At 45.9% G+C, this 141,838-nt stretch overlaps 7 protein-coding genes across 17 annotated transcripts in view; 4 read left to right on the plus strand and 3 right to left on the minus strand.

The window, feature by feature from the left end:
- Positions 1 to 18,159: 18,159 nt before the first annotated feature.
- On the plus strand, positions 18,160 to 39,311 carry NEK9 (NIMA related kinase 9). Of its 3 annotated transcripts, none has more exons than XM_077463645.1 (23): positions 18,160 to 18,394; positions 25,008 to 25,185; positions 25,259 to 25,314; positions 25,822 to 25,892; positions 26,765 to 26,870; positions 27,324 to 27,455; positions 28,234 to 28,344; positions 28,854 to 28,918; positions 29,171 to 29,221; positions 29,307 to 29,499; positions 29,580 to 29,724; positions 30,639 to 30,839; positions 30,925 to 30,971; positions 31,137 to 31,292; positions 31,373 to 31,481; positions 31,561 to 31,722; positions 31,794 to 31,964; positions 32,053 to 32,112; positions 32,660 to 32,838; positions 32,931 to 33,068; positions 33,851 to 34,018; positions 38,479 to 38,532; positions 38,911 to 39,311. In XM_077463645.1, exons 1-23 carry the CDS (start codon positions 18,227 to 18,229, stop codon positions 39,040 to 39,042), a joined length of 2,853 nt encoding a protein of 950 aa, XP_077319771.1. In that variant the 5' UTR covers positions 18,160 to 18,226; the 3' UTR covers positions 39,043 to 39,311. The 3 variants fall into 3 exon arrangements, with proteins under 3 accessions (XP_077319771.1, XP_077319769.1, XP_077319770.1); XM_077463643.1 differs by having other exon boundaries at positions 18,161 to 18,394; positions 31,370 to 31,481; XM_077463644.1 differs by having other exon boundaries at positions 18,161 to 18,394; positions 31,370 to 31,481; positions 38,482 to 38,532.
- Positions 39,312 to 40,230: 919 nt separating this feature from the next.
- Positions 40,231 to 63,950, minus strand: ZC2HC1C (zinc finger C2HC-type containing 1C). 3 transcript variants are annotated; one of them, XM_077463649.1, is made up of 3 exons: positions 63,845 to 63,950; positions 47,351 to 48,508; positions 40,231 to 41,198 (listed from the first exon to the last, which is right to left on the minus strand). In XM_077463649.1, exons 2-3 carry the CDS (start codon positions 48,488 to 48,490, stop codon positions 40,944 to 40,946), a joined length of 1,395 nt encoding a protein of 464 aa, XP_077319775.1. In that variant the 5' UTR covers positions 48,491 to 48,508; positions 63,845 to 63,950; the 3' UTR covers positions 40,231 to 40,943. The 3 variants fall into 3 exon arrangements, with proteins under 3 accessions (XP_077319775.1, XP_077319772.1, XP_077319773.1); XM_077463646.1 differs by lacking the exon at positions 63,845 to 63,950 and adding an exon at positions 56,638 to 56,781; XM_077463647.1 differs by lacking the exon at positions 63,845 to 63,950 and adding an exon at positions 56,634 to 56,768.
- Positions 56,862 to 59,043, plus strand: ACYP1 (acylphosphatase 1). The gene is made up of 3 exons (XM_077463656.1): positions 56,862 to 56,953; positions 58,397 to 58,484; positions 58,626 to 59,043. The coding sequence occupies exons 2-3, from the start codon at positions 58,401 to 58,403 to the stop codon at positions 58,839 to 58,841; spliced, it is 300 nt and encodes a 99-aa protein (XP_077319782.1). The 5' UTR covers positions 56,862 to 56,953; positions 58,397 to 58,400; the 3' UTR covers positions 58,842 to 59,043.
- Positions 63,951 to 64,056: 106 nt separating the features above from the next.
- Positions 64,057 to 95,496, plus strand: MLH3 (mutL homolog 3). Of its 3 annotated transcripts, XM_077463640.1 has the most exons (13): positions 64,057 to 64,188; positions 68,116 to 70,717; positions 72,344 to 72,436; positions 75,860 to 75,924; positions 76,842 to 76,946; positions 84,866 to 84,938; positions 85,522 to 85,593; positions 87,662 to 87,767; positions 87,835 to 87,994; positions 88,077 to 88,100; positions 88,323 to 88,395; positions 90,346 to 90,497; positions 95,319 to 95,496. In XM_077463640.1, exons 2-13 carry the CDS (start codon positions 68,191 to 68,193, stop codon positions 95,439 to 95,441), a joined length of 3,573 nt encoding a protein of 1,190 aa, XP_077319766.1. In that variant the 5' UTR covers positions 64,057 to 64,188; positions 68,116 to 68,190; the 3' UTR covers positions 95,442 to 95,496. The 3 variants fall into 3 exon arrangements, with proteins under 3 accessions (XP_077319766.1, XP_077319768.1, XP_077319767.1); XM_077463641.1 differs by lacking the exon at positions 72,344 to 72,436 and having other exon boundaries at positions 64,058 to 64,188; XM_077463642.1 differs by lacking the exons at positions 88,323 to 88,395; positions 95,319 to 95,496 and having other exon boundaries at positions 90,346 to 90,489.
- Positions 95,458 to 101,161, minus strand: EIF2B2 (eukaryotic translation initiation factor 2B subunit beta). The gene is made up of 8 exons (XM_077463655.1): positions 100,934 to 101,161; positions 98,280 to 98,400; positions 97,296 to 97,447; positions 97,058 to 97,221; positions 96,893 to 96,988; positions 96,681 to 96,818; positions 95,766 to 95,832; positions 95,458 to 95,693 (listed from the first exon to the last, which is right to left on the minus strand). Exons 1-8 carry the CDS (start codon positions 101,094 to 101,096, stop codon positions 95,536 to 95,538), a joined length of 1,059 nt encoding a protein of 352 aa, XP_077319781.1. The 5' UTR covers positions 101,097 to 101,161; the 3' UTR covers positions 95,458 to 95,535.
- A 340-nt stretch (positions 101,162 to 101,501) lies between these two features.
- Positions 101,502 to 117,877, plus strand: RPS6KL1 (ribosomal protein S6 kinase like 1). Of its 5 annotated transcripts, none has more exons than XM_077463652.1 (11): positions 101,502 to 101,658; positions 104,132 to 104,392; positions 105,782 to 105,906; positions 108,133 to 108,225; positions 108,703 to 108,750; positions 112,822 to 112,954; positions 113,031 to 113,306; positions 113,523 to 113,612; positions 113,971 to 114,053; positions 114,999 to 115,094; positions 117,658 to 117,877. In XM_077463652.1, the coding sequence occupies exons 2-11, from the start codon at positions 104,197 to 104,199 to the stop codon at positions 117,763 to 117,765; spliced, it is 1,248 nt and encodes a 415-aa protein (XP_077319778.1). In that variant the 5' UTR covers positions 101,502 to 101,658; positions 104,132 to 104,196; the 3' UTR covers positions 117,766 to 117,877. The 5 variants fall into 5 exon arrangements, with proteins under 5 accessions (XP_077319778.1, XP_077319780.1, XP_077319779.1 ...); XM_077463650.1 differs by lacking the exon at positions 101,502 to 101,658 and adding an exon at positions 101,698 to 102,029; XM_077463651.1 differs by lacking the exon at positions 101,502 to 101,658 and adding an exon at positions 102,019 to 102,137.
- Positions 117,878 to 126,391: 8,514 nt separating this feature from the next.
- The window catches only part of DLST (dihydrolipoamide S-succinyltransferase), a 17,074-nt gene continuing 1,627 nt past the window's right edge, over positions 126,392 to 141,838 (minus strand). The window contains exons 2-15 of the mRNA XM_077463657.1: positions 134,672 to 134,705; positions 134,554 to 134,602; positions 134,393 to 134,442; positions 134,234 to 134,308; positions 134,065 to 134,120; positions 132,111 to 132,222; positions 131,427 to 131,594; positions 130,917 to 130,993; positions 130,688 to 130,785; positions 130,480 to 130,610; positions 128,854 to 128,927; positions 128,699 to 128,782; positions 128,236 to 128,403; positions 126,392 to 126,795 (exon numbers count right to left, since the gene is read on the minus strand). Coding sequence (XP_077319783.1) covers positions 126,661 to 126,795; positions 128,236 to 128,403; positions 128,699 to 128,782; positions 128,854 to 128,927; positions 130,480 to 130,610; positions 130,688 to 130,785; positions 130,917 to 130,993; positions 131,427 to 131,594; positions 132,111 to 132,222; positions 134,065 to 134,120; positions 134,234 to 134,308; positions 134,393 to 134,442; positions 134,554 to 134,602; positions 134,672 to 134,705 — 1,311 coding nt within the window. The 3' untranslated portion in view covers positions 126,392 to 126,660. The remainder of the gene's footprint in view (positions 126,796 to 128,235; positions 128,404 to 128,698; positions 128,783 to 128,853; positions 128,928 to 130,479; positions 130,611 to 130,687; positions 130,786 to 130,916; positions 130,994 to 131,426; positions 131,595 to 132,110; positions 132,223 to 134,064; positions 134,121 to 134,233; positions 134,309 to 134,392; positions 134,443 to 134,553; positions 134,603 to 134,671; positions 134,706 to 141,838) is intronic.

Here is a 141,838-nt window from a genome sequence, read left to right on the forward strand (position 1 = left end):
TTGGACCTACAGGTAAGCCTTAATCTAGGCTTACCTGTAGGTCAAAGTGGTTTGTAAGGGTTTACAACCACTTTAAGAAATGGCCTTTAATTCAAGGGCTTCAATAGACCTAGTTCTAGGGCTGGCACATTCAGTCACAGCCATGAGAGCTTTGTGGTTGCGCCACTGGAGGCACTGGAGGGTGTAACATTCTCCATAATAGGAGGTTGTTGTTTGGCAAAGCGCTGGAGGAAACAAGTGACAGAAGAAATGTCCAGCAGGTGGTCACAGTCTAACAAGAGAAAGCAACTGTCTTTTTGCTTAAATCATTCATGACCAACAGAGCTCAAGAAGAAAGTATTACTGCAAGATTACGTATAACAATTATACTGCAACAAGTCCATGGTGCTGGTAGTACTGAAATAACAAATCTGGGGGTTTCTCCCCATTATCTCTAGTGCCCAAGGCTTCAGGAGCTTTCCCTACTGTCTGTATTTGAACAAATCAAATGGGTACATACACAAAAGGCTCAAGATCGAGTCCATGCAAACAGTCATGGCGATAGTTCAGTATGAGGACCAGTTAGAGTCAATCGATCTGCCGGGCATTTACTTCCATATACCAATCAGTGTGTAACACCAGAGACATCTGAGATTTGCAGTGACTGGCTGTTACTTCCAGTTTAGGTGTATGCCATTTTTAAAATTTGGCACGGCACCAAGAAACTTTTTGAACATTTTGAAGGCAGTAGTGGCAGTAATTTGTCTGAGGGCAAGGCCCTGCCATTACTTGGAAAAAGTTTTGATTGTCGCAGGTGTAAGCTAGGAGCTGGCAAAGCATCACAACTTTGTCCTGGAAATCCTTTTCCAAGTTCAGTCGACTAGTGAACAAACAGCAAAAGCAGTTAATCCCTTCTTAAGCTATGTAGGATCTTGGAGTAGCTTTTCATAACCAAATATGTCAAGAGGTTTTCCAAAACAGCAAAGGAAAATCTGCGTCAGAGTTATAGAGACAGCATTTATGTCAGCGAGGGATTGCATTGGGCCCATTGGGACATTTTACAGCAGCCATTCCAGTGCTGCCTTGGGCCAGGTGGCACATAGGGGGATTTTCATTGTACCTTCCTCTGTCAAAAGAATGGGCTGGAGTTTTAGATACCAGTGTGCCTCTTTTGTAGTGTGCCTTTCAGCTCAGGAGATGGAATAATTCTGACGTCGGATGCCAGTCTGCCTCCAGTCTGAAGAGACAAGTGCAAGTCAATTGGAGCCTAGTGGAATGCAGATGCTCTAAACTGACTTAAATGTATGGGAGTTTTTGTTTTTTCTAGTGTAGCACTGACTCCCGAAGGAGTGGCTGATTTGATTGGGCTTACCGTTACCTTCTTCACCTTGTGCGTGTCTAGGGGTTTCCTGAGGTAGATGACCCAAGAACTGCAGAGACTGACACCAGATCCACTCGAAGGGATTTTTATTTGCAAAAGATAGTAAACAAACACAGTCTCTCAACATGGGGTTAGAGAGTTTAGGTAGGAAAAAGTCCAGGTACTCTTAGTGCTAAGCCAGTATGGAAAAAACACATCTATCATATCAGAAATCCAGAGAATAGCCACTCACAGCTGGATCCTCAACCTTATTGGATAGTCCTTCTCTCACCAGGTCTAGCAGCCAACAAGGTGTTTAAATCAAATACAAGTCTCTGCCACAGACTTGGTGTAGAACACTTTAGTAAAACTGAAAGGTTGTAGACAATTTGTAGGACCCTCGTATGGTACCAGTATCTTGCAGCCGGTGCAGCGATACCACATGAGATTAGATTCACTTGGGGTCTTCCAACTGGTCCAGGCTCTTGTTGAGAAGCCAACCTTTGTGTGGCCTTCTCCTGAAGAGTCCTTTCCTGGAAACCTTCAAAGTTGCTGGGCCTCTCCGCTAACCGAGACGGCACCGGACCACCTCCGAATCCTTCCTTCAGTTTCTTTACCTCGGGCTAGCCAGCCCCGAGGTTTGAAGTCGGGTGGATCCGCAGCCTAGGCCATGGCAGTCCTGGGGGCTGGTCAGGAGGACCAGGACCAAACAGTCAGAAAGCACTTCTGGACCGGAACCCCCGAAACATGTGACATTCGCACCTTATGTACCCTCTCCCAGAAGGCACAGCAAGAGTGACACTCCCACTGGGCTGGTTCCGAGAGAGAATAACCTTAATGCACCCAACTAGACTGCATTATTTTCCCTGCCATGATGACAGCGCCACCTATGGTCAGACAGAACACCCGGCAGTCCAGCTAGACTGGTGCTGAGGTCTAAATGTAGAATAATTGAACCCAAAACCAAACTGCAGTTCAAGGGTAAAGTTAAATGACAAAACACATAGTGCATGCTCTTCAGGAGCCGGCGCTACACTAGCATTGCAAGCCTTTCAGGATCTTTCTCCTAGGGGCCCGAATAAAGTTGATGATTGACAACAAGACAACAGTAGCTTACATTGACCACCAAGGGGGCACCAAGTTCTGTCTTTTCCTGTTATTTTTCGTAACATAAACGTTTCGCTGGACGGAGAGCTGCTGACAGGCAGTTAAAGGCAATCTACTTACTGGGAAAGCAGGATCCACTAACAGGCAAATAATTTTCCAACAATAGGTACCTCAACTAGTATTGGCTCTATGGTACATTCCAGTGGTAGTTCTCACAGAGAGTCCTCTGAACACACAGTTTCTGGTATTTGTTACAATGTACAAAGGTGAATTCACAGTGCCATAGGTTTTTTCTGTTGGTGTTTGTCTGCCTCCAGTGTTCTTGAGTATGGAGATTTGGACAGAATATGTTTATGCCATACGGGTGCTTTCCACCTGCCAAAGAGGCCTTGGTTGTCATTCAGCACCACCAATCGTTTTCTGGTCAAACAAGATCTTTTATGCCAAAAATAATGGCAGCACCCCAATCCAGTGAGACTGTTAAAAGTCTGGCTATTGAATCGATCGGACTAGAGGCACAGGGAGGCTCATCCAAGGTGGTTCAGGCCTTGGCAAAGACCACAAGACCATGACCGCTACATATGAGGATATGAAGGAAGTTTGTGCGGTTTACTCAGCAAAGTTTTGGCTCCTGTGTCCCCAGCTCTAGACATTTTTACAATCAGCGCTTGGGATTGGTCTGGCATACAACTCCATTGGGTAAATGCTTCATGTGGGTCGTAATCCATATACGACCACCAAGGATATTGTTGTTCCCTTCATGGGACCTAGGCTTGTTTCTGAAAGTGCTCATACAGGCATCCTTTGCTCCAATAGCTTAATTTCCATTGCGGTCCCGGTAAGAGGCCCTGACCAGCTAAGCATAAAGAAACTACATCAAAAAGTTTTAGGTCTCAATCCGACTATACTCATTAGCACGACCATTTATCTAAGGTTATGAGTAGAGATGGACAAACTTCTGACGGGACGTTTCGCGAACGCAAACCGCAAACGCGGCTAAAAGTTTGCGAACCGCAAAGTTTGCGGCGGGCCCCATTGACTTCAATGGCAGGTGAACCTTAAAAACCTACAGGTCATATTTTCAGCCACAAAATACTTACTAGCTGTGCACACATAGTCCCACAACATGGCCACTGACATAACAAAAGTATGAAGTGAATCTGGGATCGACAACGACAAGTATTCTTTTTTTATCTGTGAAATTTTGACAATTCAGGACTCAGGAGCGCATGAAGGCAATGGGTGAGAGGAAAGGTCAGGGTAGGCTATTAAGAGGGTGCATGATATGATCATCAGCACCATGATAGAGAGCACTGACACCAGCACCATGATAGAGAGCACTGACACCAGCACCGAGATAGAGAGAGAGCACTGACACCAGCACCGTGATAGAGAGCACTGACACCAGCACCAAGATAGAGAGCACTGACACCAGCACCAAGATAGAGAGCACTGATACCAGCACCAAGATAGAGAGCACTGGAACCAGCACCAGCACCGAGATAGAGAGAGAGCACTGACACCAGCAACGAGATAGAGAGCACTGACACCAGCACTGTGATAGAAAGCACTGACACCAGCACCGAGATAGAGAGAGAGCACTGACACCAGCACCATGATAGAGAGCACTGACACCAGCACCGAGATAGAGAGCACTGATGGAAGGTGGGGTGGAGGACAATTGTGAGGAGAGAGGAGAAGGAGAAGTAGAAGACGAGGCTGGACGGTGAGAGCCTGGAGTGTGGCTTTGTGTGTTCCGTTGCTCCCACTTGGCTCGGTGGTGGCAGCTGATGTGCCTTCTTAAGGCGGTCATCCCTAGGTGAGTGTTGGGCTTACCACGACTTATGCGTTGACTGCAAAGATTGTAGATGGCAACACTATTGTCAGCAGCGGACACGTTAAAAAAAGCCCACACTGCAGAGCAATGTGCTGGCGTCCTGGGAGCGCCAGATGTGACCGTACATGGTTGATGCCTCGCTCCTGATACATTAGCAGTCTGCTTTGTCCCTCTTGTGCAATGTAAGTTCTTCCTGCTTCTCCCCCCTATCTGCTGGTCCATATCTCCCTCTGAACTCCCCTCCTCTTCCTCTCTTGTGGGCACCCATGTGACATCACTAGACAAGTCATCATCGGCGTCACCTTCCCCACCGCTATAATTAGAGATCTCGGAGTAGGCAGCAACACCGGGGACCAACCTCCTCCTTGGGCTGATCTGGGTACTGTTGTCAGACTGCTGAGTGGCGGTTGTTGCTACCACCTCTTCCTGATCGAATGCCAAGAATGGCTGCGCATCGGAAATATCTTGAGATGGATCGGAAAATAATTCATGTGACTCAAGCGGAAGGTATATGGTGGTGGTGGTGTTGGTAGTAGTGTCTTTGGGGGTGCACACAGCAGAGAGTGAAGAAGAGGGTGCAGATCGAGAGGATGAGGAGGGTGCAGAAGAGTAACGCTGAGTAAGCCACTCAACCAAGTCTGGTGCGTCCTTTGACGTAATCGCACGCACCTTCTGCAATTTGCCACTTTGGCTCAAGCCTGTTGCTCCTGCCCTACCCCTACCACCCCTGCGGAAGGACTTGCCTCTTCCTCTGCCTGTCATTTTTTAAATGACCCTGTGACAAAAGTCTCTAGAGAAGTGCAGTATGTATGTGGAAGAAGGTATATAACACCCCGCTTCAATCTGTCGTTTTTAGGGGCCACTGGTCTATCACACCAGTTATAATACTTTTTTTTATTGCTTTTGTCACTCTTTGTAGTATCGCTGCAGAACCGCTCAGCAGTCACAATGCTGCACAGTGGAAATGCACTATACTATGCTTTCTATATGTGCAAGTATTTATACGTGTATTACACACCTATATACTGCACACCAAATAGTACACCTATACCAGTCCTTAAAAGGACCTTTGTGGACCTAGTAGCTAGTGATTTGCAGACTGTCCCTCAGTCCTTACACTGATAAAAGACAGCTGCAGAAACGAGCAGTAATCTGCAGCACAGCAGTGCACCACAACCCTATATATTGTACACCTATACCAGTCCTTAAAAGGACCTTTGTGGATCTAGTAGCTAGTGATTTGCAGACTGTCCCTTAGTCCCTACACTAATAAAAGACAGCTGCAGAATCGGGCAGCAGTCAGCAGCAGTGCACCAGCACCCTATATATTGTACACCAATACCAGTCCTTAAAAGGACCTTTGTGGACCTAGTAGTAATAGCTAGCTAGTGATTAAACTGACTGTCCCTGCTCCACACAGCGTCCTGTCCCTACACTGACAAAAGACAGCTGCAATCACCAGCACAGCAGTGCACGGAACCCTATATACTGTACTACACCTATACCAGTCCTTAAAAAGACTTTTGTGGACCTAATAGCTAGTGATTTGTGTCACTACAGTCGCTCCCTGCTCCACACAGCGTCCTGTCCCTACACTGACATAAGACAGAATGTAAAATGGCCGCCAGATCAGGTCTATTTATAAGTTAGGGGGAATGTCCAATTGTCCATGTGCTGAAATGTCTCAATTGGCTGTCCTGTACCCCATGATGGATGTGTCATCTCACATGGGTCAAAGTTCTTTCACACTGTAAACGCATATGTCCGCTGGGCGAACAGCGCCAATAGTCCGCCAGTTTGGCGAATCGCGAACATGCAAAATTCGCCGGGAACCGACCGTCGGGCGAACCGTGAGGCCACCCCTAGTTATGAGCCCATAGATATCAGCAACTAGACATTAAGAAAAGTCAACACATAGAAATGATTACCAAGCAACATTTAGTGCTGCACGATTAATCATTAATCAGCACTTCAATACTTTTACCCCCTCCTTCCCAGACCAATTTTCAGCTTTCCGTGCTGTCGCACTTTCAATGAGAATTGCTCTACATGCTCATCCTACACTGTACCCACATGACATTTTTATCATTTTGTTCACACAAATAGAGCTTTATTTTGGTGGCATTCATTTACTACTTTGTTTTTTTTATTTTTTGCGATATAAGCGAAAAAAGAGTGAATATCTAGAAAAAAAACAATATTTTGTGCTTTCTATTTTAAAAGAAATACAATAATATCAAATTTTGTCATAAATTTAAGCCAAAATGTATTCTGCTACATGTCTTTGGTAAAAAAAAAAAAAAAAAAAAAAGTGTATAATAATTGGTTTGTGTGATGACAAAAAGATGTACAGAGATAATCATGGACATGTGTGTGCAGATGATCATTGGGACATATGTTTTTACCATTGGGACATATGTGGGGGACAGGTGTTTTTACTGTGTGGGGACACTAGGCTGGTGATCAGTGTGTAAAAAGCTGTAAAAAAAAACAGTTCATACTCCCTAATCACCAGCTGGCTGCAGAAAAACCACTTTCCCTCTCCTCACTGACAACTTCCGTGTGAGGAGAAGAGAGCCGGTTGCCTAGCAACCGTCTCTGTATTTACGTCACATGATGGCTGTGATTGGACACAGCCATTATGTGATCAAGAGGGCCAGTCCCAGAGCCCTCTTGCCGATATGAGATGCGTGCAGTGTCCAGGTGACACGTGCGCATCGGGATTGCACGGCTGGGCAATCCCCCTCATTTTGAAGGATGTTCCTGTATGTCCACTTAGAAGGAGGAAGTGCTCACCTGTCTGTATAGGTGCAGTGGCCAGGTGGGAGGTGGTTGAAAAATTGTAATCTCGATTCAACCCCTGCACGATTTTAATCCGGCATTTCCACGATTCTATGTAACAAGTGCAGAGCCATTCTCCGCTCAGAGCTGTAAAAAAAAAAAAAAAGCCAGCAGATGTTTATCAACATTGCTCAGCGCTGAGCGATAACTATAAGCAATGTTATTTGGTCTGTAAATGAGGTCAGTTTAACCACTTTAGGACTAAACCTTTTTCTGATACTTGTTGCTTACAAGTTAAAATAAGTATTTTATGCTAGAAAATTACTTAGAACCGCCAAACTTTATATTATTTTTTTTTAGCAGAGACCCTAGAGAATGAAATGTCGGTCGTTGCAATATTTTATTTCACACTGTATTTGCAGCAGCGGTCTTTCAAACGCAATTTTTTGGGGAAAAAATACACTTCAATGAATTAACCACTTACTTACTGGCCACTTTTCAGCCAATTTTCAGCTTTCAGCGCTGTTGTACTTTGAATGCCAATTGCGTGGTCATGCTACACTGTACCCATATCAGATTTTTTATCACTACTGGGGTTTTTATTTTTTACTAAACAAACAAAAAAAATCGAAAAACAAAACAAAAAAATAAACAAAAAACAGTTTTCATAGTTTGTTGTAAAATTTAGCAAACAGATAATTTTTCTCCTTCATTGATATGCGCTGATGAGGCTGCACTGATGAGACTGCACTGATAGGTGGCACTGATAGGTGGCACAGATGACCACTGCTTAGCAGTGCTGATATGCACTGCTAGTTGGCACTTATGAGCACTGGTAAGTGGCACTGGTGGGCACTGCTTAGCAGCAGTGGCTCTGCAGTGTGCGGGAACCGATGTCCTGTTTACTCCAGACAGTAACTGGCTTTATTTTTTTTCTCGTGTGAGGAAAAAAAAGCAGATTACCAGCTCTGTTTACATCACGTGATCAGCTGTCATTGACTGACAGCTGATCACCTGATAAGGGGCTGGGATTGGCCTCTTACTCCAATCTGTGATCAGCCAAGTCTCATGGACTTTTTAGCGAGACTGCAACATTTCGGAGGACAGAGTGGACACCTAACTGACATTTTTGACACTTTTTTGGGAACCAGTGACATTATTACAGTGATCAGTGCTAAAGATATGCACTGTCACTGTACTAATGACACTGGCAGGGAACGGGTTAACATCAGGGGCGATTAAAGTGGTTGTAAATCCTTACAACCAACTTTGACCTACAGGTAAGCCTAGAATAAGGCTTACCTGTAGGTCCAAGAAATATCTCCTAAACCTACACGGTTTAGGAGATATTTGCCGAAAGACAGGCACCGTTGAGCGGCGCGCAAGCGCACTGAGTAGCGGCTCCCATGCACATGCGCGGGAGTGACGTCATTGCGGCTTCACCGAATGACAGCGGCGGAGCAGCAAGACCCACCGAGAAGATGGAGGCTCCGGACTACAGGGGACAGCGGTGACTTCGCTGGCTCCTGTGTCAGGTAAGTGACACATAATGGACTACTATGAGATGCATAGTAGTCCATTATGCTTTACCTTTGCAGGGAATGAAAGAGGAAGTAAACCCATCAGGGTTTACTTCCTCTTTAAAGGGTTAAGCTTGCAAACTATGTGGGGGATTGTCTGACTGGATGATGACAGAGATTTCCATCTTCTTCCCTGTCAGAACGGCGATCTGAGTCGTTTACATAGGCAGATCGCCGTTCTGCCTCGCTCGGGAATGATTGTGGGTGGCCGGCGGATATCAGACCTGTCAGACCCACTGATTGGCTCCCCCTGTGTCCAATCAGCACGCGTGCCCCCAGAGTGTCTATTGCAGGAAATGACGTACAGGTACGTTGTTTTTCGGGCAATAGAGCCAATCTGCCGCAGTACATACTGTGGTGGGCGGTCAACAAGTGGTTAAAATAGCTAGGTTGTCTTATCCCCTTATAGTCTATAAAATGCGCTATTCCGTTGACCCACCATGTAAATTGATGAATTGAGGGAATGAGCATTATTGAATAGGAGGGCCATCGGCGAGTGGGGGGATTTAAACTGCTTCAGCCCCGGAAGATTTGGCTGCTGAATGACCGAGCCATTTTTTGCGATTCGGTCGACTTAACTGACAAGTGTGGGGTCATGCGACATTGCACCCAAACAAAATTGATGTCTTTTTTTCCCCCACAAATAGAGCTTTCTTTTGGTGGTATTTGATAGGGATGCACCGAATGGGTTTTTTGGTGCCGAAACCGATACCGAAAATGAAAAATACACTAGGCCGAAAACCGAAACCGATACCGAAACAGCACCGAAACCGAAAATGGCTTTTTTTATATATTAAAAAAAATATATATATATAAAATTGCCTTATATAGTATTATTCATTATAGTATTCATGTTCAACTGAATCATTAATTTTATGAATAAAAGAATAGTCCAGTAATGGAAAATAACAGTACTTTAATAAAGCAACCCAAATAAATTGGACAGTGGACACAGAAGATAAAATCATAAAATCAAATAAAATACAAAATGAAATGATAAATTACTACCGCATATCCTGCAGTGTAGACTGCAGTCAGTGCACATTGAACCATAACAACAAAATAAATAATAAAAAAAAAATAATATAAAAATAAAATGACTAAGACTAAGTCTAAGAAGACTTAATGTCTTAGACTTTATTAATTTTCAACTTAAACCAGAAGAACTAGTAGTAATTCAGTTATCTCTCCCTAAGGTGTCAGCGGCTGCATGTGCGATAAAAGTGTATGCATGTAGCTGCGGGTTACACACACAGTCATACAGTAGACCACACTGTTTTCCGGCCCCCTGGTATGAGCAGAGACAGCCTGGAACACAGTCTACAGTCTGGTCTACAGCAGCGGTGCTCGGGCAATCACAGCAAGCAATGTAGACTAGTCTGTTTCTGGAAGTCTCTGCCCATATCTGGAACACAGTGTGGTATAGTGTATAGTACTGGAATATGTAGACAGCCACAGATACAGGACATACAGTTTTGCACATGCAGCGGGCTGAAAGCTTAGGGAGAGAGAGATATAGTTTGGCCCAACAGCAACAAACTATGTATGATGTGTGTGTACAGTACTAAAACTGGAGATCTCTTAAATTGAAGAAGTGCAAAAACTGTAGAACTACTACAATGAACAAACAACTAATGGCAGTATGGCACAACTAGACAACTGGAACATACTGGTAGTCAGTCATACTATGTTGTATGTTCCAATTGTCCAATAGCACAGTCCAATGCCAATTCATTTACTATGTTCAACAATATGGTAAAGTAATTATGCCGCGTACACACGAGCGGACTGTATGGCATACTTAGTTCGTCATACAATCCGACGGACAGTCCGTCGTACTTTCCACTGAACGGACTTGACCACACACGGATGCACAAACAGTCCGTCGAAAGCTTGCGCGATGACGTGTACAGCACGTACGACGGGACTAGAAATAGGAAGTCCAAGACACAGCAAAGCACCCTACCGCCGTGTAAATCCTTTCTGGGCATGCGCCATTCTAAGTCCGTCGAACTAGCATACTGACGACCGTACTGTCCGCTGAAACCAAAGTACGACGGACAGAATTTCGAAAAAACCGAAATACTTAGTACGCCGGACTGCACGCTGAAAAAGTCAGCTGAAGCCCACACACGAGCGGATTGTCCGCTGAAATGTGTTTCGACGGACTAAGTACGCCATACAGTCCGCTCGTGTGTACGCAGCATGAGTCTATGCTACGGATTTATAAATCTATTTCAGTATAAGTGGCAGATTTCGCTTTAAGAACAAAAGTTGCTCCGCTTTCTCACAGGAGAGACGGTTTCTCTTCTCGTCAAGAATATGAGATGCTAGACTGAATAGTCTCTCACTCTCTGTACTGGTGCTTGGGGCAGATAAATATCTGCGTGCAATCTGTGCAAGCAAAGAAAACGTTGTTTGTTGATGCGCCAGTACACAAGGGGATTGTCACTTCTGGCGATAGGCTGTTCAGCTAAATAAATGTCCAGCTGTTGGGTAGCTGCACTTGTTGTTGCACTGCTATGGACCGGGGTGCATTCATGTAAAATTTCTTCAAACATATCAGATATGGAGGGAGCGTGTTCCTCTTCACTTGTATGCAACCGTTTCTTCTCGCTTTCCTCAAAACTCCTTCACCGGATGCTTCCACCACCTCCATTTGTGCCTGTATCATTTCCCGTGCACGCTGCTTTTTCTCAACATTAAAATAATGCTCTTTAAATCGAGGATCTAGAACTGTTGCAATGCATTACAGAGGGTTGGACTCGGTGTCTTGAAACCGGTTGGTAACAGCCTCCAGTAGAGTGGTTTTAGCCGTTTTTACGCCATGGTCTGTTTCTATCTCTTTTCCTAGCAGACGCTTCAGTGCGGCAATCAAGGGAATACCTTCAGAAATGGAAGCATTAGTTGAGCTTATTTCTTTTGTTAACTGTTCAAATGGAGATAGAAGAGACAAACTATTTTCAACTAACATCCACTGATGTGCACTCAGTGTTGCCGGCAGCTCGTAATCTGCAATGTATGCAGCTAAAACACGCTTTTGTTCAAAAAGACTTTGCAGCATATAGTAGGTGCTGTTCCAACGAGTGGCTACATCTTGCTGCAGTCGTTTTGGTGGCATTCCAAACTGTATCTGCAAAGCTTGTAATCTGGAATAAGCAAGTGGAGAATGCTTAAAGTGACCCACAATTTTTCTTCCTTTTGATACAATATCAGATATGGTGCGCTGACTCAGCAATCCTTCATTCACAGCCAATTGCAGCGTGTGTGCCATACACGGTATGCTTTTAAGTTCACTGTCCTCCATTGCCTTTGCCATGTTCCGCGCATTATCTCGTACAATCAAATGCACTTTAGACTTCTCAATGTGCCAAGTGTCAAGCATGGATTTTAAAGTGTCAGCTATTGCTGCTGCAGTATGTGATCCAACAAACTCACGTGCGTTAAGTAGGATGTTTTGCAATTGAAATTTGTCATCTATCCACTGCGCTGTCAGGCTAAGCATGCTCGTTGGACTGACGTCTGAACTCCAAATGTCGGTAGTAAAACTGATTGCTATGATGTCGGTAGTCATGAGCTCTTGAACGTGTTTTCTAACACTGCAAAACAATTCAGGTAGACAGGTATCTGCAAAGTAGCGTCTGCTTGGTAGTGAGTAACGCGGCTCAATATGTTGCATAAGCCTACGGAATCCAATGTCCTCCACAACAGAGAATGGCTGGTCGTCTAATGCAATAAATTCCATAATTTTATCTGTTATGGCACGAGCTTTGGGACTGTCACTTGCAAATTTTTTAACCTTTTCAAAGACCGTGGCCACAGGTGGTGTTGAGCCTGAGTCACTTTTTGGAAGTGGCACTGTTTTCTTGTAATCTGAATGCTGAACTGGATGTCGTGTTTTCAGATGGTGTATCAAACCTGTTGTTGAAAAATGCCTTGGCACTGTACCCCCTCTTGAAATTTCTGCTGAGCAAAGACTACAGATTGCAAATTTGGGGTCTTTATCAGAAACTTTAAAATATTTCCACACTGCAGACATGGTCCACCTTTGCTGGTAGCGCAGAATAATAGCATAGAATGATCTATAGTGGGAGTGAAATCTGAGGGGGAAAAGAAAAAAAAGGACGAAATTAATTTTAAAGCTAAACCCCAGGAGGCAGCTTTAAAAAATAACAAACTATCACTTTTTTTTTTAAACGCTGCAGCTCTTGCCATGCAAGGTAGTTAATAATATGTCTGCACTGCAGTACATCTCCTGACTTGTACCAAAAGATAATATAATTGCACTGATTAAATTTCATTGCAAATGGAATGGATTGCTTGCATGCAAATTGCAATTGCAATTGCATGCTATATTTAATTTTTTTGGCACTATTCTGCAGTATAATATAGTACTATAACTTCATGTGCTTGTTGTTGTACAATAAAATATATAATATATACATAGTTGTTAAATATAATATATTATATTGCGTACTGTCATGTTTTAAAAAAATCATGTCATGTCAGTGTGCTATACTATACCAAATGACAAATTCAATGACAACAAGGGCATACATTTTATAGTATACTAGTACTACAGAATAAATAGCAGGCCATTCCATTTCAAATCAGTTTACATTTTTTTTTTGCTACATCACGATGTACTGTAAGACATTTAATTAATACCATACTGCATGGCACAAAAGGCACAAAAGGCACAAAGGCGTAAGTAATACATGTTGTTTGACTGCTATGACAGTTTCAGTAGTATAGTATAGGCTTGTGCAATTAGTTTCGTAACGAATCGAAATTCGTCCGAATTTTGCATCTTTGCATCCGAATGTCCGAATAAAAAAATAACAAATTACAACGAATACGAAAGAAATATAACGAATAAACTCGAATGAATTCGACATGATTCGAAATTATTTCAACCGCATTCAAAATTATTTCAACTGTATTCGAAATTATTTCAACTGCATTCGACATTATTTCAACCACATTCGAAAATATTTTGTGACCCGACTTTAGGGCCATGTATCTCGGGGTCACTTGGTGCTAGACACTTCAAATTTGGATATGTTGTAGTGCTAGTATTATTGTGTTTGCATACCAAAATCGGGTCGCAAAATGTTATTAGTTATTAGAGCAGAAAATGACATTTTGCGACTCGATTTTGGGGCCACATATCTCGGGGTCACTTATAGCTAGCAACCCCAAATTTGGCATGCAAACACAATAGTACTAACACTACAACATGTCCAAATTTGGAGTTTCTAGCACCAAGTGACCCCGAGATACATGGCCCTAAAGTCGGGTCACAAAATATTTTTGAATGTGGTTGAAATAATGTCAAATCATGTTGAAATAATTTCGAATCTGGTAGAAATATTTTCGAATTTGGTTGAAATATTTTCGAATGTGGCCGATTTTTCGAATTCGGTAGAAAACTAAACGAAATCCGAAAACGAATTTAAGGAAGTTAACGAATATAACTAAACGAAATTAATGAATTAACGAATTAAAACGAAACTAAACTAAACAAATTTTTTCCTTTTGCACATGTCTAGTATAGTAAAATAAATTAGTTGGATTGTTTGGCAGTTTAAGGCAAAAAGGCAATGCATTGCTCACCGGCGAATAGTAGTAATGGTAGCCATCCAGGAGGGACAGTGCCCACTGTTGTACTTCAGTATGTGCAGCCCTCTATGAAGCTGTCTCGGGTCCCAGCAGCGTCTCTCGGGTCCCAGCAGCGTCTCTCGGGTCCCAGCAGCGTCTCACAAGCACGAGGAGCGTCCGCGGGGAAGGTGCCAGCGTCTCAGCAGGGAACATGCTTACGAGTGCGGCATCTTATCCGCGAGGAACGTGCAAGCCACCCACAGAACGAGTGATGTCATCCAAAGTTTCTCCCACCGCTACTGCGCATGCGCAATTTTCGGCGCCATTATCGCCAAGAATTCTCTTTCGGCAAAATGCCGAAAAGGTCATTTTCGGCCGATATGTTTCGGCAGCCGAAATTTCGGTGCATCCCTAGTATTTGATCATCTCTGCGGTTTTTATTTTTTGTGCTATAAACAAAAATAGAGTAACAATTTTGAAAAAAAAAACACAATATTTTGTACTTTTTGCTATAATAAATATCCCCATTTAAAAAAAAAAGCTATTTTTTTTCTTTTTTTCTCAGTTTAGGCTAATATGTATTCTTCTATATTTCTTCTTCTATATTTTTGGTAATAAAAATCGCAATAAGCGTATATTGATTGGTTTGCGCAAAAGTTATAGCGTCTACAAAATAGGGGATAGATTTATAGCATTATTATTATTTTTTTTACTAGTAATGGCAGCGATCTACGATTTTTATCGGGACTGCGACATTATGGCGCACACATTTTTGGGACCATTGGCATTTATACAGCGATCGGTGCTATAAAAATGCACTGATTACTGTAAAAATGTCACTGGCAGTGAAGGGGTTAACACTAGGGGGCAATCAAGGGGTTAACTGTGTTCCCTAGTGTGTGTTCTAACTGAAGGGGGGGTGGGACTGTCTAGGGGAGATGACAGATCGTGTGTTCATACTTTGTATGAACACACGATCTGTCTCTTCTCCCCTCAGAGAACTGGGATCTGTGTGTTTACATACACAGATTCCAGTTCTCGCTGTGTCACGAGCGATCGCGGGATCCCAACGGTCATTGCGCCCGCCGGGCACTTGCATCGCCTCCGGGGGCGAGCAACGGGCGCGCACACCCTAATGGCCACAGGACGAAATGACGTTACATAATGTTGTTTCACCCCAGCAGTGCCATTCTGACGCAGTATAACTGGACCAATTGTGTCGCTCTATAGTATTGTGAAGGAATGTAATGAACATATGGATAATCATAAATGTATACATGCTTCTATTAGGGTTGCCACCTGTCCAGGATTCACCCGGACAGTTCCGGTTTTGAATCATCTGTCCGGGTTTCAGTCCATCTGAAACCCGGACACATTATTCAGACCAGGCTGTGGCTCCCCAAGTAACCCAGATAGTCATACACAAATCTGTTGCCGCTGCGGGCAGCTGTTTGAGATCAGGTTCGGCATCACTGAAGGGTGGGTTGATGATGTCAGCAAGAGCAATTTGGCCGTACCCACTGGTGCGCTCTGTGCGCTACATTTATACTCTCCTTGGGGCACCCAAATATATCACAGGCCTTTTATAATCCTATAGTGTTTACTGAAAAAAGAAAAAAATATTGCCCTGTGCCGCAAAAGAGTTTGGGTTTGGCTTGAAGAAAAGGTGGCAACCCTAGCTTCTATGCAACTCCATACTTATTATATAGTAAAAGAGCTCAGCTCTGCTTTGGAACCACAGATGGTGTCTACACCCTGCAGCCCCTGCCCTGGAGGTATGAGGAAGTAAGGAGAAGAACCAGCAACAACCAAGCCTCAGCATCAAGTTTCTGCATTCTTCCTGTATTTCAGCCAATAAGATGTGCCTTTTATACTGACCACATTTACATAGTAACATCGCTCCCAACTGTCCCTGATTCTGAGGGACTGTCCCTGACTTGGAGCAATGTCCCTCTGTCCCTCATTCCTCCTCATTTGTCCCTCATTTTGGTCTGATCTATATAGATGTATATAAAATGCACTTTGTATCTATTAAAATGTGTTTTCCAGCGCTAAACCTTTCATCTGATTTCTAAATTGCTGCATTTGTAAATTCCAAAAGCCAAAATAAAGGAATAGTAGTGGTAAAAAAAAAAAAGCACTTGTGGGTTTAACCAATCTTGTTTTTTTTTTTTGTACAATTCTCCTTTAAGTGGGAGTGGCAAGGGGTGTGTCCTATGCCTGCATACTTTTCCTGATAGGTGTCCCTCATTCCCATCTCAAAAAAGTTGGGAGGTAAGTAGTAATGACGTATGCTCTATTGTCCTTTGTGTATGAAACGTTGGGCACCGCCCTGCAATAAACAGAGATGTGGAAGTAATCGAACGGAACAGACGTGTCGGAGGGATTGCTCTCCCGACGTACAACGCACATCCACACTGTCTAATTAGGACCGGTGTCTTGTCTAATAACGTCCTCCATCGGATAGTGTCCGCTGTGTACTGCGCATGCGCAGTACACAGCAACACAGATTCCGAAAATTGCTGAGGATGAACAGCGCCTGCGCCGTGAGTCCAGGTTCTATCCCCACTATCCAAGTGGACATAGAGTTAGAATAAAAAAGAGCCGAGCGCAGCGAGGCCGAGCCCGAAGCGTGGCGAGCGAAGCTCGCCCTCAAGGGGCCCTTTAATACTCACAACCCTATGTCCGCTTGGATGATGGGGCTACCACCTCCACTCACGACGCAGGCGCAGTTCAGCTTCGGAAATTTTCCGAACCTTCGTCTGCATGCGCAGTACGGGGTGGACACTATTTCATGGCCGGACACTATACGGCAGAACACCGGCAGCAGACATCTAATTTGAGCCTGATTGTGGCTCTGATCCATCACAGTATCATGAGAAATGGGGAACTCCCAGCCCGCCTTGCCATTTGGACCTATACAAAGTGGAGCGGACCGCCCCCCCCCCCCCCCCCCGTTCCAGATAAATTAATAGATCAGAGATTGCAACTTCTAGAAAAAAAAAAAAGGTAGAATTGGAAGAGATCGAAAATAGTATAGTAATTCGAGGAAGAACCGTCATCTTAAAAAAAAATGTAAATTTTTTTTTTTGCATTGATACATGCCCCTCCACCCCAGTTCCCGGACCCCCATAACCCTTTTATGGCCAATAACATGCATATAAGGCTTAAAAATGGAGACTTTTGATTTTTCTAATTCGGGTCCCATAGAATTAATGGCGTTTGCGATTCAGGTCCGAACTCTTTGCTGCGTTCGAGAGTTCTGGCGCAAACTAAACGGGGGGGGGGGGGGGGAGGGGGTTGGCCCAACTCTAGTAGTTAAAAAGTTGTTGTGTTTTGGAGATGTCGCCCGGACACCAACCAACTGTGCTGAGAGGTATCAGAAGAAAGCCACTGCCCCACCCTGCACCGAATCGTTCAACTTTCACCTTACTCCAAATACATGCTGGTAGGTTAATTGGATCCTGTCTAAATTGTCCCTAGTATGTATGAATGTGAGTTAGGGACCTTAGATTGTAAGCTCCTTGAGGGTAGGGACTGATGTGAATGTACAATGTATGTGTAAAGCGCTGCGTAAATTGATGGCGCTATATAAGTAACATAAATAAATAAATTACTGCTAACATCCATCCATCACAACACTATGTGGCGCTATAATGGGGCTCCACCCAGAAGGATCTGATTTGCTGGGTGACATTTCATGAACTAGACGTCTCCTGGTTGTTAGCTCCGCCCTCTGAGCGAGTCCATTGGTTTCTCAATCCAATCGCGAAGGGATGACACCGCAACTGCAACATTGTATCTTCCCCTGCCCCCTTGCTGCGACAGCAGAGACAAACCGTAACACACGTGATCTATGACTCGGCACTCGCCCTTAAGAAAGATGGCGGCTCTAGATCACGTGGCTGTGAGCGGGGCGGTCAGCAGTTCCGGGTCACCCAGAGTCCAATATGGCGGCGGGCAGAGTCGGTTGATCTCGCCATGTCCGCCCTCGACCGGTACGACCGGCACTGCGACTCCATCAACTCGGACTATGGAGAGTCAGCGCGGAGCTGCGCCGGCCCCGAGCAGGAGGAACTTCACTACATCCCCATCCGGGTCCTGGGACACGGGGCCTACGGGGAGGCCACCCTCTACCGGAGGACCGAGGTAGTGCTCGACCCTCCCGGGGGGGGGGGGGCGGATCACTGAGTGGAATGGGGAGGGTGGGCTGACTCTGTCTAGGGGCTAAGGCGCTGTATTGACCCTCCCTGGGGGCGGAGTTCTTCCTGCCTGAAGAGTACTGTTTGACTCTCCTCGGGGGCGGGGTTCTCCATCTTACAGAGGACTAAAGCACATATGCTTCTTTGTGGGTGTTTTCTCCACTGGAAGAATGAGGTACTGCACACTGCTCCTCAGGGGTGGAGTTAGAGAAGGCTCTTTTCGGAAGAGGGGCTTGAGAAGGCTCCTCAGGGGGAGGGCAGGAAAAGGCTCTTTGAGGTGAGGAAGGGCACAGGAAAGGCCCATCGGGAGGAGTTTTGCATGGGAAGGAGGGATTGCAAGAAAGGTGTCTCCAGGAGGAAGGGGGTTGTAGGAAAGCCTCTTTGGGAATGACAGAAGGGGTTGTGCAAAAGGCTCCTTGGGAAGAATAAAGGGGGGGGGGGGTATCCTTTAAAGGCTTCTCAAGGAGACAGGAGGGAAAAGATTGGGAGGTGCCAGAAAGACCCAAGTAGGAAGTGGGGGGAGGTGTTGCAGTGTACATGTTTATCAGCACACCATGGATCTTCAAATAGCGTCCAAAAGAAATGGGTTTATTCAAAAAGGAATCACATTCCAGCTGAGAAGTGTAACATTTCGGGGCTACACAGGCCCCCTTCATCAGGCATGTAATATTGTTGCAGAAAAGGCTCCTTGGGGAGTGAGGGGTATTAGAAGGGTGAGGGCTCTCAGGGGGAGGGAGGTGCTAGTTGGCTTGGCAGTTGAGTTGGGGGAGAGAGCAAGTTTTCTTGGGGAGGGAATGTGTTGGGATGCCACAAAGCCTCCTTGGGGGGGAGTGGGTTGTTAAGGAATTTTTTTGGGAAAATGTGCCAGTAGAAAGGCAAGGTGGGAATCTGTTCTCAAGCAAAAGGGGATGCCAGTTAGATTCCCTGCAGAGAAGGGGCGTGGGAAAGGCTCCCTGAGAAGAAAGAGGGGTGGAAGATGTTTCCTGGGGAAAGGGGGTGCCAGGTTCCTTGCAGAGAATAGTGCGGGAAAGGCTCCCTTTATAAGAAAGGGGGGCAGGAAAGTTTTCTCCAGGAAAAAGGGGTGCCAGGTTCCTTGGGAAGAAGGGGTGTGGGGAAAAAGCTCCCGAAGAAGAAAGAAGGGTGGGAAAGGTTTCTCAGGGAAAGGGGGTGCCAGTTCGGTTCCCTGCAGAGAAGGGGTGTGGAAAAGACTCCCAGAGAAGAAAGAGGGGGGGGAAGATGTTTCCTGGGGAATGGGGGTGCCAGATAGGTTCCTTGCAGAGAATCCAAACACAGTCAAGTGTCAGCGCTCACTCTAATGGTTAAGGTATTCTTTACGGTGCTGCTCTCCTTTAGCAGGGAACCTCTAAAACACTACAAAGAAAAGGAGGGCTCAAATGCCTAATGCATTACCTTCAACACCAATGAAATTTATTAAAACCGCCAAAGTCATACCCACAAACATGAGAAGATAAAATGTCAAACACAAAACTCCAGTGACAGGGATATCCCACCAAAGATTAGGCAGTAATCGGGTGAATAGTGTGAGCTGTCCATCGACATTTAATACCTTTGCTATATGTCCCCGCTTATATACTTTACATCTCATATTGCATCTGCGTGGAAAGCCGTGATTGACACCTCCCCTGTATAATCTGTTACTGGAAGAGACGGCTGGGAGGCATTCCTGGGAGGAGGCGGTTGGGCCTCTACTCTGTGTGACAACACACTAGGAGGGACAGTGAGTGGCATCACCCCTAGGAGGTGAGGCTTTGACAATTTGCTACCCCCCTGATGTGACGTGCCACGGGCATGATACGCTTCTGGGTTTCTGAGCCAGAAGTTGTGTTGAGGGCCAAGGGAGTTTTGTATGCATTCCAGGGACTGCACACACACACACACCCAAGAGAGATATCCTTTACATTGCATAGATTGAGGAAGTAAGCACTTGTGGAAAACAAGACACTTACAAGAAGTCTTAAAGGTGCACTATAGTATACCCTAGAGGTAATACGAGGGGAGGCCAATAAGTTCTTACCTTCACCATGATCTAGATGTACTTGGGATCTGAAATTTTGCAGGTTTTATAGTTGGATATCTTAGTAATATGCATGCCAATTTGTTTCTGTAGGTTGTGGTGAATTCTAGTTGGCGCCAAGAGAAATGGAGTAGGTGTTCTGCCAGACAAAGTTGAATACCGAGCCGTGATTCCAAAAACATCAACGAGTGGAATGTACACAAAGCATTTTGGACCTGTACCACAAAGATGAGGAGGATGTTTAAACAGATTAGTGACCATGGATGAAAGCTGGGTTTATCTATATGATCCTGAGACTAAAGAAATTAGTAAAACATGGAAACGTGCTTCATCACCCACCCCCAAAAAAGGCTAAGGTGCAACATTCATCTATTAATCGCAGCTCAGTATTCAACTTTGTCTGGCATGACACCTACTCCATTTCTCTGGGCTCTAACTAGTTCTCATCACGACCTACAAAAACAAAATTTCAGATCCCAAATATGTCTACAGTGTCTTGAAAAAAGTATTCATACGCCTTGACATTTACCACATTTTGTCATGTTGCAACAAAAAACGTATATGTATTTTATTGGGATTTTATGTGATGGACCAACACAAAGTGGCACATAATTTGTGAAGTGTAAGGAAAATTAAATGTTTTTAATTTTTTTTTACAAATGAATATCTGAAACGTGTGGCATACATTTGTATTCAGCACCCTTTAGACCCCTTTCACACTGCTGTGCCCATAGCGTTGGCGGTTTTAACCCTTTCTCGGCCGCTAGCGGGGGTAAAAGCGCCCCGCTATTGGCTGAGAAAGGGTTAAAACCGCTGCCAATACGCCGCAATAGCAGCATTTTGCCGGCGGTATTGCAGCGCTTCCACATTGATTTCAATGGGGAGCAGCAGTGGAGGACCGCTCCAAAGAAGCTGCTGGCAGGACATTTCCTGACGTCCTGCCAGCGCAACGCTCCAGTGTGAAAGCCCTCCGACTTTCACACTGGAATGATTGGAGCAGCAGTTTGAGGGCGGATTGCAGGCGCTATTTCTAACGCTATAGCACCTGCAAAACGCCTTCGGTGTGAAAGGGGTCTTACTCTCATACCCTTAACTAAAATTTAATGGAACCAATTGCCTTCAGAAGTCACCTAATTAGTAAATATAGTCCACCCGTGTGTAAGTTAATCTCAGTATAAATACAGCTGTTCTGTAAAGCCCTCAGTGGTTTATTAGAGAACCTTAGTGAACAAACGGCATCACGAAGTCCAAGGAACACACCAGACAGGTCAGAGATAAAGTTGTAGAGAAGTTTAAAGCAGGGTTATTAAAAAAATATACCAAGCTTTGAACAGCTCACGGAGCACTGTTCAATCCATCATCCAAAAATGGAGAGCGTATGGCATAACTGCAAACCTACCAAGACATGGCCGTCCACCTAAACTGACAGGCCGGGCAAGGAGAACATTCATCAGAGAAGCAGCCAAGAGGCCCATGGTAACTCTGGAGGAGCTGCAGAGATCCACAGCTCAGGTGGGAGAATCTGTCCACAGGACAACTATTCGTAATGCAAGAAGAAAGCCATTGTTAAAAGAATACCATAAGAAGACCGTTTGCAGTTTGCGAGAAGCCATGTGGAGGACACAGGCAACATGTGGAAGAAGGTTCTCTGGTCAGATGAGACCAAAGTTGAACTTTGTGGCCTAAAAGCAAAATGCTATGTGTGGTGGAAATCGAACACTGCATATCACCCTGAATACACCATCCCCACTGTGAAACATGGTGGTGGCAGCATCATGTTGTGGGGATGCTTTTCTTCAGCAGGCACAGAGAAGCTGGTCAGAGTTGATGGGAAGGTGGATGGAGCCAAATACAAGGCAATCCTAGAAGAAAACCTGTTAGAGTCTGCAAAAGACTTGAGACTGGGGTGGAGGTTCACCTTCCAGCAGGACAACGACCCTAAACATACAACCAGAGCTACAATGGAATTTTTTTGATCAAAGCATATTCATGTGTGAGAATGGTCCAGTCAAAGTACAGACCTAAATCCAATTAAGAATCTGTGGCAAGACTTGAAAATTGCTGTTCACAGACGCTCTCCATCCAATCTGACAGAGCTTGAGCTATTTTTTGTATGGGCAAAAATATCACTGTCTAGATGTGCAAAGCTGGTAGAGACATCCCTAAAAAGACTTGCAGTGAAAGTCGGTTCTACAAAGTATTGACTTGGGGGGGGGGGGGGGGGGGGGGGGGCTGAATACAAATGTACCCCACACTTTTCACATATTTATTTGTAAAAAATTAAAAAACATTTATCATTTTCCTTCCACTTCACAATTATGTGCCACTTTGTGTTGGTCTATCACTAAAAATAAAATACATTTTATGTTTTTGGTTGTAACATGACAAAATGTTGAAACGTTCAAGGGGTATGAATACTTTTTCAAGGCACTGTAAAACATGAGGGTAAGAACTTATTGGCCTCCCCTCATACATGGAACATTGTTTGTGGATAAGGCCCATGTTATTTGAGATGCAATTATCGGGTGTGATGATGGACAGAGCTCTATCTGCGGGTGGTTGCCAATCAATCTCCAGTGCTCTTGATTTTGTATGATCATGCCTAGATCTTTTTTTGCTTAGAATAAAGCTCACGATTCTCTGCATAACATCGTCTTTCACGTTATACAAAAAATTGAGCAAATTTTACTGTTTCGATTTATTTATTTATGTTCCTTTAATTCATTGAGTTTTTTTCCCAAATATTTGGGGGTTGTAATTCTCTAGCAAAAAAAAAAAAAAAAAAAAAAAAAAAAGATCTTTAACTTGTAAGCAACAAGTGTCAGAAATAGGCTTAGTCTTTAAAAGAGAAGTATGGATTTGTGGGTTATTGCAGTTTTATACTTACCTAGGTGGATGCTGCATCTGTCCCCCCGACGTCTCTGCACTGAGAACCGAGCCATCAAACAACACCGATGGCTCTGCTCCCCAAGCAGAAAGCTGCTGCCTGTCAATCAGAAGCTCTCCTGCTCTGCTCACTGGAGCGCTGAGCTGTGGAGAGGCGGGGAGCAGCCCGCTGAGAGGCTGAGACGGCTATCAGTCCAGGCACCTGGTGGATCTAGACTCCCAGAGTCGGGATGACGCGGTACCTGGACTGATATTGGTGATGTCAGCAGAGAGCAGACTTGAGCTCTCTGCTGAAAACGGGTCAAAATTAATTGCACTCCTGTGACCCATAGGAGAAGAATTCTCTTCCTTTAAGTGTTTAAACTAACCTCGTTTACAGTCTGAAGTGCATCCCTTTGATCTAAATTCTAAAAGAACCAAATGATACAATGTTTCTTTTTCTCTCAGTGCTGAGCAATGTTGTTCCTTGCAGAGAAGGGGTGTGGGAAAGGCTCCCCGAGCAGAAAGAGGTGTGGGAGATATTTCCTGAGGAAAGGGGGTGCCAGATAGGTTTCTTGCAGAAAATGGTGTGGGAAATGCTCAGCGAGAAGAAAGAAGGGCGGTAAAGGTTTCTCATGGAGAAGAGTGTGCCAGATAGGTTCCTTGGGGAAAAAAGCGGTGTCGGAAGGGCTCCCCAAAAAGAAAGGGGGTGGGAAAGGTTTGTCAGAGGGAAGGGGGTGCCAGAAAGTTTCCTTTGAAAAAGGGGTGTGGTAAAAGGCTCATCAAGAAGAAAAAGGAGCGGCTGAATGGATGACATGTTTCGAGGGGAGATTGCCTTCCTCCATCTTCCCTCGAAATGCGTTAGCAATTCTGTTTTTATATTCTGGTGCCAGAAGGTTCCTTGGGGAGTAGGGGTGTGGGAAAGGCTCATTGAGAAGAAAAAGGGGCTGGAAAGATTTCTCAGGGAGAAGGGGTGCCAGTTTCCTTGGGTAGAAGGGGGTGGGGGAAATGTTTCCCAGGGTGATGGAAGGCCAAATAGACTTCTTGGGGAGAAGGGGGAGGGGGGGTAGGAAAGGCTCATCGAGAAGGGAAAAGGGCTGGGAAAGGTTTCTCATGGAGAAGGGGTGCCAGAAAGGTTCCTTGGAAAGAAAGGGTGTGGGAAAGGCTCCCCGAGAAGAAATATGGGCAGGAAAGTTTTCTCAGGGAGAGGGGGTGCCAGATAGTTTCCTTGGGGATAAAGAGTGTGGGAAAGGCTTTTGGAGAAGAAAGAAGGGCGGGAAAGGCTTCTCAGGAAGAAGGGGTGTGGAAAAAGTTTCTCAGGGGGGGGGGGGCAGATAGGCGAGAGGGGGTTGCGGGGAAAGCTGCTCATCTTAAGGAGAGCTTGGGAAGGCTCCCCAAGCAAGAAAGGGTGCAGGGAAGGTTTCTGAGGGAGAGGAGGGTGCGGGAAAGGTTTTTCAGGGAGAGCCAGGGACCAAAAAGATAAGATATTTTATCAGTGTGTTAAAGCACAATGTAACTTTAGTTTGACATCACGGTCTCCTGCATTGCAGCAATAAAAAAATGTAAAAAATGAATATATTGAAAAAGGGTTCTCGTAACCCAGTAGAGGAATATGTCCCCTTCTCTGACACTGTTCTTGCTCGGAACTCTTTCCCACAAGGATGACTCGCTGGTTGTATGGAAGGAGGTTGGCTTGGCTCGACTTTCAGAAAAGGAACGCCGCGATGCCCTGAATGAGATTGTCATTTTGTCCCTCCTCCAGCATGATAACATCATAGCATACTATAACCACTTCCTGGACAGCAACACACTGCTGATCGAGCTGGAGTACTGCAATGGTGAGTAGAATTTCAGCCGCTCCTCTCTCTCTCTAAGTGAACTGTCTTCTTACCTCCATCCTCATTTTCACAGGCGGTAATCTGTTTGACAAGATCGTCCGTCAGAAGAGCCAGTTGTTTCAGGAGGAGGTGAGAGGTGGTGGGTGGAGGGAGCGGGGTATGGAGTTACAGGAGGAGGTCAAAGGTGGTAAGTGGGGGGGGGGGAGTATAGCGTTCCATGAGGAATTAGCGGGTAGTGAAAGAGGATGTACAGTATCGTTCCAGAAGAAGGTGATAGATGGTGGGTGGGGGAGGGGGTATAAGGTTTGAGAAGAAACTGATAGATGGTGGGTGTTGGAGGGAGTATAGAGTTCCAGAAAAAGGTGGTGGGTGGTGGAGGGGAGTATAGAGTTCCAGAAGAAGATGGTAGATGGCGGGTGGCGGAGGGGGAATAGAGTTCCAGAAGGAGGTGACGGGTAGTGAAAGGGGATGTATAGTATAGTTCCAGAAGGAGGTGGTAGATGGCGAGTGGAGGAGGAGGTATAGAGTCCCAGGAGGAGGTAAGAAGTGGAAAAGGGGGTATAGTGTGCCATCATTTGTCAAGGACTAAGGGGCAGAACAGTATGTCATTGTCACATGTCCATTTATTGTTTGCAGATGGTCATTTGGTATCTCTTTCAAATCGTGTCTGCAGTGAGTTGCATACACCGAGCTGGGATTCTTCACAGGTAAGTGTACATGTCCCATAGTCACCATGTAGGGCAATAATGGGTATAATGCTCCCTAGTGGTAACATCATGAGGGATGGGAAGGTGGTGATGGTGGGTACACGCCTCTTAGTGGGATCATCTTAAAGCGGGAGTCCGCCGGGACTCCGCGTTTTTTTTTTTTTTTTTTTAAATCAGCAGCTACAACTACTGCAGCTGCTGACTTTTAAAATAGTGACACTTACCTGTCCAGCGATCCCGCGATGTCGGCACCCGAAGCCGATCTCTAGATCGACACTCGAGTGCTGCCGCCGCCATCTTGGGTATGGGAATCAGGAAATGGAGCCTTTCGGCTTCATTTCCCGGTTCCCTACTGCGCATGCGCGAGCCGCGCTGCGCAATGAGAACGGTCCCCGCTGCCTCTGGGATCTGTGTTTCCCAGCAGGCAGCGGGGCACTTGCGGAAGGGGGCGGGCACTTGCGGAAAGGGGCGTAATGTACGCCCCTTTCCGCAGAGAGCTAGCCCGGAAGTGGGTGCAGTTACCTGGATTATCCAGGTAACTGCACCCCCCTCCCCCCTGAAAGGTGCCAATTGTGGCGCCGGAGGGGGGGGAGGAATCCGATGAGCGGAAGGTCCATTTTAGGGTGGACCTCCGCTTTAAAGGGGAGGTTTTGGTGGGTACACTGCTCCTAGTGGTGACATAATGGAAGGGAGGTTATGGTGGTTACACTACCCTCTAGTGGTGAGATGAAGTGGAGATTATGACAGGCACACTGCCCTACTGGTAACCTCATGCAGGAGAGGTGATGGTGGGCACACTACCCCTACTAGTAACGTCATGGAGTTGGGCGGCTTTTTTAGTAAGTGTTAAAATCTCCACTTTCTCTTTACAGAGACATTAAGACATTAAACATCTTCCTAACCAAAGCCAACCTAATCAAACTGGGAGACTATGGACTGGCAAAGCAGCTTGGCTCCGAGTTCTCGATGGCAGAAACGGTGAGTCTCTTGTATAGAATATAGAAGAAATTATGTGCATCTCATCAGTTTTAAAGTCTGACAGGGAGAGAATATAATTAAATGCTATCTCACACATGTCATCGTGGTTGAGCAGAGATTCCGATTTTTACAAATGCCCCTTCCTGACTAGTTCTCTGTTTTTAACCAACACATATATCCCAAATTGTATACAGTGCTGAGTAGATAACAGCCTCACAGGGAGGGCATGGTTTTCAATGAGTTTGTTAACACAAAGACTTGCATTGTAAGAAGAGGCATTAAAGCACAACTACTGTGTTGTGCTGCCAAGCTAGAAACAGCCCAAGTATGTAATGGGCAGACATGTCTCTGTGTACATAAATCATTGCAGATGATACAAAGCCCCTCATTGTTGTATATATGTTTGTACAGTCCAGTGCTGTGGTCACATACATGTGTATAATGTATTTGCAGTGTGTGGGCACCCTGTATTACATGTCCCCGGAGCTGTGCCAGGGGGTGAAATATAGCTTTAAGTCCGACATCTGGGCAGTAGGATGTGTGCTGTACGAGCTGCTGACTCTGACAAGAACCTTTGATGCAACGGTAAGTGTCCATCTCCCTTTTCTCCACTCTTCTCCTTTCAGCAGTTCCTGCCTCCACTCCTCCTGTCAGCAATCCTCCCTCCACTCCGCCTGTCAGTGGTTCCTCCCTCCGCTTCATTCAACTCCTCCTTTTAGCAGTCCTTCCTTTTGCTCCACTCTGCTTCTCCTGTAAGCAGTCCCTCCCTACTCTCCTCCCCTCAGCGGTTCCTCCCTCCGCTCCACTCCTCCTGTCAGCGGTTCCTCCCTCCCGCTCCCTCCTGTCAGCGGTTCCTCCCTGCGGTTCCTCCTTCCCGCTCCCTCCGGTCAGCGGTTCCTCCTTCCCGATCCCTCCTGTCAGCGGTTCCTCCCTCCCTCCATTCTGCTCCTCCTGTCACTGGTACCTCCGCTCTACTTGTTGGTGGTTCCTCCGCTCCACGCCACTTCTCCTGTCACCGGTTCCTCCCTCCACACCACTCCTTCTGTCAGCGGTCCCTCCCTTCGCTCCACTCTGCTTCTCCTGTATGCGGTCCCTCCCTCCACTCCTCCTGTCAGCGGTTCCTGTCAGCAGTGGCTCCACTCTACTTCTCTCTTGTCAGCGGTTACTCCTTCCCCTGCTCCACCCCACTCCTCTCCTGTCAGCGGTTCCTCACTCCACTCCTATCTTGGCAGCGGTTGCTCGCTCCTCTTCTCTGCTCTCAGTGATTCCAACCTCCACTCCTTTCCTCTCTGGTCAGTGGTTGCTTCTCCTGCTCCTCTCCTGTCAGCCATTCATTCATCATCTTTTTCTTCACTGCCTGCAGAATCCACTGAATCTGTGTGTGAAGATTGTGCAAGGAAACTGGGGAGTGCAGCTAGACAACAGCGTCTACTCCCAGGAGATGCTTGATGTAGTGCGGTCCTGTTTGGAGCAGGTGAGTGTATTGTATACTCCAGATGCTGATTGGTGTAGAAGGTTACTGCTAAGTTCAGGAGCTGATTGTTATAGTGTGTCCTCCAGAAACTGATCTAATGTAGTGTGGTCCTGTGTGTAGCAATTTAGTGTGTGCTCCTGGAGCTGAGTGAGGTAGTGTGGTCCTATGTGTAGCAGGTTAGTGTAGGAGCGGATCATTCTTGTGCATAGCAATTAGTGTATAGTCCAGGAGCTAATTGATATAGTTCAGTCCTGTGTGTAGCAGTAGTCCTTTAGCTGTTCAATATAGTATGGTCCTTTTATGCAACAACTTAGTGTCTCTTCCAGTATCTGATCACTGTAGTGTTGTCCTGTGTGGAGAAGGTTAGTGTGTTCTCCAGGAGTTGATTGATGTAGTATGGTCATGTTTGAAGCAGGTGTGTAGTCTAGAAGTTGAATGTGGAAAACTGACGGTGTATTTTCTGGGTAATTTCTGGCCTCATCTGTATCCTCTCTCTTTCTCTAATTCAGGAACCAGATATGCGACCGAGTGCTGATGAGATCCTGGAGAGGCCTCTGCTGGCCCGGAGGGGGAGGTGAGGCTGGACGGTGTGCATCCTCTATATCGGGGATATGCAATTAGTGGACCTCCCAGCTGTTGCAGAACTACAAGTCCCATGAGGCATAGCAAGACTCTGACAGCCACAAGTATGACTCCCAGAGGCAGGGGCATGATGGGACTTCTAGTTTTGCAACAGCTGGAGGTCCACTAATTGCATATCCCTGCTCTATGTGCTCTTTCCAGTGGTCCTCTTTGTAGGATAAATTTTGCTCTGGTTTCTCCACAGAGAAATGGAAGAAGAGGTTTCCCTGCTGAACAAGTTCAACAAACGTTCCAGGTGAGAGTGCTTTTGAACGTGCATCAGCCCCTTGTGCTAATCCCCAGCTGGTACCTTGTCTCATCAAGTCCCTTCTCTCTCCTAGGCCAGGCACAGTCACAGAGGCGCCAATTGCAGTGGTGACATCTCGAAGCAGTGAAGTGTACGTGTGGGGAGGAGGAAAGTCCACTCCTCAGAAATTGGATGTTTTTAAAGGTGGTTGCCGTGCGCGGCAGGTCTGTGCTGGAGATGCTCATTTTGCGGTGGTGACTGTGGAGAAGGAGTTGTACACCTGGGTGGTGAGTACTGCAAGTTTCCGGGGCTGGATAAACACAAGATGTACCAGCATCCAATACCATAATGTGTTCTTGTTGCTTAGAACATGCAAGGGGGATCAAAGCTGCATGGGCAGCTGGGCCATGGAGATCGTGCCTCTTATCGACAACCAAAACACGTGGAGAAGCTGCAAGGCAAATCTATGAAACAAGTCAGCTGTGGAGGGGATTTCACTATGTGTATTACAGGTTAGTATGAAGGGTGGATGAAGATATGAGAGGGTGCCTCAGGGGTGGATGAGGAGGTGAGAGGGGCCCTTGAGGGGCGGATGAAGAGAGGAAAAGGGTGGATAAGCAGGTGAGAGGACATCAAGGGTGGATAAGGAGGTGGACTATAAGCATCTTCTTTAAAAGGATTGCAGTCAGATTTGTAACCATTTGGTGGATAAGGAGGTGAGAGGAGCCTCTGGGTGACCGAATAAGCTAAAGGAGCCTCAGGGATAGATGAAATGGTGAGAGAGGGCCTTGGAAGTGGATGAGTAGGTGAGAGGCCCTTAAGGCTAGGTTCACACTATTGCGATGCGGGAACGCCGCGAATCCGCGGCGTTTTCCCGCATCGCTCACCTCCCGCCGGCAGTTCACACTGCCCTATGCGGACGGCTGGGGGTGTCAATGTTATGTTAATGACACCCCCAGATCCGTCGGCATATCGCAGTGCGATCTGCCGACTCGCACAGGAATCGGATCGCATGGTGTGAACCCCCATGCGATCCGATTCCGTTGCGGACCCAAAAAAGGGTCCTGTGCGAGTTTGCTGCGGGACAGCTGCGAGTTCAGCCATACTATCTGTATGGCTGAACTCGCAGTGCTACGGAGATCGGATGTGATTTGCTGTGCGAATCACATCCGGTTCTCCCCCCGCAGCGGTGTGAACCCAGCCTAAAGGTGGAAAGGAGGTGAATTGCATGAGCATCATCTTTAGAAGAATTGCAATCAGATCTTTAACTATTATTTGTAGAGTGTGACAGTTGAACCAGCAACTGGTTAGTTTGGCTCAGGTGACATGAACCTATCTTACGAGGCAGTGGAAACATGATGTGGAAGCAGGATGTAATATGATGGTGGAGGGGCCTCAGCTCATTAACCTTGTATGTCTTCTTCAGATGAAGGCCAGGTCTACTCTTTCGGCTCAGACTATTATGGCTGCCTCGGTGTGGGTCAAGCTGAGGGCTCGGAGGTTCTAGAGCCCATTCTTGTAGAGTTCTTCTTGCATGAGCCAGTTGAGCAGGTGTCCTGTGGTGACAGTCACGTCATGGTGCTAACGCGAAGCAAGTCTGTGTATTCCTGGGGTTGTGGAGAGTATGGTGAGTGTACTGTGGTGTTCTCCAATCTCCATATGAGGACATTCTGGATCTGATGGGCTGGGTGTAATCTATCTGTCCCCTTTAGGACGCCTAGGCCTGGACTCAGAAGATGACGTCTACTCTCCTCAGAAGGTGACTCTTCAGCTCTTTGTCCTGTGCTGGGTTTTTATATATATATATATATATATATATATATATATATATATATATATATATACCTTGTGCTGTAATCTCTGCTCTTGGACTTGGGCATTGTGTCAGGTTATTCGTCACATCCAATTTTCCTCTCTGTTTCAGGTGGAGGTGCAGAGAGGCCTCTGCATTGTGAGTGTCAGCTGCGGCTCAGACGGCAGTTTTCTCTTGACACAATCTGGTAAAGTTCTTGCCTGCGGTTCAAATGAACACAACAAGCTGGGACTGAACCAGTGCACGGCTGGAATAATTAACCATGAGGTGAGAGTCTGACCACTCCTTGACTAGAATGGGAGAATTTCGCTACACAGGGTGACAGCACATTCTTCTCTTTTCAGAAGACCTATGAGGAGGTGCCATACACCACCTCCCTGACGCTGGCCAAGCTGCTGTCCTTCTATAAAGTGCGAAGTATCTCTCCGGGAAAGACGCACACTGCTGCCATAGATGGTGAGATGTGTCTGTAGTCTTCCCTCTGTCCCTTGTCATCGTCCCATGTCACTTACACTTCCTTTGCTTTCTTGAATAGAGCGTGGCAGGCTCTTGACATTTGGTTCCAACAAGTGTGGGCAGCTAGGTGTTGGAGACTACCGGAAACATCTGGGAATTAACCTGCTCGGGGGACCTCTTGGAGGGAAACAGGTGATCAGAGTGTCCTGTGGGGATGAGTTCACCATTGCTGCTACAGCTGGTGAGTAAACCTGCCTGTGCTGGCAGCACTGTGTGCTGTGGACCTTTTTAATGAAGGATCTATCTCCTCAGATAATCACATATTTGCCTGGGGAAATGGAGGAAATGGACGTCTAGCCATGACTCCTAATGAACGACCTCAAGGCTCTGACATCTGTACCTCGTGGCCTCGTCCAATATTTGGCTCATTACATCATGTGCCTGAGCTCTCTTGCCGTGGCTGGAACACCATCCTCATTGTGGGTAAGTATTTTGGAAATTGTATCTTGTTGGTGGGGTATGATGAGATTTCAGCCTCTTATGCTAAGATCTCTCTGCTTTCTTCCCGTAGAGAAAGTCCTCAACTCAAAGACTATCCGGTCAAACAGCAGTGGCCTGTCTATTGGAACCCGTGAGTAAATTGGCTGGGAAGGGGGATGGGGGGGATCTATCGAATCTCATGAGAGGTTGGCTGGAGAGGTGGGAGGGTTGTATCTGAACTGGGGACTGGCTGGGGGAGAGGGTTGAAGGTTTGGGGAGGGCATTAAGTCTCTTGCATCTCTTATGACAGGGGTCCCCAAACCTCGGGCTGTGCCGGTCCACGGCCTGTTGTTGACCGGGCCGTAATCAATGCAGTCCCCTTTACATCACAGTACCCCCCTTACAGAGCAGTCCCCTTTACATTACTGTGCCCCCTTTAGAGCGCAGTCCCCTTTACATTAAAATAAAGGGGCACTGTCATGTAAAGGGAGGATGTGATGTGAAGGGGAACTAAGCACACTGATGTAAAGTGGGGATGAGGACAGACTTCGTGAATAGCCCCCCCCCCCGCGGGAAAATTGGCTGTAGCGAAAACGGTTCCTGGTGCCAAAAAGGTTGGGGTTTTCCGTTTTACAGGACCAGGGCTTTTTTGCTGTGTAGCTCTGATAAAGAGAGACGAGAATATTTTTGCTTTACAGTTGCGCAGAGCTGCTCATCAGGGGGATCACAAGTGGAGGTTGAAAGCGCACGGGATTCCCTGTCTTCTGAGCCCAGTGATGGCGGGTTCCGTGGCACAATGGAGGCGGAGCCAGAGACTAGTCCATTTAACACCACAGAAAATATGGAGAGCAGTGCTTGTCCCAGCTGGTTGCGGCAGGTAACGGGACCATGCCATATTGTTTATGCTCTGCTTATTGATTGCTCTGTGTGTATTTGGATGCTATGAACCTCGGGTTTGTATATCTGCAGGAGCTGGAAGAAGCAGAGTTTATCCCAATGCCAGATACCCCGTCTTCTGCCAGTATGGATGTGCCGCAAGATATATCCGCATCTCTTCCACAGCACACAGAGGCCTCTCCGTCACAGAGTACAGAGGAGGTCCTACAGGTGAGAGGGAGGCCATGTGGAGGATGGATGGGGGAGTACAAAGTAGGTTCTACAGGTGAGAGGGAGGCCATGTGGAGAATGAATTGGGGGGGGGTACAAAGTATGTTCTATAGGTGAGAGGGAGGCCATGTGAAGATGTGAAGGGTGGATGGGGGAAGTACAAAGTAGGTTCTACAGGTGAGAGGGAGGCCATGTGAAGGATGGATGGATGGGGGGGAAGTACAAAGTGGGTTCTACAGGTGAGAGGGAGGCCATGTGGAGGATGGATGGGGGAAGGACAAAGTAGGTTCTACAGGTGAGAGGGAGGCCATGTGGAGGATGAACAGGGGTGCTGTAGAGAGGAGGCTCTGCAAGTGATAGCCCCAGGGGAAGCTTGGGGTGGAGTACAGAAGAAACTCTGTGCATGTGAGACGGAGACCATGTGAAGGATGGACATGGGGACATACAGGGGAGACCATATGGAGACTGGATAGGGAGGAGTACAGTGGAGGCTAAATAGGTGAGAGGGAGGCAATGTGGAGACTGGACAGGGGGTATGAGATTTGATGATTTCCTTCATCTCATCCAGCTCTGCACTCCATACTGTATATGAGGTTAAGTGCATACCTCTGATGCGGCCACGGTCTGCACTGGAAAAGCATCCTGTGTTTCTCTGGCTCAGTTTCAAGTCCAAATTCAGGCAAAAATTCGGGCCTGAAACGGAGAACGCGGATACACCAGACCCACTGCGTTAAGCTGCAGCTAGTGTGATTCTAGCCTGAAATGTTACTCTTGGTTTGCAGAATCAGCAGGGCTCCAGCTGTGCATGTAGTGCTCTGCAGGAGGAGGTACAAAGGCTGAACACTCTTGTGTCATCCTGTAAGAGTGAGCAGGAGAATCTACGTCGAGAGAACACGCAGCTGACGCTAAGAGTTCAGGAGCTTGAGGACAAATTGCAGGTGCTGATGCAGGTGAGTGTCCATTCTGTTGTATGTTTATAATGAAGAGGGCTGCTGTGCTATATACATGTTTATTTAAAATCTGAAAGGAATCTGTGTTTATACTGCATAAACCGGAGCCCATTCCCATCATGACAGCTTGTTTGACATAACAAGGGGAAGTGTGCTTTATAGCCACTTGTCTACCGGGCACTTTCACCCCCTTCCTGCCCAGGCCAATTTCCAGCTTTTAGCATTGTCACACTTTGAATGAAAATTGCGCAACACTGTACTCGTATGACATTTTTATAATTTTGTTGACACAACTATTCTTTTGGCGTAATTAACCACTTCCCGACCGCCGCACGACGATGTACGTCGACAGAATGGCACGGGCAGACATATGGGCGTACCTGTACGTCCCTGCCTTCCCGCGGGTCGGGGGCCCGATCGGGCCCCCGCCCGGTGCCTGCGGCGGTCGGTATTCGTTCGCGAGCGATCCGGGATGAGGGGGCGGCCATTCATTCATGGCCACCCCCTCGCGATCGCTCCCGACGAATAGAAATCCTTCGTGACATCACTTCCTCTCCTGTAATCTCTCCTCCGTGTCGGTATTTTTCGTTCCGACACCGAGGAGAGAGGATCGGTGAGTTGCACCAACACGACACTTCACAGTAGAACATGCCAGGCACACTCACACCCCCCCGATCACCCCCCCAATTACCCCTGCCCCCCAGTCACAGTGACACCAATGTTATTTTTTTTTATTTTTTTTGCATTGGTGTCATTTGTGACTGTAATAACTGTTAGGGCAGTTAGGGTTAGCCCCCTTTAGTTCTAATGTGCCCCCCTAACCCCCCCAATAAAGGTTTAACCCCGTGATCACCCCCCGTCGCCAGTGTCACTAAGGCTGGGTTCACATTGCAGCGGTTTATGAGAACGAATGTGATTCGCAGCACACTGCAGTGCAAATCACATCCGATCTCTGTGCTATTCGAGTTCAGCCATACAGATAGTATGGCTGAATTCGCATCGCACCCGCCGCAAATTCGCACGGGACCCTTTTTTTGGCCCGCAGCAGAATCGGATCGCATGGGTGTTCACACCATGCGATCCGAGTTCGCAGATCGCACTGCGATATGCGAACTGATCTGGGGGTGTCATTAACATTTCACTGACACTCCCAGCAGTTCGCATAGGGCAGTGTGAACTGCCGCCGGGAGGCATGTGATGCGGGAACCCGCCGCGGATTCGTGGCGTTCCCGCATCGCTCCAGTGTGAACCCAGCCTAATAAGCGATCGTTTTTCTGATCGCTGTATTAGTGTCACAGGTGACGCTAGTTAGGCAGGTAGGTATTTAGGTTCGCCGCAGCTTTTTATAGCGCCAGGGACCCCCATATACTACCGCATAAAGCCCCCTGATTGCCCCCTAGTTAACCCTTTCACCAGTGATCACCATATAACTGTTACAGGTAACGCTGGTTGGTTAGTTATTTTTTTATAGTTTCAGGGCACCCGCCATTTATTACCTAATAAAGGTTTAACCCCCTGATCACCTGGCGGGTGTCATTTGTGACTGTAATAACTGTTAGGGCAGTTAGGGTTAGCCCCCTTTTAGTTCTAAGGTACCCCCCTAACCCCCCCAATAAAGGTTTAACCCCGTGATCACCCCCCGTCGCCAGTGTCACTAAGGCTGGGTTCACATTGCAGCGGTTTATGAGAACGGATGTGATTCGCACCGCACTGCAGTGCAAATCACATCCGATCTCTGTGCGATTCGAGTTCAGCCATACAGATAGTATACAGATAGTATGGCTGAATTCGTGTCGCACCCGCCGCAAACTCGCACGGGACCCTTTTTTTGGTCCGCAGCAGAATCGGATCGCATGGGTGTTCACACCATGCGATCCGAGTTCGCAGATCGCACTGCGATATGCGAACTGATCTGGGGGTGTCATTAACACTTCACTGACACTCCCAGCAGTTCGCATAGGGCAGTGTGAACTGCCGCCGGGAGGCATGCGATGCGGGAACCCGCCGCGGATTCGTGGCGTTCCCGCATCGCTCCAGTGTGAACCCAGCCTAATAAGCGATCGTTTTTCTGATCGCTGTATTAGTGTCACAGGTGACGCTAGTTAGGCAGGTAGGTATTTAGGTTCGCCGCAGCTTTTTATAGCGCCAGGGACCCCCATATACTACCGCATAAAGCCCCCTGATTGCCCCCTAGTTAACCCTTTCACCAGTGATCACCATATAACTGTTACAGGTGACGCTGGTTGGTTAGTTATTTTTTTATAGTTTCAGGGCACCCGCCATTTATTACCTAGTCTCACTAGTGTACCCCTAAATTTAGGGGTGTCTACTTTCCAAAATGGGGTCATTTGGGGGGGGGGGGGTTTGTGCCATCTTGGCATTTTATGGCCTTCAAAACTGTAACGCCCTTAGAAAGCCTGAAGGCGGTGCTTGGTTTTCGGGGCCCCGTACGCGGCTAGGCTCCCAAAAAGTCCCACATATGTGCTATCCCCGTACTCAGGAGAAGCAGCAGAATTTATTTTGGGGTGTCATTTCACATATGCCCATGGCATGCGTGAGCAATATATCATTTAGTGACAACTTTGTGAAAAAAAAAAAAAAAGTTTGTAATTTTCCCGCAACTTGTGGCAAAATATAAAATATTCCATGGACTCAACATGCCTCTCAGCAAATAGCTTGGGGTGTCTACTTTCTAAAATGGGGTCATTTGTGGGGGTTTTGTGCCATCTTGGCATTTTAAGGCCTTCAAAACTGTAATGGGTAGTGAGGAGTGAAGTCAAATATTTACGCCCTTAGAAAACCTGAAGGCGGTTCTTGGTTTTCGGGGCCCCGTACGCGGCTAGGCTCCCAAAAAATCCCACACATGTGGTATCCCCGTACTCAGGAGAAGCAGCAGAATTTATTTTGGGGTGTCATTTCACATATGCCCATAGCATGTGTGAGCAATATATCATTTAGTGACAACTTTGTGTAAAAAAAAAAAAAAAAAAAATTTTTTTTTTTGTCATTATTCAATCGCTTGAGGCAAAAAAATAAAATATTCAATGGGCTCAACATGCCACTTATCAATTTCCTTAGGGGGTCTACTTTCCAAAATGGGGTCATTTGGGGGGGTTTTGTACTGCCCTGCCATTTTAGCACCTCAAGAAATGAGATAGGCAGTCGTAAACTAAAAGCTGCGTAAATTCCAGAAAACGTACCTTAGTTTGTAGATGTGACAACTTTTGCGCAAACCAATAAATATACAATTATTGACTTTTTTTTTACCAAAGACATGTGGCTGAATACATTTTGGCCTAAATGTATGACTAAAATTGAGTTTATTGGATTTTTCTAATAACAAAAAGTAGAAAATATCATTTTTTTTCAAAATTTGCGGTCTTTTTACGTTTATATCGCAAAAAATAAAAATCGCAGAGGCAATCAAATACCATCAAAAGAAAGCTCTATTTGTGGGAAGAAAAGGACGCAAATTTTGTTTGGGTACAACATTGCATGACCGCGCAATTACCAGTTAAAGCAGCGCAGTGCCAAATTGTAAAAAGACCTCTGGTCATTTACCAGCAAAATGGTCCGGTCTGAAAGTGGTTAAGCACCACTGGGGTTTTTTATTTTTTGCTAAACAAATGAAAAAAGACCAAAAAGTTTGAGGAAAAAATGTGTTTTGTTATAAAACTTTGGAAATAAGTAATTTTTCTTCTTCGCTGAGGTGTGGTGATGAGGCGTCGCTGATAATCAGGGCACTATTTCTTCCCCAGCACCGTGGTGGGAAGTGAAGTGTGCTCTCCAGTCTACAGCTTGCCATACATTATACAATTTTCTTGTTCAATTTCCTTTAGATTTACCTTCAATTATGTAGTACAAGGGCCTGCCTGATTGCATTCAAATGAAAAGTGTTTAGGTGTGACCTCATATTATATGGTTTTGGTATATCTAAAGGAAAATTGTATAATGTATGGCCAGCGTGCTCTCCGCCTTGATATTCCAGGGGTGGATCGAGTGGGCTTTCCAGCCTGACACTTTGGTGGTGGAATGTGTATTCTAGCCTGAGAACAGGGTGTGGGAATGTGTCACCCCCCCCCCCCCTTAGTCTGACCCTGTGGTGGGTAATGTGCTCTGCAGCCTTACAATGTAGTGGTGGAGGGTTGGAGCATGCTCGCTAGCCTGATACTGCAGGAAGGAAGTGTCAACTGTGCTCTGTAGCCTGACACCATGGTGCTTTCCAACCGCGGGGGTGAGAGACTTGGTAGTGTGCTCTCCCAGGGTGTGGGGGTTAGAGGTGTGCTCTCTATCCTGACTCTGCGAGGGGTGGGTGTTAGATGGATAGGGGGAGACTGCTCTCCAACTGGATGCCCTCAGAGGGGAAGAAATTGTGAGGAGGGAACAGCATGCAAGCTACCCAGATTTAGTGATAGTGGAGCTGTAGACTAATGTTGGTATAATATATTTTTTTTTCCCAGCAGGGTCAAACAGTCAGCCACCATGGAGAGGTCATACAGACTCTACAGAGACAGGTAAGTGACCATTATGGGGGCCACCATTGGCAGATGATTGGTTCTGTATATTACTGACAGGCAGTAATTCACTCAAGTCATCACAAGCACCGATTTCACTATAACAATTCAGTTTACGCAGCAGTTAATATTTCAGATCTGTGTGGAAGCAAAGAGTGGTCATCCCCTGCCTTTGTCAGGAATTATATAAAGCTATGTATGAAATGTCCTGCAACCCACAATTCCCTCTAAAACACAGAGAAGCAGGAAGTATCATGCATATTCTCCAGTATAAATGAAAATGCTGCTCAGATTGTGACTTGTTCTTCAATTATTACACACGGACTTCTTATGACCTTTTTATTATATACTTAGAGCTGTGTTCTGTCTTTCCTGTAGGTGGCGCTTTGTGCAAAAGGACTATCATCAGCTGCTGGCAGTGCTGAGACCTCCCGGGAGGATTCAGATGCAGAGTCATGGTGTTTCTTGGGTGCTGACCCCTGTCGTTCTGCCTCTGGGACCCCCATGTGACGACCCCTGCAATGGACACAAACTTTTTTTTAGTGCCTTATATGAATACTGTCTAGACGCCCGCCTCACATGTGGAACGTTTAATGCCGGACTGGACAATGGTTGTACACGGCCTTTGCTGTAGAGGCCGAGTGCTATTACTGTGGATGGCTGCCGGAACAGTGAGCAAGAGCACCGCCTCAGCATCTGACACACTGTACACAGCTCAGTATTCAGCTTCTTGGCCATTACTCACAGTAATGTTGAAATAAAACACTGTGTGGACGCCCTGTCAGCCTATTCCTGACCATGTATTTATAGTGTGGTGGGGAGCAGATATGTGAAGGGGGTACCAGTCTGTAAGGTCCAACAGCTCCCTGGAGTATATATAACGTGTAATGATAATGTCTCTTCTCTGCATATTAGTCAGATCTCCAAAAGATTTTGCGTTACCAACAGGCACTGAGAATAGGATTTATTTTTCATCTATTGAGTCCTGGTTCACACTGATGCAAATTCTACACAGATTTAATCTGATAGGTATAGATTTGCATGTGATCTGAAAAAACAAAAACAAACAAAAAAAACATTGTTTGCTACGAAAGCCGTTCACATCTATGTATTGCAATTCTGATCCGGTCAAAAAAAAAAAAAAGGGTTAGGTGTGCATTTTATCCCCAGCTACTCCAAATCCCCTCAGAAGTCGCATTAATTTGCATTAGAATCGCACCTGTCGCAACAAAATTTGCAATTGCATCAGTGTGAACCGAGACTGAGGGACATAGGAATTCAGATACTGCCATCCACAGGAAAAATGGACAATGGCAAACAAAACAATGTGGTCTAGCCCAATATCACCCCTCCTACTCTCATCATGCCTTTTTTTTTCCCCCTCTAGTGGCCTAGGAGGATTGATACCTTTTCCTGACCTCTGCTAAGAAAAGTCTTAATTACTTTTTTTTTTATCTTTTTCTTGTTGCTTCAGCTGGTCTCTACAGAGCACCAATCCAAATCGGCTTTTTATCAAAACTAGCCTTGCAGTCCATACCTGGACCTTGCTGAACTTGATCTGTGACACTAGCCCTGAATGTGACCTTGGGACCTGCGTTTTGGATTCCAGACAAATGTCTGTACGAGTTATCTGCACTTGTCCTAATTTCAAATGTAAAATATACGTGCGCGTTTGAAAGAAACACACTGACGCAAGTGTTCCGTTTTAATGAATCTTCCTTTTATTGCTTGGACTTATGGCCTCTCTTTATAATAGAATATGAATCATTGTTTATAAGCATCATCACAGTGTAGTTCGTGTTGTCAAGCAGAGATTGGATATGCCCCTTATCTAAAGGGTCTTCTGCTGATGTAGACTTGAGTTCTCCTGTTTCCCCGGATGGGAGGGGGTGCTCTGGGTGAGGCATTCTGAGTAAGGAGATTCAGATATATATATATATATATATATATATATATATATATATATATATATATATATATATATATACATAATAAAAAATAGCCATTTTATCAAAGTATCAACCCATAACTTTAAGCTTTGGCAAAAAAACAAAACAAAAACACATCTAAGCTGGATTGCTATGCAGAGCTGCATCAGATTTTGCACTTTCCAGTTTTTGTAAATCAACCCCTTTGTGTTTTAAGACTCACTTGTAAGTAAGGTTCAGGCTGAAGCAAATCGCCATTTCCACAGCCTATATTTAGAAGCTATACCAGGGAGGAATAGCTCTCCATTATGGGCATCAGTGGGCGGAATAGTGCTCCAGGGGCCAGATAAAGGTAAGCAAAGGGCTGCATCTGGCCCCCTGTGACAGTTTGGAGACACCGCTTTATATAGCGGGTGCCTATCCTGCATCTCTTATCCATCTTGGCAGGGATATTTCACACACTAGTCCCATAGCGCACGGGTGTCAGCGGCGCCGGGCTGGAGGAGGGCAGGGCCTGCTCTTAATCGTTGCACACATGGGTATATGGCGTTCAGCAGGTCGTGGAGCGAAGCGGCGACTGCAGTGAGGACAGGTCACATAATCTGGATTTTCCTCTGGCGGAGGTGGAGGCACATCAGATGGTTTTCCTCCTTTGCTCACAACGTCCTGCACAAGGCGAGCCTGGCGAATGGTTCGGATGAAAGACTCGTGCTTCTGACGCCATGAGCTGCCTTTGACCTAAAGTGGAGAGAAATGTCAGGGTCAGAAATGACACTAGAATGGGAAACAGCCTTTCAGGAACCACAACTAAGCAAGCAATGATCTACATTATATGATTTATGGCAGTTGGTCACAATGTTCTAACGTGTGGACAGCGAGCTATATGATGTAGGACAGGGTTGGATGGGCAGGGTTATTCCTTAATCATACACTACAGAAATTCATATTCATGACTACATGGGTTATGCTGCCACCTTCAGGTGAATGGACACTGGCCCTAAAAAGCCTAGGTATAACCTCTCCCAGCTCAGCTACATCTACAAGTGGTAAATTTGTTTTTGTTTTTTACCTTAATGCAGGGAATGCATTAACCACTTGTTACTGGGCATTTAAACCCCTCCTGTCCAGACCAATTTTCAGCTTTCAGCGCTGTCGCACTTTGACAATTGCGCGGTCATGCTACACTGTACCCAAATTACATTTTTATCATTTTTTTCCCCACTAATAGAGCTTTCTTATGGTGGTATTTGATCACCCCTGCGGTTTTTATTTTTTGTTAAAAAAAAAATGGAAAAAAAATAATTAAAATTTTGTTTTTTTTAAATATTTTGTCATAAAATTGTGCAAAACAGGTAATTTCTCCTTCATTGATGTACGCTGATGAGGCGGCAGTGATTGCTTACACTGATAGGTGGCACCGATTGGCACCACTGGTGAGCATTGATAGGTGGCACTGGCAATAACAGGTGGCACTGGCAGAGGGTACTGATTTGCACAGATTAGGTGCCTGTGATCCTCCTCCTTTGGGACTGATGTCCCTTTAACATAAGCCAGTGATTGGCTTTTTTTTTTCTCCACAGTGTCAGCGCGAGGAGAAAAAAAAAAGATTACCGAGCTTTTGTTTACATCATGTGATCCGCTGTCATTTGCTGACAGCTGATCACATGGTAAGTGGCTGGGACTGGCCCCTTACTTGGATCATTGATCACCCAAGTCTCAGTGACTCGGCGATCACAGCACACGTAGGGAGCGTGCACAGGGGAGGACGTCCTATGACGGCCTCCTCAAAAAAAAATGATGTCCGCGCTGTAGCCATCATTAGGCTATGGTCTGGACCTCAAGTGGTTAAAGTAAAAACATGTTTTAGCTTTACAACCACTTAAAGTACCATCATGGGACAGATCTCAGCCTTGACTGTTCTGTGTCAGATACCTATCAAATCTCATTCCTTGGTAAAAGCCAGGTTCTCACATAGATGGTTACCCCTTTGGGACCATAATTTGTGTCTGTTTTGCAATGTTATCCTTTTTTGAGCCTCTGTGAGGACTTGTTGCTTCTTGCATACAAAGTTGTCTTTTTGGTTGCAGTTACTTTGACTTGTAGATTACTGGCATTGGTTGCACTTTCTTGGTTCTACACCAGGATAAGGTGGTGTTGATGCCTCCTTCCTCTTTTTTTAACTAAGGTGGTTGCTTTATTACACCTGAATCAGAACACAGTGATACCATCTTTTTGTCCTAAACCTACACATCTTAAGGAGAAGGTAGGCGTTTCACTCTTTGGGTTCAAATTTATCTGAAGTCTACAAGTTCGTGTTGACAAGTCTGACTCCCTTTTTGTCCTGCCTGAGGGTCTATGCAATGTCCAGCCTGCTTATTGATCCATTATTTCTGGTGGATTTGTCAGCTAATTTCTCAGGTCTATGGTATCAAGGACAAGGACCATCCTCTCCAGGTCAAGAACGAATGTCTAACTAAATTACTCTAAATCTACTGACAGCCACATTCTAAGCCCCTGTACACACGGTCGGAGATTCTGCCAACCAAATCCGTCGGATTTTGTCCGTCAGATTTAGTCTGACGGATTGTGTCCGGAACTGTTGCATACACACGGTCGGACTAAGTTGTCGAAAAATCCGATCTTTCATAACGTGATGACGTAATTTCGGTACAATGGGACTAGATTCAGGCTAGTAGCCAATAACTTTGATGTAGGAATTTGATCTGAGCATGCGTGGCATTTGGTCCAATCAAAATTCTCTACACATGATCGGATTACGTCCGACCGGCCCAGTTCGTCGGGAAATATTTCCAACACGTTGGAAAATTGGGTCCGACGGAGATTCGGACGGAATCAGTCTGATGCATACCACACACAGTCGGATTATCTGACGACATGGTCCGATAAGACGCATTCCGACGGATTCTCTGACTGTGTGTACGCGGCATAAGTCTAATCTACCTAACCCTAGAATGCAAAAAAAGTAAAAAATTAGCTATACATAGCTTTTCTGAGACCAATCTGGTCCGGTCTCCAGCGACAGATGCTGTGTGCAGTAGACAGCCAAAGAGGACTGGGAAGCGAAGTCACCCATAGAGTTACTATGGGGCTTCTGTTGTTGACTGCCTCTCCTGCACACGCCTACACAGCAAAGCCACTGCTGACAGCTCAGCCTGGGACCAGATTGACAGCATAAAAGGTATTCTAGCATTTTTTGCTTTACAGGGTTAGATAGCTTTGTTTTACAATGTGGCTGAAAGTAGATTTAGAGTTAGTTTTTGGCTGAACTTCTACTTTAACCCCTTTGTGCCGACCTAACACAAATATGCTGCCTCACTGGACTGAGCTTTTTTTTTTTTTCCCCATGGGGCCGCATATTTGCGTATCTCCCTTTGTGTTGGGTGCTTTCTCCCAGCACAGAGTCAGGGGTCTCACGGAAAGCCCCAGGTCCCGTACTAACGATCGGGATCCGGAACTTCTGATTCCGGGTCACTTGATCAATGTGATAGCCTCTGATTGTCTATCACAGCGATCAGTCACTGTGAAGCCTGCCCCCATGTTTTTTTTTCTATGTGAATGGAGGAGAGAGATTCATCGTACCTCTCACTCTCTCCTTGCAGAGTAAAAAGAAAAAAAATTAAATAAATAATAAAAATATAGATCTAGATCAAGGTTTGATCTAGGCCGGTGCCTTGGTCAGTGTTTGGTTCAAGATCAGGGTCAAAGTCTTCTTTTTGGGACAGGATTTTATTTATTTTTTTAATTTGTGTAAAAAAAAAAAGCAAAACGCCCATTATGTTTTTTTGGGCTGTATTACGGGTCCAAACAACATACACATATGTGGTATTGCTGCAATCATCAGGAGCAAGAGAACTTAATTTGGGTTGTTCTTTGGTGGAAGGTTATGGTAGTAGCAAGAAATATACAGCTAAATAAAAAAATTAAAAAAAATCTAAAAAAATATTTACGATTTTGGGTCAGTTTTCTTTTGATACTATAGAGAGAAAAAAAAAAAATCTGGTGATATCCATTATCATTTACCACCAAATGAAAGCCCAATTAGTCTTAAAAAATTTGGTATAATCCACCTGGATGCACAAAGTGGTTGTAATGTATGGTTTTCCCTGATGGATGCCGCAAGCACGCCCCGAGCTGCAGCCACTTTGATTGTTCTTATTCTGATGCTCATTTTTATTGGATGTTTTGCAAGTATAATTTTAATAAAATATTTGCCATTCAAGAACGTGCTTCACAATGCGACCTTTTAGGTTTATAACATCGCTGTATGCCATATGATCGGGGAGCTGAGTACGCACACGATGGCGATATCAGTTGTGTAAATTAGGAGTTCTTACATACAGTCCTACAGATTTTGATGGGAGACAATTCACCTGCTGCCTGATGTTGTGGACAGTCCAGTTTTACATGCTTTATTGGCCTCTCTATAAATATGAGGGTCCAACTCCTCTGGTAAGAAGACTTGCTGGAAAGACTGTGGTGTGTTTCTATCTGCACACTGAAGCTGGTACAGGGCTTTCATTTGTTCTCCTTATCAATATATTATATGGACTGTACTCAACTACATTGGATTAGCGCTGCATATTTATGTTATCCATGTGCAGTTTTACTAACACATGTTAAAGTTGCAAAATTGTGCTTAGGCATTTAGATTTGTTCTACCCTTGGGGCGAAGGGGTTAAGTTTGTAAGGCTGCTATCTGGTCTTCTCTTAACACATTTACTAGTTCTAGCGGGTAGGTGTTTGTGCCTCTGCGGATGCCAGTTTTGGCCAGAAGGTCTTACTGGCAGCTCTGGAATGGGGTTCTTCTCTGTTCTGTTTTTGGGCGTTTGGCCTTGCTGTGAATCTCCTACCACTCACATTCAATACTTTGGGACATCCCAAGAAACAGATATGAAGTATTTTTATGTACAAATTATAAAATTAGGATTTATGGTTTACCTGTAAAATCTTTTTTTTTTTCCCCACAAGACACTGAGATCCATCTCCTTTTGTCTGTTCGTCATTGCTTGCTGAAAAACTGAAGCTTAAAAGTAGAACTATAGGCAAAACTTTCCCCCCCCCCATTTTGGATAGAGTAAGAGAGGGTTATAACCCCTGTCTGGTTTATTTTTGCCATCTGTGTCCTGTTGGGGAGATGTACCTTCACTTCCTGTCCCATAGCCAAACAGGACATGAGAAGAAATCACTGCAAATTAAAAGAATATCTTGGGGGACCCCCAGGTCACCAGAACTAGTGTCCCCAAATGGAAGATTTTCCGTCCATTACTTTTCTGGGGACAACTCAAAATTTGAGATTTCCTTTTTACTTTCAATCATAAATGGTAAACAAGACAAATAGAGAGGGTGAAGCTCCCTGAAGGGGGCACAGACAGCAATAATAAAAAAATAAAAAAAATAAACCTGACGGATGTTCTAATCCCTTTCCACGCTATTCAAAACCCCCAAAAAGTTTTGCTTTTTAGTTATACTTTAACCACTTCAGATATACTAAGACAGGGTGGACCTCCTGCATGAAATCATGTACCGGTACGCGATTTGGTGCACAGGGTCTAGGGCGCATGCGTGCCACTGGCAGCCCGTTCCTGCTGTGAGCGGACACAGTGGGAGCCAATCAGCGGGTCCAGCTGACAACCCGAAGAATGTTCTCATGAGAGGCAGAATGGCGATCTGCCTATGTAAACAAGGCAGATTGCCGTTTTGTCAGAGGGGGAATTAAGATCTTGTGTGTCTGCTAAGATAAGATCTCGGTTTTTCCCTAGTCAAAGCACATCCCCCACAGTTAGAAAGCAGCCCCTAGGGACACATTTAACCATTTGATTGCCCCTGATGTTCACCTATTCCCTGCCAGCGTCATTTGTACAGTGACGGTGCTTTTTTTTTTTTTCCCACTGATCACTGTATTGGTGTCACTGGTCCCCAAAAAGTGTCAATTGTTGTCAGATTTGTCTGCCACAATCCCGCTAAAAAAAAAAAAAAAAAAAAAAAATCACCAATTTCCGCCATTACTAGTAAAAAAAAAAAAAAAACCATAAATGTATCCCATAGTTTGTAGATGCTATAACTTTTGCACAAACCAATCAATATACACTTATAGGGATTTTTTTTACCAAACATATGTAGCAGAATATATATTGGTCTCAATTGATGAATAAATTCGATTTTTCCATTTTTTATTGGATGTTTTATAGCAGGAAGTAAAAAATATTGATTTTTGTTCTAAATTGTCACTTTTTTTTATAGCGCAAAATAAAATAAAAATTATTTGGGTATAACGTCACACGACCACGCAATTGTCAGTTAAAGTAAGGCAGTGCCGTATCGCAAAAAAAATGGCCTGGTCACGAAGGATGTAAAACCTGGGCTGAAGTGGTTTTTGGCTAGGGTCCATTCACCCAACTAGCTATGAATATGGAATGTGTTCTGCTGGGTGTTCCAAGAAAAGGATTTTACAGGTAAACCACAAATCATAGATGTATAATATAGGACACCTGGTCACAATGTTATAACTGAAGGGCAGTGATATATAATGCATGCTCCAGAGACATCATTCCCAACTGTCCTTGATTTCGAGGGACTGTCCCTCATTTGGGGGGGGGGGGGGGGGAATAAAAAAGGTCCCTCTGTCTCTCAATCTCATTTGTCCCTCATTTTGGTCTGATCTATATAGTTGTATAAAAAGAATGCAAGTTCTATCTTTCAAAAAGTGTTTATATATATATATATATATATATATAATACATTTTCCTTTAGGGGGCGTTGCAGGGTGTGTGTCCTATGCCTACATACTTTTGCTAATAGGTGTCCCTCATTCCCATCTCAAAAAAGTTGAGAGGTAAGCAGTACATGTTAGTAAGAAGAGATGCAGTTACCTGTGGTGGTGGGTCTTTCGTTCTCCCTTTGGTGTGTAGATATTGCTCGAGGTCGGTCCCTTTGGCCCTAGCTTTGGAAGAATCAAACACCTTCCTTTTGGAGTTCAGCATCTTCTGGCAGACCTGCATATGTTTCTCTAGACGCTGCACCATAAAACGTCGACCGCACAGCTCGCATGGAACCAAGTCCTCTTCACTGTCCTCCTCTACACGATCGCCTATGGCGGATCTGTTGGTTTGTGCCACTGTGATATGGGATGAGCCATTTGTCAGTGGTGGAGTAATATTCTTGGTTTGTCTGATAAGTTTTGTGCTCCTATCTGAGGTTGGCTCCTGGATCTGGCTTTTAGCTTCCATGTCCTGATAGAATCTGTCCTCCACATGACGATATCTGTCCTCCCTGTCTTTCTCTTCGCTGTAGCCTGAATAATGATAGGTCTTTGTTGTCTTGTTGTGGGTTGTGACTGCCCTCACCCTCCTGGTGTCCTGAATCTCGTGGACTCTTTTGTCTTCCATTTCCACCTCTTCTCTCTCTCTCTGCATGCGGCGCAGTTCTTCCTCTGTTTTCCGCAGCTTTTCTCTTAGCAGCGCTTCTTTCCTGCGAATCTCAGCTTCCAGGTTGGACTCCTTCTTTTCCAGCTGTTGCCAAGGGTTTGTCCGGGCTGGGCCAGATTTGGACCTTACCTGCTCTTGTACTGGAAGAGGTTTGTACCCGTTAGCTGACGGAGGGTGATGGCTGTTAGGCATGTGTGTGGTGGCCTTGCGGTGATAGACTGGTTTGAGAGGATGTGCGCGGTCTATGCCAGCAGTCCTCTTGCTTACTGTCCAGTTAGAGGCCCATGCGCTTTCCTCTGGAGCCCAGGGACTTGAATATGGGTGCTGGTGGACTTCATGAAAGGACTTGTGTTGAGAAGGATATGCAGTGTACAGTGAAGAGTTGGTGACCCTATGTGAGATGCGCTCTTGTTGCTGTTTTAGCAGAGTCATCATCTTCTCCTCTTTGACTCTGAGGTTTCGCTCTTGGTAGTCGTTCTTTAACATCTCCAGACGGGACAGCATTTTAGGGGCTTGCAATGTAGGAAGCCTTGATTCAGCTAACCCCTCAGGGTATGCATTTGGAGCCATCTTGAGCCTTGCCATGCTGGCACTGGGGAGAAACTAAAATGTTACAGAATTCAGTATTGGGTATAAACGTAAGGAGATCTCTACATAGCTACCTTCCCTGTGTACAATATGGAATCCTATGCATTCTGGGGGTGAAATGGGAGAAAGGATGTACAGAAATATGCTGAATGTATAGAAATCTATGGTGCATGTGTGCTATAGTAATGACCTGGTGTGCACAGTCTATGCCATGTGTGAAGGCCTACAGGCCGAATCCGGCCTGCCAAGCCATTTCCCGTGGCCCTTGCACCTCTCCTGTAGTTGTGGCACCCCCTTTGTCTCTACTCCCACCTCGTCTCAGCATAGAGGACGACAGAACTACTCCACCAGATTCTGTGCAGCCACAGCACCCCCTTATCTCCACCACCCCTGGTCTTCGCATTCAGCAGACTTTGGTAGTTGACTCCGGCCCTCCTCCAGACTCTGCACTTTCTGCTTCCCAGCTCCACTCCCAGCAGCAGCACTAGGTAAGGAGGGTGGACTGTGATGTAAGGGAGGGCAGGGGGCATCTTCATATCGGATGTAAAGGGGGGGGTGTGCTCTGGCCATCTAGTCTTGAAATCACAATTGGCCCTTTTAATGGCAACCATGATGCTGCTGTAGTCACACCCCTGTTCTATACTGTAGGTAGTGAGATTTTACGAACAAATACAAAAATATATGGTGTGGAATGTGAAATGGGAGTGGTTGATTGGCGGAAGGGGAAACTCTTGGGTACAGAACTGTTTCCTTAGGGGCAGAGTGTACGGAGCTTTCTGGGGATGGAGCACAGACCACAAAAGAAGCTGGAAATGGAGATGATGAGGCTGGTGATGGAAACCCCCCAAATGGTCTGGGGGTCTCTTCGTACAATGTCCAGGGTGATATTGGATGGAATGGGTTTGATAGTTTGTGATGTGGATGGGCAGATTCTCACCTGTTTGGGGTACAGTGTGCTGTGTTGGTTGCTAGGGGGGGGACAATGCTATGATGTCATTGCTGCACTGGTGTAGCATGTAAATGGAAGCGTCTCAACTTTCAATAATTATTCTTTTCTGATGCAGCTGTGAAAAGTCTGTATCATGCTTTAGGAAACCCTACACTATTCCAATAATACTTGCTGCAAACTGAAAGGGAAATTATATGTTGCTATGCGAATACTGAAAGGTACCCGCAATTTTCCTGGTGCGTGCATAGCAGCACATCATGGGGCATAGCACATAACACGGGGGGAAGTGGGTTGCAAGTATTTTATTCATGAAAAATGTTAGAGGAATCTTGTAAAAATGGTTGCTCTTGGAAAGAACTGCTGGATCTACCCTACAGACTGTCGTAGGATGACCACGTGGCTGCCCTGCAAATTTTCTTCCTAGGGAGACTTCACTGTAGCCAGTCCCATTGAGGAATCGGCTTTTATAGCCTGGAAGACCTTAAATGCGTCAGTCCTTGCTCCTACTCTCCTTTGATTGACAGTTGTGCAGTCATGCAACACTGCACACAAATGAAAATTTGTATCATTTTTTTGAGACTAAGCTTTCTTTTGGTGGTATTTAAGTGCCACTGGTGTTTTTTTTGTTTGCTAAACAAATGAAAAAAAGAGTGGAAAATGTAAAAAAATAAAAATTATTGTAAATAAGTAATTTTTCTTCTTTACTGATGGGCACTGATGGACAGTGGTGATCAGTACAAATGCCCCTGTTACCACAGGAAAGCCAGCTAGCAGCTTACCGTACCTTTCCTCAGACACTGACAGCACAGAGGAAAGGAAATGCCGATATTTATTTATATGTGATCAGCTGTGATTGGACACAGCTGAACACATGGTAGAGAGCCTACGTAATCTGCTCTTTACTGCAATCACTGATCATCGCGGACCCCCAGCAGCAAGAATGGGAGCGCGTCATATGACATCCTCCCAGAACAAGAGTGGTCCCACCCGACTGTCATTTTACAATAAGGCAGGCGGAAAAAAGTTAAAAGTAGTTGTAAACCCTCACATATACCCAGTGAAGTGACTGGCCTCAGGTGATACTCAGAGATTCTCCTACATAAATTGTACCCGTTTATCTGCAGCCCTCTCTCCTCTATAGCAATCTAAGACACACAGATCGAAGGCTATTTATCAGCTCCAGCAGGAACGGGGCAGGGGGTCTTTTGTCACACATTGCACTGCAGAAGGGCTGAGTGTAATCTGAGACCTGAGTGGATGGAATGGACATCCTTTCCCCACAGTCTCATAGGGAAATGCGCACAGCTGAGGCTGCCAATCACCTTCTGAAGAGAGAAGAGACGGAAAGCACACTCTGTGCTCTGAATTGAGGCAAGTACACACTACAGCAGGACATGCTGTTTACAATTACTTTAAAAGCTAAACTCCAGGCTTATATAAAATACACAAAAGAATGCAGCTCTCCGATCATGAACACATAAAAAAATAGAGATGCACAGAAATTTTGGCAGCGGATACATATCAGCCGAAAATTGTGTTTTCAGTATTTTGTCGATAGAGAAAAAGGCGCTGATTTTGAGGCGACTTTACTGTGCTTAAGGTGTGTCCTTCATGGGTCATGTGACCCAAAAACCACATCAAAAACGTGCGCTATTGATGTGTTCTCAATGCATTTTTAACTGACCAAAAATGAAGCAAGCGGGATTTTTTTAACACTACAATGGAAGCACAACGGACCAGTGTGCAGTGTTTGCTTGAGCTTTTCTTGCGCTAAAAGGGTGCCAATAATGGCGGACAATAAAATCATATTCATTTAAATTCAGGATATTAAAATAAAAAGTTGGATACAATACAAGTGTGTGTATATTGTATAATATATATATATATATATATATATATATATATATATATATATATATACACACACACACACACACACACACACACACACATTTATTTTATTTTTAAACTGTCATTTTCGGTTAAGTGTATCCTAAAATTTTCAGTTTTGGCACCAAAATTTCCATTCGGTGCACCTCTAATAAAAATAAAATAAAATGTATGATTTAATTGCAAAATCTTTTGCAGCAGACATAGGGAGAATCAGCACACAGATTCAATCAGTTGTGCTGCGGTGCAAGGGGCATGCTGATAACAAAAGAAAGCAAAGTGATGGAGAGATGGGCTCTAGGAGACAAGACCTTTATTACGTAAAGCAGATCTTCAGTCCACCTTGTTAAGTTGCTCTGCCCCCCCAGGTGCCACCATTCTGGCACACATACAGAATGTGCCCGATGATGTGCAGGATGAGCCCGTCAGCACATCTGCAAAGGTGCCGTAGAAATGCTACCCACACGTGCAGACAGGGAAGGTTTTCCACATCCCCATCTTTGTGCATGCGCAAATGCCAGGTACTGCCGGGAGCGCTGACCAAGTTTCACCTAAGGGAGAAGAGTGGATGTGCTGCTTTGTAGCACAAATAAAGTACTAATCAAAATGTCCATTGCTAAGGGCGGGAGGACAACACCACAGTTGCCTTGCATATACAAAGTCACACAAGTTCTGCGAACTTTCGACCGTCAAGAATGCAGCGACGTACAACGCGATGACGAGCCGAGAAAATGAAGTTCAATGCTGCCAAACATTCGTCAAATTGTTTCTGAGCATGCGTGGTCTTTTGCGCATCGGAATTGCATACAGATGAATGGAATTTCCGATAGGAACTTTTTCCCGATGGAAAAATAGAGAACCTGATCTCAATCTTTTGCTGGCGGAAATTCTGACAGAAAAAGTTGGATGGAGCATACACACAGTTGGAATATCCGACCAAAAGCTCCCACACTTTTTCTGATGGAAATTTCGCTCGTGTGTACAGGGCATAGCGGTGAAGGTTCACTTTAAGTCTAACAGAGAAAAATAAAACTCTCCTGCTTTATAAGACAGGTCCACACGAGCTGTAAAAATCTCAGGGATGGACAAAAATACAAATCCCTTGGCAGGTAAAACAGCTCCCATGTATATCATCTGTGTCTTCAGTTGTTAGCCTGGAGTTTTGCTTTAACCACTTGACCCCCGCTTCATGACCAAGCCATTTTTTTTGCGATATGGCACTGCATTACTTAACCGCTTCAGCCCTGGAAGATTTTACCCCCTTCCGGACCAGAGCACTATTTGCGATTTGGCACTGCATCGTTTTAACTGACAATTGCGCGGTCGTGCGATGTTGCACCCAAACAAAACTGACGTCCTTTTTCCCACAAATAGAGCTTTCTTTTGGTGGTATTTGATCACCTATGCGATTTTTTTTATTTTTTGTGCTATAAACAAAAACAGAGCGAGAATTTTGAAAAAAAATGCTATAATAAATATCCCCCAAAAATACGAGGAAAATATATATTTTTTCCCCTTAGTTTAGACTGATATGTATTCTACATATTTTTGTTAAAAAAAATAAAAAAATATTGCAATAAGCATATATTGATCGGTTTGCGCAAAAAATAGGGGATAGTTTTATGGCATTTTTATTATTAATGGCGGCGATCTACGAATTTTTTTCATGACTCCGACGTTATGCTGGACACATCGGACATTTTTGACACTATTTTGGGACCACTGTCATTTATATAGCGATCGGTGCTATAACAATGCACTGATTACTGTGTAAATTACAATTACACTGGCAGGGAAGGGGGTTAAACACTAGGGGGCAATCAAGGGGTTAAGCGTGGAGGGAGTGATGAGCTACAACTCACAGGACAGCGATCACTGCTCCCCAATGACAGGGAGCAATGATCTCTGTCATATCACAAGGCAGAATGGGGAAATGCCTTGTTTACATTTCTGCGTTCTGCGTCTCCGTGAAACAATCGCCGGGAGACCAGCGGACATAGAGTCTGCGGGTATGGTCACGTTGTACGCGGCGGGCACACACCCACTAACCCCGCCAATTAAAAGGGAAGTACAGGTACGCCCATTTGCCCACCTCTGCCATTGTGCCAACGTATATCGGTGTGCAGCGGTCGGCAAGTGGTTAACTGACAACTGTGCGGTCATGCGATGCTGTACCCAAATAAAGTGTATGTAATTTTTTTCCCCACAAATAGACCTTTCTTTTGGTGCCATTTGATTACCACTGGGTTTATTTTTTTGCGATATATTATCTCTCTCTCTCTCTCCCTATATATATAAGACCAAAAATTAAAAAAAAAATATTAAAATGAAAATAAAACAAAATTTCTTCATAAAATTAAGCCAATATGTATTCTGCTACATGTTTTTGATAAAAAAATCCTAATAAGCATATAATGATTGGTTTACAAACTATGAGACATTTATGGGTTTTTTTATTTATTTTTTTTCTATACTAGTAATGGTAGCAATCTGCGACTTATAGTGGGTCTGCAATATTGCAGCTGACAATCAGACACTAAACAACGTTTTGTGGGAACCAGACACCAATACAGTGATCAGTGCTAAAACTATGCAATCAAATGGTTAACTGTGTGCCTAGCCAGTGTTTGTATGTAGTATATGTGCTGCTTTTACAAAGGGACGAGATGGATTCTGGTCCCGGCTTCGCAGGAACACAAAATCCATCCCTTCTCCCATCTTGTTTACATAGGCAGATCCCAGTTCTGTGTTTTGTTTATCAACAATTGGCAGGTGCATCGAATGCCTGGTACCTGCAGATTGGCTTCTGCTGTGAAGTATCACAGCAAAAGCGGCCTACTGGCGGCACGCGCGTGCCCCCTGCAGATTGAAGTGCAGGATCATACATACATACACAGAGCTACTGCCATAGGGCAGTCAGCAAGTGGTTAAAGTCAGCAGCTGCAGTAGTTGTAGCTGCTGACTTTATTTATTTTTCCCCCCCCCAGGCAGGAACTCCTCCTTAATGGTACTTTAAAAGCTTCAACAAAGCTTGCTGAAAGCTCTGCAGATGCTTTGTCAAAGCATACTGTTCACACTGCTCTGATACAAGCTGAATCCCGTTTGAAACAGGCCTTTGAATTCAGGATTTCCCCTTGCTATAGGTCCAGTGAGGAGTGTACCATCAATGGAGGATCTATTTCAGTGATTGAAGCAGAAGCGGGGCTTGGAAAGGAAATGATAGCATCTGGTGTTTATTGGAGTCCCCATGACTACTATCTGTGGGCACACCTCTGGCTTCAAGGACCATTCATTGTCCTGGAATAACCTGCGACTCACAAAGTCCACAAGGAAGTGCTGAGAGGCGGGTACATAGGCGGCTCTCAGGTTTAATACGTTTTCCTGGTCCCACTGCAGCCCCTTTTGTAAATTATAGATCACTGCAGTTTTGATGTCCATGTGAACAATTACAGATTTACTTCTGCTGAGAGGGGCAAATGCTTCTTCTGGCTTTAAAGCCCCATTTACACTTGTGCAACTTTGGAAACCACGTTTCCCAATGAGTACCATTCATATCTGCGCGACTTAAAGTTGCAGCGACGTTAAAGTAGTTCATCCATTACTTTGGTTTGACTTTCATGCGACTCAAAGGCCAAAGACTTCAATGTAAAACCTCAAAAGTCGCTTGGAAATCACACCTGCATGATATATGTGCGACTTGTGAAAGGAATGCAGGCAATGAAAAATAAAGTTTCACTTTGGTTTCTTTATTTTCTAACCAATTCCACATTTTCAGAACAATTCAAATTCAAATCAGTTGAAAATTGATCGACTGATCTGAATTCTGTGTGAAGAATAGCTGGTTGTTAATGAGCGGGCCGGGAAGCCGGCGGCCACATCCATAACAGATGACTCGGCTGGTTTCCCCACTGACAGCTGAATGTAAATAAAAAAATGGCATGGGTTCCCCTCCTGATGCATACCAGGCCTTTCTGGTCTGGCATAGATTTGAAGGGGAACCTCATGCCAAAAAAATAAATGGCATGGGGTCCCCAGATCCATATCAGACCCTTATTCAAGCATGCAGCCAGCAGGTCAGGAAAGGGGATGGGAAACACAGAGCGTCAACACGGGTGGGGGCTCTGTGTAGTATCTGTAATGCACTTAAGCCATATCCTGCGACTGTGTGCAGTGCACACAGGCCATGTGCCCCATAGGGTTGCCACCTCATCCCTTAAAACTGAACACATAATAATTACACAGGTTCAGTGGCTGATAGAGGTGGTAATTATATTCACTTGGTGCCTTATCTGCATTAACCTGTTCTTAGAACCTGTGTAGTTCATATGTGTTCAGTTTTAAAGGGATGAGGTGGCAACCCACCCGTAACTTTGTGCCGTGCGTGCAGGCTGTTAGCTGTGTGTGCAGTGCATACAGGCCATGAGATGTGACGGTCTCTGCAGGCCAGCCATGGGTCGTGACTGTGTGCAGGCTGTGACTGTGTGCAGGCCTTGAGCTGTGACTGTATTTAGTGTGTGCAGGCCTTGTACAGTATGCTGGGACTTGGTGTGTGTAGTGTATTTAAGCTGTGGACCGTGGCTGTGCCCTCTGATTGTGTGTGTAGTGCATATACCCCATACGCTGTGACTGAGCCCTCGTTCACCCTGAGCATTGTGTCATTTTGTGCATTCTCCTACACCCGACAATGCCCACCATGAAGAATCCCATTCCCTTCCATAGCGGTTTGTATAGATCAGGGGAGTATCCAAACTTTCTTTACTAAGGGCCAGTTTACTGCTGTTTGCTTCGGAGCGAGCCAGACCATGATCAGTGAGAAGAGCGGTGCCCCATCATTGGCATCAGTGAGAGGAGCGGTGCCCCATCATTGGCGTCAGTGAGAAGAGCAGTGCCCCATCATTGGCGTCAGTGAGAAGAGCGGTGCCCCATCATTGGCGTCAGTGAGAAGAGCGGTGCCCCCATCACTGGTATCAGATGGAGTATTAGGGCATACAAGGGTACAGGTGGGTGAAGGGCCACATTGGCCCCAGGACATAGTTTAGAGACCCCTGGTACAGAGCATCTCTACACTGATCAGCTTTCTTCCAAGCTGTGGTTTTGGCCTCATAGTAAATGCCTGCTGTAGAAACGTGTTTTCTTGCACACAAAATAACGGTCCTCCTCAACAAAACCCCCCAGAGCTTACACACAGCCAGGTCCACCCACTACACAATGGTTGACAACAGAGAGGGTGTGGGAGAGGGGCAGTGTCCGGGATCCCTCCGGTACTGCTGACCGGGAACACACAGACGGAATTCTACTCACTCACACTGGAAGGGTGAATGGCTGCAGCCTGCAGGAGTCCTCCGATCTTCCTCACTTCTCCGCCATCCTGGAAGATGGGAGCGCTCTGTGTACTGCGGGAACCATGGAGACCGCTGCCATGGATACAGAGGGACGTCTGTGCGCTGGAGGCGGTATATAATGCGAAGACCAATCAGTGTGCTGGGGGGGGGGGGGGGTGTACAGAGGACAGAGCCAATGGGCGGAACCGAGGCTGGGACGCGTAAAGGAAGGGAACATCCTACGTCATCATCCTGCGACTCTGCTGGCCGGGTGTTGTCATAGGAACGGAGCAGCGCAAAGTGAGTGGGCTGTTGTGTCAGCACAGGGCCGCTGTATATCCGACCATGAAAGGCCCCTTCTGTGTATGAATGGGAGGACTGTGAGACTCACTATATATCCAGACATGTAGGAGCTCCTCCTATATATATATATATATATATATATGCTGCGGGGGGTTATTGAGAGACACCCCCTCCCCTATATATATCTCCAGCCCCTCCTGTGTAAGGGGTGAGTTGTGTACAGAAGCCCCCATATATCCAACCATGTATGGGGGTCTCTATGTGTCCTCCCATTCCTCCTGGAGTTGTGTAATTCGATGCTCCATCAATATACAGCCATGGAAGGGCTTTTTCCTGTATATAAGGGAAGGGGGATGGAGCACTGTTACAGCAAGAGGCCCATATATATCCAACCATATGGAGGCCCCTGCTGTGTATGGTGGGGTAGAGTATTGTGATGTCCACTATATATTCAGACATGGGAGGACAGGGTACAAGATTGTGATTCCCCCCATATAACCAGCCACGAGGGGGCCTTCTTTGGTATGGGGTCTTCTCATTCCTCCTGTGTACACAGGGGCCCCTCCTATGTCCCCTATATACCAGCCATAGAGGGACTCTTCCTCTGTATAGGGGAAGGAGTGGAACATTCTGTAAACAGGGGCACTCCTGTGTAGGGTGGGTGTAGAGCAGGGATATGCAATTAGTGGACCTCCAGCTGTTGCAGAACTACAAATCCCATGAGGCATAGCAAGACTCTGACAGCCACAAGCATGACATCCAGAGGCAGAGGCATGATGGGACTTGTAGTTTTGCAACAGCTGGAGGTCCGCTAATTGCATATCCCTGGTGTAGAGGATTGTGAGGCCCCTTATATATCAAGCCATGGGGGGGGAGGGGGTTGTGTCAGTAGATACACCTATGTATTTAACCAGGGGGGTTCCTCCTGTGTATGGTGGGGGTGGAGGGTAGCGAGGCTCATTAATATATTCCCACTGTGTACACAGGGGCCCTTTCTATGTATGGGGGTAGGGTTGTGTCAGCAGAAACTCCTATATACCCTCTATTGCATGGTGGGGGTAGAGCATTGCAAGGCCCCTATATAGAAAACCATTGGGGGGGGGGGGGGGGTGTAAGAGGACAGTTAGGGACCCATCCTATGTATGGGAAACTCCTTAGATCATCTCATTTGTCCTGTGTACACAGGGGCCCCTTGTCCATGAGCACGGTTTTCTCTCAGCAGCCTTTCCCTGGCAAGAACAGGCTATCATGTCTGACGTACAAACAACCAGTACAGGGTGAGAGTAAGAAATGCTCTGACAAATGCAGAGATGAAAATATGTAACAGCAAAGCAACGCAAGAGTGATGAAGGAATTATTGAGCTGAGAAGAGAGATTGGTCAGTGAAGAATCGATGATCTATCGCCGCGATAACCATGTTATTTGTCTCTTCCCCCTCAGGAACATGGCAGAGGGTGGCTCGCTCATCTCCCTGGACTATGAGGTGTTTGGGAAGGTGCAGGGGGTTTTCTTCCGCAAGTACACACAGGTAAATGTCCATCCATCCCGCTCACCATCCCCATCAAGGAGGACCTCACATGTTGCCCCCTAGTTGGAGTGTCATGTCGTCACTCAGATTTCTGATGTTCTGTCATCCTGCTGATGGTGCTCTTTGTTCCCCCAATTTCAGGCAGAGGGGACGCGTCTGGGCTTGGTAGGCTGGGTGCAGAATACAGACAATGGGACGGTCCAAGGGCAGATTCAGGGGCCGCTGAGCCGAGTGCGGGAGATGCAGAAATGGCTGCAAGAAAAAGGGAGCCCCAAATCCAGAATCACAGAGGCCAAATTTCACAACCAGAGGGACATCCAACAACTGGAATTCAGAAGTTTCTCCGTTAAAAAGTGAAAGTCCAGTACTGCAGGAGTTGATGGGGAACGCTTTGTCCCGCAGGATCGTCTGGGTGATGTCACAGAGAAAAATGAATAAATGCTTGTACAGTGGGAACACTCACACAGCTGTACACTCCCTATACTGTATTGTGTTGTGTTGTGTTGGTTCTGTTGCACTGAAATAAAAAAAAAAAAAGGGAAATAACCCTCATAAATTCCCTCTGTGTGCTTGTCTCTAATCATCTCATGTTGGAGCACAAGGCCTGCAATCCGTGCACATGGAATATCCCCCACACCGGAGCCAACCATCCATATACACAGAATATCCCCCAAACCGGAGCTAACCATCCATGTACACAGAATATCCCCCACACCGGAGCGAACCATCCATATACACAGAATATCCCCCACACCGGAGCTAACCATCCATATACACAGAATATCCCTAACCAGGGTGGATATAAATCAATGATTTTTTTTTTTTTTAAAGATTTTTTTTTTTTTATTTAAAAATCAATTTTTTTTTTTGTTATCAAATTTATTTTAATAAAAGCTTTTTACTCCAAAAGCATATCTAAAGATCGTTTTCTATTTAAGATGCATTAATCATTTAGTGTATTCAGCATGATATGGAGCTTGGTTATGTAGGCTGTGGCTGTATATTTTGCAATATTGACATTTTTGGTAACCTCATTCAATGATTCCAAGCTCTGCAAGCGGAGATAACATGCAGTGCATTGATTCATTCACACAATTTCATCCTTCCCCTCCATCCATCCATGTACACAGAATATCCCTCACACCGAAGCTAACCATCCATATACACAGAATATCCCCCACACCAGAGCTAACCATCTGTGTACACCAGGGGTGATGAACTTCTAGCCCTTGGCACCCTCTGATGTGGCCCGTCATCTCTTGCTCTGGGATGGCGATTCGGCAAGCCCAGATCGCAGGTTACCGACCCGCCATCCCCGAACATCAGTGTGAAGAACAGCGCCGGCACTAGAAGAAGCAGAGCCAATGCTTCCTAATATAGTGCCGACCCTTGTCAAAAGTGGAGTGATATTAAATGTAGACTTCCAGTGACAGAAGTGATACAGGAAGCATCGCCTCTGCTCTCTACTGCAGCCACATGCTTCCTCCAGCGCTGGCTCCTGTCACACTGATGCTTAGGGATGGTGGGCCGGGAACCAGCAATACCCAACAGTAAATGCCAGCAGGACCAGCCCTGGAAGAAGGCCAACCGCAGACACCAGTCATACCCACTTGGGGGACAGCAGCAACCAGCGATACCTGCAGGAATCCTGAGGAGGAAGTGAAGATTGAGGTCAGCGGAGGTGAAGGTAAACCTTAATGTAGCAATGTGAATGCAGCATTAGGCTCCTTTCACACGATCGATCCAAACAGGTCCACCTGTCTTTTTCAGGTGGACCCAATCAGACTCTCCATTCACCTCTAGATATAAAACGGACTTGTATCTCTTTATAACCACTTATCTCCAATCCGATCCGCTTTAAAAAACAAAACACAGAAAAGAGGATCCGTCCCCCTTCTGTCTGGAAGGCCCATAGAGGAGAGCGGGCCATGTCTGCTCTGTATATGCAGGGTAAACACAGACCTGTCATCCACCCACAACTTGGGTTGCCACCTGTTCGGGATTCATCCAGACAGTACGGGTCTTGAATCATGTGCCCGGGTTTTGTACTGCCTGTAACCCATGCACATGATTCAGCCCAAAACAGGGACAGACCATTCAGATGGGGAGGGGGAATGGGGGCCCATCAGCACACCTGTCACTGTGCGACAGCAGCAGTGGCATTGCTTGTAAATAATTACACTGTGCCCGATGTGTGTGTGCTGGAATCCAAAGCTCCTTTCTCCACTCATGTCTCCCCAGCATGGTCTCTGCTATCTCTGTAGCTCCTGTCGGCTGCTCACATTACATGCAGGGAGGAGGTGAGTTTTTTTCTGCGAAAGGTCTCCTAGAAAGGAAAGTAGCAAAGTTTAGGAGTATTTATATGTTTTGCAGATGATGCAGTGAAGGGTTCAGGTGACAGGAGAATCAGACGAAATAATGAGTGTATGGGGGGGGGGGGGGGGAGGGGGAGTTTGCAGCCCGATCACAGCTGACAGATGCCTCCTCAGCAGCACTTATGTCTATCTATAGTTCTATACAGATAATGTGAAAGTAATGTACAACCATGCCTGTAACCCTGTGTATATGTGATGAGTCTACGCCTCTGATTGTACAGACTCAGAGCCTGGATAACACGGGGTTACATGAATGGTCATAAATTACCTTCACATCATCTGTACATACAGAGTGCTGGGGGCTGGATTATATAGATATGTACTGAAAGTTTATAACAGATTCTTTTCATTAAATAGTACTGCTGTATGATTATTATACAGGATTTATATAGTGCCAACAGTTTAAGCAACGCTTTATAATATAAAAGGGAGACAATACAGTTGTAATACAACAAAATATGAGGATTAAGAGGGCCCTGCTCAGAAGAGCTTACAATCTAATAGGGTGGAGCAGGTGGTACAGGGAATCGCCTGGAGGTAGCAAGAGTATGGGATAGCTGGACAGGTGGAGCGAGTTCCAGAGGATGGGAGAGGCTCTGGAGAAATGTATTGCTGTATACATAAGGCCCCTTTCACATGGACAGTCCGCCTGTCAGTTTTTCTGGCGGACCTGAACAGATGCTCCATAGAACTCTATGGAGCGTCGGATGTCAGCGGTGACATGTCTGCTGACATCTGAGCCGCTCCGATCCAAAAAAGTGTTACAGAGGAAAAAGCTATTTTTCCATCTGTCATTGGATCGGGTGATGACGGACACTGCGGTCCATCCTCACCCGATCTCCCATAGGGGAGAGCGGCGCTGTGACAGGTCCGTCCCTGCACAGTGTGCAGAGACAGACCTGTCATCTTCCTGCTCAGCGGAGATCGCTCTGGCGATCCCCGCTGAGCAAGTGGATATCCACGGGGCGGATCAGCATTGATCCGCCCCGTTTGAAAGGACCCTTAGTAGATGAGCACAAGAGTTTTTTTTTTTCCTTAAATTAGAGACATCACTAGAGGTCAACCGATATGGGTTTTTCTCTGCCCGATGACGATATTTAGAAATCGGGGTGCCCGATATATGATGCTGATTTTTGCGGCCGATTAGGTGGCACTAATTGTCAATGGCAGATGGCACTGGAAGGTGGCACTGGTTGGCATTGGCAGATTTCACAGCCGATACTGTAACTGAATGCTCTCTGCAGCACCGCGGTGTGTGTAACTGTATGGAGAGAGAGGAGCTGACAAATTCAGCGTGATATCGGAGGTGGGCGGGACCCAGCAGATATCCAGTCAATGATTGGTCTGTTTAAGAAAGGGGCAGGGCCACATACACGTAGCGGCCCTCCTAGATCTCATCCCATTGGCATGTGTTGGATAGCTGGGTCCCGCCCACCCCCGACAATTAACCTCAATTTTGACATCTCCTCTTTCTCTCTCCCTACAGTTTTACATGCCGCAGCTCTGCCAACAGTGTTGAAAAGGGAGGATTCTTCACACTCTGCTGGCAGAGGTGCGGTCAGTGTTATATCAGCCTAATTTGGATAATTATCGGCTGATGACGATTTCTCCAAAATGGCCAAATATCGGCTGATGTCTAGAGGTCAGTAGACCTCTAGGCATCACCATCTGACCACTTCCCAGCCCCCAACTCCCCCCTAGCTTACATCACCCCCAGACCACGTCATTCATCAAGCTGAGGGACATCATTCCACGGTCACTTTCCTTCCCAACATCAATCCCTGGTCACCCTATAGACACTGCAAGAAATCCCTCCCCATTCTGCCCCATCATACCCTCCTCTCCCGTACATAGAAAAATTTGTGTATATACTGCGCTAAACTATAAGCATAAAAATAAAAAGCAGCTGCTAGAAGTACGATACATACAATAGAAACAAGGAAAATATATGTAGCAGCGCTAAAAAATATATTAAGTGGAAATTAATAGATTAAGAGTTATTCACACCGTATAAAGATTGATTATAGCAACATATAGTTATATAGTTAGTAAGGTTGAATAAAGACACCAGTCCATCCAGTTCCACCTGAGTGAGTGTCTACAATTGTCCCTATCCCTGCACATTTCACACTCACATCGGTCCCTACCCTATATCATGATATCATTAAAATATAAAAATCTATAAAAGTGAATCCATGCGTAAAAATAGTGGGGCCATTGTCAGTTATACAAGGATCGGTGCTATAAAAATGCACCGATTACTGTAAAAATGGCACTGGCAGTGAAGGGGTGAACACCAGAGGGCAATCAAGGGGGTTAATCGCGTTTCCTGTTTTTTGTTTCTAACTGAAGGGGGGTGGGGGGACTGTGTAGGAGAAGAGATAGATGGCTGTTCATACTCTGTATGAACAGACGATCTGTCACTTCTCCCCTCAGAGAACCGGAAACTGTGTTTACACACACAGATAACGGTTCTCCATGTGTCAGCGGCGATCGCGGAAGCCCCATCAGTGATTGTGACCGCCGGCATCGACTCGGGGGGCGTGCTGCAGACGACGAGCGCCCCTAGTGGCCACAGGGCGAAGCAACGTAACATAACGTCGCTTCGCCCAGCCAAGCCATTCTGCCACAGTGAGACTTCGGCGGCTGGTCGGCAAATGGTTAAGCACAAAAATATATGTATAATGTATACTACATAACAAAATTGATTTGTACAGAGGTAACGAATTGAATGTACTACAAAAACATTTTTTAATAAATTGGCGTGCGCTGCTTAAGCGTTTGGCTTGACAAAAAGGTGGCAACCCTACCCGCAACCGCTTACCAAGTCGCTAAAGTGGCCCTCGCTCCTCAAAAGGTTGGGCACCCCTGGTGTACAAAGTATTTCCCCCCCACACTGGTGCACAGGAGCTAACATTCTATCTGCATATTGGAGGTCCATCAGAAGTTTGGTCCTGGGGAAGATGAAGGAGGAGCTTTGCTTACCTTTTAAGATGAACGAAACCACGTGACACGAACTGCACAAACTTTTGTATACGGATGTGCACACATCTACTGATTACATGTGTGCTGTAACCAAGAAGTGCCCGCCCCCGTATCCATGACAATCCGAGGACCTGCCTATTGGAATCAGGAAGAGCCCGCCCTCTGTGACCAAAACAGTGCTAGGAAACCGCCCCCAGTAACCGGGAAGCGTCCCGCCCCCTGTAACCAGGAAGAAGGTAAGAGACCCGCCCCCTGTAACCAGGAAGAAGGGAAGAGTCCCGCCCCCTGTAACCAGGAAACCCGTTTTGATTGATGGATAAAGAAAGTTCATTGAACTAACTGAGGTAAAACATCTATTTCATTACTGTTACTGCCCCCCTGACATCATATTACATTGTATACACCTCTCATTACATTGTATACACCTCTCATTACATTGTATATACCTCTATTACATTGTATACACCTCTCATTACATTGTATATACCTCTATTACATTGTATACACCTCTCATTACATTGTATATACCCCTATTACATTGTATATACCCCTATTACATTGTATATACCCCTATTACATTGTATACACCTCTCATTACATTGTATATACCTCTATTACATTGTATACACCTCTCATTACATTGTATATACCTCTATTACATTGTATACACCTCTCATTACATTGTATATACCCCTATTACATTGTATACACCTCTCATTACATTGTATATACCTCTATTACATTGTATACACCTCTTATTACATTGTATAAACCTCTGTTCATTGTATACAGCACTTATTACATTGTATATACCGCTAATACATTCTATACACTGCTTATTACATTGTATATACCGCTATAACATTGTATATACCTCTATAACATTGTATATACCTCCATTACATTGTATATACCTCTATAACATTGTATATACCTCCCATTACATTGTATATACCTCTATAACATTGTATATACCTCCCATTACATTGTATATACCTCTATAACATTGTATATACCTCCCATTACATTGTATATACCTCTATAACATTGTATATACCTCCCATTACATTGTATATACCTCTATAACATTGTATATACCTCCCATTACATTGTATATACCTCTATAACATTGTATATACCTCCCATTACATTGTATATACCTCTATAACATTGTATATACCTCCCATTACATTGTATATACCTCTATAACATTGTATATACCTCCCATTACATTGTATATACCTCTATAACATTGTATATACCTCCCATTACATTGTATATACCTCTAGCACCCTTATATATATACCTCTATTACATTGTATGTGTTCCTGTCACCCTGGATATACCTCTTTTACATCGTATTTATCACCCTGTATATACCACTGTAACATTGTATTTTATCCACTTGCTGACCAGGCCTTTTCTGGCACTTTTTGTTTGTAGCATTAGACCTCCAAACATTATACATTATATATTTTTATTTATTTATTTATTTTCAAAACGTCACTTCCGCCCATAGCTCTTAACCGGTTGCCGACCGCCTCCTGCACATATATGTCAGCAGAATGGCATTGCTGGGCAAAGTAACATACCCGTACCTTGCTTTGAATTTCCCGCTGTGCGTGCACCTGCCGAGAGCTCCGTGACCGTGGTCGCGGGTCCCGCGGACTCGATCGCCACAGGGATACCCGCGATCGTGTCACAGAGCTGAAGAACGGGGAGATGCCCATGTAAACAGCATCTCCCCGTTCTGCCTAGTGACAGCACAATGATCGTCTGCTCCCTGTCATCTGGAGCAGAGATCAGTATGGTGTCACACACACCCACGCCACCATACAGTTAGAAACACACCCCTAGGAACACTTAACCCCTACACTACCACCTAGTGGTAAACCCCTTCACTGCCAGTGACATTTTTTACAGTAATCAATGCAATTTTATAGCATCGATCGCTGTATTAATGCCAATGGTCCCTAAAATGTGTCAAAATTGTCCGATGTGTCCGCCATAATGTTGCAGTCACGATAAAAATCGATGAATGCCGCCATTACTAGTAAAAAAAAAAAAAAATTATTAAAAATGCCATAAAACTACCCCCGATTTTGTAGACGCTATAACTTTTGCGCAAACCAATCAATAAACTCTTATTGCGATTTTTTTTTTTTTTTACCAAAAATATGTAGAAGAATATGTATCTGCCTAAACTGAGGGAAAAACATGTTTTTTTATATATTTGGGGATATTTACTATAGCAAAAAGTAAAAAATAATGTGTTTTTTTCAAAATTTTGCTCTTTTTTTGTTTATAGCGCAAAAAATAAAAACCGCGGAGGTGATCAAATACCACCAAAAGAAAGTTCTATTTGTGGGAAAAAAGGACACTGATTTTGTTTGGGAGCCACGTCGCATGACCGCGCAATTGTCAGTTAAAACAACGCAGGAAAACCTTTCCGGGCTTTTTTTAATGACATAAAATTTTTTTTATTGCATTTAAGTGTAAATTTGAGATCTGAGGTCTTTTTGACCCCAGATCTCATATTTAAGAGGTCTTGTCATGCTTTATGCTTTTTTTTTCTATTACAGGGGATGTTTACATTCCTTGTAATAGGAATAAAAGTGAAATAAAAAAAAAAAATAAGAAAAAGAAAATGTATTAAACGCGCCTCGTCCCGACGAGCTCGCGCGCAGAAGCGAATGCATACGTGAGTAGCATCCGCATATGACAACGGTATTCAAATCACACATGTGAGGTATCGCCACGATCGGTAGAGTGAGAGCAATAATTATAGCCCTGGATTTCCTCTGTAACTCAAAACATGCAACCTGTAGATTTTTTTTAAATGTCTTCTATGGAGATTTTTAAGGATAAAAGTTTGTCACCATTCCACGAGCGGGCGCAATTTTGAAGCGTGACATGTTGGGTATCAATTTACTCGGTGTAACATTGTCTTTCACAATATAAAAAAAAATTGCGCTAACTTTACTGTTTTCTTATTTTTTTATTAAAAAACGTGCGGGGGTGGGGGGCGGATGGTGGCTCCCAGCGCTTCCCTGAGAACTCGGAGACACTGGGGAACTGTTGACATCACTTCTGGGTGCTCCAAATGCCTGCCCCACCCAGCTGGGGATTTCTCTGAGTTCTCCAGAAAGCGCCCCCGGATCTCTGGCCACGTATACACCAGCGACTTTATGCTCCGGAAGCATGGCGGATGAGCACCAGACTCCTTAATGCTAGATATTGTTTTTAACACTGATTGTCAATACATCTTTATTTTTTAAAAAAATTTTTACATTAAAACTGCGATCATACTACACTTAAATGGCCCTTCTAGCTCTCATGTGAGCCAGCAACCATTGAAAGTGTTCTTTTTTTACCTTTTAAAGACTTGCATATCACAGACCAATGGGCTATGTATTGGTGGTCAAATCGCTGCCTGATTAGGACTTTTTAGCAGAAACAACCCCAGCTGGAGTGCGCCAATAAATGTTTTTTGTGCCTCTAAGTGTAGCATTATTGTTACATTTAAAGTTGTTGTAAAGGTTTGTGTTTTTTCATAAGGGGAAATTTGCTTTTTATATACAAGTGCTTTGAATTACAAGCACGTTTGCGGAACAAATTATGCTTGCAATTCTAGGTTTTACTGTACTTCTACTATACCATATCACATTGTATATGCCTCTATTCTAGCATTAACATTGTATATACTTAAATTACACCATATTGCATTGCATACAGTATATCCACATTACACCATATCACATGTTATGTACCCCTGTTAGCCCTTGTACACACAGTCGGACATTCTGACAACCAAATCCGTTGGATTTTGTCTGACGGATTTTGTCCGAAACTGTTGCATACACACGGTCGGACAAAGTTGTCGGAAAATCCGATTGTACATAATGTGATGATGTTATTTTGTTACGGGACTACGTTCAGGCTAGTAGCCAATAGCTTTGGTCTAGGAATTTGATCTGAGCATGCGTGGCACTTTGTCCGCCGGAGTAGGCTACACATGATCGGAGTATGTCCGATAGGAGCATTTTGTCGGAAAATTTTACGGACAAATTGGAAAACTTGGTCCATCGGATACTCCGACGGAAACAGTCCGATGGAGACCACACACAGTCGGATTATCTGACAAAACGGTCCGATAGGACACATTCCGTCGGAATCTCCGACCGTGTGTACAAGGGCTTACACTATATCGCCCCTTGTATAGTTTTCTGTGTTAATCTGATTCTCTTTTCTTTTCTTTTTTTTTTTTTCAGTCAAGTATCTATAGCAGTATGGGTCTGTGAAGATGGAGGTCCATTTCCACGTTCCTATGTACTGTCTTGCTTAGGATGATCCACGTCTTGCCAGAGGATGTCAGATGTCGTTTGCGGTCAGGAATTGCTATAACATCGGTCAATCAGTGTGTGGAAGAACTTCTGCTGAACAGTGCTGATGCTCAGGCCACGTGTATTGCAGTACGGGTTGACCTTGAGATCTTTAGGGTACAGGTGGTGGACAATGGCTGCGGTTTGGGCCCAGAGGACATTGAAAGAGTGGGGATGAGATACTTCACCAGTAAGTGCCATTCCCTGAAGGACTTAGAAGATTTAAAATTTTATGGGTTTCGTGGGGAGGCGATCGCCAGCATGGCCGATGTGTGCAGCATTGTAGAGATCTCCTCCAAGCAGAAACCTACCGGCCAAACATTCAACAAACTTTTCCAGAACGGGAAGCCACTTCCGGTGCAGCAGGCTGAGGTGACGCGCCCCAGCACTGGTACCACTGTGTCACTGTATAACCTCTTCTATAATCTGCCCGTGCGGAGGGGGTGTGTGGATCCTGTCTTGGAACTGGAGAGGATTCGTCGGAAGGTGGAAGCAGCTTCTCTCATGAAACCAACCATCTCCTTTTCTTTGAAGAATGACGCTCTTCATTCTATGGTTCTGCAGCTGCCAAAAACTCGGGATGTGTGTTCACGCTTCTGCCAGATCTATGGCCTGATGAAATCCCAGCACCTTCGAGAGATCCACCATACACAGGACAGGTTGAAGATTGCTGGCTTTATCAGTTCCGAAGGACACTACAACAAAACAATACAGTTCTTGTATGTCAATAGTCGACTGGTGTTGAAAACACACTTACACAAACTCATTGACTCTCTTTTGAGGAAAGAAAGTGTGATATGCCGGCCAAAAGCCAGCCAAACAGTCCGCACAAGCTGCAGCCCTGGCTCCCACCGGACGAGCTCTGAGTTGCATGGCATTTTTGTGCTCAATATCCAGTGCCCGTATGATGAGTATGATATCTGCTTTGAGCCTAATAAAACATTGATTGAATTCCAGGACTGGGGCTCTGTGCTTCTGTGTGTAGAGCAGGGGGTAAAGAACTTCCTGAAGAAAGAGAACCTGTATTTAGAACCTTCTAAAGAAGATATCAGTGAATTTAATCAGAAGCATCAGGTCAGTTTATCAGGCCATGAATCGTCACCTGAAGACAATTCAGAGCCATCAAATTCCAGAGGCATTAGCGAGTCAATATTGGTCTACCCTGACCCAACCAGCCTCCGATCAAAGTCAGTGTGTCGGAAAAATGTGATTTCAGCACATATGGTGGAGAGTTCTGCAATTGAGGATACAACTGATACCAAGGTTGCCAGCGGAGAAGCTATTTCACTGTCATCATCTACCTCACAGATGGACAACAAGGAGAAACTGGACTGTCCGAATTTTAGTTCTGATTTTACACCCTGCAGGTCAGGAAAGCTGAACCTTGAGTCAGATGGAGATGAAGAAGTCAAGCAATTATCTGGGCAGCAAAACAGACTCTGTCATCATGGTGTCACAGCTGGCTGCTCTAGATTGGAATCCTGTAGAAATGACCAGGAGTTTGTCACTTCCAGAAGCTCGCTGGAACATCATCCAGCACAAAGCATGCTTTTAAATATAAGTCTAAATGCAGAATTGGAGGGATCAGATCAGAGAATCTATAAGCCTCCATCCTGGGGTATGCACACTTCTGATGGAGAACCAGGCTGTTTATCTGCTGTCACCCACACACCCCATTTTCTGCATTCAGCACACAGAAACAGTGCAGATCATCCTACCAGTATAACAATTTCTAAAACAACCACCGTACCTGCAGAGCTCTCAGTGAAAAAAAACCCATTGAAGTTGCATCTGCCAGTGGGCCTAGGATCTCTGGATAAATTCAAAAGATCTTATGGAAAGAAGGGGGCTGCAGCCCCTGTTGGCCTAGTCCATGATGGAGCAGAATCAGCCAGGGTAGAAGCCTTGTGTCCTTCAAATGAACGCATACAGCCAGCTGTGCAACAGACTGTGTTCCACGCTGAGAGTGAGAAGAGGGCTGTGATTGCCAGTCCCTTGACTCTATCCAGCTATGCAAATTTAAGGGAAAAGGAGCCAGGAACCATCAAATTTCACAGCTCCCTATCAACTAAGCTGTGTCGACTAAAAAAGGACATGGACCTGGCCTGTCGCCCTCTGGAGATACGATCTGGAGAGTTACAGCCAAAAAATGACACTGACCACTCAATGTCTGAACTTCCCCAAACCGCAGCACCCTCCAGCAACATTCAGATATGTGCAAATGTGAATATGGACACAGGAGGCTTGGCTTGTGAGCCAGAAAAAGATGAACTGGAGCCACGAACATCACAGACAGGAATCCACCAAGAAGAGAAGGAAGCACAGAATTCCTCCCCAGAGTGGCTGCAACATTATGAGCAAAGTCTGGGGAGGAATGTCTTTATCAACCCCTGCACTGGACTCAGTACTTACAGTGCCCCACAGGTGGATCAAACTGTGGCCTGTACCAAAGATTTATCCACTTTGTCTGTCCAGGTGGTCTGTAATAATGGTACGTACCATCCATTTGTGAAAGCTGGCCTCACTCTTACCTAGTTTACAGTGTCATATCCATTAGGTTGAATTTTTAAAGGATATCTAGACCCAAGAACAAAAAATGTAATATATTGCAGTCTACCAGTCCTTAGATGTGGTAGCTGCATTCGTTTTCAGTTTTTTTTTTTTTGTACACTTTTTAAAATACAGAAAGTACCTGTTGAGCCTTCCAGAAATTCACTGTCTTTGTAATTTCCTGTGAGATGAACTGAATATCAAACATATAATAGTATCAGGCTTCCCAGCTTTCCTTGGAAAACTTCACAACACCCCTCTCAATGTAATGAGATTGGGAGGTGTTCTGTTGTCCTCTCCTACACCTCCTGTGCCTCCATAAATACAGTACAGTTAGTGAGTATTGTCACTCTATAACAGAAAGGGATCAATTCACTAAGAGTTAAATAATGGCAAATAAAATGCGGTAAAATACTGCATGCGGTAAATCAGTCGTGAAAGTTCAATTCACTAAGAACTCACCATTCAATACTGAATGCGGTATTTGATTTAGCAGTAATTACTGCATTATTTAATGCAGTACCGCATTGAGCTGGTTGCTAATAAGCAGACCAGGATTTGTCTTTTAAAAAAAAGGAAAAATAGGGACTTTGGGATTTTAAAGGCACCAGGTAAATTCAAGAGTATAGAGAGTAGTAGTTTTTTGTTTTTTATATAAATTTATTCAAAATATGAAAAAACATACATAATAGGATAGTTAAAAGTTTTGACACAGAAACTATCCACGCATATAAGGATCTACCTCAGCATTACATCACAGATCAGATAATATCATTCAAAATATATATACAGGAGATCTTATCACCCAAAGACATATAGATTAGCGTATGTAATCGCTATGGTGATGAGCTGATGTAGCATCCACAGAACTTGCCCTTTGTCTTCGACAAATAGCTGTTTGCCTAGCAGCGGGTCGGGAAGCCAGCCCCCACGTCCTTAACAACCAATGACTCATCAGCTGTGAGCGGGCTTACCCCCTCACAGCTGATTGTAAAAAAAATAAAAAAGCAGACAATTAAAAATTTTGAACAAAATAGGGAATGTACAATGTACCCCATAATCATTCACTTGGGAGGGCCTGGAATCTGGGGACCCACTTGTTAAAGGGGGCTTCTAAATTCAGATAAGCCCCCTGACCACAGACCCCCACAACCCCCAACCAAGGGTCTTTTTTTGTGAATTGGACTTAGTTTAACGCATGCAATCATTTATGAAAATGAGTAATGTGATACTTTCATCGCATGCGGTAAAATTTGTGAAATGACCCCAAAGTGTGTTACTGTCAGGATTACCCGGTGTAAATAAAGGGAAGGTAGGGGGAACCCGGAAAAATAAATAAATGCAGCCACCATATCTGAGGACTGGTCAGCTGCAATACATGAAATGTGTTCTTGAATTTGGATACACTTTAAGCCATAGATGTCATATGCTGGTCAGATGTGCTCCTTCTTTGTTAGTGAATTGGTTTTAAGATTTGCAGAAATTCCCCATAAAATACCTATGCTCTGACAACAGAGGAATCAGGCTGACCTGTATAACAGCAGTAGATTTTTTTTGTTTCATCTAGGATTCCAGTACCAATGTCATCCGTTTAGGACTGAGCTGCTAGAGCCATTCTTACCCAGAGCCAGTTCAGAGAGAGGCCCACTCAGCCAGAGAGGTAGAGACTAACAGAGGACTGTCCTCCCCCTCCACCCTCACTCCTCCCTAATACAGAGGACTGTCCTCCCTCCCCCTCCACCCTCACTCCTCCCTGATACAGAGGACTGTCCTCCCTCCCCCTCCACCCTCACTCCTCCCTGATACAGAGGACTGTCCTCCCTCCCCCTCCTCCCTCACTCCTCCCTGATACAGAGGACTGTCCTCCCTCCCCCTCCACCCTCACTCCTCCCTGATACAGAGGACTGTCCTCCCTCCCCCTCCACCCTCACTCCTCCCTAATACAGAGGACTGTCCTCCCTCCCCCTCCACCCTCACTCCTCCCTGATAAAGAGGACTGTCCTCCTCCCTCACTCCTCCCTGATACAGAGGACTGTCCTCCCTCCCCCTCCTCCCTCACTCCTCCCTGATACAGAGGACTGTCCTCCCTCCCCCTCCACCCTCACTCCTCCCTGATACAGAGGACTGTCCTCCCTCCCCCTCCACCCTCACTCCTCCCTAATACAGAGGACTGTCCTCCCTCCCCCTCCACCCTCACTCCTCCCTGATAAAGAGGACTGTCCTCCTCCCTCACTCCTCCCTGATACAGAGGACTGTCCTCCCTCCCCCTCCACCCTCACTCCTCCCTGATACAGAGGACTGTCCTCCCCCTCCTCCCTCACTCCTCCCTGATACAGAGGACTGTCCTCCCCCCTCCTCCCTCACTCCTCCCTGATACAGAGGACTGTCTTCCCTCCCCCTCAACCCTCACTCCTCCCTGATACAGAGGACTGTCCTCCCTCCCCCTCCATCCTCACTCCTCCCTGATACAGAGGACTGTCCTCCTTCCCCCTCCTCCCTCACTCCTCCCTGATACAGAGGACTGTCCTCCCTCCCCCTCCTCCCTCACTCCTCCCTGATACAGAGGACTGTCCTCCCTCCCCCTCCTCCCTCACTCCTCCCTGATACAGAGGACTGTCCTCCCTCCTCCTCCTCCTTCACTCCTCCCTGATACAGAGGACTGTCCTCCCTCCACCCTCACTCCTCCCTGATACAGAGGACCGTCCTCCCCCCTCCTCCCTCACTCCTCCCTGATACAGAGGACTGTCCTCCCTCCCCCTCCTCCCTCACTCCTCCCTGATACAGAGGACTGTCCTCCCTCCCCTCCTCCCTCACTTCTCCCTGATACAGAGGACTGTCCTCCCTCCTCCTCCTTCACTCCTCCCTGATACAGAGGACTGTCCTCCCTCCGCCTCCTCCCTGATACAGAGGACTGTCCTCCCCCTCCTCCCTCACTCCTCCCTGATACAGAGGACTGTCCTCCCTCACTCCTCCCTGATACAGAGGACTCTCCTCCCTCCCCCTCCTTCACTCCTCCCTGATACAAAGGACTGTCCTCCCTCCCCCTTCTTCACTCCTTCCTGATACAGAGGACTGTCCTCCCTCCCCCTCCACCCCCACTCCTCCCTGATACAGAGGACTGTCCTCCCTCCCCCTCCTCCCTCACTCCTCCCTGATACAGAGGACTCTCCTCCCTCCCCCTCCTTCACTCCTCCCTGATACAGAGGACTGTCCTCCCCCCTCCTCCTTCACTCCTCCCTGATACAGAGGACTGTCCCCCCCCTCCTCCCTCACTCCTCCCTGATACAGAGGACTGTCCTCTCTCCCCCTCCTCCCTCACTCCTCCCTGATACAGAGGACTGTCCTCCCTCCCCCTCTTTCACTCCTTCCTGATACAGAGGAGTGCCCTCCCTCCCCCTCCTTCACTCCTCCATGATACAGAGGAGTGTCATCCCTCCACCTCCTCCCTCACTCCTCCCTTATACAGAGGACTGTCCTCCCCCCTCCTCCCTCACTCCTCCCAGATACAGAGGACTGCCCCTCCTCCCTTACTCCTCCCTGATACAGAGGACTGTCCTCCCTCCCCCTCCTCCCTCACTCCTCCCTGATACAGAGGACTGTCCTCCCTCCCCCTCCTCCCTCACTCCTCCCTGATACAGAGGACTGTCCTCCCTCCCCCTCCTCCCTCACTCCTCCCAGATACAGAGGACTGTCCCCCCTCCCCCTCCTCCCTCACTCCTCCCAGATACAGAGGAATGTCCTCCCTCCCCCTCCTTCACTCCTTCCTGATACAGAGGACTGTCCTCCCTCCCCCTCCTCCTTCACTCCTCCCTGATACAGAAAACTGTCCTCCCCCTCCTCATTCACTCCTCACTGATACAGAGGACTGTCCCCCCTCCCCCTCCTCCCTCACTCCTCCTAGATACAGAGGACTGTCCCCCCCTCCCCCTCCTCCCTCACTCCTCCCAGATACAGAGGACTGTCCCCCCTCCCCCTCCTCCCTCACTCCTCCCAGATACAGAGGACTGTCCTCCTCCCCCTCCTTCACTCCTCCCTTATACAGAGGAGTGTCCTCCCTCCACCTCCTCCCTCACTCCTCCCTAATACGGAGGACTGCCCTCTCCCCTCCTCCCCCACTCCTCCCTGATACAGAGGACTGTCCTCCCTCCTCCTCCTTCACTCCTCCCTGATACAGAGGACTGTCCTCCCTCCCCCTCCTCCCTCACTCCTCCCTGATACAGAGGACTGTCCTCCCTCCCCCTCCTCCCTCACTCCTCCCTGATACAGAGGACTGTCCTCCTCCCCCTCCTTCACTCCTCCCTTATACAGAGGAGTGTCCTCCCTCCACCTCCTCCCTCACTCCTCCCTAATACGGAGGACTGCCCTCTCCCCTCCACCCTCACTCCTCCCTGATACAGAGGACTGTCCTCCTTCCCCCTCCTCCCTCACTCCTCCCTGATACAGAGGACTGTCCTCCCTCCCCCTCCTCCCTCACTCCTCCCTGATACAGAGGACTGTCCTCCCTCCCCCTCCTCCCTCACTCCTCCCTGATACAGAGGACTGTCCTCCCTCCTCCTCCTCCTTCACTCCTCCCTGATACAGAGGACTGTCCTCCCTCCCCCTCCACCCTCACTCCTCCCTGATACAGAGGACCGTCCTCCCCCCTCCTCCCTCACTCCTCCCTGATACAGAGGACTGTCCTCCCTCCCCCTCCACCCTCACTCCTCCCTAATACAGAGGACTGTCCTCCCTCCCCTCCTCCCTCACTTCTCCCTGATACAGAGGACTGTCCTCCCTCCTCCTCCTTCACTCCTCCCTGATACAGAGGACTGTCCTCCCTCCCCCTCCTCCCTCACTCCTCCCTGATACAGAGGACTGTCCTCCCTCCCCCTCCTCCCTCACTCCTCCCTGATACAGAGGACTGTCCTCCCTCCCCCTCCTCCCTCACTCCTCCCTGATACAGAGGACTGTCCTCCCTCCCCCTCCTCCCTCACTCCTCCCTAATACGGAGGACTGCCCTCTCCCCTCCTCCCCCACTCCTCCCTGATACAGAGGACTGTCCTTTCCAATACCCTCAATGTAATGGAGAATATCTTTTTTATAGGTGACGGCTCATTAGAGATGATGTACTCAAAGTGGCAGAATCCAGTGTTTGCCCGACATCTTGAAGTAAGTGATCCATGTGGCCCCTGATATTTTATACTGGCAGGTCAGAAAATTCACACCTTACCACCACACACACAATCCCTTTATATACTGTATATATACAATGGGAGTTTGTAAGATATCACCCAGTACTCACAGAGACTGGCCTGCATCAAGTTCTGACCTTAACCCTACTGAACACCATTGGGTTTCATTGGACTTTTGCACGTGACCTCACAAATTTCCACAAACACACTCCAAAATCTTGTAGAAAGCCTTCCCAGTAGAGTGGGGTGGGGGATGATAACAGGTAAGGGAAGGCAGCTAAACCGCTCCAGTTGAGCACAATTGTTTTCTCCAACCTTTAAGTGCGAGTCCAGTCAGCAATATGAATGAAGAGCCACTAACACAGGAGAAGGTTGACCGCACTAACAGGTGTGAAGAAAATAAGCCGCTTAATTGAAGATAAAAATCCATCAAACGATATGTAATGACATCCAAAAACACATCAACAACGGATTGGCAGAGATTAACTCGTTTCACGATTCCAAATTTGCTTAGTCATAATCGCTTGCTTACGACTAATCTCGGCCAATCTACGGTTGATGTGTTTTTGGATGTCATTCTGTATCATTTGATGGATTTTTATTATTTTAACCCTCTCCTGTGTTGGGGGGGGGGGGGGGGTCAAGGCACTAGTGGGTGCCTACTTCATATTAATTGCCACCATGGTTTTTTCATGGAAATTCCAACAAGCACATATAGGCGTGATGGTCAGATGTCTGCATACATTTGACTTCATAGTGTATAATGATTACCTGTATACATCACACTCATTCTACAGAGATCACCATTGGTCCTGGCCCACAGCACTTTGCATATGGCTTTGTTTCTTTATAAAAGTTTGTTTTAAGTTGCATTGCACATTTTTGTTGTGGCAGCTGGCAGTGGACATCGGTAAGGACCGTTCAGACTCTGTGGCTGTGAAGATACACAATATATTGTACCCATATCGATTTACCAAGGAGATGATTCACAGCATGGAGGTACGTTGACCATACGTTATAATGGAGGAGGCAAAGCTTGCTGTGGACAGTTGTAGCACTCCTGAAGCTCTTATTATGGAAATCTATCTCTCTGGATATTAGACTGTCAAGATTTCAAACAAACTTCTTTCACGTTGTCATTATGGGGGATTATTTGTAGAATCTTTAGGAAAATAATGAATTTAATAAATTTTGGAATAAGGCTGTAACATAACAAAATGTGGAAAAAGTTGAGCGCCTGAATACTTTCCGGACATTGTGCTTTAGTGTTTCATCAGGGCTTACAGCCTCCCATTAGCACTTTTGTGGGTGCAGGTGCATATTCCTGAAGTCACACTGTCTGCGTTCAGGGACTCGCCCCCACATGGATGTAAAATTGGGGTAAGTAGCTGTGTCCCAGTTGACATGAATGGGATGCCTGCTCATGGATACATGAAACACCAAGCAAAACACGGCCCTCATATGGGTGAATGCATAACCAATTGACCTCCGTAAAATTTTCCCCCCTTCGTGACTAGGCCTTTTTTTTTCGATACGGCACTGCGTGACTTTAACTGACAATTCGGTCGTGCGATACTTTACCCAAATCAAATTTATATAATTTCCCTTCATACAAATAAAGCTTTCTTTTGGTGGTATTTGATCACCTCCTGTTTTATTTTTTGCACTGAAAACAAAAAAAGCAACAATTTTGAAAAAAGATATTTATATATTTTTTGACTTTCTGCTATAAAACATATCCAATAATAAAATAAAAAAAATCGAATTTCTTCATAAATTTAGGCCAATATAAAATCTGCTACATATTTTTGTTAAAAAAACAATCCCAATAAGCATATATTGATTGGTGTACACGAACGTTATGGTGTCTACAAACTATGGGATATATTTATGTATTTTTTTTTTTTTTTTTATACTAGTAATGCCGACGATCGGTGACTTGTAGCAGGGCGGTGATATTGTGGTAGACTATTGCAGTGTACACACGTAGCGGACTATCCGGCAGACTTAGTCCGGCGGACTTCCCGCCGGACTTTACGAACGGGCTACTTGCCCACACACGGCACTTTTTCAGTGGACTAATACGGCGTACTAAGTCCGCCGGACTATCCGCCGTACTTTTGAAATGAACGGACTCGCCCACACACGCGGAGGAAAGTCCGCTCATTTTGAGCGCGTCTCCAGGTAGGCGGGGCCCGCGAAGGAGACGTCGCTGGCCCCGTCACCTGGTATGGATTTAAAGGGGAACTCCAACGCCGGAAAATGGGGGTCCCCCCCCAGGTCCACATTAGACCCTTGTCCGAGCACGCGACCCCCCCCCCACACCAAAGCACCTTGTCCCCATGTTGATGAGGACAAGGGCCTCTTCCCGACAACCCTGGCCGTTGGTTGTCGGGGTCTGCGGGCGGGGGGCTTATCGGCATCCGGGAGCCCCCTTTAAAAAGGGGGCCCCCGGATACCGGCCCCCCACCCTATGTGAATGAGTATGGGGTACAATGTACCCCTACCCATTCACCTGTGGAAAAAAGTAAAAATAAAACACAACACACAAGGGTTAAAATAGTTTATTGCACAGCTCCAGGGGTCTTCCGTCTTCGGGGGTCTTCTCGCCGGACTCCTCCGCTATCTTCTGCTAGCTCTTTTTCTAGCGGAGGAGCCCGGCTTTCTTCTTCACCGCCGCTCTCTTCTTCCGACTTCGGGGGTCTTGTCCCCCTCTTCGGTTCTTCTTGCCGGGCCACCGCGCCTTCTTCTAGCTCTCTTACAGACGGTGGCCCGGTCTTTTATCGCCCCTGTCGCCGCCTTCTGTTCTTCTCTTCTTCTCTTCTTCTCTTCAGATGTTGCCTCGTCGCTCTCTCTGCTCACAATGACTGGGACAAGGCGCGCGGCGACTTATATAGGGACATCACCGGATGATGTCCCCGCCTATTATGATGTCACAGTCCCAGCATCCTCTGGGACTGTGACACCATAATGGGCGGGGACATCATCCGGTGATGTCCCTATATAAGTCACTGCGCGTCGCGTCCGTGCCATTGTGAGCGGAGGATGCGACGAGGCAACATCTGAAGAGAAGAAGAGAAGAACAGAAGACAGTGAAAGTGGCGACAGAAGACCGGACCACCGCCTGTAAAAGAGCTAGAAGAAGGAGCGGTGGCCCGGCAAGAAGAACCGAAGAGGGGGACAAGACCCCCGAAGTCGGAAGAAGAGGGCGGCGACGAGGAAGAGTCCGGCAAGAAGACCCCCGAAGACGGAAGACCCCCGGAGCTGTGCAATAAACTATTTTAACCCTTGTGTGTTGTGTTTTTTTTACTTTTTTTTTTACAGGTGAATGGGTAGGGGTACATTGTACCCCATACTCTTTCACATAGGGTGGGGGGCCGGTATCCGGGGGGCCCCCTTATTAAAGGGGGCTCCCAGATTCCGATAAGCTCCCCGCCCGCAGACCCCGACAACCAATGGCCAGGGTTGTTGGGAAGAGGCCCTTGTCCTCATCAACATGGGGACAAGGTGCTTTGGGGTGGGGGGGCCGCGCCATGTTGAGGGCATGCGGCCTGGTATGGCTCAGGAGGGGGGGGGCCACTCGCTCGTCCCCCCCTTTCCTGGCCGGCCGGGTAGCGTGCTCGGACAAGGGTCTGATGTGGACCTGGGGGGGACCCCCACGCCGATTTCTTCGGCGTTGGGGTTCCCCTTTAAGTCCATACCAGGTGACGGGGCCAGCGACACCTCCTTCGCTGGCCCCGTCTACCTAGAGACGCGCTCAAAATGAGCGGACTTTTCTCCGCGCGGGAAAAGTCCGCTCATTTCAAAAGTACGGCGGACTGGCATACCAACGGCCGGATTGTCCGCCGAAATATATATATATATATATATATATATATATATATATATATATATATATATATATATATATATATATATTAATAAATAAATATATGCAATCCTGTGCACAGTTGTCGCCTTGCAGCAGTATGTAGTAGTAAGTAAGTAGAAGTGCTATAGGGCAGTCAGCAAGTGTTTAAAGGGGAGGTCCAGCCTAAAAAAAAAAAAAAAAAATGCATAAAAAGGCTGCAAAAAAAAAGAAAAATTCACTTACCAGAAATGGCTGTTGCTAGGCAGATCATCCTAATCTGCCTCTTCCTTTTCCACGATGATCTTCTGTCTTCTCCTCCTCACGTTGTCTTCTGGGGAATGGGGCGCAGTGTGCTGTGGGAACTGTATGTCAACACAGCGCGCCCCATTCACAAGGTGCTGCTCGACTCACACATGAGCAGTAGGAAACGGGCAGTGAAGCCGCAAGGCTCCACTGCCTGTTTCCCTTACTTTGAATGGCGGCGCCGGGACCCGAGAGCAGAGGGACGGGTCGGCCTAGGGCGGCCGACATCGCGGGACCCTAGAAAGGTGCTTATTAAAAGTCAGCAGCTACAGTGTTTGTAGCTGCTGCCTTTTTTTTTTCCGCTCGACCCACCCCTTTAAAGCAGGACTTTACCCATAACAACTTGATAATAAGTAATGATATTTAGCAAGGAACATACAGTACATTTCACATTACCAAAATGAGTGAGTGCTGTAAATTGCCTCCAGTATTGTTCCTCTTTCCTCAGGTTTTTGGCTACGATTTTGCTGAAGCCCAGAACCTCTAAACAGCAGTAAATCATATAACAGAACTAAAGCCATCAATTTAATAGTTTGAAAAACAACAGTTACATTACTAGAATGCCATAATTGGTACCGGTCACATCAAACAGAAGCAGTTTCTTGGCTGTAAAGGATAGGAGAAATTAATTCTGCTTTAAGACTGTCAGCAGATTGACCTCTACAAACTAGGTAGTGCCTAGAAATGCCTAAAAATAGGGGCCAAACTGAGCATGTGCAGAGCAGGGTGAGACAGTGTAATACTGGATTTTAAATTCTTATTTTTTATGTTTTACATTTTTTTTGTTATACCTGCAAAAGTGACCAGTGTAAAATGATCTAGCAGAACTTAATTTTCTGACTAAAAAAAACGGGTCTGTATGGTCATCTTTTTACATCCACCCACCTATAGGCATACACTGTGGTCCAGTTTAGATCCGTCTGGAAAACTGACAGAGCGATCAAGACTGAACGCCCCTGCAAAAGGGCCCCTAGGAAAATATATACAAGAGCTGACAAATCAAACTGTAGATCCAATCATTTGGGCAGGTGAAGTTACAGTGCCTTGAAATTTTCCACATTTTGTTATGTTACAACCAAAAACGTAAATGTATTTTATTGGGATTTTATGTGATAGACCAACACACAGTAACACATAATTGTGAAGTGGAAGGAAAATGATAAATGGTTTTCAAAATATTTTACAAATAAATATCTGAAAAGTGTGGCGTGCATTTGTATTCAGCCCCCTTTACTCTGATACCCCTGACTAAAATCTAGTGGAACCAATTGCTTTCAGAAGTCGCCTAATTAGTAGAGTCCACCTGTGTAATTTAATCTCAGTATAAATACAGCTGTTCATGAAGCCCTCAGAGGTTTGTTAGGGAACCTTACTGAACAGACAGCATCATGAAGGCCAAGGAACACACCAGACAGGTCAGGGATAAAGTTGTGGAGAAGTTTAAAGCAGGGTTAGGTTATAAAAAAATATCCCAAGCTTTGAAGGACTTACAGAGCACTGTTCCAATACATCATCCGAAAATGGAAAGAGTATGGCACAACTGCAAACCTACCAAGACATGGCCGTCCACCTAAACTGACAGGTCGGGCAAGGAGAGCATTAATCACAGAAGCAGCCAAGAGGCCCATGGTAACTCTGGAGGAGCTGCAGAGATCCACAGCTCAGGTGGGAGAATCTGTCCACAGGACAACTATTAGTCGTTCACTCCACAAATCTGCCCTTTTATGGAAGGTTGGCAAGAAGAAAACTATTGTTGAAAGAAAACCAAAAGAAGTTCCGTTTGCAGTTTGCAAGAAGCCATGTGGGGGACACAGCAAACATGTGGAAGAAGGTGCTCCAGTCAGATGAGACCAAAAATTGAACTTTTTAGCCTAAAAGCAAAACGCTACGTGTGGTGGAAGACTAACACAGCCCATCACCCTGAACACACCATCCCCACCGTGAAACATGGTGGTGGCAGCATAACGTTGTGGGGATGCTTTTCTTCAGTGGGGACAGGGAAGCTGGTCAAAGTTGATGGGAAGATGGATGGAGCCAAATACAGGGCAATCTTAGAATAAAACCTGTTAGAGTCCGAAAAGACTTGAGACTGGGGCGGAGGTTCACCTTCCAGCAGGACAACGACCCTAAACATACAGCCAGAGCTACAATGGAATGGTTTAGATCAAAGCATATTTATGTGTTAGAATGGCCCAGTCACAGTCCAGACCTAAATCCAATTGAGAATCTGTGGCAAGACTTGAAAATTGCTGTTCACAGACGCTCTCCATCCAATCTGACCGAGCTTGAGCTATTTTGCAAAGGAGAATGAGCAAAAATGGCACTCTTTAGATGTGCAAAGCTGGTTGAGACATCCCCAAAAAGACTTGCAACTTTAATTGCAGTGAAAGGTGGTTCTACAAAGTATTGACTCAGGGGGGCGCTATACAAATGTACCCCACACCTTTCACATATTTATTTGTAAAAAAAATTAAAAACTATGTATCATTTTCCTTCCACTTCACAATTATGTGCCACTTATTTTGGTCTATCACAAAAATTCCCAATAAATACATTTAGTTTTTTTTTTTTGTTGTAACATGAAAAAATGTGGAAGATTTCAAGGGGTAGGAATTCTTTCAAGGCACTGTATGTGTTGATCTTGGCTCTGCCTCCTGTGCCTCTTTACTGGACTCTTAATGAGCAACCTTATTTACCAATAGGCTTAAGAGGTGGGAAGGGCTAACAACATGTCTTACAAGACTTGACCCAGTGTTCGCAGACTTGAGACAGGTTTGGTTTGACTGGACAGTAGAGCTGCACAATTGTTAAAAAATCGTGCTCTTGATTCAACCCCCCTCAGATCTCTATTGTAGAGTTTCCCAATTCTTTCATGTAACAAGTGTAGAGAGTTCTCTGCTCGCTCAGCTGTCAAAAGAAAGAGAATTGGGCAGTCTGCCAAGTTTTTAACACCATTGTCTGTGCTAGTAGATAACTAGAAACATTGTAACTCTTCATTCTTAGATCAAAGGGATAAGCTTCTGTGTGTAAATGCAGGGAGTTTAAAATGGTTGTAAACCCTTACAACACACTTTGACCTACAGGTAAGCCTAGATTAAGCCTTACCTGTAGGTCCAAGAAATATCTCCTAAACCTGCACGGTTTAGGAGATATTTGCCGAAAGACAGGCACCGCTGTCTACGGCGCATGCACCGTAAACAGAGGCGCACTAAGCGCGGCACAGTCAACGGCGAATATGCCGCGCGTGGCGGCTCCCGTGTGCATGCGCGGGAGGGACGTCATCGTGACTTCGCTAAATGACAGCGGCGGAGCAGCGAGACCCATCGAGAAGATGGATGCGCCGGACTACAGGGGACATCGGTGACTTAGCTGGCTCCTGTGTCATGTAAGTGACACATAATGGACTACTATGCGATGCATAGTAGTCCATTATGCTTTACCTTTGCAGGGAATGAAAGAGGAAGTAAACTCATCAGGGTTTACTTCCTCTTTAAAGTGGAGTTGCCATGACACTTTTTAAAAATTTCGTTATTTTTTTTTTTTTTTTTTTTTACGAGCATAATGCATTATTAGCATTAAAAAGGATTGTGTATTCTGGATGCTGAGAATATATATTTTTTTAATACTCACAACTTAGTAATTCTTCTTCTGGCGTTGCCATGATCATTGTGGGCATGTAAAGCCCAATCCACGTCTCTTCCAGGAATAGCGATGTAGAGGTGCATACTGGGTAACCAGCATGCCCCTCTCGATCTCGCGCATTCGCAATTCTCCGGCTGCCAGAGCGCTGATTGTTTCTAAAGTTGCCATAACAACGGGCAGCGACGAAGGAAGGTCCCGCCCCATTGTTATGGCAACATAAATAACCATATCTTTGATCAGCCCTAAATTGCGTCCTTTCCTGTCGGGGAAATAACGTGATTTTTGCACACAGTACTGCCCACAGACTCCTGGGAAATGATGACTCACATTTCTCAGGAGCACAGACGAGGGAGGAAGTGACGAGGAGCACCGCGGACCATGAAGTGGAAGATTAGGAGCACTACATAGCACCAAGGTGTTTCTGGTAAGTATAAAAAAAATTATTCCGCCAAATGTTTCTTTATAGGTTTATAGGTCTCTGATGATGTAAAAAAAAATTTCAGGGTGGAACTCCGCTTTAAAGTCTAAACTTTTTTTCTGACACTTGTTTCTTACAAAGTTAAAATCAGTATTTTTTACTAGAAAATTACTTGGAACCCCCAAACATTATATATATATATATATATATATATATATATATTTAGCAGAGACCCTAGAGAATAAAATGGCGATTTTTGCAATATTTTATGTCACACTGTAGTTGCACAGTGGTCTTTCAAACGCATTTTTTTGGGAAAAAATACACTTCAATGAATAAAAAAAAAAAAAGTGAAACAGTAAAGTTAGCCCATTTTTTTATTTAATGTGAAAGATAATGTTATGCCACTAGAATCGTGATCTATCTTCTAAGCAAAAAAAATTGTGATTCTCATTTTAGCCAGAATCGTGCAAACTCTACTGGACAGATATTAAATGTCTGCAATTTTAGTAACTCCAGTATCTTAAAACTAGGTGCTGATTGGTGTGAATGAAAGCTGGTGGAGAGTAACAAAACTTCATGGCCAGGCCAGGAGCTATAGAGGGAATGTTTAGGAAACATTAGAGCATGGCGTTAGTGTGAGGAGATGCTGGACTCTAGAGCACTCTGATATTATGTCACATTTATTCATATTCTTCTTTGCAGGTTCTGCAACAAGTGGACAATAAGTTCATTGCATGCTTGGTTGACACAAAGACTGAAAGGGCAGAAAAATCAGGTGAGTACATGGGGACAGGCAAGGCCAGGTGAGGGCAAGGGAGGCAGCAGGGTCAGGCGAGGTCCTGGGAGTAGATGGTGTCATCTGAGTGCCTGGGAGTGGGTATGGCTAGATGAAAAGGGAAAAGGTAGAGTTAGGTGAGGTCCTAGGAGGTAGCAGAGTTTTGTGCATTCTTGGAGGGGGCAGAATTAGGTGAGGGCCTAAGAGGAGGAGCCAGAGGAGGGTGAGGGCCTGGGAGAGGACTGGGCCAGGCAAGGTTCATGGAGGCGGCAGGGTAAGTGAGAGTTTTGAGTTCATGAGATGTCTGCAAAGCATGGATGTCACCTACAGAGGAAATTGGAGTGACAACTGACTTTTTTCTTTTTTTTTTTCACAAAGGTGTAGGTCACATAGCAAAGTTTTTTTTGCTTCATTGCACTGCAAGTGACAGCAATACAAAATCTATCTTTGGGGACTCCAGCAGTTAGATTTCAAGCCATAGTTCCTGTCCCGTCCACCCACTCACCCACTCCCACCAGAGACTTCTCAGATAGATAGAATAATTTGAATCCATTTCTGTCTTTTCTAAGTGTGAGTTTTGCAGGTGGGAACCTCTTGGTGTTGGTGGATCAGCATGCAGCTCACGAGCGGGTGCGTTTGGAGCAGCTAATTGCAGGTAAAAAAAAAAAATGTATTTATCCTCTCTCTTCCAGCTATTAAAGTGGAGCTTCGCTTGTCTGCCTCCTCGCCCCTGCAACATTTGGCACCTTATGGGGGGCAGGGGGGGAGAGGTTACCTGGATTTGACAGGTACCTGCTCCCACTGAGCCAGTAGTTCAGCCCCCCTCCTTCCCCCACAGCCTCCTGGGACACTTCATAGGTCCCAGAACACTGCAGCCCATTGACAAAGCACAGTAGGAAACCGGCTGTGAAGCCGCAAGGCCTTACTGGCGGTTTCCATTAGCCAAGATGGAGGTGCCAGCACCTAACTATTATTTCTAAATACCTTTTTTTTTTATGTACTTCTAGTCTGGTTTCCTGGGATATCTGCGTCATCTATCCCAGGAGTCTTCAGGAAGCCAGGGTTCTCTGCTGATTGACAGGTTTATATAACAATGAGGTGGGAACTTCCGCCACCATTGCTATGGCAATCTCGAATCAACAAAGTGTGACGCGCAGTGTCATTACTGTGCAGGCGCAAGATCCGGAGGTGCATGCTGGGTATCCAGCTGCATGGAATCCTGGAAATACACAGGAGAGGGCTTCAGATGCCCACAGCTTCAAAAGCCGCTGCTTGCCTGCCGGTGTTCTATTGAATAGTGCCCTCTGTCGAAAGGTGCCCGCGCATGCGTAGTACGGAAGGCCACTCCAGCCTATTTTCCACTCAGCTGGCGTAACGTTGCAATTGTGCATGCGCACATCGTAGGAGCCATTTTAAGATGGGAGATACCATTTGACGGGCAGAATTGAAAACTATGCAAACAGCGAAGGGAGACTGTAGTCAGATTGTGTCTCGCTGTTGCGGGGCAGGTTGTGGCTGTGTTACAACCCGCCCTTAGGCTGGATTCACACCTATGCATTTTTATTTTGCAGATTTGCACTACAGCCCATTTAACATGGTTTCCTATGGAACACGTTCTGTAGTGCAAATCTGCAAAATGCAAAAAGCACTAAAAATGCATAGGTGTGAATCCAGCCTTAGACAAAGGCAAATCCTACCGTTCAACACACCAAAGCCACTCTTCAACACAGACAAAAGCCGATCTTGAGCACACTGTAAACCCGCCACTGTAACAGCGAGGCACAATCTGACAGCTATGGTCTCCCTCCACTGTTTGCATAGCCTTTAATTCTGCCCGTCAAATGGTATCTCCCATCGAAAAATGCCTTCTACGATGTGCGCATGCGCTATGGTGACGTTGCGCCAGCTGATCGGGAAACCAGCTGGACTGGCCTTCTGTACTGCGAATACATGGGCACTTTTCAAAGGAGGCCACTGTTTCGATAGAACAGCGGGATCATGTAAGAAATTACTGGTTTATAAGTAAAAAGTATGAGGACAATTTTGACTGTATGCTAATTAAATGGTACTATATAGAGTACTAAGAATTAGGGAGGTGCTTTTATTTAAAAAAAATTGCTTAGGAGACTGGAGCTCAGCTTTAACATGCACCTCTAATGCTTCCTTTATTACACACAGGGGCTGATTTACTTAAACTGGAGAATGCGAAATCTGGTGCCGCTCTGCATAGAAACCAATCGGCTTCCATTTTTTTTTTTGTCAAAGCTTCATTGAACAAGCTGAAGTTAGAAGCTGCCGTGCAAAGCTGTACCAGATTTAACACTCTAGTTTTAGTAAATCAACCGCACAGTGTACGCATTTGCCAGCACACCATGGATCTTCAGGTTGAGTTCAAACTATTTTTTTTATTGAAGCATGATCACATGAGAAACAAGGGAGTGCAACATTTCAGAGCATCATCAAGCAACATCAAGCATTCCTGATGAAGGGGTCCTGCAGGGCTCTGAAACTTTACACTCTCCTGTTTGTGATGTGATCATGTTTCAATAAAAAAAAAAATAGCTTGGGACTCAGCCAAGATCCGTGGTGTGCTGGCAGACACCTACACTGCATTGTGAATGTTCCAATCTCCACCTGGTGGTTTCTGCAGCACCCATTATTTTAGAGCCTAGTTCAAGAACATGTGCAATGGGAATATGGAAGGTTACCTTTATCACACACAGACTCCTATGAGCCAAGATCAGAAGACGGTGCAAGGAAACTAAAGGTTTCCATGGTGAATCCCCCGCTAGAGCTGGACATAACAGAAGAACAGAGCCGCCTCCTCAGGTATTTCATGTTGTTCATCTCCCGCTATGGTTCTGTGTCTCCAACTCATGGAAACCTCTTTGTTCAGGATACGCGCAGGTGCCCTGCAGTGGGTTGGACTGTCCCTCTCTTTTCCTGACAACTGCTCATCCCGTGTACTGGTCAGCGAGATCCCCCAATGTTTTGTGGATAAGAAGGTCAGTGAAACACAACGGAGGAGAGCGATGATGGCCAGGAAGATGGTGGAGGTGAGAACCAGGACAATGTGGGCTTATTTGCTTAGGGTGTTGTGAAACATGACTTTTACTGATCTCACTTCTCTGTTTTCAGGAGTTTCTGCAGGAAGAGGTGCAGGTGAGTCTCAGGGACACAAAGCTGTTGTAAAGCTTTTTGTTGTAGATAGCATATAGGATTGAGTAATATGGTGTGCAGCATGTGTATTGGGCAGCAGTATGGTGTGTCTGCTGGAAGTGCAGCATGGTGTGCAGTGTCTGTACAGCGCATTCTTGTCAGGCTTAGGGGAGGGGTAGATTATCCTGTGACAAAAGACTGTTACTTCTCTAATTTCTCCCTCAGCAATCTCCAGGTGCTCCACTTGGACCTCTTCCAGGGACAGTTTTAAAGGTTCTGGCATCACAGGCCTGTCACGGTAAGGACAGTCTGCAGTGTTCGAGGTTCCATGGGGGTACAGAGGGTGTTATTAAATAAGCCAACTGTACAAAAAACCGACAACCACACCAACCTATAACTTGCCTTAGCAGCAAAGTGAACATGGAAGGGCAATTCACATCACAAAGAAAAAGATTTCTCAGTACACTTACCAGCCAGCCTGCAAAACAAGCAAATTGGCCCTAACAGTTTGTTAAAAATATATGCCTAAGCCGCTGTGACCATGCCAAGGGACCTCTGTATATACTGTGGTCCCAACGCTAAATGTCCAGAGCCGGCATGGTAGGAGCACATATAAGAACAGATAGATTAAGGGCAGGTATGCGTGGAGGGAGTCCACCACTCCTTTAAAGGCACAGGGACGCACGTGACGCCCAGCAAAAGCACAATAGCAGCAAAGGCATCCAGTGTGTCCCTGCACTGAGTTTAGCCAACTGTACAAAAAACTGGCAACTACCCCAACCTATAACTTCCTATGTGCTCCTACTATGGAAGCTATGGAAATTTAGCCTTAGGACCGCAGTATATACAGAGGTCCCTTGGCGTGGGAACTGCGGCTTCTGCAATATTTGCATATGTGTGCAAACAAAACCCTCTGTTTTTAACGTAAAGCGCTAGACAGGGCCAATTTGGTTGGTTTGCAGGCTGGATAGTAAGTGTGCTGGCAAATCTTTTCTTTGTGATGTTATTTAAAAAGGAATTTTAGAAAGAAAGGCTATACCCAACATGAGGTGTGTATGCCATGTAAACCAGGCAATGCCCAACCTTTCGAAGAGCGAGGGCCACTTAAGTGACTTTATGACCAGTTGCGGGTCACAATGAGCGGAGTTGGCAGATGCATATGCAAAGTGGGCACAGACACAACCCCCTCTACTGATCTGTGGCCCACTTCTGTTTTTTTTAGCAGATCAGATTAGAGGTAGGCAGGTGTAAAAGGACACAAGTCTGTTTACATCTGCTGCTCCATAGAGGTGAATGGAGAGTCCAGTTGGGTTAGGCCGATCGTGTGAAAGGGGCCTAAGGCTGCTCTTACACTGATGGTGTGCGGTCTACCCACATGGTCACCGCGGGTGCAGTACACCTGGGGCTTTCCTGTACTTTGCCATAGACTTCTATTATATCCTACAGGTGTGGTGCACATTCTGAAAGCACACCAAACCCGCAGGTAAAACTAGAAGTCTATGGCTCAGTACGGGTAACCCACAGGTGCACCTGCAGGTTAGTTTAAAGCAGTGTTTCTCAAATCCAGTCCTCAGGCCCCCCCAACAGGTCATGTTTTCAGGTTTTCCATTATTTTTCACAGGTGATTTGATCAGTTTCACTGCCTTAGCAATTACCACAGCCGTTTCATATGAGGGAAATCCTGAAAACATGACCTGTTGGGGGGGCCTGAGGACTGGATTTGAGAAACACTGGTTTAAAGACAGCCCAGTAACCACTGCAGAACAGATATGCACATGTATACACTGAGTTTAGTAATAAACTGATCTTTAATAAGTCTTCCTTTCAGGTATTGCCGACTGATGCTGTCCGAGGTGGTGTACATTTGGTATCACTCCGCCTGTGACAGGAGCCGGCGCTATATAGGAAGCATAGGCTTATGTGGCTCTGCTCCGCAGCTGCTTCTTCCACTACCACTGGCTTCATTCACAACATTGATGCTCTGGCATGGTAGGTTGGCAACCTGCAATCTGGGCTTGCCAACCCGCCATCCCAAAGTAAGAGGTCATGGGCCACTGGTTGGGCGCCCCTACCATAGACCTTTTACACATGAAGACCCCTGGATTAGGGTCTCTAAATTATGTACAGAATTACATTTACCTTACCTAAACTGGGAACAATTTCTTGTCGGAGTTCTTCTATAGCATGTGGTAATGGGAAGGGAGAGTTTCCTGTAGGTCTGATATGAATTTCATCTTGTTTTTTGCAGGCGCCGTGAAGTTTAATGATCCTCTGAGTAAGGATGAGTGTCGACACTTGGTGCGCTGTCTGGCACAGTGTTCCCTGCCCTTCCAGTGTGCACATGGAAGACCGGCCATCCTGCCCCTTGCAGATCTGCTTCACCTGCAGTCGGAGGACCAGGTATTCTAACAGCCACCTACCATTCTCCCAACATCCAATGGGGCTACACATTTGCACCTTGCTGCTCAAACGATTTGTTCTAGGGTGAATATTATGTCAGTAGGCCTAAAGCTTTGTATCTGGAGCCAAGGAAAGTTTAGAAGCCCAACAACAATCATATTACCCACACAGTAAAATTAATTAGACCGGGGGATGACCCACTTCTAATAACCAGGAAGGAATATTGGTTCACAGCAAGGGCACAGACCAACCAAGGGTGGAGCCACACAGAGAGGAGGAGCTTATGGAGACATGAAAACACAGTGGGGGTGGGGGTCACACAGAGAATGAGGAGCTCCGATGATCACATAGGGTCAGCTAATTATAGAAATTAGGATGTGTGTTGTATTGGGGTTTGTATGCCTCCGCCTGACACACTGGCCAAACTGTTGTACACATCAGCCGACAAGTGACTAATAGGATTTTTAGCCACTTGCCGACCAGGCCTTTTCTGGCTATTTTTGTTTACAAATTTAAATCAGTATTTTTTGATAGAAAATTACTTGTTAAGGCCCATACACACGATCAGAAAATTGGAAGTAAAATTTTTGCTTTCGACAGCCGATTCCGAATTTTCGGGCGACATAAACTGGATGTGCAGGCTATAAAAGTTTTGTCGTATGTGAAAACAACGTCCGATTTTCATTTGAATTAGTACAGTTTTCTTCCAAAAAACAATCGTAAGAGCAAGACTATGCATGCTCAGAAACTAAAGAGCACGTACAAAACAATTTTAACACATTACATCACTTGTGAAGTTAAAAGGATTGTAAATTAAAAAAATTTTTTTTGTTAAAATAACAAACATGTTATACTTGCCTCCACTGTGCAGCTTGTTTTGCACAGAGTGGCCCCAAACCTGCTCTTTTGGGGTCCCTTGGCGGCTGTCTCTGCTTCCTCCCGCAGGTACTTTTCATGTTCATGCGAGCTCCCTCGCATGGTGAGAAGCACCTGCGGGCACGCTCCCGTTATACAGCCGGTGTTCTGCCGTATAGTGTCCGGTCATGAAATAGTGTCCGCCCCGTACTGCGCAGTACGGAGCAGACGAAGCTTCGGAAAATTTCCGAAGCTGAACAGCGCCTGCGCCGTGAGTGGAGGTGGTAGCCCCACCATCCAAGCGGACATAGGGTTGTGAGTATTAAAGGGCCCCTCGCGGGCGAGCTTCGCTCGCCTCGCTGCGCTCGGCTCTTTTTTATTCCTACTCTATGTCCACTTGGATAGTGGGGATAGACAAAAAACGTTACCCTGTGACACTGCGCTATCCAAATAAAAAAAGCTGCTATCACAATCACAAGGATATAAAACAGTGAATCATTGACAAATATTAAATCATAGTGTAGCGCTAAAAACCAAACAAAAATGACCTAATACATGACGATATGTGATCATAAAATATTTGACCAGTCACAAAACTCATATAATGTGCAAAGAATACACCTTAAGTGTATAATTCATAAGTGTATATAATAAAAAAAGTCCAAAGAAAAAATAAGAGTCTCTATATAAATGTTGATCCAATCCAAACGTGAGATAAAGGTCACCATCCACCTTCCTTAAATGAGACTAACATGCAGACACCATGTGGTATTCCCGTCACCTTTTAAGATAAAGGCTTACCAGATGTAATAGATCCTACACGAATATACATTCGGAGGATCACACAGGCTTGTGTACTCGTATAAGAGATTTCAGACGTAAATTATCCAGGGAAGTAGCGAATCAAACTAGATGTCTCGGCTAGTTGACAAATCCTCAGCAGTAAAATCCAACTCAAATAGTATTGAACCCATATAAAGAGAAAATAGGGGCTCTAAAGCATCAGCACGACTTTGACTCCCAGTCAAAGTCGTGCTGATGCTTTAGAGCCCCTATTTTCTCTTTATATGGGTTCAATACTATTTGAGTTGGATTTTACTGCTGAGGATTTGTCAACTAGCCGAGACATCTAGTTTGATTCGCTACTTCCCTGGATAATTTACGTCTGAAATCTCTTATACGAGTACACAAGCCTGTGTGATCCTCCGAATGTATATTCGTGTAGGATCTATTACATCTGGTAAGCCTTTATCTTAAAAGGTGACGGGAATACCACATGGTGTCTGCATGTTAGTCTCATTTAAGGAAGGTGGATGGTGACCTTTATCTCACGTTTGGATTGGATCAACATTTATATAGAGACTCTTATTTTTTCTTTGGACTTTTTTTTATTATATACACTTATGAATTATACACTTAAGGTGTATTCTTTGCACATTATATGAGTTTTGTGACTGGTCAAATATTTTATGATCACATATCGTCATGTATTAGGTCATTTTTGTTTGGTTTTTAGCGCTACACTATGATTTAATATTTGATAGTGGGGATAGAACCTGGACTCACGGTGCAGGCGCCGTTCATCCTCAGCAATTTTCGGAATCTGTGTTGCTGTGTACTGCGCATGCGCAGTACACAGCAGACACTATCCGATGGAGGACGTTATTAGACAAGACACCGGCTCCGCGTCAGTGGATGTGATTGACAGCAGCGCGAGCCAATGGCGGCGCTTCTTTCCATCCATCCACTCCAGCCAATCAGCGGCCAGGCTGAGTGGTGAAGAGGACGGCGGGGGCGAGCGCGGGATTTTCAAGGGGGGTCAGGTAAGTAAAACGGGGGGGGGGGGGGGGGGCAGGCAGTGTCAGATGTTTTTTCACCTTCATGCATAGAATGCATGAAGGTGAAAAAACATTTACCTTTACAACCCCTTTAAATTCAGTCATACGAGAATTTTCATGTTGGGTAACCTCTTCACTTTGTGAAAGTGATTACGTTTGTGAATATGTTTATTGCCGTTTTTATCTTGGAATGCATTTTTATTAAGGTAGGTCAATGTGTTTTATTTATCAGTCTGTTTATACCCATTGTCCTAAAAGGGCAGCAAGACCATTGGCGCTAAGAAGGGCTTTTGCACTGTGTACCCCTGGGTTAACCCCTTGCTGCTGAGCTTACGCAGATGTGCGTACTCGGCTTTCTGGGGTTATACCGGGATGATGCCTGCATCTGCAGGCATCATCCCTGTACTGTTTTTTTTTAGAGCCAGTGATCGGCTTTCCAGCGATAACCGATGCGGCTAAAAGCCGATTGGCTGTTATACCGGAGGGGACACCCCACACCCCCCCTCCTGCCACTCTTACCGTGGCTACCGTTCCACCTGAAGCCCTGATCAACAAACCACCGCTTCTGGTGGCTAGGGACAGACTGGAATGAAGCCGTAATATTTTGAAGTGCAAAGGAGGGACCCCCGATCCCTCTGTCACAAGGGATGTTTACGTTCCTTGTGACGGCAATAAGTGATCAAAATGTTTTTTTTTTTTTTTTAAACAATTTATTAATTTTAAAATAAATAAGAAAAAAAAGCTCGCGCAGCAAAGAAAACGGAAGTCGCGCCCACATATGTAAACGGTGTTCAAATCACACATATGAGGTATTGCTGCAATCGCCAGAACGAGAGTAATAATTCTAGCACTAGGCCTCCTCTGTAACTATCCTGGTAACCGTGAAACAAAATGTAAAGTGTCGCCTATGGAGATTTTTAGGTACCGAGTGCGTGCAATTCTAAAGCGTGACATGTTGGGTATCTATTTACTCAGTGTAACATTATACAAAAGAATTGGGTGTCCCTTTTCCCAAAAAGTTGCGTTTAAAACACTGCTGCAAAAATACCGTGTGACATAAAATATTGCAACAATCGCCATTTTATTCTCTAGATTCTCTGCTAAAAAAAAATAAAAAATTGTGTGTGTGTATGTATATATATATATATATATATATATATATATATTTTTTATTATTATGTTTGGGGGTTCTAAGTTATTTTCTAGCAAAAAATACAGATTTTAACTGGTAAACACCAAATGTCAAAAATAGGCTTAGTCATGAAAGGTTTAACCACTGCAAGTGCAGGAGAATGTTTGTTTGAACCTAATAAAGTGACTGGTGGGTGTATCTCAAACTCATAGTGAGCAACTTCCAAGCATAAGGCTGGCCACACATTATACAATTTACTTGTACAATTTTCCTTTAGATTTACCAAAACCATATAATAATACGAGATCAAATCTAAACACTTTCAATTTGTATGCAATCAGGACATTGCTTTCGGTCTAGGATGGAAGAAAGCTTTTTTTTTTTTTTTTTTTTTTATAAAAACCTTACGTTTTTTTTTCTCCCCCCCTCTTGATTTGATGCTTTCAAAAGCTAGGATCTGATCTGAGGTCTTAAAGACCATAAAGAGGACCTGTCATCTCTTTATTTCTAGCACAAGGGATGTTTACATAAAAAAATAAAAATAAAGTGACAGTGTAAAATAATAAAAGACAAAGACTTTTTTTTTTTTTTTTTTAAGCACCCTATCCCTCTGTGCTCATGCACAGAAGCAAAATACTTCAAAAATGCATGTGCAAGAATTCAAAAACGCACTGCAGATACGGATCTAAAGCAAACTGCACAGGTGTGAACCAGGCCTAAAGCTAGCAAAAGAATAAGTTAAACTTTTCCCACCAGAGGTGAAGAAAAGGCATGATTTCCTAGGACACTAGATTACCAACTGCTAACCACCCTATAGCAGTTTTACAGGGGCCCAGTCCCCTTTAGCCAGAAGTATAACCCGATTGTTCTTGAATTCCTGTGTCCCTCAATGGATGATGCACAAATCACTGTACAATTTGGGAACTCAGAGACAAGCCAGCAGCAGGTGGATTGGCCCCCGGATCTGCTTTAATTGCTCTCACTTTCTACCATCAGGTTTCTCCAAAGCCCAACCTGAGCCGTCTGCGACGCCACTACAAGGCCTGGCGGCTCTTTGGCGCAGGGACATCTTGTTCCATGGAGCAGCCAATCAGAGCAGAGACTCATCCGGATACATAACACTCAACGGCTGAAGTGGAGCGTTAAATACACAATACAATATTTATTTCTTGAATTCAGTCTTCATGTGTTTATTAGTGCATATACAGCGGTATCACAGGTCATTGTCTGCAGGGTGGTAGAGTTCACTCATCAGACGGTAAATGTACGATGGAGCGTTCCCTCCGATGTTGGTTATGAACAGTGTGATCAGCTCCGCAGGGACATGGTCAAAGATGGGACAGTGAGCACTAACTTTGGACAGAATCTCACCTGCAAAGAAAAGATGTGTTACTCTCCATATACACAGTGCACAGCTGGGAAGCAGAAAAGAGCGCCCTCTACCTTGTGAGAATGGGAGAACTTCTTGTGGCGACACAAACTTGTGGAAGGAGTCTTCTTCATTGGGGAACTGAGGAAGGGAAAAGACAGTCCTGTTATCACCAACAATTACAATGAGGGAGGGGCCACATAAACAGACAGAGGGTGAAGGAGGGGCCACATACAGCAAGGGAGGAGATAAACTGACAGCGGTTGAGGGAGGAGCCAGACAAACTGACAGAGGTGCCACACAAAGCAGGGAAGGAGCCAGCCAAACTGACAGAGTGAGGGGAGGAGATAAATTGAGCATAAGGGAGGGGCCACATAAACCCGACACGGGGGGGGGGGGGTGCCACATACAGAAAGAGGAGATACACTGACAAAGGTTGAGGGAGGAGTCTCAAACTGACAGGATGAGGGAGGGGCCACATAAAGCAGGGAACGAGCCAGCCAAACTGACACAGAGTGAGGGGAGGAGCCACATATAGCAGGGAAGGAGATAACTGACAAAGGTTGAGGGAAGAGCCAGACAAACTGTCAAAGAGGGTGAGGGAGGAGCCATATACAGCAAGGGGAGGGGTTAAACAGGGAGGGGCCACAAAGCCAGGGAGGAGCCAGACAAATTGAAGAAGAAGGGAAGAAGGTAAGGGAGGGGCCATAAACACAGACAAAAGGGTACAGGAAGGGATTGCACCAAGTGACACAGAAGAGGATGGAGGGGCCACAGACAGCAAGGGGGGAAAAGGCACAAACTGATACATGGCGAGGGAGGAGAGGCACAAACCGACACAAGGTGAAGGAGGAGCTACAAAAACTGACACATTGTGAGGGAGGAGCCTACAAACAGACACAATGGGAAAAACAGGCCACAGGTACTAAAAAAGGATGTTACAGAAACTACCGCTATTACCACCAACATTCCCCACACTTAGGATATACCTGTGGTGACAGTTTGAACATGGGCGCGCACACTATGAGCGGAGTGGAGTGATGCTTTGCGGCCAGAGCCAATGCATGCGTCCCGGACACTGCGCGTAGGGAGCCGTTAGCCAGGATGGTCTTAGTACCTATAATAACCTGAGAAAGAAGGGATATCGTCACCTGCCACACACAGATCTGGCCAGACTGACATCACCCCTCCCCCCACTCACTTTGTTCACACGGGACATGACTGCGAAGATGGCAGCATCTGTGATGACTGTAGTCTCTATACCCGCTTTCGCCAAACTGACCGCCATTTCGTGACCCTAAAAACAGGAAGTGTCAGCAGTGGGGAGTTGATGACCTACCTTCAATGTAGAGTCCCCTCTACTTACCTGGCAGAAAGGGGCGCACTCAGCCACTATAACATGGAATGTTCTCTTACGAGCAGCCTCCTGCAGAAAACGCAGCACAGTCCGTGAACTACCGATCGTCATGATCACCTCGTTGGAATGGATGTGTTCCTTGGCCTGGGTTTCAATGTTGTCCGTGGTGCCCTCTGCCAGGAGACATTGACCAATTAGAAACAGACATAGCGGAGAGAGATGTTCACACGCTGCGGCAGATTATTACCCAGTTCGACGAGCAGCTCATTTACAGCTTCAATCACATTGGCTTTTAGCAGTGGGAAGAAAGTGCTGAAGTCTTCGCCGAGTCCCTCCTCCACCATCACCAGCTTGTGGAGAGATTCCTGCTGGTCATTCTCCTCACTGCAGCCGCGCAACCTGCGCACAAGATGGACGGCTATTAGGTGCCATGCAGCAAAGGAACCAAATGATTTAAATCACTGAAAGACCATGGCCATACATTGGGTTATTATATGTATAATAATAATAATAATAATAATAATAATTAGGCCACAACATAGTGCAGGCAATTTAAAGGGACACAAAGGTTGATTGCATGGGGGTGTGTCAGCAAGATGCAGAGAAACAACAATACACTGACCTTCCCAGTGCAAAGCTATGCAGGAGGGCATGTCAGCCCAGGTCTTGGCCATTGATAGGCAGGCTATACTCCAGGCACATCCAGAAAACTGGCCACACTGGGATGAATGTGGTCTCATGCCTAGTGCGGTCAGTGTGAAATAGAATAGTAGGGAGATTGGCAGGATCACTAGGTATTTCACACAAAGGAAGCATAACAAAGAGAACAGGATAGTTCTTAACGGAAGTACATGGTACAACAGCCACATATCAAGAATATGAAATGTTGAGGCAAGAAACACTTTAGGCCCAGACCACCTGTCAGGTAATAAGGCTCATAGTGAGAAGTATGAGACTAAAATAGAAACAACCCCCCCCCAGGAAAATCTCAGTGACGCGCATCAACATTCCCCCACAAAATTGCACAGCCCAGCTCACTTCCTGAAATGTTCTGAGAGAAAATGAAGCAATCATGCTAATCCCATGGCTTAACTTCTATCGCTGGAACAAGCATAGAGATCAGGAGTTCAAACTTCACTGGCTTCATGCTTGTTCCTGGTGAGCAATGGCAGTCCTCATGGTACAGAGGGGCACAGAGTGTGGGGGGAGGGGTACGATGGAGGCTCCTCACCTGCCATACTCCTCACGGATTAGTTTCAGCACCCGGCGAACCATGTTCCCTACGGTGGTCTCCGAAGGCTGTGCAGCTGTCATCCTCCTGCCTTCCCTCCGGATAATGTCCATCAGCTCCCCTAGAGGAATGAGAGATGTTACACAAGTAGAGACCAAACTGCCCACTGTACACCCCAATCCTGAGAGTGACCCTTACCACCACACATTGCAAGGGTGATCCCATCATCTATAGGGAGGGCTCCTCACCATCTCTCCCCATTGGAGGGGGTTGACCCTGTCATTTGTCCTCATCCTGGGGAGTGACCCTGCTTGCCCCCTCTCGTCACCGGGGTGAACTTTTGTCTGCCCCCTCTTCCCTATTTGTCCTCATACTGCTGGTGACTTTGCTGTCTATCCTTTTTCTTGGGGTGATCCCGCCACCCTCTCTCATCATGGGAGGGGACTAGCCACCTGCTTTCATCCCAGAGATGACCCAAACCATGTGCCCTCATCCTGGGGTTGACCCTTGTCACTGTCCACCCTCATGCCCACCATTGTCCCTAGTCATGGGGGGGGGGGGGGTGACATTCCAACTGTCTTCGTTCTGGTGGTGACCTCATTGTCCTCCATCATGAAGGTGACCCATTATCCACCCACATTACAGGGGTTCCCCATCTCTCCTTTATTACAGGGGTGCCCCCTAATGTCCACATTTGCCCGATGGTGACCCCGCTGTCCATCCTTTTCCCAGAAGTAACCACATCTTCCTCCCCAATCATGGGGGTGACATTCCAACTGTCCTTGTTCTGGAGGTGACCGCATTGTCCTTCCTTGTCATGAAGGTGACCCACTATCCACCAGCATTACAGGGGTTCCCCTCCTCTCTCTTATTACTGGGGTGCCCCCCTAATGTCCGCATTGATACTGGTGGTGAATGCGCCGTCCATTCTTTTCCCGGAAGTGACCACATCTTCCTCCCTCATCATGGGGGTGACCTGCCATCCCCACTTTTACAGGGGCGCACCCCCCCACCATGACCACTCTTATCCTGGGGGTGACCCCACTGTCTGCTTTCATTTGGGGGATGGCGGTGTAACCATGCCATCCATCTTTGGCCTGGAGGTGACCTTGTTCTCCCTTGTCACAGAGATGACCCCAACGGTTTGTTCTTATGCTGGGGTTGACCCCTGCCACTATTCACCATCATCCTGGAGGTGAGCCCACCGTTGTCCCTCATCATGGGGGTGACGTTCCAACTGTCCTCGTCCTGGAGGTGACCCACTATCCACCCGCATTACATGGGTTCCCCTCCTCTCCCTTATTACAGGGGTGCCCCCTAAAATCCACATTCATCCAAATGGTGACCCTGCGGTCCATCCTTTTCGCGAAGGTGACCACATCTTCCTCCCTTGTCATGGAGGGTAACATTCCATCTCGAGGTGACCTCATTGTCCTCCCTCGTGCTGGAGGTGGCCCACTATCCACCCGCATTACAGAGGTTCCCCTGCTCTCCCTTATTACAGGGGTGCTACTAGGTGCCCACGGGGGGGGGGGGGGGGGGGGTGGGGCCTCACCTGCATTGCCCTATGTGGCCTAACGTCTGCATTCATCCTGATGGTGACCCTGTCATCCATTCTTTTGACTACATCGCCTCCATTGTCATGGAGGTGACCCCACAATCGTCACGGAGGTGACCTCATTGTCCTCCCTCATCATGGAGGTGACCCACTATCCACCCGCATTGCAGGGGTTCCCCTGCTCTCACTTATTACAGGGGTGCCTCCTAACGTGTGCATTGATCCTGATGGTGACCCCGCTGTCCATCCTTTTGCCAGAGGTGACCACATCTTCCTAACCTGCCATCCACCCTTATTACAGTTGTGCAACTCCCACCCAATGACCACTCTTATCCTGGGGGTGCCCCTATTGTCCACCTTCATTCGGGGATGACCTAGGGTTGCCACTTTTTCTTTAAGCCAAAACGGACACTTATTTTTTTTTTTTTATAGCATGCTCTATAGGATTGTAACAGACATTAAAACCTTTAGGCACTCCAAAGAGAATAGTAATGCGGTGCACGTATAGTCCCCTTATCCTCCTGTCTTACCCTTTCCCGAGCTACATTTCTCTCTGAATAATGTGTCTGGGTTTCAGGTGGGCTGAAACAAAGACAAGCAATTCAAAACCCGGACTGTCCGGCTGGCAACCCTAGGGTGACCCCGCCATCCATCATTGTCTTGGAGGTGAACTCGTTGCCCTCCCTTGTCACAGGGGAGGCCAACGGTCTATCACAGCCGTTCTCGACCTTTTCAACACAGGAACCCTTGAAATAGTTCTCTGGTCTCGGGGAACCCCTTCTAAAAATGAGAAATCTACAACTCACGATACATTAGTGTGATGGTCAGTGGGAAGAATGGTCCTTACACTTGTGGTCATTGGGAAGAATTACCTCCTTACAGATAGCTAAAAAGATCAATGGTGTGAGTGGGAACTTATCTGAGAGGCAGAAATGGCCCAATGCTGAAGGAACCCCTAGCATCTTCTGGAGGAACCCTGGTTGCGAATCACTGGTCTATCCTCATCATTGTGGAGACCCCATCCACATTCCTCCCCAGGGGGAGGCACTGCTTGCCCTTTGCTCCTGTACACCCACTGGGGGGGGGGGGGGCTCACCTGCATTGCCCCATCTGGCCTGAGCGATAATACGGCGAAGAAGGGCCACAGTCTCTCGGGCGGTCTCCTCCGAACTTGAGCGCCCTCCCCCCCTCTTCAGGCCAGTGATGAAAGCTTCAATCCGCTCCGATAACTCCGATTCCTTTTCTGATCCGCCCGGCATGTTGACAACCGTGACAAGGAGTACCAAGATGGCAGACGGAGGACAAGAAACATGGCGGCTACGTGACGTCACTGCGCAGCGCACGTCTCACTCAGGTGTTCCGTCAGATGAGCAAAGTTTGTTTCCTGGCACCAGTGAGCACGTGACCTCTCCACGCTTTTCCCGCACTCACTCCTCCCCAGCTGGGCGGAGAGTAGAGGGGGGAGAGGGCGGGGTAATGGGAGGAGCTGAGTGGGGTTGGGCGGGTAGGAGGAGGTGTGGTTCTTCTCCGGTGTTCACGGTGCAGCGGCAGTTGTTTTAGTTGACAATCTGGTGGAAGGGAATAACATATTCCTTCTCCCGTACTCACTATATAATATGATTGGAGGGAATGATATCAGGGCGGGGTGTGGGCGGTTGTCAAAGTGTGTGGAGGGGATTGTACAATCTAATTGGATTAGCATTTCCAACTCCTTTAAAATGTGTCTTCGCCTACAATACAGCCCTCGGGACTAAAGGGCGGAGCTGTTAAATCCTTAGACCAATCACATTGTAGCTGATAATGCTCAGCTCTGTATTCTAGGTGAGAGGAGGAATCTGATTGGCTGTCAGCTATGGTGACAGTACACAGTGACACACATTCCACTCTCTCATTGGACTATGGATAAATGGGAAATAGTGTACTGTTACCCCTAGCAACCATTACTGGGAGAATGAAACAAGGACTCTGATTGGTCTTCCTGGTTTCAGGTGTGAATGGCCCTTGGAGGGTTCACTGACCTCTGACATCGGTGCAGCTGACTGATGTCATCTGATGCTGCATGTGTATGTCCCTTTAATCTGCAGCAGGATGCTGATTGGCTGCTGGAGTATGATGTCATCTACAAGACTGAGGAGGGGGGAAGCAGAGCTCAGGGTGGAGTAGACAGTTGATGCTGGAAATACCTTCAAGAGGTAAGCAGGGCCCGTGTGTGTTGGATGGATGCATGCTCCTCCCCCCTGCGCTCCCTGTGTGCTGCTTCCATCATTGGTGACCTCTCCGTAAATTCTTCCACTGCTACGGCAAGTGTGACTGCTCATCACTGCCTCATATTTCACAGGATGTCTCATCCCTTGTCATCCTCTCCATCACTAATGACCCATCCGTCCCCGACAGATGTTCTCCATCCCCGTCCCCGACAGATGTTCTCCGTCCCCGACAGATGTTCTCCATCCCCCGTCCCCGACAGATGTTCTCCATCCCCCGTCCCCGACAGATGTTCTCCATCCCCGTCCCCGTCAGGTCTTCTCCATCCCCGTCCCCGTCAGGTCTTCTCCATCCCCGTCCCAGTCAGGTCTTCTCCATCCCCGTCCCAGTCAGGTCTTCTCCATCCCCGTCCCAGTCAGGTCTTCTCCATCCCCGTCCCAGTCAGGTCTTCTCCATCCCCGTCCCAGTCAGGTCTTCTCCATCCCCGTCCCAGTCAGGTCTTCTCCATCCCCGTCCCAGTCAGGTCTTCTCCATCCCCGTCCCAGTCAGGTCTTCTCCATCCCCGTCCCAGTCAGGTCTTCTCCATCCCCGTCCCAGTCAGGTCTTCTCCATCCCCGTCCCAGTCAGGTCTTCTCCATCCCCGTCCCCGACAGGTCTTCTCCATCCCCGTCCCCGACAGGTCTTCTCCATCCCCGTCCCCGACAGGTCTTCCCCGTCCCCATCATGCCTTCTCCATCCCCCGTCCCTGACAGATGTTCTCCATCCCCGTCCCCGACAGGTCTTCTCTATCCCCGTCATGCCTTCTCCATCCCCGTCCCCGACAAGCCTTCTCCATCCCGATGTGTCCGGCACCCTGTCTTCATTCCATGCATTTCATTTTCATCCCCAGAGACCGTCCTCATCCCTGTCCCTGGTAACTTCATCCTTGATATCCCATCTCCATCCCTGTTCCTGGCAACTCCTTTTATTCCATCCCTGGCAATCTTTCTTCAACCTTAATGACCCCTCTCCATCCTTTTCTTTGGCTACCCATCTCCATTTCTATCCCTAATGACCCCTTTCCTTTGAGACTCCTCTTCATTCATGTCCCTGACGATCCCTCATCATCCTGCCCATATGACCCCTTTACATTCCTGTCATTAGCAACCACTCTTCATCCTCATCTATGGCTAGCCCTCTCCATCCCTGACCCTGATGACTCCTCTCCATCCCCATACCTAGCGAGCCCTGTGCACCTCTGTCCCTGTCGAGCCCTCTCCATTTCTGTCACTGGTGACAACTTTTCATCCCTGTCCCTGGATAACCCCTCTCCATCCTTGTCCCTGATGATCCAACTCCATCCTGTCCCTTAGTCCCAGTCCATGGTGTCCCCTCTCCATCAATGTGCAAACCCTCTTAATCCCATCTATGGTGTCTCGATCCTTGTCCCTGATTACTCCTTTTCATCCCTGTCCCTGGTGCCACCTCTTCATTCTGATGACCCTTTTCTATCTCTGTCCCAAGCTACACTTCAACACCAACCCTTCATCCTCCCATCTGTGGTGACCCCTCCCAATCCTTGTCTCTGGGGACCCGCTCTCTGTTACTGTCCCTGGTGATACCTCTGCATCCTATCCCTGACAACCCCCCTCCATCATTGTCCCTATCACCTGTCCCCCGTGCTTTTTCTGTCTCCACACTGCTCTCACCTGCCCAGTTTCACATTTCTCCGGTAGAGTATTGCTGTAAACATGCCCACACACCCCTCCTCCCAGCACAGAACATTGGGGTCACAGCTGAGGCCCCTGGACAGCCCTCCACCCCCATAGTGCATTGCAGTCACAGCTGCGACCCCTGGACAACTCTTTACCCCCATAGGTAGCTCTGCTCACAACCTCAGCTCTGCTCCTACCTGGAAGTCTTGGAGCAATGAAGGGCTATAGACTTAGACACTGATAGATTTAAAGCAGAGCTGTTTCTCAACCAGTCAGATTCCTTGTTTCATGTTCACAAAAACAAAACCTAATGTCTGATTGCTTACGTTGAAAATGACTCCACTTTCCGATGCCAGGGGACAATTCTAATTCTTCTGTACTTTTTTTCATTACAGCCATACCCTGACTACGGTGGCACCTTCCCGGGACTTCCCACCTCGTGTCACAGTTCAGGTGGGAGATGAGCTGTGATAGAGACTTTTCCTGTCATTATCGAGTTATTGAGCCGACATCCAAAGCGCCGTCCAAGAGAGATTATCTAGTGGATGCAGCCAAGCAGCTTCACGTGGCGCAGGAGCGGGATGCTAATGAAGAGTATGAGGCTGCATTCAACCACTACAAGCATGGCGTGGAGCTCCTGCTCAGTGGGGTGACAGGTCAGTGTGGACACCTAAATACACAAGAGTCCAATCTGCTGCGGCCATATTGTAAATGATAATCCAATGATTGCCATTAATGTGACATTCTATAGTGGAGGAATATGTCTTAGTTTTGTTCCTCTCTAAGCTGATTGGTTGGTTGCTACACTGTGCTGCACTGTCCTCTGATCAATCACCTCCCCCTCCATTATCCTCTCCTCCATCTTCCTCCCCGCTGCCCTCTCCTCTCTGCTCCATCTTCTTTCTCGTTGTACTCTCCATAATCCTTCATCTTCTTCCTCCATCCGTCCAGCTGTCCCCTCCTCTATCCTCTTTTTCCTCACTGTCCTCTCCTCTATCCTCTGCCTTTTTCTTAGCTGTCCTTTTCTTTATTGTCCGTCTTTTTTTCCTAGCTGTCCTCTCCTCTATCCTCTGCCTTTTTCTTAGCTGTCCTTTTCTTTATTGTCCGTCTTTTTCCTAGCTGTCCTCTCCTCTATCCTCTGCCTTTTTCTTAGCTGTCCTTTTCTTTATTGTCCGTCTTTTTCCTAGCTGTCCTCTCCTCTATCCTTTGCCTTTTTCTTAGCTGTCCTTTTCTCTATTGTATATCTTTTTCCTAGCTGTCCTCTTATCTATCCCTTTTCATCTTTCCTGCTATTCTCTCATCTATCATCTGTTTTCTTCCTTGCTGTCCTCTTCTCTATCCTCCATCTTTTTCCTAGCTGTCCTCTACACTGACCACTTTCATCTTTCCTACTGTTCTTTCCTTTATTCACCATTTTCTCCCTGCTGCCCTCCCCTCATTAAGCTGGCCATAGATTTCTCCATTCACACAAATTAATTGGATGGAGGAACCCCCTTTTTCCCCCGACAGGATTCTGCGCTGTCAGAATACACTGATCTGTAGCTGCAGCCCATTGGCTGAGCAAAGTTTTCCATTTTGTCCATTTGTCAGAAGTTAATATAATGATCTACTCGATGTGGGGATGGCCACACAAGTGGAATATCAGCTGGTCTCTGCTGAACCAGCCGAATTTCGATCCATCTATGGCCAGCCTAAAGCCCCATACACACTAATAGATTTTCCGCAGAATTTTGTCTTCAGATTTACCAAAACCATATAATATGGAGGTCAAACCTTAAGAGTTGCAATTTGTATGCAATCAGGCAGGTCTTTGCACTACATGGTTTTGGTAAATCTGAAGACAAAAATCTGCAGAAAATCGGATATTGTGTATGGGGTCTAACTCTATCTCTTCCCGCACAGTCGTCTCCGTGTTTTTTTTTTTTTTTTTCCTCTATGCTCCATCTAAATTGGTATAATGTATGGTAGTGATCTTCATGTTTTCATCTCTGCTCTGATTTGCCTCTGCCATCTCCTCTTACCAGTTCATTGGGTTTTTCTTGCAGTGGACCCGAGTCGGGAGCGACGCGATGCAGTCAAACGGAAAATCTCACAGTACTTAAAGCGTGCTGAAGAAATTTTTAACTGTCACTTGCAGAGGCCTCTGGGAAGTGTGGGTGGAGCAGCAGAGGTCAGTCCTGAGATCTGTATGACTGAGGAAGGGGGCAGGTGATGCGCGTGCGTGCGTGCGTGCGTGCGTGCGTGCGTGTGTGTGTGTGTGTGTGTTAAAGACACATTTGGGGTTTCTTTGCTCTTTTGTTAAAGAGCACTGTGTGTGTGTGAGATGTATTGTGTGGATGTGACTTCTCTATGGAAACATACCTACACTCAGCCAGCTCCCTTTTATTAGGTTCACATTTCTTGTACTTTTACCCACTGTAAACAGTCACCCCTCTGGTACTTTTATGGGTTGTGTCATCAGTAGCGCTCAGGTCTGCTGTGGCATTCAGATAGACACAATAGTACTAAAAGTATTGGGACATCCACCTTTAAACACACATGAACGTTATTATTATTATTATTATACAGGATTTATATAGCGCCAACAATTTGCGCAGCGCTTTACAACATGAGGGTAGACAGTACACTTACAATACAAATCAATACAGGAGGGACCAGAGGGCCCTGCTCGTTAGAGCTTACAATCTAGGCATCCCAGTCTTAGCCCGTAGGGTTCAATATTGCGTTGGCCCACATTTTGTAGCTATAACAACTTCAACTCTTTTGGGAAGGCCGTCCACAAGGTTTAGGAGTGTGTCTGTCTATGGGAATGTTTCACCATTCTGCCAGAAGCGCATTTTGTGAGATCAGGCGCTGATGTGGACGAGAAGCCTGGGATTGCAGTCTCCGCTCTAATTCATCCCAAAGGTGTTCTGTTGAGTTGAGGTCAGGACTCTGTGCAGGCCAGTCAAGTTTCTCCACCCCAAACTTGCTCATCCATGTCTTTTATGGACCTTGCTTTTATGCACTGGTGCTCAGTCATGTTGGAACAGGAAGGGGCCATCCCCAAACTGTTCCCACAAAGTTGGAAGCATGAAATTGTCCAAAATATCTTGGTATGCTGGCACCTTAAGAGTTCCCTTCACTGGAACTAAGGGGCCAAGTCCAACCCCTGAAAAACAACTCCACACCATAATCCACCCCCCATCCTCCACCATGTGATTTGGACCTGTGCACAAAGCAAGGTCCATAAAGACACAGGTGAGCGAACTTAACTGGCCTGCACCTCAACCTGATAGAACACCTTTGGGATGAATTAGAGTGGAGACTGTGAGTCAGGCCTTCTCATCCAGCATCAGTGCCTGACCTCACGAATGCGCCTCTGAAAGAATGGTCAAACATTCCCATAGACACACTCCTAAACTCTGTGGACGGCTTTCCCAGAAGAGTTGAAGCTGTTATAGCTACAAAGGGTGGGCCAACTCAATTTTGAACCCTACGGACTAAGACTGGGATGTCATTAAAGTTCATGTGCGTGTAAAGGCAGGTTACTTTTGACAATATAGCATATGTTCAGTCTATAAGCTCTAATATGTGCCTCGAAAGCTTTCCCCATTTTCCACTGCCTCCAGCCTGAACTGACTCTGGACAGGATGGATCTATGGATTTTGCTTATGTGCGCCAAATTTTGACCCTCCACTTGTACGGTAAAATGGTGGTTCCTCCGACCAGCAACGTTCTTCTAATCCTTAGTCCCCCAGTCCTGGTGATCTGGTGTTCCCTGTGGCCTCATTTTTCTTGGAGGAACCCCAGCTGGACTTCTGCTGTAGTCTGTCCTTTTCACGTCTCCCCATAGTGGGCGTTCGACCTTCTGCCCATCATTGCTGTAAATAGTCGTTATTGGAGCTGCTGTGGAATCTGAATGTTCCATTTTGACCTCCCCCATTAACAAGGTTTTCCCCACAAATCTGCCGATCAGTTGATGGTCGGCAGATGTGCATTCGCCATGCCTGGAACCTAAAATCACTCTACAGATGCCCTAGATCAGTGATGGCGAACCTTGGCACTCCAGATGTTTTGGAACTACGTTTCCCATGATGCTCATGCACTCTGCAGTGTAGTGGAGCATCATGGGAGATGTAGTTCCAAAACATCTGGGGTGCCAAGGTTTGCCATCACTGCCCTAGATAATGATAACAATGACTTAAAGAGGAACTTCAGTCCCGTCTTTAGTGGCTCTGTTGATGTCTCTAAAAAAAAAAAAAAAAATGCCCAAAGTTTGTACAAAGGCACAGACCCCAGCCATCCATATTCCTGCCAGTTACTGAACTTACCTTCAGCAGAAAGATTAGGGTCTCTGGCCTGATAGAAGGAAGGCCCAGCCATGTGTGACTTACCAATTCTATTCCTATTTCAGGGTTACAGCAGTTTGAGATTTCGACCAATCAGAGTCCTGAGTGCAGCTGTGGAAAATTTAAAGCGTTGCCAAGTGTTGCAGATTATTGACAAGGTAACCAATATCGTGTTCCAGTGTATGATTGGGCATGTCATTTTGTGGGGTGGGGCCTAACTGTACAACGATACCACATTGGCTGCAAAAGAGTTATACTCTCCTGTGAAGTGAATTAGGAAACTCACATCTTTTTCACTCTCTATTCCCCCTCTTTTACCCCACTCTATCTATTCTGCCCACTTGCTTCTGTGACCCTTACCTTCTCTATTCTGCACCTCCTCTTTATCCCGCCCCCTCTTTGCTGCACTTTCTCTAATTGGACCTCTCTTTTTATCCCACCTCCTCCATTCTGCCCTTACACGTTATTGCACCCCCCTCTATTCTGTAACACATCCCTCTGTTCTGCCCTTCCTTCCTTCTGCATGTCCTCTTAACTCACCCCCTCTATTCTGCTCCTTTCCCTTGTCTGTTCCTCCCTTTATCCTACCCTGTGTATTTTGCTCCTCCACTATTTCTGCTCCCACCTGGATTTAGGTGCAGTTGGTTCGTGATCCATCCACAGGAGCAACATTTATCCTCAAGGTAAAAGTGTTCCCCCTTCGCTACACTGATTTTTCAGAATTTATATATAAAACTTTGGAAAGATAATATATATTAGTGAGGAGCGAGGCCGGGGTTATTGATCTATAGATTCCTGGAAGGAGAATATGGATTAGTGAGGAGCAGGACTGAGGATATTGATATTGAGGAGCCTTGCAAAGATAATATGTATTGGTGAGGAGCGAGGTGGAGGTTATCATTATATAGAATCCTGGTGGGAAGTTAATATGTATTAGTGAGACAGAGGCTGAGATGATTGAAACATTGATTCCTGGAGGGAGAATATGGATAAGCGAGGAGCAAGACTGAGGATCGTGATATATAAAACTTTGTAAAGATAATATGTATTAGTGAGGCCGACGCTATTGATCTATAGAGTCCTGGAGGGGATATCATGTTGTAGTGAGGGGCAATGCTGAGTATATATATATATATATATATATATATATATATATATATATATAGTCTTGGAAGAATAATATACACTCACTGGCCACTTTATTAGGTACACCTTTTCAATTGCTTGGTAACCCAAATCGTTAATCAGCCAATAGCATAGCAGCAGCTCAATGCATTTAGGCATCTAGACATGGTCAAGACCAGTGGTTCTCAACCCTGTCCTCAAGTACCCCTAACAGGCCATGTTTGCAGATTTTCCTTTATCTTGCACAGGTGCGTTAAAGTGGTTGTAAACCCTTACAACCAACTTTGACCTACAGGTAAGCCTAGATTAAGGCTTACTTGTAGGTCCAAGAAATATCTCCTAAACCTACACAGTTTAGGAGATATTTGGCGAAAGACAGGCACCGTAGACAGCGGCGTAGACAGCGGTGCGCAGGCGCACTGAGCGCGCCGTGGTCAACGGCGATATGCCGCGAGTGGCGGCTCCCGTACGCATGCGCGGGAGTGACGTCATAGCGGCTTCGCCGAATGACAGCGGCGGAGCAGCGAGACCCACTGAGAAGATGGATGCTCCGGACTACAGGGGACAGCGGTGACATCGCTGGCTTCTGTGTCAGGTAAGTGACACATAATGGACTACTATGCGATGCATAGTAGTCCATTATGCTTTACCTTTGCAGGGAATCAAAGAGGAAGTAAACCCATCAGGGTTTACTTCCTCTTTAAATCGATCAATAGCTTGTTAATTTGGACAGCTATTTATGTTAGAGAAAGTCCCAAAACATGGCCTGTTGGGGGTACTTGAACACAGAGTTGAGAACCACTGGTCAAAACAACTTTCTAAAGTTCAAACCGAACATTATAATGGAGAAGAGAGGGGATTTAAATGACTTTGAATGTAGCATGGTTGTTGGTGCCAGATGGGCTGGTCCGAGTAATTCAAATACTGCTGATCTACTGGGATTTTCACACACACAACCATCTCTCAAGTTTACAGAGAATGGTCCGAAAAAGAGGAAATATCCAGTGAGCGGCAGTTGTGTGGAAGAAAATGTCTTGTTGATGTCAGAGGAGAATGGGCAGACTGGTTCCAGATGATAGAAAGGCAACAGTAGCTCAAATAACCACTCGTTACATCCCAGGTATGCAGAATACCATCTGTGAACGCAACACATCGAACCTTAAAGAAGATGGGCTACAGCAGCAGAAGACCACACCGGGTGCCACTCCTGTCAGCTACGAACAGGAAACTGAGGCTACAATCTGCACAGGCTCACCAAAATTGGACAATAGAAGATTGGAAAAACGTTTCCTGGTCTGATGAGTCTGGATTTCAGCTGCGACATTCAGATGGTCGGGTCAGAATTTGGTGTAAACAACATGAAAGCATGGATCCATGCACAGTTGGTTGCCTGGTGGTGGTGGTGTAATAGTGTGGGGGATATTTTCTTGGCACACTTTGCCCCCCTTAATTGAGCATCTTTTAAACCCCACAACCTACCTGAGTATTGTAGCTGACCATGTCCATCCCTTTATGACTACAGTGTCCCCATCTTCTGATGGCTCCTTCCAGCAGGATAATGCACCATGTCACAAATCACCAATCATCTCACCACTGGACAATGAGGTCACTGTCCTCCAATGGCCTCCACACCCACCACATCTCATCCAATAGAGAACCTTTGGGATGTGGTGGAATGGGAGAGTCCCATCATGGATGTGCAGCCGACAAATCTGTAGCAACTGTGTGATGCCACCATATCATCTCTAGTTGTGTCTATGCCACGAAGAATGAAGGCAGTTCTGAAGGCAAAACCAAGGTGTAACTAATAAAGTGGCCGGTGAGTATATATTAGTGGGAAGTGTGGTCGAAGTTGATGATGAAGAGAGCCCTGGAGGGTCAGAATTTGGTGTACACAACATGAAAGCATGGATCCATGATCCATAACACAAAGTATTAGGGAAGGGGGTTCAGGTTGGGAAGAGATGTAGCATTAGAATATCTGCTGATTGGACGTTTTCTGTGCTGGATTGGGAACCAAGCACAACGTTGTTGAATTTTTTTTACAATGTACTGTACAGCCAAGTTTTGCACTTTAACTTATTTAGTGGCTCCGTAGAGCAGGCATGTCCTGGCATTATGTGACATTCTGTGACAAGTGTCGCAGAAGCCTCTCTGATATGCAAATACTGATAAGCTGTTACATCGCTGGTGTAAGATAAGACGTAATCTATAAAACACTAGCAGGATCTAATGAGACTCATGACAATGGCACAGACCGAGGAGTAAAGCAAGGCCATCAATTAGGAGAGATGACGTGGGAGTGTGGGTGGATGGAGGACGGGGACACCAATCAATAGAGATGATGGGGAAGTGTGGGAGGGCAAGAGGATGTGTTCTGCAGTGAGTAAGAATGGAAGAAGATGAGAATGGGAAGAGTCAAATGTCTGGATTGTGGAGGAGGAGAATGAAGAAATATCTATTTAAGCACAGGCATTGGAGAACACACAAAGATCAATAGATTGAGGTAGATGGGTGCAGGGAGAGGATGGAGGAGGAGAAGAGTGTAGAGAACATTTAAGTGAAGAAGAGGGAGTAGCAAGAAAATTACACAAAATAAGCTCTAAGTAGATTGAATCATCTGGTTGGAGAAGGATGGATGAAGGAGAACAGAGACAACCCTCTGTTATCTTATCAGGACATGTACACAGGGTCGTTTATGGTTGTTTCTAGGCAGTGGAGTTTAAAGGTCTTTTTTGGAAAGCCAAAAAATGAGTACAGACGCTGGGTTTAGAGGCATTTCAAGCTCTAAACGCGGTAACTCGTGTCTATCCACGTTTCGTTTACAGGGTTTTTCATTTTTGCCTTTTTTTCAAACGCTTCTAAACGCAAATGCGGCAAAGCAGATGTTTTAAACGTGGGCTACTATCTGTCAAGTTAAATTGTTCAGGAGAGGTTGTAAAAATGTCCCGTGTACATTAAGCCTTATGCCCCGTACACACAATCGGATTTTCCGACAACAAATGTTGCCGGTAAGTCCGACCGTGTGTGTGCTCCATCGGACAATTGTTGTCTGACTTTCCGCCAACAAATGTTGGCTAGCATGTTCTCAAATTTTCCACCAACAAATGTGTCTTGTCGTACTTTCCGATCGTGTGTACATCGGACAAAAGTCCAAAGTACAAACACCGGAAGCGTTCAGTCTTGTAAAACTAGCGTTCGTAATGGAGAAATCACATGACTACTGAACTTCCTTTTTATAGGCTCGCCATATGTCTTGTACGTCACTATGTTCGTAATTGTTGGCCAACATTAGTGTGACCGTGTATATACAAGACAACTTGGAGCCAACGACCTTCAAACAAAATTCCAGTTTTGTTGTCGGAAAGTCCGATCGTGTGTACAAGGCATTAGGGTTTATATTCTGGGCCCCCCTGAAGATGAAGGGATTTTTATTTTTTCCCTACAAATCATGTTTAATAACCCAGAAGGCCTGGAATGAGTATGAGTGGTGTGTGTATGTCCCCAAGCTGCAGCCGTATCAGAGTTTCCATAAAGTGTAGTGTGGGTGTTTGCCTTGGCTGATGTTCCCCACAGGTTCTGTAGGGTTATCTGTTCCTGATGACGATTCTTTCTTTCTGTCCTCGTAGTCTCTGATGAAGTCTGGCCGTAGCGGCAATGGAACAGTAACAATTATTCCGCAGGGTGTTCCTTTCATGGTTCCACTGCAACGATTCTATGTCAGTGATGACTCTGTGTACCTTCAGTTGCAGCATGTTAAAGGTCAGTTATGTGACAGTTGCTGATCCCAGCATGCTTTGCTTTTCACCTTCCAAACATCTGCTTTCCTTCCTTGCAGGTGGCCGGCTCTGGGACCATCTCAGGAATTTACGAGCACAAGAAACGAACGGCAGACATGTCCCACAGGTATCGGTCTGTAGGGCTGATCAGGGCATCAGCCAAGCACAGCATGAGCTAAATGTGTCTCTGGACAATGCTTCTCCAGCAGTGGGCGTCCTGGATTCACAGGTCCGATTGTGGGCGGCACAGCTGGTGTTGGCGCTGGATACTCTTCACCAGGAGGGGGTGCTGTGCCAGGATTTGAATCCTCGCAACCTGCTTATGGGGGAGAAAGGTGAGATCTTCCCTGTAACACCCCAGTGACCCATAGAGTGCCTGCAAAACAGAACACAGCACTGACAATCTAATCGCCTTTTATTATAAGTAGCCAAAAATCACCATCTCAGTCCTTAGCTGTGCTCTGTTTTTCAGCAGTTGTAAAGCTTCACTCTATTCCTCTGACATAAGATGACAATGTAAGTTTAAATTGACAATATTAATTGTCCCTCAGGTGAGGTATGCTTGACATACTTTGGCCAGTGGCGAGAGGTTGACCATGTCTGTTGTCCGGAGGCAGTGGAGAACCTGTATGTGGCACCAGGTGAGGCACAAAGTCCTCTTCAATCTACTATTTTACCTTCCCCGCTGTCCCTCCTATTCCTTCTCTTGCCAGCACTGATCCTATCACCTTCCCAGCAACCCCTCTCATTCCCTTCCTGGTCGGCACCTGGCCTATTACCTTCCCAGCAATCCCTTGGATTTCCTCCCTGGTCAGTACCTGGTCTGTTACCTTCCCAGCAATCCCTCCTTGGACAGCATTTGTCTTGTTACCTTCCATTATAAATCTAGTCATTGCTTTTTTTCATGTAGAAAAAAGGGTGAAAAGATAAAAAGAGAGAAAAAAAATAAAAAAAATTTTCACTTTATATTCCTGCCGCTGTTCACTGACCTGTCTGCAGAGGTCCAAGGGGTGGGGCCAGTGAGCGAAGCCTGTGATTGGTGGAGTCTAGGAGTTCTACTCTATGAGATGCTGTGTGGCCAGGTGAGTAAGTGATGAGTATGTGTGGCCTGGCACTGTTGCGGGTGCCCAGCTTGCAGTTTTTTGGCAAATTGTTAATGTCTCACCGCTGGGGTGGGTGCCCTGCCTGCCGTGTCTCGCCCCTGGGGTGAGTGCCCTGCCTGCCGTGTCTCGCCCCTGGGGTGGGTGCCCTGCCTGCCGTGTCTCGCCCCTGGGGTGGGTGCCCTGCCTGCCGTGTCTCGCCCCTGGGGTGGGTGCCCTGCCTGCCGTGTCTCGCCGCTGGGGTGGGTGCCCTGCCTGCCGTGTCTCGCCGCTGGGGTGGGTGCCCTGCCTGCCGTGTCTCGCCGCTGGGGTGGGTGCCCTGCCTGCCGTGTCTCGCCGCTGGGGTGGGTGCCCTGCCTGCCGTGTCTCGCCGCTGGGGTGGGTGCCCTGCCTGCCGTGTCTCGCCGCTGGGGTGGGTGCCCTGCCTGCCGTGTCTCGCCGCTGGGGTGGGTGCCCTGCCTGCCGTGTCTCGCCGCTGGGGTGGGTGCCCTGCCTGCCGTGTCTCGCCGCTGGGGTGGGTGCCCTGCCTGCCGTGTCTCGCCCCTGGGGTGGGTGGCCTGCCAGCCGTGTCTCGCCCCTGGGGTGGGTGGCCTGCCAGCCGTGTCTCGCCCCTGGGGTGGGTGCCCTGCCAGCCGTGTCTCGCCCCTGGGGTGGGTGCCCTGCCAGCCGTGTCTCGCCCCTGGGGTGGGTGCCCTGCCAGCCGTGTCTCGCCCCTGGGGTGGGTGCCCTGCCTGCCGTGTCTTTCCCTCTGGTGGATGTCTCGCCTTTTGTGAGTGTTCGCTTGTTCTCTTGCTCTGGGGTGGGTGACTGCATGCTGTGTTTTGCCCTTTAGAGGGAGTCTTGCTTGTTGTCTATCACCCTGGAATGGAAGCCCTGCCTGTTGTGTCTCGCCTTGTGTTGGGTGTCTGACCTGCTGTGTCTCTGCAGTCTTTTTGCAGGAACCTGAATTTGGGACTCAGTGCTCACATGGCAATCCCTTACCCAGAATTCCTCAGTGCAGATGCCATTTCTCTGTTGAGGGAGGTAAGTTTATGGGGTGTATTCCCATCATGTTTATTACCATTTCTAATTAGGTTGATCTTTCTCAAACTCCAGCTTGGGCACCACATTCCACTCTGTATGTTTAATATTTCCCAGCAAGGCTCATTTCACAATTGTGCGACTTGGGACTGCAAAGTCGCATGACAAGTCGAACCCCATGATTTCCAATTGGTACCGTTTATATCTGTGCAACTTCTTCAAGGTAGTCCCTGCACTACTTTGGTTCGACTTTGGTGCAATTTGAGTTCCATAGACCTCAAGATTACATAGGCATTGCTTCAAGTCATGGCAAAATCGCGCGACTTTCAGGTCCCACAAGTGTGAAAGGGGACTCATTTTTCATAAATGGCTACTGAGATTTCACTCTTTTCATGAGAGCACAGCAGTTCTGATATACAGATGGTTTAGTTGAATGCTGACATAAGAATCTGTGAATTAACGGAGTAATAAAATGGAGCCGCATACAGAGAGAATAGGCAGGAAAGGATCTGACACTGATTAAGAAATCCTCTTTTGAGTCTGTTATATTTCCTCTCAAATTCAATTATTTCAAAATTTCTGTTTTTGGTTGAGTATTCACATATCTTCTTGCACCGCTCTGAGCTCCTGCGCCTCTTCCCTTCTGGCAGCAGGTACAAGCAGTATTCACTTCACTTTCATTTTTCCACATTTTGTTATGTTACAGCCTTATTCCAAAATGGATTAAATTCAGGATTTTCCTCAGAATTCTACAAACAATACCCCATAATGACAACGTGAAAGAAGTTTGTTTAAAATCTTTGCAAATTTATTAAAAAGGAAAAAAAAAAACCCAGGTACATAAGTATTCACAGCCTTTTCTCAATACTTTGTTGACGCACCTTTTGGCACCAGTTACAGCCGAAAGTCTTTTTGAGTATTGATGCTACAAGCTTGGCACACCTATTTTTGGGCAGTTTCTCCCATTCTTCATTGCAGGACCTCTCAAGCTCCATCAGGTTGGATGGGGAGGAGCGTTCAGTGCACAGACATTTTCAGATCTCTCCAGTGATATTCAACACTGAGCCATTCAAGGACATTCACAGAGTTGTCCCGTAGCCACACCTTTGTTATCCTGGCTGTGTGCTTCGGGTCGTTGTCCTGTTGGAAGATGACCTTCACCCCAGTCTGAGGTCCAGAGTGCTCTGGAGCAGGTTTTCATCAAGGATGTCTCTGTACATTACTGCATTCATCCTCCCCTCGATCCTGACTAGTCTCCCAGTTCCTGTCACTGAAAAACATCCCCACAGCATGATGCTGCTGTCACCACCATGCTTCACAGTAGGGATGGTATTGGCCAGGTGATGAGTAGTGCCTGGTTTCCTCCAAACATGACACATGCCAAAAAGTTCAATCTTTGTTTCATCAGACCAGAGAATTTTGTTTCTCTTTGTCTGAGAGTCCTTCAGGTGCCTTTTGGCAAACTCCAGGCAGGCTGCCATATGCCCATGGCTTCCGGCCACTCTACCATACAGGCCTGATTGGTGGAGTGCTACAGAGATAGTTGTTCTGGAAGGTTCTCCTCTCTCCACAGAGAAATGCTGGAGCTGCCTGAGTGAACATCGGGTTCTTGGTCACCTCCCTGACTAAGGTCCTTCTCCCCCAATCACTCAGTTTGGTCGGACAATCCGCTCTAGGAAGAGTCCTGGTGGTTCCAAATGTCTTTTGTTTATGGATGATGGAGGCCATTGTGCTCACTGGAACCTTCAATGCTGCAGAAATGTTTCTGTACCCTTCCCCAGATATGTGCCGCCATACAATCCTGTCTCGGAGGTCTACAGCCAATTCTTTGGACTTCATGGCTTAGTTTGTGTTCTGACATGCACTGTTTAACTATGGGACCATCTATAGACAGGTGTGTGCCTTTCCAAATCATGTCCAACTGAATTTACCACAGGTAGATTCCAGTCAAGTTGTAGAAACCATCTCAAGGATGATCAGTGGAAACAGGATGCACCTGAGCTCAATTTTGAGTGTCACAGTAAAGAATACTTATGTACATGGGATTCTTAATAAATTTGCAAAGATTTCAAACAAACGTCTTTCACATTGTCATATTGGGGTATTGTTTGTAGAATTTTGAGGAAAATAATGAATTTAATCCACTTTGGAATAAGGCTGTAACATAACTTGTGTAAAAAGTGAAGCGCCGTGAATACTTTCCGAATGCACTGTGCATAGGATGGCAGGAATACATGTCATCAGGTGGGAAGTCTGTCTGAGGGGAAAGTTCATATAACCTTTAGAGGACATCCAAGTAGAATTATAGTGAAGTATAACTTGCAGAATTAGGACTTTTGTCAATTATAGGTGGAGTTCTATGTCACTGTCAGCGTATGTGTGACAATAAAGGTGCTGTGTGGGTGTCAGGAAGGTGAAGGGGGTTGGCGAGGCTCCTTGTATGACCACCAGCAGCCATTCTAATTGCTGATGTTTTTTGTTTTTGCCCCTTGTCCAAGATTTTATATGAATTGGCATGTCTGTAGAATTCAACTGATTGTATAATCACAACCTCTTTATCCTACAGCTTCTGCATTATGAACCAGAGAAGCGGCTCGGCTTCGGCCCAGGTGGTGCACAGAAGATAAAATCCCACCCTTTCTTCAGCGTCATCCAATGGCACAAGCTGGTATGAACAGCCAATATCGGGATGCATGCCACTGTAACGTCCTAAGACACAGGGGCCACAAACCTTCCCATCACTGTGATGTCACATGTTCATATGAACAATAAATGATCGCACTCTGCTTCTGTCTGTCTTTCTATCCGTATCCAGTGCTCAGTGAGGAACTTATCCAGCCAGATCAGCCGGGTGGCTGGCTAAGAACATTTGCTCAGCTCCAGATCAGTCTTCTACCATTCATAATACAGAGTCCACAGCAACCAATCAGCTACTGCATTTCATGTTGTTTGTGTAGAGCATGAAGCAGAAAGGAGTAGTCCGATTGGTTGCTGTTGGATAGGTGAAAAAGAGGGTGAGGCCCCTTGGATATGTCTCCCAGCACCCCTGTCAGGTTAGAAATATGGGGGCTGACATTTTCTATTTGTTTTAAAGCTGATTGTTTGAGGTATGGTGTAAACTATGCCAAGTTTTCTATCTGTGCAGCATTGTTTTCTTACTTTGTGACATTTTTGCACAGCGCGGCCATCTCCAGTGTGGGCATCTGAAGCCAGTGTCCTTCCTGGATTCCATGCATGCTGGCTACTCAGCATGCACCTGCTGCTCTCGCGCATGTGCAGTGTGGTGAAATTTTGGTCAGCTTGGCATGGCTCAGCCATGTCAAGCTGACCAAGATTTTCCATATGCACCAATGTTAAATGTTGCTGGAGCCATGCGATGCCAAGATGGCCAGGAATTTCCATAGACGCCATGCCAAGCTTACAAGAGCTCCCGGGAGCCAATGCAAAACCGGAAATGATGCAAGGCGCCACCGCCCCCTAGAGGAGGAAGTGAAATTAGATATAGGCATTAATCAGGTAAGTGAACAGAAAAAATAAATTGCCAATTCATTTTAAGGATTCACATAGGTGCTGGATGGTGAGGAGTAAAAAATGTGGGTGGAACTCCGCTTTAACCACTTACGGACCGCCCGCTGTCTTTTTACATCACTACTTTGAAGATGGATATCGTTGTTATGGCAGCAGCTAGCTGCCATAACCCCAGTATCCTCTTCTTCAGCGGGCAGTCCACTTTCAGATAAAAGTGATCTCAGCAGCGGATTCACCGCAAGATCACTTTTATCGGCGGCGGAAGAGGGGCCCTCCCACTGTGCTCCAGGGCCCTCCGGCGCTTACCGGAGCCGTCCATAACGGCGGAGGCGATCGGGTCCTTCTTGGTGTTAAGCATGGAGACGAGTGAGGGGAGGATGGCTCCCACCCATCTCCATTTCATTGCAGGGTGGAAGCAAAGTCAAAACGTCACTTTCGCCCATAGCTCTTTAAGGGACTTTTTTTTTTTCAAATGACATATAATTATAATTTTTTGTTTTATGCATTTTAGTGTAAATATGAGATCTGAAGTCTTTGCAATAGGAATAAAAGTGACGCTTTTTTAAAATTTTTATTTTTTAAGAACAGTGTAAAAATAAAAGTAAAGTAAAAAAAATGTTTTAAATGCACCCCGTCCTGCCGAGCTCACGTGCAGAAGTGAACGCATACATGACCAGCGCCCGCATATGAAAACGGTGTTCAAACACATGTAAAGTATCACCGCGATCATTAGAGTGAGAGCAACGATTCTCGCACTAGACCTTCTCTATAACTGAAAACATGCAACCTGTAGAATTTTTTTTAAACGTCACCTATGGAGATTTTAAGGGGTAAAAGTCTGTCACCATTCCACGAGCAGGCGCAATTATGAAGTGTGACATGTTGGTTATCAATTTACTCGTAACATTATTTTTCACAATATATAAAAAAAAATTGGGCTAACTTTATGGTTTTATTTTTTTTTATTAAAAAAATGTTAACTTGTAAACACCAAATCTCACAAAGAGGCTTGGTCCTTAAGTGGTTAAAGAAATAGATAAATAAGAAAAACAAACAAAATTACATTTATATAAACTTAAAAAAAAAAAAAAAGTCAAAGGGGGAGGAAAGGAAAAAAGGGAGAGAGTGGGGGAAGGAAAAACATTTTTTCTTTTCTAAAATATGAGGAGGAGGAGGAGAGAGGGACAAGGGGTATCTAATGCCATACCTTCCATGCAAGATCCTAGTGGACTCTCTCAGCAAATGCAAGGTGGTAAATCCATAAAAGAGAAGGTCAAAGAATCTGCAGCAGCTAAACTTGCAAAATCATCCAAAGATAATGAAAACAAATTTTCTCAGCATGTTGCCAGTGAAGAACTGGAAGAAACTTGCACTGGAGCAGATAAAATTAATCTACATACAGACTCAGAACAAAGGAAAGATAAAGTGGTAGCAATGGATAAGAATGCAGGACAATATACCGTACCATACTACTAGATGTGCTAAAAGCAGTGCAACAATGTCAATTCTTTATGTAACTTGACTGGCTAGGTGCAAGGTGTTAAAGACTAATTTATATTTCTTTGCCAAGAGATAGAGAAAATATGGGAATGAACATCTGGAAGGCCATGTTAAGGAGCTAGAGGACACTTCCCAGTTACTGGGTACAGCAGTCAAAGAGGTCATGAAAAAATTTGATACTAACGCTCGTAAATTAGAAGATCTGGAAAACCGCCTTTGACTTAATATCAGGCTGGTGGGCCTTCCAGAGCATGCTGAAGGAACTAACCCTATAGAAGCCACGCAAACATGGCTGTGGGAGACTATTGGGAAAGATCACCTCTCTTACTTTCTCGGTTGAAAGAGCACACCAAATACCCACCAGACCTTTACCATCTGGAACCCCCCTGCGGATGTTTTTAGTGCGACTACTTAGGCTCGGTTCACATATGAACTTCTTCTTTCCTCTTTTATCCATGTATATAATTGGGCGTTACAATTTTTCGCAATATATAGAGCTGGGGGTGAGTGTCCAGTATATTGTAGAATGAATATAAAGTGTGGTCCCTCGCGCTATCAAACTGAATATATTAAATTAACAATAATCTATCTAAATCTAAAAATTGCAGCTAGATCTCAAGTGTATACATTGCACTCATAACAGATAAAATATATAGAAAGTGATCAGCACAACTAATTAAACTAAACTACAATCATGAGGTATAAATCCTGTGCAAATAATGCTTGTAAACAATATAATATAATCACTGTGCAGATGATGCTAGCAAACAATATAATATAGTGACTAAATAAATACCGTATTTGCCGGCGTATAAGACGACCTTTTACACTTAAAAAAACTGGCCGAAAATCGGGGGTCGTCTTATACGCCAGATCAGCCCCTCCGATGCCTGCTGAGGGTTCGGTAATACTGTATGTAGCGTCGGCTACATACAGTATATACCGCTGAGCCAATCCCAGCGAGCGATGTATTCAAATGAATACAGAGCCTGCTCGGATTGGAGTAACAACCTCTGCCAATCCGAGCAGGCTACTCTGTAGCCTGCTCGGATTGGCTTTGAGAGTCAGAGAGGCGCGGGCTGATGATGATACCGCCTCTGCCAATCCAAGCAGGCTTTGTATTCATTAATAGAATACATCGCTCGCCGTGATTGGTTCCAGCAAAAGCAGGAAGAAGGATGTGGCGCCAGCTCCTGCTCCAGCAAGAAGGATGGAATATCAAGCGTCGGAAGCCTTGGAAGGGGGTCGTCTTATACGGTAAGTACAAGAAAAAAATGCTTAAACAACAGTAAGATTAGGGGGTCTTATATGCCCGGTCGTCTTATACACCGGCATATACGGTATGTGTAACCGTATCCAATGGCCCTGTGCAAAAATCAAATCCAATAATCCTGTACAACTAAAATGTTACTGAAGAATCTGAGTGAGTCCATTACAGATGGATATATGGCTTTAAGGTTAATGTGACTGGGGGGCCTCCCAAGGTTCAGTAATAGTGTATGGTGCCTCTCCTAGTCCTATGTTCCAGGTGCTGGCTCCCAGTTTATCAGCATGGATGTTCACACACAGCCGGTATATGTAGGGGATGAAAAAGAATCTCCCATAGCATAGTAACGTATGAACAAGTAGGTTTATTGATTAATTAATACATAAGGCTCTTTCTCAGGATTTACAATAAATTGGGACAAGTCAGTTCTTTTTCCTGTAGACACTCTGGTGACCAATCTGCCAACCTCTGCATCCCAAATTACTGTAGTTTCTACATTTAAATATCTAGGCGTCCAAGTTACAACACAAGTGAATTCATATATGGAGAGGAACTTAATTCCATTACTCATGCGCTTTAAACAAGTGGGGGAAATTTAGAGTAAGTTACCTGTCACAGTAGTTGGCAAAGCCAACTTGATAAAGATGATCAGGATGCCACAATTGTTATATCTTCTACATAAAATTGTCCTGTATAGCTGCCTCAGAATTTTTTTTAGACAAGTAGATACCTTGTTTAGAGAATTTATCTGGAAATATAAGCATCCCCGGATTAGGCTGGGGACTTTGCAGTTGCCTAATTTTAGCTGTTCCCAATACCAGACTAATTATCTGGCATCACAACTTCAGCAGCTAAATGGCTGGAATGGTTTAGATCGTGAAGATCCTATACAGCAAATTATATTTTCCCAACTTCCAGTAATTCCACCAGTCCAGTTAATAGTAATCCATCACTTTTATAGTAAATGTTGTTTTCCTATATTTCATAAAATTTGGACTACGGTCCAACAAGTTACCTTTCATGAAGTATATACCCAATATATGCCTATATGGAAAAATGTGCAATTTCCCGAGGTAGCGAAACTTGAAAATTTTGATTCATGGAAAAGGCTAGTATTTTGTTGCTTCATCAACTTTTTGAGAACGAGGTTTTACAACCATGTGATAAATTAGCAGAGAAATACCAGCTGTCTAATAAATATTTTTTTTTTCCAGTATCTAGTTATGACATGCTTTGCAGACCCAGGCTATGACTTTATTAAAATATAATCCATCTAATTGTAACTTTGGCAGTAACTATAAGACACTCCAAAACAGGGACTTATTGGGGATATATAGTCCTCCGTGCAAAGGACAGTTAAAGAAAACACAGCAGATGGCAGTTTTGGACGGTGGGGAGGAGACTCTTAAGGCCCGTACACACAACAGGAAAATCGGAAGAAAAATCTTGTCCGACCAATGATCTTCCAATTTTCGGATCGTTAGTATGGTGCTTTCAACAGCCGATTCCGTTTTTTTCCTCAGACAAAAGCTGGATGTGCAGACTATAACATTTTTGTCATAAGTGATCTCAATGTCCGATTTTTGTCTAAAGTGGTTTAAATGCTGCCATCCTCTCTACAGCATTATAATTGTGCCCATGTTCTGTAAAAAACTACTGCACGAGTTTACCTGTATGAGCGCCGTTCAGCTGATTCTTCTCCTCCCTTGTCTCACAGCTGCAGTGGGCAGGGCCAAGCCCTCCCACTGACATCAACCGGGGAGGAGGGGGGGGGGGGGGGACACCAAGCCACCGACAATCAACTGAGCGCCCAGAGCGGAGCTCATACAGGTGCAATTGTGCAGTTTTTTTTTATATACAGAACACAGGGACAATTATTATAATGCTGCAGAGAGCATGGCAGCATGCAATAGCTGAAATGAGAGCAGTAGGGCTGGGCACAGGAGACATAGCAGGCTTAGGGAATCAAGCAAATGGACTACAATTTCAGGGCTCAGCAGCCATGATTATCGTTATCTGTTTGTAGAGGGGAGGGTATAGCCAGGCAGCATCAGCCAGGTATTCTTTTAGGCAATACGGGGGTCTAAATGACACAGCACAAGCACTGTGCTGTATAACATGCTTTAAGGGAACAGGATTTATTTTTTTAGGGGGTTAACAAATGCTTTGATTAGTGTGGTTTTTGTAAGAAAAAAAAAAAATAAAAATCATAAGAGCAGGACTATGCATGTTTAGAAACTAAAAAATACATACAAAACTATTCAACACATTACGTCACTTCTGAAGTTGTCTTCTGTCGTACAAAAATTTTTGTTATGTGAGTAACCTCTTCACTTTTGACAGGAGACAGCATGCCACAAAAAAAAAAAAAAAAAAACGGACAAACGGTCTTCGGAAAATCTGATAATGAGGGGTGGGAGCAGGCTTTGAAGAATTTATTCAGAGTATCCTTGTCCTCATCACAGTCTGACCCAGTTATTTATTATTCATAGATCCTACTTAACTCCCTTAAAGTTACATTACACCAAATTGCCCAAGGTGCACCAATGTTACAGGTACACTTATACACATGCTGTGGCGATGTCCTAAATTGGGAGTGTGTATTTGATATTTTACATACCCCACATTGTTCGGTATGTCGGAAGATAGTATTCCGGTTGAGATGCATGTGATGTGGTTAAGATCTATGTATATAGCTCGAAAAACATACTACAATGATGGATTTAAAATTTTCCGCCAACAATAGCTCAAAGGTTTAAAGCAATTGATTCAAATTTAAAAACGGGAGGAATTGACATATAAAAACATAGAAGCCCTGAAAAATTATTGAAAATTTGGTCCTGGTTGTTGGTCTCCAATTTGTCTGAGCAAGTAGTTGAGTACATCAATGAGACGGATCCTTATGAGGTTGACAACTATACATACTATTATATATATATATATATATATATATATATATATATATATATATAGTAAGGGGTAGTAATTAAACGTAATATAATGGTTTGCATTATATATTTGAGTTTATTAGTAGTTTAGTTTGTCAAATTCAGGTAGGAAGAGAAAAAGGGAAAGGAGAGAAAGTAATTAAATTAAATTTAATGTGATGTGATAAAGGGTTATAGGTAATAATTAAGGATTTTTTTTTTTGTGTTGTTTGATAGGAATTCTCTGTGAGAATGTTTTGAAGTTTTTCTTTTTTTGTTGTTGGAAATTGAAAAATGAAATAAAAACTATGCGATTAAAAAGAGAAGTATGGGAATCTGTTTTTCCCCATATTCATACTTACCTACCTAGGTGGATGCCGCATCAGACTGATGCTGCTTCTGTCCCCCCAGCATCTCTGCACTGAGAACCAAGCGATCGAACACCGCCGATGGCTCGGTCCTCTCACCTCCCCGAGCGGAGAGCCTCTGACTGTCAAGTCAGCATCTCTCCTGCTCTGCTCCTCCACGCTCATTGGAGTGCTGAGCTGTGGAGGGAAAAGGCCGTCTCAGTGGCTCGCTGAGACTGCCATCAGTCTGGGCACCTGGTAGATCCAGACTTCCTAAGTCAGGATGATGCATTACCTGGACTGATCCTGGTGAGGTCATCGGAGAGCGGACTTTACACCACTCTGCTAAAAACAGGTCAATTTGTTTTGCACTCTTGTGACCCATAGGAGAAGCCCAGGCTAAAAAGCGCAGGCTGGACTTCTTTAAAAAAAATAATAAATAGCTGAACTCCAGCTTTTGTTACACTTAGTTCATTTGGGCAAACTATGTCCTTCGGTAACATGAGGCCACTGGATGTGCAGCATAAACTGTATGTAGCTGAGGCAACATACAGGGTACCGCACTGTGTTCCGGGTTCAAGCCAAAACCTTCCCGTCTCATACCGGAGCACAATAGTATGAGCGCCATTCATAGAAAACAATGTATTCTAGTAATGAATACAAAGCTTCCTCTGATTGGCTGAGTCAGGCTGATAATGTCACAAAATCAGACTCAGCCAATATAGATTCCTATATCAGCTATAAACGTACAGGCTCCAGGGGCGTCATACTGATCCTTTCCTCATTGCTAGCGAATCACTGGTGCAGAACAGTTCATTGGCTGCCCATGGGGTTGAGGCTGACAATTACTTCCTAGAGCAGTGATGGCGAACCTTGGCACTCCAGATGTTTTGGAACTACATTTCCCATGATGCTCGACCACACTGCAGAGTCCTTGAGCATCATGGGAAATGTAGTTCCAAAACATCAGGGGTGCCAAGGTTCGCCATCACTGTCCTAGAGCAGTGTTTCTCAACTCCAGTCCTCAAAGTGAACCAACAGGTCATGTTTTCAGGATTTCCTTAGATGAAAGGGCTGTGGTAATTAATAAGGCAGTGATACTGATTAAATCACCTGTGAAAAATAATGGTCTGAAAACATGACCTGTTGGGGCGCCTTGAGGACTGGAGTTGAGAAACACTGTCCCTAGATCACTCGGTAGTTATAAAATATGCCTTACATTAGTAAAATCTGAAATTCGATGTCTGCATTGTCCATAGTAACCCCAACAACATGAGAACAATGAATGTGAATGGTCGCTGTGGGACACACAGATAGTTCTTAGTTCTTGTGGTTTGAATAGGGAAACAAATAACATTTCTGAAGGACACACTTGCAATCCCTTGTTCATTTACAGGTCAGAACCCACCTAAACAATAAAGGGAAGAATTGAGGCCACCTTTGATTAGTACATAAGATGGCTGAATACATACAAACATACTGAAGGGCTGTGATGTCACTAACATCATATAACTACCACATATCAAAGAGCTGTGACATCACTGTGTCACATGACTCCAAGTTTCTAAAGTACACCTGGAGGAATATTGGGTTCTCCTATTTTGAGGGTTCAGAGTCGAGTTAACAGGAAGTTTTAGGCCTTGTTGTACAACTTCCTTCACCTCCATTGTTTTATCACTTCTGACAGTAGCATATTGCAGCTTTGCAAATACAATACTTTCTACTCAAGCGTATTTTCATAAATGGCGTTTATTTTTAAACATTTAAAATCAAGTCCTTAAATATTGTAGTTAACTCTGTATATGTCGCAAGGTGCCATATTGATAGGTGGAAGAGACGATGGCCCAACCCACTGGAAGAGGAGTCTGTAAAAAGCGCACACCAAGTCTCTAAATTGGCGCCTATTTGCTCAGTGGGGGTTGGGTGGGGGGCGGTGGCCCCAAAATAAAACTTGGGGGATGGGGAATAAATGGATCATTGAGAAGCGTGCAGAAAATCCCTCATAGATCGAGAAGAAGAATGCGAGGATCTTCCACTGCCGACTTGATCTTACGCAGGAAAAGGACTGCTTCTCTGCCGTCTATTAGTCGATGGTCATACGTTAGAGCAACATACATCATTGGGCGCACCTCCACCTGTGAGAGCAGCGAAGTATAATGAGCAAAGTAATAGAGGCACAAGCCAAAAAAAAGGAGGTCCAATGAGCCCAAATACCCACTCAACATTACATATTGCAATGAGCAACCCTAAAATCTTTAACCCACCCCCTGAAATCTATACAACCTCAAATACCCCTAATCTACAAAGATCCTGACACACCCTTAATATACCCCTCCCTTCAACTCTTCGTATACATTCACTGGCCACCTTATTAGGTACACCTGTTCAATTGCTTGGTAACACAAATTGCTAACCAGCCAATCACATGGCAGCAACTCGATGCATTTAGGCATCTAGACGTGGTGAAGTTGAGTTGCTGAAGTTCAAAACGAGAATCAGAAAGGGGATTTAAGTGCCTTTGAATGTGGCATGGTTGGTGGTGCCAGACGGGCTGGTCCGAGTATTTCAAAAACTGCTGATCTACTGGGATTTTCACACACAACCATCTCTCTGGTTTAGAGAATGGTGGGGAAAAAAAAAGAGAAAATATCCAGTGAGCGGCAGTTGTGTGGAGGGAAATGCCTTGTTGATGTCAGAGGAGAATGGGCAGACTGGTTCCAGATGATAATAAGACAACAGTAACTCAAATAACCACTCATTACAACCAAGGTATGCAGAATACCATCTCTGAACACATCGAACCTTGGAGCAGATGAGCTACACTAGCAGAGAAGACCACACCGGGTGCCACTTCTGTCAGCTAAGAACAGAAAACTGAAGCTACAATTGGCACAAGCTCACCAAAATTGGACAATAGAAGATTGGAAAAACATTGCCTGGTCTGATCAGTCTGGATTTCAGCTGCAACATTCAGATGGTCGGGTCAGAATTTGGCATTAACATGAAAGCATGGATCCATCCTGCCATGTATCAACTGTTCAGGCTGGCGGTGGTGGTGTAATGGTGTGGGGGATATTTTCTTGGCACACTTTGGGCCCCTTAGTACCAATTGAACATCGTTTAAACACCACGGCCTATCTGAGTATTGTAGCTGACCATGTTCACCCCTTTATGACTACAGTGTCCCCATCTTCTGATGGCTCCTTCCAGCAGGATAATGCACCATGTCACAAAGCTCCAATCATCTCACCACTGGACAATGAGGTCACTGTACTCTAATGGCCTCCACACTCACCACATCTCTTTCAATAGAGCACCTTTGGGATGTGGTGGAACAGGAGATTGGCATCATGGATGTGCAGCCAACAAATCTGCAGCAACTGCGCGACGCCATCTTGTTGAATCTATGCCATGAAGAATGAAGGCAAAGGGGGGTCCAACCCGGGACTAACAAGTTGTATCTAATAAAGTGGCCAGTGAGTGTATAGAATACCTGTATAATCCCAAACCCCTAATCCATTAAACACTGGCCCTACACCACTCCTACAGACCCCCACTACCCCAAATGTACGTACCTTTCCAGATATGGCCACAGGCCGGTCAAATATGCCGTGCATTCCCAGGATGGCAGACTGCGGGGGATTGATGATAGGTGTGCCAAACATGGACCCGAACACCCCTCCATTACTGATAGTGAAGGTGCCACCATCCATGTCTTCGATTGCCAACTCATTCTTGCGAGCCTGAAGAGGGAAACATACATCCATTATTCAAACAGTTCAGATCAACTCCTACCACTTCCCACCCCATTGATGTCATGTTCTCTACTTCCACCGCTGACCCTCCCACTTCCCATTGCTAATGTTTTTTCGTCAACCCTGCCCTCTTTCTTCCAAGGAATTTTGAATATAGTCACTGTAAATGGATATTTTTTACGATGCTCTTCATGGGTGGGCACTAAGGATTTATTTGCACTATATGTCATGTGATGCAATGTACAGTGCTGCCCCCGAGCAGCGGCATTCTATATTACATCACCTTCTCTCCAAGCTCTGCAATGGTCCTTTCGATGTCAGCAAAGTTCATAGATTCCACGTTACGTAACACAGGAACCACCAGACCCTGCAAGGGGAGGGAAAGGTAGAGTCAGATCATTTCTGCTAACCCCACCCCTCACTCAAATGTTCACTCACCCGGGGTGTAGATACGGCCACACTGATGTCTATGTAGTCTCTGTACACAATCTCCTTCGTCGTATCATCAATAACTATGAGAAAAAGAGAGAGGAGGTGGGACAGAGAACTCACCATCAGGGGAGGAGCCTGTTATATGCAGGGAGGGGATAGGGAGGAGCCTGTAACACGAAGTGAGGGGACAGGGACCAGAGAGGGAGGAGCCTGTAATACGCAGGGAGGGGGACAGGGACCAGAGAGGGAGGAGCCTGTAGTACGCAGGAAGGGGGACAGGGACCGGAGAGGGAGGAGCCTGTAGTACGCAGTGAGGGGGACAGGGACCGGAGAGGGAGGAGCCTGTAGTACGCAGTGAGGGGGACAGGGAGGAGCCTGTAGTACGCAGTGAGGGGGACAGGGACCGGAGAGGGAGGAGCCTGTAGTACGCAGTGAGGGGGGACAGGGACCGGAGAGGGAGGAGCCTGTAGTACGCAGTGAGGGGGACAGGGACCGGAGAGGGAGGAGCCTGTAGTACGCAGTGAGGGGGACAGGGACCGGAGAGGGAGGAGCCTGTAGTACGCAGTGAGGGGGGACAGGGAACGGAGAGGGAGGAGCCTGTAATATGCAGTGAGGGGGTACAGGGACCGGAGAGGGAGAAGCCTGTAATACGCAGTGAGGGGGACAGGGACCAGAGAGGGAGGAGCCTGTAATACGCAGTGAGGGGACAGGGACCGGAGAGGGAGGAGCCTGTAATACGCAGGGAGTGGGACAGGGACCGGAGAGGGAGGAGCCTGTAATACGCAGGGAGTGGGACAGGGAGGAGCCTGTAGTACGCAGTTAAGGGGGGACAGGGACCAGAGAGGGAGGAGCCTGTAATACGCAGGGAGTGGGACAGGGACCGGAGAGGGAGGAGCCTGTAATACGCAGGGAGTGGGACAGGGAGGGGCCTGTAGTACGCAGTTAAGGGGGGACAGGGACCAGAGAGGGAGGAGCCTGTAATACGCAGTGAGGGGACAGGGACCGGAGAGGGAGGAGCCTGTAATACGCAGGGAGTGGGACAGGGACAGGAGAGGGAGGAGCCTGTAATATGCAGTGAGGGGACAGGGACCAAAGAGGGAGGATCCTGTAATACGCAGTGAGGGGACAGGGACTGGAAAGGGAGGAGCCTGTAAGATGGGACCGAGGACTTTAGGAGAACCTCTAATAAGAGGAAGGGCCAGAGAGGAAGGAACTCGAGAAGCCGGAGCCTCTAAAATACAGAATAGAGAGTAGGGAAAGGGTAATCTCCAATTCGCAGGCAGAGGAGAGTTAACATGGGCTGTGGAGGGAGAAGCTTCTAATTTGCAGGGTGCAGACAGAACAGGCACTATAGATGTAAGAGGCTCTAATAAACAGGTAGGGGACAGATATCAAGAATTGGGGAGTCTCCAACATGCAGGCTAGGGAATGACAAAGAAGGACCTTTAATATACAGATCAGGTACTAGAGAGGAAAGAGCCTCATATGTAGGACAGGCACAAAGGATTAGGGGGTGATGATTCCAACAATACAGAACAGGGAGGATCTTGCAACATTAGATCAGACCCAGATAGGCGGGTGTAAGAATGGGTGGGCCATGGGGTGTTATATAGGAAGGGGGGAGGGGCTCACCAGCATTGACGGCCGGCTGGTCCTGGAGGGCGAAAGCTGCAGCTTTAACAAAAGCGGACATAAAGCCGAGCTTTAGATTGTGTTTCTTCAAGAAAGCATCTTTGTGCAGCGTCCTCATCTGCTGGATGGTACTGAAGAAGAGGAAGATGTGTTATTAGACTCCAAGTAGGAAGACCCAACCCCCTGCTCCCAGCCGCTGGACACTTACCTCATATCCACCTCATTGAAGGTGGTCAGCATAGCACACGTGTTCTGAGCTTCCTTCAGCCTCTGAGCGATTCTCTGGCGCATCCGATTCATTTTCACCTGCGGAGGGCACACTGAGTAGAGCAGCACACAGAGCAGAGGAAAGGAAGGAGGGGTTTACCATGCAGGGAGGGGGGGGGGGAGAGGAGGGACTTATCCTGCTGGTTTCAGGAAAGGGAGAAGGAGCTTACCCTGTGTTCTGTGCGCGCGCTGCCAGCTGGGGCGACCTCAGACACAGGAGCGGCAGATGTTGGCTTCACAGCAGACACTGCAAGTTCATAATAGGTCAATAACTCCACCCACCAAATTGTTCCACCAATACCAACCATACACTATTACCTCTCACAACTTGTGCCCAATTACTCACCTCCATATCTACAGTGTCCACCCTGTAATGGTGCATCCAATCGCTGATCTCTAGATCTACAGTGTCCAATCACTGAGCTTCATATGTACAGTGTCCACCCACTAACCCCAGTGTCTACAGTGTCCAATCACTAACCTCCATTACCTACAGTGTCCACCCAGTGCCAATGTCCAAGCACTACCCGCCATATCTACAGTGTAGTGTCCACCCAATACCCCTGTCCACTCTGTCCTTCATATCTACTGTTCCCATTAAACTTACACAGAAATTTGGCAAAACAATTCTATCCAATCACACATCACCCAACATCTTGTGGACATGTTCTGCAACATACCAGGCTTTGTTTCCAGTGGTTGGGAAGAGATGGGTGGCACAGGTGGGAGAGATGTGGGGATTGGACCAGCAGCAGGAGGCGGGGCTGAAGGAGGCTGAGGGCTGGCTGTAGAAGGAGCTGCAGATGGAGGAGGAGCTGCAGCCTCGGCTGGTTTGCTTTTAGGAGCAGCTGAACAGAAAAAAAATAAAAAAATCAACAAAGCAAATAAATCTACTACCTTCCATATATTTCTTTAAGCCAAAGCCACCTTTCTCCAGCCAATACAATTACCCTTCCCCTATTCTTCCTCCAGCCAGCACTATGTACCTCCAAAACTGACCACTCCCCTTTATCCTCTAGTCAAGCCAAGTAGATCCAGACCGACTCCTCCCCTTTCGTCTTCAACCAATACAAAGTAGCTCCAGAGTGACCCCTCCCCCCTTTTTCCTCTAGCCATTACTATGTACCTCCAGACTGACCAGTCCTCCACCTTCTTCTTGCCAATAATATAAAACTTCAGACTGACGCCTCCCCTTCTTACACTAGCCAATACAATGTAGCTCCAGACTGACAATCCGGCCCCCCCTTCCTGCAGCTAGTACTATATGGCGCCAGACTGATCACCTCCCCCCTTCTTCCTCTAGCAAATTCTATGCAACTCCAGAATGACTCCTCCCCCTTCTTCCTCCAGTCAATATTATGTACCTCCGGACTTCCTAAGGACAAAGAGAGGGGTCCCACCCTCCACCTTTCCGCCATCAGGGACCAGAAGAGCCTCGATAACTCCAGCTGTAGGAGCGGGTACTTGTACCGATGTCTACACAAGGAAACATGAAGCTTATTGAGTGAAACATGAAAGTAAATAAATAAAGAGAAGCAGTCATGACCGGGACTATACTTAACAGCAAATACCACAAGATGCCTATAATGTGTATTAGCCAGAAAAACCTGTCCTGTGCCTGCCCCCCCGATTTAGCTTCTTTGTTTCACAGCGCTCTCCCTGATTTCATGACTAAACTTCACCCCCGGCCCTGTCCAATGAAAGTGCTCCTCTGATCTCTAAGCCATTTTCATTGCACAATGGAAGGACAGTCAAGGTTTCATTCTTAGGAGTTTCAGAATTAAGAAGTCTCACAATAGAGAGGTTTTCTTTATCCTGCCTCCCCCCCTGCAGAGGCCAACATGCACTTTGTAGTACAGATTCAGTGCAAACTACAGGGCGCTGTGCTAGATACTGCTATGGTGACTTAAGAGCTGGAAAACAGCGTATGGTATGGAGTTCAGGTAGGTATCAGGGCAGCCTCAGGGAGTCCTCAAGGTCAAGACACAGAAATTTGTCAGCAGGATCAGCTGTGACCACATCATAAGATTTTATGGAACATCACGCGAGGGCCCCTACTTATACAAGAGCTGCAAACCCTCTCACATGCAGCCCGCTATTTATAGCGCCTCACAAAAGGGATCCTATTTATAGCCCCCAACATGAATACTGCCACTGCTTTATGGCAGTCCTAGCACGAGGATCCCGATTTATAGCAGAGCTGTGATCACTTCACAAGGGCCCCCCCATGTATAGCACCTGCCACCAGGGCACTGCCCCCCCCATGTATAGCACCTGCCACCAGGGCACTGCCCCCCCCCCCCCCCATGTATAGCACCTGCCACCATGGCCTGGTGCCCCCATTTATAGCACTTGCCACCAGGCCCAACCCCCCCCCCCCCATTTATAGCGCTCGCCACCAGGGCCTCCCCATTCATAGTGCTCGCCACCAGGGCACCCCCCCATTTATAGCACCTGCACCAGGCCCCCCCACCCCCATTTATAGAACCTGCCACCAGCCCCCCCCATGTATAGCACCTCACAAGGGCTTCTCCATTTATAGCACCCCACACAAGGGCCTCTCCCATATTTATAGCATCTCACACAGGGGCCCGCTCATTTAAAGCGCAGCCAGCAGAGCTGTGACCACTCCACAGGAAGGTCCCTATTTATTGCAGAGATGTGACCACATCACAAGGTATTCTGGGAGGAGGACAGACAGTTGTGGATGGGGCACCTTGTAAAAAGTGTTCTGGGGGGGGGGGGGGGGTAGACAGAGCTGTTATTGTGGTCCATGTTGACATGTTCTGGAAATAGGGCAGAAAGTTGCGAATGAAAGTCACATGACTGCACAGCCATCCTTACTGAAGTCCTTCACTGTGATAACTGGCCAACAACCTATTTGCTCATTTCTATTAATTGGCAGTTTGGCGTTAGTGGGTGGAGTCCAGGAACAGGGAGGACCCCCCCCCCCCAAAAAAATATATATAATTTTTCATCCCTGCAACCCTGGCATCAGTACTGTGTGAACACAACAATATTGCCAGCTCAACTTTTGGCTCACTGCTTTTCCCAGAAGTTTACACAAGGCACCTCTATCCTCATGCCAGGGAGACTCTGCCTCTGGTGACACAAAAAAACGATCGTAGGAAACATCAACAGATCTTGTCTTCACAATACTGCAACTGATCATTGTGGCTACAGAGGGAGGGGCCTCCCACCCCACGTGGCTACAGAGGGAGGGGCCTCCCACCCCACGTGGCAATCTGGGATAGTCAGTGCAATGGACCAGTGTCTATAGAACAGAAGTAGGTAAAAATCTAGTAGAATTCCAATCACCTTGTCAGTCTCAATCTCGCACACAACTTCATCCTCAGATACGGCATCCCCGACAGCTGCAAGAGACAATAAGGGGTTAACTGACCACTGCGCAGAAACTCCCCCACAGCTAACCACCCCTGGTCTGCCTTTCCCTTCCCCCACCCACCCAGAAGCACCACCATCTCACCTTTCTCCCACCTGACGTCTCCCTCTGTAACAGATTCAGCAAATGCTGGTGTGTTGACGGTCACCACGTCCTGCCCTGCCGGAGGGAGGGAGGGAAGGATTAGGAGAATAGTGATCGCTGAATTATTTCATCCGATTGGTAAGCTGTGCCAATACTTACTACAAACGGCTGACGTCCGATAGAACCTGATTGCATCTGTACTGGAGGGTCTGCAGAAAAAAAAAAAAAGAGACCAAACAGCGCAATCAGCAACCTATCCAAACACACACAGCTGCCATCACCAACCCAGATCCACAGTGCAGGCCCTGAACACAACTTACAGAAAGTTCTTCTGGCTGCCAACAGATGTGATTCGGCACCCAGCGGCCCCTGAAAAATAAACAGAACATAAGGAACAACTCTGCACCAATCTCCGCAGAACATGGCACTCATACTCACGTGTGTAAAGTCGGATCTGCGCGCCGCTGGAACCCTGTGGGAGAGAGAAGAACTATCAGAGACTGGAGAGGAGCTCTGCCAACATTCCTCCAATCAGCTGTGTGTACTGTGCTCCTCCCACCTTTACTAGAGGGCAGTTCCTCCAATCAGCTACCTGCACTGTGCTTCTCCCACCCCCATTATAAAAAGGCATAGTGCCAACTTCACCCTCAACGTGACAAATTACCACTCACAGATGCCTCCGATATAGGGACAGAGGAGCCAATGGAAAAACAGTCCAGAGTTGTGCACTGCTGAACATTCAGCAACACACCAGATGGCAGAGAAAATTGGATTTTTTTGTTTTCTTGGAATACGTCACACTGAGCATATTTATATCCATTACAATAGATTTCCTAGGGTTCCGCTGTCACCTCCAGGCGATTGGACACTGGCAATAAAAAACACGCAGGAAAGTCTCCTCCTAGGCATAACCCCTCCCCTTAGGTAAGGCTTTCTGGTTTCAAACAAGCCATGAACTTCAAAAAAGGTGGAAACTTTGCCTTTTAGACCTTACGCTTGAGCAACAAGCTGACAATTTAATAGAGAAATTACAGATTTGGAAGCTGCGTGGCCCTTCCTTGGGCCTTCAGGAAGGGTAAAAATAAAAGGAATGTGACTGACAAATAGCAGCAGTCAACCTCAGGTAACACCCAATAGCACAAACTAGGGATGCACCAATATGCTTTTTTTTGTATGAGTACCGACACCTTTGCGGTGTAATTTAATCCCATACAAAATGATGCAGTTTCCCGCACCGCTCCTGTGTGAAGTCACTATGACAAAACGGCATGCGATTCGGACAGGAATCACACCACATTGCTGTTCAAATCACATGTGAATCTTTGCAGTGCCATTTCAGCCTACTCATTTTGTATGGGTTCGGGTCAAACCACAAAAAAATAAAAAAAAAATAAAAAATAAAAATAAAAAAAAGTATCGGGGCATTTGCATGAGTACTCGTGCAAATGCTTAGTATTGGCACAGATGTTGGCATTGATGCACCCTAGCACAAACCACATCTAAATGGTGAAGAGCCTTGACCCTCAGTCTAAGGCTTAGGACAGAAATAACACCACATTGGAGGAGATTTACTAAAACTGGAGCACTCAGAATGTGGAGCAGCTGTGCATGGGAGCCAATCAGCTTCTATCCTCAGCTTGTTCAATTAAGCTTTGGCAATAAAACATGGAAGCCGATTGGTTTCTATGCAGAAGGGAGCCTGATTTTGCACTCTCCAGCTTTAGTAAATAAACCCCAATGTCCCGGTTAAGATAGAAAGAAGCAAATCCCCTTTAGTGAAAATAATGTCCGGGGCCATAAAATCACCTCCTCACAGTGAAGTACCAGGAGAAGTGTAGCCAATTCAGAGAGCCAAAGTAATGGCAACCAGAAAAATAACCTTCAGAATCAGAAGGACTAAAGGAATATTCCTGGATGGGTTCAAACCGAGATCTCTACAATATATAAAGTACCAAGTGAAGTTCCCACAGAGTCATGACTCGTGGGACAACACGGGTGACGCCTTCCACAAAGACGTGTAACAGGTCTCTGAAAAATGCAGAAACTCGACCCTTGATCATACTCGAGGCCAAACCCTGATCAACTCCAGATTGGAGAACAGCCAGGATGCGTCCCAGGACATACTTGCGAGGATGAAATCCGCTAGACTCGCACCATGCAAAATAAGATTTCCAGGTTCTGTGGTAAAATCCCCTTGGTCACATTCCAAGTGTTCATTAGGGTAGGAACGACCAAATCTGAGACCAACCTGTCTCTTAAGATCCTGGCTTCAAAACCTATGCAATTAAAGCCAGTGACTGTAAAGGACAGAAGGCTGGAACTTTCAACAGAAGGTCGGGTCAATCCGGAAAGGATCCAAAGGTTGTTCCCCCAGCATGTTTACAATGTCAGAGCACCTGTTCTCCTAGGTCAGGGTAATTAGAATTTCTGGAAATCCTTTCACTCAAATCTTGCGAAGCAGACATGATGGTAGTGGAAGGAAAGCAAAAATGATGGAGAACTGGTGCCACAAGAGGATCCACCACAAACACTTGAGGATCCCTGATGCTGGAGAGGAAACTAAAGCTTTGCATTGAAACTGGACACCAGAAGATCCACATCTGTAATGCTCCACCATCAGCAGAGTTCCTCAAACACCACTGGGTGAATAGCCCATTCTCCCCGGAAACAGTTAATTGAGGAATTGCCCCTGCCCATTTTAAAATGCCTGGAATGTGGACAGTATACAGCATGAGCAGCAACAGCCACTCCATTAGGGGTGCCACCCCCCTAAGCCCTGCAACCGGCTGGTGGATCTGGTGGTTTGTTTGCTCTGCCAAAAATGGAGCACCAGCCACCACTGAGCATGAGAATATGTTCTGCCCAAGCCAGGATGAGATCCGCTTCCTCTTGAGCAGCCCAACTTCTGGTGCCTCCAGGGTGATTTATGTATGTCACCACCGTAGTGTTGTCCAACTTACAGCAAAGCCCTGACCAATGCAGGAGGGAAAAACAAATTGTCAGAACCTTTCAGGATTGAGGGAGGAATGATTTCACCATCTACAGCATCTATGGAGGAGATCCTCCAATCAAGAGACAGTATTGTTACATAGTAGGTGAGGTTGAAAAAAAGACACAAGGCCATCAAAGTCCAACCTATGTGTGTGATTATATGTCAGTATTACATTTTTTATCCCTGTATGTTGCGGTCGTTTAGGTGCTTATCTAATAGTTTCTTGAAACTATCAATGCCCCCTGCTGAGACCACCGCCTGTGGAAGGTAATTCCACATCCTTGCCACTCTTACAGTAAAGAACCCTCTATGTAGTTAAGACAAGACAGGAATACCTCAGGTACGAGCCCCAGAGCCAGGACCTCAGTGAGCATACTGGGAGGTGTGGAGAGGCAGAACAAGGCCACCAACTGACAATGGTGGAACTCCACCGCAAACCAAAGAAACCTTTGGTGAGGTGGAAAGGTCAGAACGTGCAGGTAAGCATCTTTAATATCCACTGAGGCCAGGAAATCTCCCTGCTGGAGAGAGGCCACAACAGACTAAGAATTCCTTGTTAAGTCTCTTGAGGTCCAAGACGGGGGGGGAGGAACATAAATGTTTAATTTGGGAACCCTGAAAAGGGTTAATTAGAAACCGCATAACCTCTGCCCTTTACACCCTGTACAACCACTTTTACCTACAGGTAAGCCTATACTAAGGCTTACCTGTAGGTGCTTGAAATATCTCCCAAACCTCCATGGTTTAGGAGATATTTACAAAAAAAGGCGATTGCCGATGTCTACGACTGGCCTCTCTGACGCGCATACACGGGAGTGATGGAAGAGGGGTTGAAGATGAACGCTCGCTGTTAGTGGGGACAGCGGTGACATTGCAGGCTTCGGTTTCAGGTGACACATAATGGGCTAGAGGAAGTAAAACCCACCAGGGTTTACTTCCTCTTTAAAACAGAAGACGACTGAAAGCTTGCAAAAGAGCAAATCTGTTATTTGTGGGATGGGGATTCAGAGAAACACGTCTTTACAAATGTGTTTAAAATCTAGGAGTCGGCTAAAAAAAAAAAAAAAGTTAGAAGCAAGTTTTTTTTAACAAAGTTTTATGGGTGAAACATGCAACATGTGCCCAGAGGTGAACTTATCCTTTAACCATTTTACAGCCAGAGCCTACTTTGCGGCTTTTTTAACCACTTAAGAACCAAGCCTCTTTTTTAGATGTGCTGTTTACAAGTTAAACTTTTTTTTTTTGCTAGAAAATTACTTAGAAAAAAATGTAAAAATTTTTGGGGTTCTAACACCCTAGAGAATAAAATGGCGGCTGTTGCAATACTTTCTGTCACACTGTATTTGCGCAACGGTCTTACAAAAAAAATGAGACAACAGTCAAGTTAGCCCATTTTTTTTTATATTGTGAAAGATAATGTTACACTGAGTAAATTGATACCCAACATGTCACACTTCAAAAATTCGCCCGCTCGTGGAATGGCGACAAACTTTTACCCTTAAAAATCTCCATAGGCGACCTTTAAACAATTTGAGTCACAGAGGAGGTCTAGGCTTAGAATTATTGCTCTCGCTCTAACGATCACGGCGATACCTCACATGTGTGGTTTGAACACCGTTTTCATATGCGGGTGCTGCTCACGTATGCGTTCGCTTCAGCACGCGGGCCAGGGTGTGTTTCAACATTTTTTTTTTCTTATTTTACCTTTCATTTTTCTTTTATCTTTACACCAATAAAATAAAATAAAAAGGTGTCATTTTTATTCCTATTACATGGAATGTAAACATCCCGTGTAAAAGAAAAAAAAGCATGACAGGACCTCTTAAATATGAGATGTGGGGTCAAAAAGACCTCAGATGTCATATATACAATAAAATGCAATTAAATAAAAAAAAAATAAAAAATTAAAGCGGTAGTAAACCCGCAAATTATTATTTTTTTTTTTTTAAACCTGCAAAGCAAAAGGCATAATGAGCTAGTATGCACCGCATACTAGCTCATTATGAAATACTTACCTTAGAACGAGGCCCCGACATCTGGCCCGATCCACGCCGAGGGAGCTGACATGCTCCCTCGGCGTCTCTTCCGGGTATCGCGGCTCCGGCGCTGTGAGTGGCCGGAGCCGCGATATCGTCACTCCCGCGCTGCCGGATTTTCACGGCGAGAACCCCGTTGTGCGCATGCGCCGCTGCAGTCAGCGGCGCATACCGAGGGGAATATCTCCTAAACCGTACAGGTTTAGGAGATATTTTTTTTACCTACAGGTAAGCCTTATTATAGGCTTTCCTGTAGGTAAAAGTTAAAAAATTGACCATACAACCACTTTAAGATGATTTAACCACTACAATACCGGGCACTTTCGCGCTGAAAGCTGAAAATTGGTCTGGGAAGGCCAATTTTAAGGCTTTCAGCGCTCTCGCATGTTCAATGAGAATTGCGCGGTCATGCTACGCTGTACCCAAATTAAATTTTTATCATTTTGTTCGCTCAAATAGAGCTTTATTTTGGTGGTATTTATTCACGACTCAGGTTTTTTATTTTTTGCAATATAAGCGGAAAAAAAAAAAAAAAGGAAGAAGAGCAGAAATTTAAAAAAAATAAATAAAACCACAATATTTTCTTCTATTTTAAAAGAAATCCAATAAAAAATAAATAATAATTAAAAAAAAAAGGGATACCGGGGTTATGGAAGCTAGCTGCTGTCATAACAATATCTGTCTTCAAAGTGAGGACGTATATCGCTGTTTGGTGGTCGGGAAGTGGTTAAACACGCAAAGAAAAAAAAAAAAAAGATTTTAGGCCTGAAGATTACATTATATATATAAAATTTTAAAAAGCAGACACCCTAAAGAATAAAATAGCGGGATCCCAGTTGAAGTCACGTGACAGTGACGTAACGCATAGGACACTGGAAGTGCGAGTAGTTTTTAATCTTTATTAAAATAGTTTTTTGTAAAACTACTACACTATGGTGGGCTTTAGGTTTATCTTCTGAGCATCCCCTTTGAGTTAACCGTGGATTAACCTCGTATTGAGAGGCGGTGAGGCTACAAGAGTTTGAAGCTCCTTTCCTGGTTTCCCCTTAAAGGCTATATATGCTGTATACCTTACAGCTGTAAGGTAATCACCCAGTGTGCTCAGTGAACACCCGGACATCACTTTTGTTGTGGAGATTGCTTTGCCCCCAGATTCACCATTGTGTTATTTATTTTCACTTTCAAGTGACACTTTCACTTGGACTTATTTTATTGATTATTTTTTATCTCACTTTGAGTGACACCATCACTTGTTTTTTTTTATTATTTATTGTTGTTTTCTTTCGTTGCCGACTATATTATTGTATTTATATATTTATTCACCTATGTTTGTACGTAGTGATATTCTATGCACATCAGCACTTTGATTTTTGGACACTAATAGATAATTGCAGAAGTGACACACTTGTTTTACACTTTAGATTGGTCCATTAATTATGATTGGTTTTCTTTTTTGAGATACATTCACGTGTGGGAGCGCAACACCATTTTTTTTATCCATTTACTTTAATGAGAGTGTTTAACTCATAAGGTGTGTGCAGCATCCGTATAATTCGTTATTATATTACTAGAACTATTTTCTCCGTTCCATAAATAGCGCAGGAGCCTATATATATATACAAAACACAATAAATCACCCAGGTTTTTGGTCAAAATATAAAAGCCTAAGTTGCATTGAGTAAATAGATACCCAACATGTCAAACCTTCAACGGGCACCCAGAGGTGACGTCAGGGAGAAGAGTGTATACATGGAGCGGGGTGTGTAGAGCGCTTGGGCAGCAGCCCAGGTGCCAGGACAAAATTTCTTGTCGCCGTGGCGCCTGGTGTTTGTGGAGCCCTGGCATAAAGGTATGGAGGAGGAAGGCTCTGACGTTCCAGCTTGTAGCTATGAGTACACTATATTGCAGATCCACATGTCTGAAATCTCCTCCTACCAAACCTTTGCAAACATCTCCCCCATCCGTGTGAGTGGGCGCATCCTTTCTTTGGAAGGAGGATCTGTTCCCTGGCTAAGCAGACTTTGGAATCCATGGTTCCTTCAAGTGGAACTACACTTCAAATGCGCACCACAAACACCATTTAATAAATTTTTATCATTCAAAACAACCCCCCCCCCCCCATGTCTCCATACTTTTATTTGCCGAGAGATCACTTTGAAAACTGCCCCCCTAGCATTTCTAGCTGTGGCCATCTTGGGTAAGGGCAGATGGTTTATTTATCAATTCCTTCCTGATATACATCAGCACTCAGCATCCTGCAGGTTCCAACACACTATTCCCAACACGTTCCTGTACAAACGGCTGTGTACTAAGTGGGTGCCGCAGCGACCACCAGCTGGAACGATGTATATTTAGAGCAAGAGAGGGTCACCAACACACCACAGATTTCCAGAACGGGTAGAAAACTTTATTCCGCGATCACATCGTTACAGCAAAAGCAACTTTTTGGAGCCTCACAGGACCCCTTTGTCAGGCAGGCCTGATGAAGGGGCCCTGCGAGGCTCCAAAACGTTGCTTTTGCAGCACCCACTTACTCCTGCAGGTGGCGGCATTAAACTCGATCGGTGAATGAGCGAG

The sequence above is a fragment of the Lithobates pipiens genome, unplaced genomic scaffold (genome assembly GCF_037356315.1).
Source record: "Lithobates pipiens isolate NorthernLeopardFrog02 unplaced genomic scaffold, aLitPip1_a1.2 Scaffold_30, whole genome shotgun sequence".
NCBI classification, from domain to species: Eukaryota; Metazoa; Chordata; class Amphibia; order Anura; family Ranidae; genus Lithobates; species Lithobates pipiens.

Excerpts from the sequence above, each read along its gene's own strand:
- NEK9 (XM_077463643.1), top strand. The coding sequence starts at position 18,227 with ATGTCCGCCCTCGACCGGTACGACCGGCACTGCGACTCCATCAACTCG. Across the intron at positions 31,482-31,560 it reads GCACACTGCTGCCATAGATG|AGCGTGGCAGGCTCTTGACA; the intron begins GTGAGATGTGTC and ends TTTCTTGAATAG. Across the intron at positions 33,069-33,850 it reads GTACAGAGGAGGTCCTACAG|AATCAGCAGGGCTCCAGCTG; the intron begins GTGAGAGGGAGG and ends CTTGGTTTGCAG.
- ZC2HC1C (XM_077463649.1), bottom strand. The coding sequence starts at position 48,490 with ATGGCAAGGCTCAAGATGGCTCCAAATGCATACCCTGAGGGGTTAGCT. Across the intron at positions 41,199-47,350 it reads CGAAAGACCCACCACCACAG|GTCAAAGGCAGCTCATGGCG; the intron begins GTAACTGCATCT and ends TCTCCACTTTAG.
- ACYP1 (XM_077463656.1), top strand. The coding sequence starts at position 58,401 with ATGGCAGAGGGTGGCTCGCTCATCTCCCTGGACTATGAGGTGTTTGGG. Across the intron at positions 58,485-58,625 it reads TCTTCCGCAAGTACACACAG|GCAGAGGGGACGCGTCTGGG; the intron begins GTAAATGTCCAT and ends CCCCAATTTCAG.
- MLH3 (XM_077463640.1), top strand. The coding sequence starts at position 68,191 with ATGATCCACGTCTTGCCAGAGGATGTCAGATGTCGTTTGCGGTCAGGA. Across the intron at positions 75,925-76,841 it reads TGTTTGCCCGACATCTTGAA|CTGGCAGTGGACATCGGTAA; the intron begins GTAAGTGATCCA and ends TTGTTGTGGCAG. Across the intron at positions 88,396-90,345 it reads GGCATCACAGGCCTGTCACG|GCGCCGTGAAGTTTAATGAT; the intron begins GTAAGGACAGTC and ends TGTTTTTTGCAG.
- EIF2B2 (XM_077463655.1), bottom strand. The coding sequence starts at position 101,096 with ATGCCGGGCGGATCAGAAAAGGAATCGGAGTTATCGGAGCGGATTGAA. Across the intron at positions 97,448-98,279 it reads ATCCGTGAGGAGTATGGCAG|GTTGCGCGGCTGCAGTGAGG; the intron begins GTGAGGAGCCTC and ends TCTTGTGCGCAG. Across the intron at positions 95,833-96,680 it reads TGTTCAAACTGTCACCACAG|TTCCCCAATGAAGAAGACTC; the intron begins GTATATCCTAAG and ends TCCCTTCCTCAG.
- RPS6KL1 (XM_077463652.1), top strand. The coding sequence starts at position 104,197 with ATGAGCTGTGATAGAGACTTTTCCTGTCATTATCGAGTTATTGAGCCG. Across the intron at positions 104,393-105,781 it reads CCTGCTCAGTGGGGTGACAG|TGGACCCGAGTCGGGAGCGA; the intron begins GTCAGTGTGGAC and ends TTTTTCTTGCAG. Across the intron at positions 114,054-114,998 it reads ATGAGATGCTGTGTGGCCAG|TCTTTTTGCAGGAACCTGAA; the intron begins GTGAGTAAGTGA and ends GTGTCTCTGCAG.